The sequence below is a fragment of the Xenopus tropicalis genome, chromosome 7 (genome assembly GCF_000004195.4).
Source record: "Xenopus tropicalis strain Nigerian chromosome 7, UCB_Xtro_10.0, whole genome shotgun sequence".
Classification (NCBI taxonomy): Eukaryota; Metazoa; Chordata; class Amphibia; order Anura; family Pipidae; genus Xenopus; species Xenopus tropicalis.
In genome coordinates, this window is record NC_030683.2 from 9326042 (window position 1) to 9452400 (window position 126359).

Genomic DNA, 126359 nt, shown 5'->3' on the forward strand with positions numbered 1-126359 from the left:
CAGCCAAATGATTTAGAGTAATAAAGCTGATTGTGTAATACAATTCTTTACTTTCTACATTTATTTTGCTCAACTAACATGATTGAAAAGGATCTGGAATTATTTCTTAGGGTGACAGGTCCCCTTAGGGGCTTCTGTGTTGTGTGGGGCTCTTTAACAAATTTGGAAGTTGGAGTTCCCATTTAAAGATACATGGGATATTAGGCCATAAATTGACGGGAAACCATACTGGGATATTTTCCCCATTTGTATTTAGTCCTTTCCAGAATGCTCCTTACTGGGTAAGTCTTTCTGTAATTCAGATCTCTTTACCTTAAGACTACTAAAAATGATTTGAACAGTAATTAAACCCAATAGGGCTGTTCTACCCCCAATAAGGGGTAATTATATCTTAGTTGGGATCAAGTACAGGTTCTGTTTTATTATTACAGAGAAAAAGGAATCATTTAACCATGAAATAAACCCAATAGGGCTGTTCTGCCCCAATAAGGGGTAATTATATCTTAGTTGGGATCAAGTACAGGTACTGTTTTATTATTACAGAGAAAAGGGAATCATTTAACCATGAAATAAACCCAATAGGGCTGTTCTGCCCCCAATAAGGGGTAATTATATCTTAGTTGGGATCAAGTACAGGTACTGTTTTATTATTACAGAGAAAAGGGAATCATTTAACCATGAAATAAACCCAATAGGGCTGTTCTGCCCCCAATAAGGGGTAATTATATCTTAGTTGGGATCAAGTACAGGTACTGTTTTATTATTACAGAGAAAAGGGAATCATTTAACCATGAAATAAACCCAATAGGGCTGTTCTGCCCCAATAAGGGGTAATTATATCTTAGTTGGGATCAAGTACAGGTACTGTTTTATTATTACAGAGAAAAGGGAATCATTTAACCATGAAATAAACCCAATAGGGCTGTTCTGCCCCCAATAAGGGGTAATTATATCTTAGTTGGGATCAAGTACAGGTACTGTTTTATTATTACAGAGAAAAGGGAATCATTTAACCATGAAATAAACCCAATAGGGCTGTTCTGCCCCAATAAGGGGTAATTATATCTTAGTTGGGATCAAGTACAGGTACTGTTTTATTATTACAGAGAAAAGGGAATCATTTAACCATTAAATAAACCCAATAGGGCTGTTCTGCCCCCAATAAGGGGTAATTATATCTTAGTTGGGATCAAGTACAGGTACTGTTTTATTATTACAGAGAAAAGGGAATCATTTAACCATTAAATAAACCCAATAGGGCTGTTCTGCCCCCAATAAGGGGTAATTATATTTTAGTTGGGATCAAGTACAGGTACTGTTTTATTATTACAGAGAAAAGGGAATCATTTAACCATTAAATAAACCCAATAGGGCTGTTCTGCCCCCAATAAGGGGTAATTATATCTTAGTTGGGATCAAGTACAGGTACTGTTTTATTATTACAGAGAAAAGGGAATCATTGGAAATAATTAAATTCTCTTTAAACTGAGTCATTCTGGATAACATGTCCTATAGCTGTACTATGATGTCACTACGTGATTCTGTATAAGAGGAGTATAAGGCTGTATTTTGATAGGGACCAGGGGCTGAAGCAATTAAGAAGGTGGGGGATCCTCATCAGAGGGAGTACCAAGAACACATGTCCAACTGGCAGCCCGCCTGCTGTATACTGAAATCTGATGCTGTGGCCCCGGGGCCTACGCTATAAAACTGTCCTTTCGTATACATTTCAGGCAGATGGAATGAATGAGCAAATGAATGAACGGGTGAATAAATGAATGAAAGGCTAGACGGCGGGGCTAAGATTCCCAGTTTGCCTGCGGGTTCATGTAATCCCACCGCCCATCTGGAGCCGCCGTTGATTTCTAAAGATGCATTTATTTTATTCGCACATTTATAGTTATTTAGGAATCGTACAGGCGGTGACAGATTGACTTTGATCAGACATGTGCATATCTATAGTGTACCGCACACGTATGGAGACACAAACGCACACACTATGGCCTCTGGCACACTGGGCAGCTTGGTTGATCGATTCCCACTGGTGTTACTGGGAGAGGAGCCCTACGGAGATTGCCTGGGGGATTATAACATTTGGGGGGTTGTAGCCTTTAGACATAAACACACCCATATATCCACATACAGACAAATACACACACCCAATTAAACCCAGACTGTCACACACATAGCTGGATACACGTATACATGTATGCACACACACACGCAGCTGCTCCTACACATGTACACACACACACACGGGATGCTACAGACACACACATATTAATACTTAGGGCAGATTGATCATAATACATAAAAACTCACCCACTTTTTATAAGTGTATTTATCAAATGGTGAGTTCTAACTTTCACCCATTAATAAATACACTTCAGAAATAGAACGTGGGGGAGTTTGTATGTATTAAGCTCTAAACTCACACACATACATAAATGCACACACATACATACACACACAAACATACATACATACACACATATACACACACACACATATATACACACACACACACACACACACACAGACATAGACACACCCATACACACAAATATATATACACACATACACACACACACATATACACAAACACATACACACATACACATACATACACACACCCATACACACAAATATACACACAAACATACATACATATATACATACACACACACACACACACACATATACAGGATCAGGTTTATATACAGAACTGTTAACCCCCATTTTTACTTTCAGACAGTGAGAAGGAGAGGGAGAGAGAGTGCAACCCAGGCACCATATTATATACACACTCACACACCCCCCCCCCCCTCTCTCTCACCTGTCTCTCTCTCACACACCGGCACAAACCCCCCTCTCTCTCTCACCTGTCTCTCTCTCTCACCTGTCTCTCTCCCTCTCACACACTGGCACAAACCCCCCCCCCCCCCTCTCTCTCTCTCTCTCTCTCTCTCACCTGTCTCTCTCCCTCTCACACACTGGCACAAACCCCCCTCTCTCACATACACACAGAGTAGCCAAGGCACAGACATGGCAGGTGTGTCAGTCCCCCTCCCTCCTTGCCTGCTGCCCCCACACATCTGCCTGCTGGTTGGGGACTGGGGGGCACACAGACAGTAATGTGGGTAGACAGAATGCAATATGGTGGGTGGGAAAAAGGGAGGAGGAGAAACTGAGAGGACATGAAGCCCAAGGAGGAGGGTGTGTGGGGGACTGAGAAAGACCCCCCTTCTCCTCCACCTGCAGCAGCTCTCTCATTGGCTGGCTGGAGCTGCCAGTCTTCAGCTGATGTCATCCTGCAGTGCTGGTATAGTCAGCTTTATCCTAAGGACATTGCACAGACCCTCCCCCCGAGCAGAGCCTCAACCCCTGGAGCAGAGCTTTCTGCTGGACCAGAGCATCCCCCACCCCACAGCACAGCACTGCCTTCGGATACACAGAATTGGGGTGAAAACCTGCCCCCCCAGACTGCAGGACCTCTCTTACTAAAGCTGAACATTTGGGGAACAGTGCACCCCACAAGCAGAGCACAGCAGAGCATCCATCAGAGAGAACAGAGCTTCTCCCACTGAACAACATCCCCGACAGCAGAGCATTGGCCACTGCACAGCATCTCAACAGCAGCACAGCATCCCTCACTGCAGAGCATCTCTGGGCGCACAGCATCCCTCACTGCAGAGCATCACTGGGCGCAGAGCATCCCTCACTGCAGAGCATCCAGTGGCTACTGAGCATCTCCCTCAGCAGAGCATCCTCTGGGCACGGAGCAGGAGACAGATTGTGAGCATCTGATCTAAAGGGGGAATGGGAGACTGACAGAGAGGGATCTGTACAGCAACACCCAGCACAGAGGGAGGTGTAAGCAGAGACCCATGTCAGAGAGAGAGGGAGAGAGACTGTGTAACCCAAGTGAGAGGTACCTGAGGGTAAACTGATACAGATAGAGGGTTCATGAAGCAATGGGCATTTGTGAGGTGATGGCACATTAAGCTGCAGGCAGTTGAAGGTAGGTGGCACCTTAAGCCTTGAGCAGTTGCAAGTAGTTGGCACATAAAACCACAAGCACTTACACATAGATAATACATTAAATCATGGGCAGTTGTATAAAGATGACACATGAAACCATGGCCAGTTGCAGGTATTTGGCACATTAAACCATGGGCAGTTGGTACATTAAACCATGAGCAGTTACAGAAAGATGACACTTGAAACCATGGGCAGTTGCAGGTAGTTCGCACATTAAACTATGGGCAGTTGCAGGTAGTTGGCACATTAAATCATGGGCAGTTGTATAAAGATGACACATGAAACCATGGCCAGTTGCAGGTAGTTGGCACATTAAACCATGGGCAGTTGGCATATTAAACCATGAGCAGTTACAGAAAGATGACACTTGAAACCATGGGCAGTTGCAGGTAGTTGGCACATTAAACTATGGGCAGTTGCAGGTAGTTGGCACATTAAATCATGGGCAGTTGACACATTAAACCATGGGCAGTTGCAGGTAGTTGGCACATTAAATCATGGGCAGTTGACACATTAAACCATGGGCAGTTGCAGGTAGTTGGCACATTAAACCATGGGCAGTTGCAGGTAGTTGGCACATTAAACCATGGGCAGTTGCAGGTAGTTGGCACATTAAACCATGGGCAGTTGCAGGTAGTTGGCACATTAAACCATGGGCAGTTGCAGGTAGTTGGCACATTAAACCATGGGCAGTTGCAGGTAGTTGGCACATTAAACCATGGGCAGTTGCAGGTAATTGGCACATTAAACCATGGGCAGTTGCAGGTAGTTGGCACATTAAACCATGGGCAGTTGCAGGTAGTTGGCACATTAATCCATGGGCAGTTGCAGTTAGTTGGCACATTAAACCATGGGCAGTTGCAGGTAGTTGGCACATTAAACCATGGGCAGTTGCAGGTAGTTGGCACATTTAAACCATGGGCAGTTGCAGGTAGTTGGCACATTAAACCATGGGCAGTTGCAGGTAGTTGGCACATTAAACCATGGGCAGTTGCAGGTAGTTGGCACATTAAACCATGGGCAGTTGCAGGTAGTTGGCACATTAAACCATGGGCAGTTGCAGGTAGTTGGCACATTAATCCATGGGCAGTTGCAGGTAGTTGGCACATTAAACCATGGGCAGTTGCAGGTAGTTGGCACATTAAACCATGGGCAGTTGCAGGTAGTTGGCACATTAAACCATGGGCAGTTGCAGGTAGTTGGCACATTAAACCATGGGCAGTTGCAGGTAGTTGGCACATTAAACCATGGGCAGTTGCAGGTAGTTGGCACATTAAACCATGGGCAGTTGCAGGTAGTTGGCACATTAAACCATGGGCAGTTGCAGTAGTTGGCACATTAAACCATGGGGCAGTTGCAAGGGGTAGTTGGCACATTAAACCATGGGCAGTTGCAGGTAGTTGGCACATTAACCATGGCAGTCAGGTAGTTGGCACATTAATCAGGGAGTTGACACATTAAACCATGGGCAGTTGCAGGTAGTTGGCACATTAAACCATGGGCAGTTGCAGGTAGTTGGCACATTAAACCATGGGCAGTTGCAGGTAGTTGGCACATTAAACCATGGGCAGTTGCAGGTAGTTGGCACATTAAACCATGGGCAGTTGCAGGTAGTTGGCACATAACATCAGGGGTTCCCAGACATTACTAATGTGGGTTCTAGATCTAGTTGGGTCTATTTATCGAGACATTGGTTTTACAGATCTGGTTGGGAAATGGCGAAAGGGCGACTTAGTGGCGCTGTTTGGGCGACGCTGGGCTGCTGGGATTGATCACCAGTTCAAGATTTACTGCTGGATCTTCATGTGCCCTTTGGCCTCCCCTACATTAGCCATGGCCAGTGCCGGGATGGGAGAGGCAGAGGGCAATAGAATGTGTATGTTGTACTGATACAAGGCACAGAGAGACAGCACAGGGTGGGTGTGGGAGATGAGACTGCAGCATAGCAAAGGCTGAATGTATCTGAGAGAGAGAGTGCAGAATGTAAAGCATTATCCCAAGAATGCACTCTGTACTGTAACAGAATAATAAACCAAAGAGACTGCACAGAGAGAGACCTCTCTTAACAAACTGCACAGTCTCAGAGTTACAGTGGAGTATAACTGAGAGCCTTGGGGGATAGAGGATGAGACTGCAGTGCAGCTTGCAGCCTTCCAGATGTTGTTGAACTACAACTACCAGCAGCCTCGATGGTGAGAGCTGGCATCTGTATGTTACAACTGAGAGACTGATTAGGCACTGAGCAGAGAGACACACTTGTATGGAGAAAGAGAGGACATTCGAACAGAGAGAGACAGAGAGTGATGTGTATTGGTTAAGAGATAGCACACATTGAGAGACATCATAATATTAGCAGTTAGACTGATAGAATAAAATAGCCTAGTGACTAGAGAGACACAACATTACAATATATATAGAAAGAGAGCAGAGACGGCAGAGCCTATGGAGACAGACACAATCTGACAGAGAGACATGATGGTAAGAAATAGAGACAGTCCAGTCTGACAGACAAGAATGTCAGACAGACAGCACAGTGTGACAGAGAGACAGCACAATGTGACATAGAAAGTACAGTCTGATAGAGAGACAGCACAGTGTGACAGAGAGACAGCACAATGTGACAGAGACAGTACAGTCTGCTAGAGAGACAGCACAGTGTGACAAAGCTGGAGAGTACCAGGCTGAAGATGGTTGTCTGACGGTAGAGAAAGACTGCACTGGGGCACATGATGAGACCTCCTGCTTTTATTACAGCACTGCTGCATGTAGATACCCCAAGACAGATCAGTGAAAACGTGAGACTGCTCCAGGAAGATGCAGCACCGAGGCCTTCATCTGTCTGCGCTTCTCCTCAGCGCTCTGCTGCACTGTGCTGCTTCTAACAAGGGTAAGTAACGCTAGAACATTCACTAGAACATTCTGGGCCCCACAGTATTATCATAACAGGGCCCCTCCCTACACTAAGGGAATAAGACATTTTTCATGGAGTCAGTACTACATCCACTAATTCAGAACTCATATACTTAGGGATGCGGGCATTTATATTTGGGGTGGTTTCATGTATTAAATGCTTTGTGTCTGAGATGCAAAATGCTGTATATTTACAAAGCATGGGTCCCATGATGTATTATAAGGGGTAATGTACCCCCTACTGTAAATGATAAGGATATTAGCAGTCACTGAGGGGTTCTGTGCCCCCCATATAAAGGCACAAGGCTGCAGGCTGAGTTATACAGGGAACTCTGAGTATCACTCATGTATTATAAGGGATACTGTACCCCCTACTGTAAATGATAAGGATATTAGCAGTCACTGAGGGGTTCTGTGCCCATATAAAGGCACAAGGCTGCAGGCTGAGTTATACAGGGAACTCTGAGTATCACTCATGTATTATAAGGGATAATGTACCCCCTACTGTAAATGATAAGGATATTAGCAGTCACTGAGGGGTTCTGTGCCCCCCATATAAAGGCACAAGGCTGCAGGCTGAGTTATACAGGGAACTCTGAGTATCACTCATGTATTATAAGGGATAATGTACCCCCTACTGTAAATGATAAGGATATTAGCAGTCACTGAGGGGTTCTGTGCCCCCCATATAAAGGCACAAGGCTGCAGGCTGAGTTATACAGGGAACTCTGAGTATCACTCATGTATTATAAGGGATAATGTACCCCCTACTGTAAATGATAAGGATATTAGCAGTCACTGAGGGGTTCTGTGCCCCCCATATAAAGGCACAAGGCTGCAGGCTGAGTTATACAGGGAACTCTGAGTATCACTCATGTATTATAAGGGATAATGTACCCCCTACTGTAAATGATAAGGATATTAGCAGTCACTGAGGGGTTCTGTGCCCATATAAAGGCACAAGGCTGCAGGCTGAGTTATACAGGGAACTCTGAGTATCACTCATGTATTATAAGGGATAATTTACCCCCTACTGTAAATGATAAGGATATTAGCAGTCACTGAGGGGTTCTGTGCCCATATAAAGGCACAAGGCTGCAGGCTGAGTTATACAGGGAACTCTGAGTATCACTCATGTATTATAAGGGATAATGTACCCCCTACTGTAAATGATAAGGATATTAGCAGTCACTGAGGGGTTCTGTGCCCCCCATATAAAGGCACAAGGCTGCAGGCTGAGTTATACAGGGGACTCTGAGTATCACTCATGTATTATAAGGGATAATGTACCCCCTACTGTAAATGATAAGGATATTAGCAGTCACTGAGGGGTTCTGTGCCCATATAAAGCCAAAACTGTTCAGTCTTCAGATATTTTCAAATATCCTCATATTTGAAAACATTGGGTACACTTCTCCTTGTAGTACAAAAGTTTCAAGTCACGTGACTCATTACCAGGGTGGGAAAGAATTTTAAAGAAGTGATAAAAATACAGACAGAGGAAACAAAACCCCAGAACTGTAACTTTATAAATGTATGAGAAGATGGTACATGTAACTGCTGTGAATGACAGTTTTCTATCTGGGTGATCTGTAAATATTCCATTTTCTCCCGCTGTCCTGGAGATGGGATTGAAACGGCTGAATGCACCAATACATTTACTGTGAAGGATAATTGGTGTTTGCCAGTCCTGCTTGGAGACATGTAGGCTAAATGGAAAGGTGACATTTGGAACTTCATTAGTTACACATCAGCTGGCAGAAGGCATGGTGGGAGTTGTAGGCTGTGTGTCCCTTGTATGTAACTGGAGTTTGTGTGTGTGGCTCGTGTACATGGGCATTATTGCGCACATTATCTTGATATTTAATGGGTAAATAGATAGGCTGTGCCAAAAAAGAAATGTTTTCAATATAGTTAATTAGCCAAAAATATAATATAATATATCTATAAAGGCTGGAGTGGGCAGATGTCTAACATAATAGCCAGAACACTACTTCCTCCTTTGCGGCTAACCTCCTTTGCTCTAACCTGTTAAAAGTCAGTAACCAATCAGGGACTTGAGGGATGGGGGGGGGACATATGGCACATAACACTTTGCTTTTGAATCTGACCTGTGTGCTAAGGATCAAAAGCAAATTAGCTGAACAGTTATGTCCCTTGTGGCCCCCCCTAACGTCACTGACTAACTAAGAGGTTAGAGAACTGTAAGGGAGGAAGTAGTGTTCTGGCTATTATGTTAGACATCTGCCCAGTCCAGCCTTTATAGATTACATACAGTATTAGAAACATTTTTGCTTTTACACAGCCTATATATTTAGTTTTATTTTTACACTGAACTGCTCCTATAAGTGGATCAGCAGGAGGGAGAGTGTAGCTTTTGGGGGTTATGATATAGAGTGCTGTGTTTGAGTGGATACAAATAGTGTAAGTGCCTGATTGGATCCCTGGCACAGTGGGTCTCCAGCGCCACAACTGTAGGTAGGAAGGGCGGGGACACAAACATGGGAAAGTAGGACAAGATGGCGGCAGCAATCTCAGTGTGAAGTTTGTGGGGCCCTTCTGTTACACTCCCAGAGCAGAACGTGTGGCCCTTCAGCTGGTCTCACTATTACTCTTTCATTGAAGGGTTTTTGATTCATAATCTACATAGCAGAAATAGAATCCCCAGCATTACAGTCCTTAGTTTGCCCCTGTAGCACAAGCAGCCTGCCAGCATATCCATCCCTGCCGCCCACCCGTGTCTCAGCCGCAGAACCGACATCTGTCTCTATTTTTCTCTCTCTCTCTCTGCTCATTCCCCTTTAAGCCGTTCCACTGATCCGGTGTTCGCAGTCTGCCCGTGATTAATGTTTCTCCACTGAAATATAAAATATTATATGTCTGCAGGTTCTGTTTTTAGCAAGTGTGACTGATGACTGACTTTGTATTTAGTAACCCATAGCAACCAGTCAGCAGTTTTTGATTGCTGAATGTTCCCCAGGTAAAATGAGCGGCTTTCACACATACTACTGAATGGAAATCATCTGATTAGTAACCTTGAAGTAATGTTGGGGGGGGGGAGGGGTTAAATCCTTGCCCTTCAGCCATTTTTACCTGCCATCGCACACTGGCGCTCTCACTCCTTGTTGCCCCCAGGCATAGCTTTGCCTTTGGGATGTGGCAGCAGCAGGCAGGCCCGGACTGGCAATCTGTGGGTTCTGGCAAATGCCAGAGGGGCTGCTATAAAATGCCGTAGACAGTCACTATTTATTGGGCCTGAGGGGTGTTGTTTGGGCCTCTGTGTACTTGAAATGCCAGTGGCCATTTTGAATCCCAGTTTGGACCTCACTGTAGGAAAAATGAGATGTGCAGGAGTGAATCATTTCACGTTTAATTTGCCTGCTGGTTTGACATGGGACATGAATGGGAAGGCCGGAGAGCCGGTATTTCATTTTATATTTAATTGCCGGTAAATTTGTAATTCCTTGTCCTCCACCCCATCCCACCTCCTATGCCCTTTCCCATCTCCCTTTCTAGCCCACCCTCAGACTATTTCCCCTTGAATGTGGTCAGCTGACTTCATGCCCCACCCCCCTTAACATCATTGCCCTGCCCCTGAAATCATGGACCCACCCCCCACTGACTTGCCCCCTGCCCTAGCTGGCGATCTCACACAAATTAATGGAGAAGTATATGTTCTGAACCAACAGATCATTTATATCCTTATATGTGACTTACTAAAGAATATATTATTGGTGTTTATCACTAAATATTGCCCTTTTACATGTGTTGCCTTGAGCCACCATTTTGTGGCGCCCTCAGTGCTCCCTCACTGATTGCCTGACAGGAAAAAAAGCAGGTTGTTACTGTAACAGGAAGTAGTGTGTGAGTGTAGGCCTCTGTATATTCATTGGCTGATGGAACCCAGCATGTGTGTGTGTGCCCTTGGTTTGTGTGTGAGCACAGTGCCTCACGTAAGTGAGAGGGATGCACTTTAGCATTTAAAAGGGAACTCCAGTTTCCGAAAAAATATTTGGTAAAGAGCCCTATCACTGTAATCTGTTCCTTCAAACTGTAACAACTTCTCCACAGGAACTACATAACCCACAATGCATTGCACTGGGATGTTCCTTTCCTTATTGACATCACGTGTGCAACAGGGAATTGTGGGATTGGGAGGAGGCAGGCTGAAGGCAGGCTGAGGGCAGATGACTACCGTCCCATGTTATTGAGTCTCAGAGTAGTCAGCCAGTTGCAATTGATGTATATCAAGCTGGTGTTCCATTTAAAATGGCAATGTGGGATATTCCAGAGGCACATACTAGTAAAGGGGAGTGAGGGGGAGTGAGGGGGAGTGAGGGGGAGGGGTGGCTCCTGACAGAATCAGGGAGTCTAAGAATTCCAAGTTTTTGAAAAAAAGAAATGTACTGAGTTTTCTAGTTTGTTCATCAGTTTAATAAAAGGAGAACTGCCTGGGGCTTATTTACTGGATGAACCGTCTTCTGCAAACTGATTGGTTTCTATTGGCCGTAATTCAGCCCTCTGTAACTTGGGCCGTGTATCGGGCTTACACCAGTTGTGTTTTATGTTTCCGTGCAGGTAACAAGCACAAGCCATGGATAGAGGCGCAGTACCAAGGGATAATCATGGAGAATGACCACACTGTGTTGCTTAACCCTCCCCTGTTTGCTCTGGACAAAGATGCCCCACTGAGATATGCAGGTAATGGGGGTAGTGCTGGGCCATATGGGGCGGGGTGCACGAGGTGGCACAGGGGCAGGGGATGGGGAGGGAGTAGGCGGCACAGGGGCAGGGGATGGGGAGGGAGTAGGCGGCACAGGGGCAGGGGAGGGAGTAGGTGCCACACGGGCAGTGGGTGGGGAGGGAGTAGGCGGCACAGGGGCAGGGGATGGGGAGGGAGTAGGCGGCACAGGGGCAGGGGATGGGGAGGGAGTAGGTGCCACAGGGGATGGGAAGGGAGTAGGCGGCACAGGGGCAGTGGGTGGCACAGGGGTAGGAGATGGGGAGGGAGTAGGCGGCACAGGGGCAGGGGATGGGGACGGAGTAGGCGGCACAGGATGGGGAGGGAGTAGGTGCCACAGGGGATGGGGAGGAAGTAGGCGGCACAGGGGCAGTGGGTGGGGAGGGAGTAGGTGGCACAGGGGTAGGAGATGGGGAGGGAGTAGGTGCCACAGGGGCAGTGGATGGGGAGGGAGTAGGTGGCACAGGGGCAGGGCATGGGGAGGGAGTAGGTGGCACAGGGGCAGGGGATAAGGAGGGAGTAGGCGGCACAGGGGCAGGGGATAAGGAGGGAGTAGGCGGCACAGGGGCAGGGGATGGGGAGGGAGTAGGTGTGAGGCAAAGGTTTAGGGAATAAGGTTGCACTGAGCAAATGGATGCAGTATGGAGGGTGTGACATAATTAAGGACAAAAGGGGGACATTGCATTGTGTGCCACATTTCTTAGCACCACACACAGAGGCCACAGAGTGCGCATCCCTTATCTATAAGCTAAATTCCCAGACCCCTTACCTTGTAATTTAACTGCAGAACTGAGCTCCAGGTAGCGATTATGACCTGGTAGATTTCTCTGCAGTATATGTGTGTTCCCCCAGGTGAGATTTGTGGATTCCGGATTCATGGCTCTGGTACCCCCTTTGAAGCTGTGGTTCTAGATCGGACAACGGGAGAAGGGCTGATAAGAGCCAAGGGCCCTGTAGACTGCGAGGCCCAGAGGGAGCACACCTTCACTATCCAAGCACATGACTGCGGAGAGGGGCCTGATGGGGTGAACAGCAAAAAATCTCACAAGTGAGTAAAGATATGTTAATGTGTACCTACCCCATACTGGTATTTGTGGCTTTACAACACATTGTAGGGGGTCACACAACCCCAAATAAAACTTTTAGTTACTTTAGGGACAGGGGGTCAGTCCCTCAGTTTGGTACCTTCTGCGGTTTATCTCCTATATGGTCCATTGTACTTACTCTCATACAGTATGAGACATAGGATTATACAGTGAAAGATTCAGGGAATGTGATTCATTTCATCGCAGTACATTGCAGGCTCTATTTACCATTTATATTTGACACCATTTCTGGAAAAAAACAAAACAAAATATCTCCAGGGCCCAAGGCTACGAGAAAAAGCAACCCAAAAATAGCAGTTACGGGGTATTATATTTAGAGCTTATTCACACCTTAGACTGAAACAGGGAAGTGCAAATATAAGCTACTCAGGTTTATATTAAATACATTTTTATAGTGTTAAATAACTGCTGGGTGGCTTTGTAAATTGTTGCAGACACCAATATATGAAAGACATTAAGGCATTCTGTGCATTAAACTGAACAAAATGCCCCTCATCTAAGCAAAACAGGGATTGTTTGTCTGTATATTGCAATATATTCAACTGGCCAACTATGTCACACTCACCCTACACTCACTCACCCTCGGTCTGGCCTGTCCTACACTCACTCACCCCCGGTCTGGCCAGTCCTACACTCACTCACCCCCCGTCTGGCCAGTCCTACACTCACTCACCCCCGGTCTGGCCTGTCCTACACTCACTCACCCCCCGTCTGGCCTGTCCTACACTCACTCACCCCCGGTCTGGCCTGTCCTACACTCACTCACCCCCGGTCTGGCCAGTCCTACACTCACTCACCCCCGGTCTGGCCAGTCCTACACTCACTCACCCCCGGTCTGGCCTGTCCTACACTCACTCACCCCCGGTCTGGCCTGTCCTACACTCACTCACCCCCGGTCTGGCCTGTCCTACACTCACTCACCCCCGGTCTGGCCAGTCCTACACTCACTCACCCCCGGTCTGGTCTGTCCTACACTCACTCACCCTCGGTCTGGCCTGTCCTACACTCACTCACCCCCGGTCTGGTCTGTCCTACACTCACTCACCCCCGGTCTGGTCTGTCCTACACTCACTCACCCCGGTCTGGCCTGTCCTACACTCACTCACCCCCGGTCTGGCCTGTCCTACACTCACTCACCCCCGGTCTGGCCTGTCCTACACTCACTCACCCCCGGTCTGGCCAGTCCTACACTCACTCACCCCGGTCTGGCCTGTCCTACACTCACTCACCCCCGGTCTGGCCAGTCCTACACTCACTCACCCCCGGTCTGGCCAGTCCTACACTCACCCCCAGTCTGGCCTGTCCTACACTCACTTACCCTCGGTCTGGCCTGTCCTAGACTCACTCACCCCCGGTCTGGTCTGTCCTACACTCACTCACCCCCGGTCTGGCCTGTCCTACACTCACTCACCCCCGGTCTGGCCAGTCCTACGCTCGCTCACCCCCGGTCTGGTCTGTCCTACACTCACTCACCCCCGGTCTGGTCTGTCCTACACTCACTCACCCCCGGTCTGGTCTGTCCTACACTCACTCACCCCGGTCTGGCCTGTCCTACACTCACTCACCCCCGGTCTGGCCAGTCCTACACTCACTCACCCCCGGTCTGGCCTGTCCTACACTCACTCACCTCGGTCTGGCCTGTCCTACACTCACTCACCCCCGGTCTGGCCTGTCCTACACTCACTCACCCCCGGTCTGGCCTGTCCTACACTCACTCACCCCCGGTCTGGCCTGTCCTACACTCACTCACCCCCGGTCTGGCCTGTCCTACACTCACTCACCCTCGGTCTGGCCTGTCCTACACTCACTCACCCCCAGTCTGGCCAGTCCTATACTCACTCACCCCCGGTCTGGCCAGTCCTACACTCACTCACCCTGGTCTGGCCTGTCCTACACTCACTCACCCCCGGTCTGGCCTGTCCTACACTCACTCACCCCCGGTCTGGCCAGTCCTACACTCACTCACCCCCGGTCTGGCCTGTCCTACACTCACTCACCCCCGGTCTGGCCTGTCCTACACTCACTCACCCCCGGTCTGGCCTGTCCTACACTCACTCACCCCCGGTCTGGCCAGTCCTACACTCACTCACCCCGGTCTGGCCTGTCCTACACTCACTCACCCCCCGGTCTGGCCTGTCCTACACTCACTCACCCCCGGTCTGGCCTGTCCTACACTCACTCACCCCCGGTCTGGCCTGTCCTACACTCACTCACCCCCGGTCTGGCCTGTCCTACACTCACTCACCCCCGGTCTGGCCAGTCCTACACTCACTCACCCCCGGTCTGGCCAGTCCTACACTCACTCACCCCCGGTCTGGCCAGTCCTACACTCACTCACCCCCAGTCTGGCCAGTCCTACCATTTTTACTTGTAAGCCACTCTTAGATGTAAAAAGTGTTGAGGAGCAACACAAGCAAAAAGTTATTTTGGGATGCCAAATAAGGGCTGTGATTGGCTATATGGGGACTGTTAGCCTGCAGGAGGTTCTGCTTGGAGTAAAACTGTGTCTCTGGGCTTCCAAAACTTGCCTCCAAGCCAGAAATGTAAAAATGGCACCTACTTTGAGGGGAGCAACATCAAAGGCAACATGTTCCCCACGAGCCACTGGTTGGGGATCACTGCCATAGATAAAGCACATTGGCAGAGAAGCGCAGGGCAGCAATCACAGATACGTCACATAGGCAGTGAGATCCAGCTGGCTATCTGAAGTAAACACCATAGGCAGAGAGGTACAGATGGAGGCACAGGTTAACTATATTGGGCATATAACACATCTGTATAGCACTGCCTATTCATGGTTAGCTGCTTAGAAACATAAATACCTGCTTGGAACTGACTGCGAGCTGAAAGCAGCCGTTGGAAATCATCGGTGGCTCAATCAGGGCTCAGTTATTTATAGAAACCTTAATGAGAGAAAAATCAATAAGTTTTAATGTTGCCGAAAACACCCGCTTCCACATTTTATTAACGTTGGTAAGGAGATGCGTATCCTATTGTCCCTATAAACTAAGAAATACAATATTGTAGGGAGATTAAAGGGGCTGTAGACATTGATATTCTGAGACAATTTGCAATTGGTCTTCGTGTTTTATTTTTTATCTTTTTTTTTGCTTTTTGTTGAGCTGCTCTCCAGTTTGGTATTTTAGCAGCTATCTGGTTACTATTATTTACCCTAGCAACCAGGCAGTGGTTTGAACTGAAATATGAATAGGAGAGAGGTTGCATAGAAAGATAAATACTACAAAGTAACAATAATAATAAAACTGGAGCCTCACAGATCAATAGTTTTTGTGCCGGGGTCAGTGACCCCCATTTGAAAGATGGAAAAAGGCAGAAGAGAAAGGCAAATTATGCAAAAACTATAAAAAATAACTAATGGAAACCAATTGCAAAGTTGCTCGGAATAGGGTGTTTTATACAGGGTTGGACAGGGGGGTGCAGGGCCCATGGGGCTCCCACCTCAGGGGCCCTGCAGGTGCCCCCGCCGGCCACGTCCCCTAACCCCCACCCATAGGGGCCCCCCTAACCCCCTGCAAGGTCCCCCACCCAACGTCCTCCCCTGAGCGCGTGCAAATTGAATGCGTCAGGGGAGGAACGGTCAGGCAGAGAAGCGCCGGCAAGGGTCGGGAATTTTCCCGGTATCCCAGCATTCCAGTCCGACCCTGGTTTTATAACATACTACAAGAGATAACTTAGAGAACCACCCATTTTAGGGTTAATCCTGCCCTGCTCTGAGACGTCATCATTCATTGGCCCACTAGTGTCAGGTGTATTAAAGGGAGGACATTCCAGATTTAGACCTCTTTGGCCTTAACTCTGGTAGGTGCAGTCTTGTCTATTCTTCATTTAGGCCCTAATGTGAATTATGGTCTGGCAGTTCAGCCAATCATCTTTCACTATGTATAACTTTAATTGCCCTGTAATAGACACTCAACTCTTCTCCATTCAGTATCATACTTGCCTGCCAGAGGAGCAGAGGATCCAGACAATTCCCATCAATCCTTTTTATTCCCAACATAGGTCTATATGGCACCAATTACAATTGGAACTGTCTGTATCTATAAGTTGCCTGACGCCGGATGCATCTTTCTCTCCCATGTTTCCCCACGCAGGGCCACAGTTCACGTGCGCGTGAATGATGTCAATGAATTTGCCCCGGTGTTTGGAGAACGGGTTTTCAAAGCCTCAGTCACTGAGGGGCGAATGTATGAGCGGGTTCTACGGGTGCAAGCTTGGGACCAGGACTGTTCTCCCCAGTACAGCCAAGTCTGCTTCTACCAGATACTCACTCCCAATGTGCCCTTCACCATTGACAATGATGGTGAGTATCCCCAGTTACCTCCAGGTTACAGTGTCACTTATCACATACATTATACCCCTATTTATTTCCTTGTGGCGCAGGCTACATAAAGAACACACAGCCACTGCAGGCCAGCGGGGAGAAGTTGATCCGATTTACAGTCACGGCCTACGACTGCGGCAAGAAGAGAGCTGTTGAGGACGCAGAAGTTGAAATACAAGTCAAACCAACTTGCAAACCGAGCTGGAAAGGTAACAGTGGAGGCCTATTGCTATGTTTGATACAGCTCAGGGAATTGTATAATCATGCTTGTGATTAGGGTTGCTTAGCAATGAAATAAAATATTGATTTTTCATTATATAGTGAATAAGGTACCCCCTATTGTGATGTATAAGGATATTATAGAGGAGTTTTATGCATGTCATGGAACTCCGAGGTGACTTCGATATCCTCAAATTTTACAACAGGGGGTACTTTATTTTTTATGATATACAAGTTTCAGTGAGTCATGTGATAGAAATTACATCACTTAGCTCAGATTATAACTGATGACATCACTAAGCACTGTTTATAAGGATATCATTTACAGTTTGGTCCCATAGGGAAATGACCAAACTGTATATTATATAAAGTTAAAGAGCAATTGCAGTTAGCATGTTGTACAATATGTATATGCCACACATTGTATCCACCTATTGTCCCTCTCTGATAGGCTGGAACAAACGCATTGAGTATGTGCCTGGTTCCGGCAGCTTGGCCTTGTTTCCCAACATTCATTTGGAGACGTGCGATGAGCCAGTGGGGAACATTCAGGCCACTGTGGAAATCCAGACAAGCCACATTGCCAAGGGCTGTGACCGAGACAATTACTCCGAGAAGGCCCTGCGCAAGCTTTGCGGTACGTCTCTCCTGTTTTGTGTTATTAAATCTCTGAACCATTGTCATCCAACTGGATTTTCCCTGAGGTAATGACACCTTCATTTTGCCCCATGTAGGAGCATCCCCAGGGGACGTGGACCTTATGCCACCCCCCAGTCCCATCCATAACTGGACTCACAGTCTCCCAGTTCAGGACACACAAGACAGCAGCCTTGTCTTTTGGTTTAATGGATCCCAATCCGTGGAAGTTGCCCCCAGTCACCTACCAGCAGGGGGCAGAACTGCGGACCACCTGACTCTCTCGTTCTGGTTGAAGCACGCCGGGGGGAGCGGGGGACGGGCGGGGAAGGAAGAAGAGGTGCTTCTGTGTAACACGGTGCAGAATGGTGAGTGGCATGGGGTTAGGGGCAAGCTGCATGACTAGCTGAGACTGAATGAATACTAGTACGTAGGGAAGATGGGCACTGCCAGGGGGTGATGGGTGCTTTAGTGTGAATAACTCTGCCTAGAATTCTTACTGTGTTTTCTGTCTCTCTCTTTTAACTCTTTCACTCACTCTGACCTACTCTCTTCCCCTCGGTCTCCATCCATTCCCTGTCTCTGTGTTCTATGTCCCCTTTATGCACCTTTTTCTCACTCTTACATCTCATTGGTTCATTTCACCTGCCCTTTTTATCTTCCTGTCAACTACCAATGCCATCAATATTATTTTTCTTTTGTGACTGAATGAACATCTCCATAAACTTTCCTACCCCTAAACCCTCCCGTGACTCCATACACTCCTGGGTATCTCAGGAGATGGGAGCTTCTCTCATTATACACTGGCTGTACATGGCTGCCGGATCTCCTTTCTCTATTGGTCTCTTCTGGAAAGTGCCCGTCCTGTTAAGTTCCTTTGGAAACTGGAGCAGGTAAGTTGGTGCCTTTTAGGACTGTGACACTGAGATCTGTAGGGTGTGTTAAGGGGATACAAAAAGACAATATTTGAGACAAGTTCCGTGATCTCTCTATATGTGGAGGGTTCCTTTTCATTTACAGCAGTGCTGCCTAGTGATACCTGGGATTTAACAATGTAAGTGGAAGGAATAACCCACCTGTTTGTTGAGCTTCCCACTGCTGCCTGTAGGTGGCGACACCAGCACCTAATGGGCCATAGCCCATAGAAGTGTAACTAATTGGACGTGGTTGAATCCGTGCCTATTAAAGGGGTAGTTCACCTTTTAGCAAGTTATAGAATAGCACTCTCAACATTATGCCAAAAGTGAATTTAAAGGGGAACTACCCTTGTGCATTCCCCATGGGGTTTCTGAGCTGTAGTAGGTAACAGAATCCTCCCTCCCTAAACATAATGCCTCTCCCGTAGGTGTGTGACGTAGAATGGCACCATTACGCTCTCAGTCTGGAGTTCCCGACAGTCTCTCTGTATGTGGATGGAGTGACCTACGACCCTGCGCTTATCCACGACAACGGTGCTCTCCCCCCTCCCAGGCGCCAGGCTCGGCTAATGATCGGGGGGTGCTGGGCAGGTGAGGATAGATGGGAGGGAGAAGGTAATACAGGTATCGGACCCCTTATCCAGAATCCCATTATCCAGAAAGTTCCGAATTACGGAAAGACCATCTCCCATAGACTCCGTTTTAATCAAATAATTCACATTTTTAAAAATGTATTTCCTTTTTCTCTGTAATAATAAAACAGTACCTGTACTTGATCCCAACTAAGATATAATTACCCCTTATTGGGGCAGAACAGCCCTATTGGGTTTATTTCATGGTAAAATGATTCCCTTTTCTCTGTAATAATAAAACAGTACCTGTACTTGATCCCAACTAAGATATAATTACCCCTTATTGGGGGCAGAACAGCCCTATTGGGTTTATTTCATGGTTAAATGATTCCCTTTTCTCTGTAATAATAAAACAGTACCTGTACTTGATCCCAACTAAGATATAATTACCCCTTATTGGGGCAGAACAGCCCTATTGGGTTTATTTCATGGTAAAATGATTCCCTTTTCTCTGTAATAATAAAACAGTACCTGTACTTGATCCCAACTAAGATATAATTACCCCTTATTGGGGGCAGAACAGCCCTATTGGGTTTATTTCATGGTTAAATGATTCCCTTTTCTCTGTAATAATAAAACAGTACCTGTACTTGATCCCAACTAAGATATAATTACCCCTTATTGGGGCAGAACAGCCCTATTGGGTTTATTTAATGGTTAAATGATTCCCTTTTCTCTGTAATAATAAAACAGTACCTGTACTTGATCCCAACTAAGATATAATTACCCCTTATTGGGGCAGAACAGCCCTATTGGGTTTATTTCATGGTTAAATGATTGCCTTTTCTCTGTAATAATAAAACAGTACCTGTACTTGATCTCCTTAAGGTAGGAAATCCGAATTACGAAAAGACCCCTTATCCGGAAAACCCCAGGTCCCTAGCATTTTGGATAACGGGTCCCATACCTGTACCAATGGGGAAATGAGACAGAGAACCATTAAAACTTTCTTGTGTTTTTAACCTGTAACAGAGGAGAAATTGTCCGTTAAAGTGGACGACAACGAGACAACGAGAGTGACAGGTATGCTGCCATGTCCCGCTGGGCCCCTTTCCTGCTGAGCTGTTATTACATGGAGCCTGGCATCGCTCTTCCCACAAGTAGGATGTAATCAAAACAAAGCTGACATTAAAAAAAGTTTTGTTTGTAGTAGGGTCAATGCCCCAACCAATCAGCAGTTAGCTTTTACTGGTATAGTTCAGTTAAAATCATGTAAGCAAAGACCTGATTGGTTGCTATGGTTTGAAGCCCTGGGAATAACTTTTTTCATGGTACCACTCCATGTTACTTAACCCATAAAGGCGGCCACACACTGTAATATCCGCTCGTTTGGTGAGGTCACCAAGCAAGCGGATCTTCTTCCTATATGCCCACCTACGGGTCAAGGAGCCAATGCGGTCCCCAATCCAGTGGAGAATCAAACCTGATTGAGATCTGGCCAATTTCAGGCCGGATATCAGTCGGGAAGGCCTGCCAGTGGTGCCCATACAAGGGCAGATAAGCTGCCGGATCGGACTAAAGGCCACCTTTAGGCTGCCCACATAGGCATAGTGATTTAAGCACTAAAGCCTTGTTATAGATAAGGGTCTCATGCATGGAGACAGGGGGGGGGGCCCAGACCACGGGGTCTGCTGTATTGTAGTCCCTTCTCCCCCACCCCTCCTACCTTTTTTAAAGTATAACGGTACATAGTGGGCCGGGAGGTGTGGCATAAGCGGGAAGGGAGGGGAGGGACTGTTCACACCAGGCCCCCTTAGAAGATATTTTTGCAGGGGGGCCCAGTGTGACCAGGTTACACCACTGCCAAAAGTCCATATAAAGTGCCAGTCTATTGCCCTTCCTGATCACGTACCCCTCATGTACCCCCTTTTCTTTTGATTGGTCCTTGTCCCCAGGCACATTCCCAGGGCGCTTCCTGAGGGGCTACATGTCGGGCCTGACCCTGAGGCTGGGGCCTGTGGATTCCCGGGAGGTGATCGAGTGCCTGTATTCCTGTAAGGAGGGATTGCAGTATACGGATTTCGACAGTCTGGGAAAAGGAATGAAGGTAAAAGCTCCGCTGTCGCCCCCTGTGGGTCACATCTGCCACTTTTTCATTTTCTTTGTCTTCTACTTTTGATATTGGCCCGAGTGTTTCGGCTCCCAGTAGGTGCTGGCTGTGACCTATAAACGTAAATTCCATGGTGGGAGCTCTCCTGCGTTACTGCTTTGTTGTCAAACACAAGGGTTTAAAGGAAAACTATACCCCCAGAATGAATACGTAACCAACCAATATATATATCTCATTAAGTAGCCTATTAAAGAATCTCCCCAAACTGGAATATATATCAGTAAATATTGCCCTTTTACATCCTTTCCCTTGAGCCGCCATTTTGTGATGGGCTGTGTGCCCCCTCAGAGATCAGCTGACAGGAAGTGATGCAGCTCTAACTGTAACAGGAAGTAGTGTGGGAGCAAAAGGCAGAACTCTGCCCATTCATTGGCTGATGGGGCCTAGCATGTATGTGTGCCTTGGCTTGTTTGTGTGCACTGTGACTCCTATGATCCCAGGGGGCGGCCCTTAGTACTTAAAATGGCAGTTTTCTATTTAGGAATACCCAAGATTACCCTGCTGTTCCTGACTTAGTTTCCCCTTCTCTTGGTTCCTTTGCAGGTTCACGTCAACCCAGCCCAGTCCCAGCTGTCCCTGGAAGGGGACGATGCCCATTCGTTTAGCCGCGCGCTACAGCACGTAGAGTACCTCAACTCATTGCAGTTTCCCACCCCAGGAGTGAGGCCTCTCAAACTGCAGACTATAGTCAAGTGAGTACGGAGCCTTGGGACAAACCTGTGCCGCTAGGTGGGCTGCTGATAAGTCTGTCCCTTAGTCTGAACCCAAAGCCATTAAAGGAACAGTTCAGTGTAAAAATAAAACTAAGTAAGATAGATAAACTGAGTGAAATAAAAAAAAATTCAAAAATGTAATCTATAAAGGCTGGAATGGGCAGATGTCTAACATAATAGCCAGAACACTGCTTCCTGCTTTCAGCTCTCTAAGCTGTTAGCAGTCAGTAGCCAATCAGTGACTTGAGGAAGGGCCATATGGGACATACTGTAACTGTCAGTTTGCATTTGATTTTGACCTGTGTGCTCACAAACCAACTGACAGTTATGCCCCATGTGGCCCCCCTAAAGTCACTGGGGCTCATCTATCAACACTGGGAAAATTTGCCCGTGGGCAGTAACTAATAGCAACCAACCAGTGGTTGGCTTTTTTCAGCCAGCTGCAAGTAGAACAATGAATGCAACAATGTGATTGGTTGCCATGGGTAACTGCCCATGGGCAAATTTGCCCAGTGTTGATAAATGACCCCCACTGACTAACTAAGAGGTTAGAGAGCTGAAAGTAGGAAGTAGTGTTCTGGCTATTATGTTAGACATCTGCCCACTCCAGCCTTTATAGATTATATTTTTTTATTTTATTTTTTACTAGGGATGCACCGAATCCTGCTGGGTGGGTTCTGAGGTTCGGCCGAACCCAAAAAAGTGCATTTTTACACTGAACTGTTCCTATAAAATCACACAACCTTATAGGGCTTGGTACCTATAAAGCGATCGAATGCAGTGGACTTAATCCAATTTATCTGGATTCTGCAGAATTTTTTTGTATTCAGTATGTCTGTCTCTCTGTGTAGGTGCCCCAGTGATGAAGGCTGTCTCTCAGTGCCAGATTTGGAAGGATACCTTGTAGTTTTGCAGCCCGATGCTCCACAGGTTCAACTTTCTGGCTCGCCTCGCTCTGCACACCCCGTCTCTGACTTCCAGGGGCCAGTGGGGGTCCCCATATTCCCAGACCTGAAGATTACCTGCTCAGTGTCTCATCCCATCAGCCCAAACAAGCAGGAGAGAGCTCCCAGGGCTGGTAAGGACCTCTCTTCCACTTATATTTACTTCCCCTAAGGACTTCTCTTTTAGGTTGTCTCTCTGTATCTCATAGATATGCAGTCTCCTGATGGGATTGAGTGCTCTCTAGAAAAGTGTGAGGTTGGCGTGGTAGGAGAGGACCTGAACGTGGAGTATGAAAGTCTGTCTGTGGATGTCTCTTCTACATGGCAACGTGGCCTTGAGATGGAGAACAGCTCCAGGAGCCTAAAGATCACAGGTATTAGGAACCCTGATAGTCTCTCACACAGGCCCTTCCATATATGCAGTCCAGTCTTATGGAGGATTGCACCAGGTATTCTAACCCAAAGCTACCAATCAGATGTTTGCCATCATTAAATGCTACGTACTGATTGGTTGCTGTGAGTTTGTGGTGCACATTGTGTGCCTTAGATCACATAATTGATTCGCTATCCCATATTCCTACAGGGGTGCAGAGTGTGGCTGTGTATGAGGATATCCTGCGCGGCTTGACTTACCGAACAGTGGCTAGAGCAGCTTTATTTGCCCGCAAATTCCATGTGTCCTGCAGCGAAATGAATGGGAGGTATATCAGCAACCAGCTATATACAGAGGTGTGTCCTGGTAACTCTACATAGCACTGTGTGTAAATATAACCCTTAAAAACTGCAGCTTTGTGCCCTCAGTGACTGCTAATATCCTTATCATTTACAGTAGGGGGTACATTATCCCTTATAATACATGAGTGATACTCAGAGTTCCCTGTATAACTCAGCCTGCAGCCTTGTGCCTTTATATGGGGGGCACAGAACCCCTCAGTGACTGCTAATATCCTTATCATTTACAGCAGGGGGTACATTATCCCTTATAATACATGAGTGATACTCAGAGTTCCCTGTATAACTCAGCCTGCAGCCTTGTGCCTTTATATGGGCACAGAACCCCGCACTGCTAATATCCTTATCATTTACAGTAGGGGGTACATTATCCCTTATAATACATGAGTGATACTCAGAGTTCCCTGTATAACTCAGCCTGCAGCCTTGTGCCTTTATATGGGCACAGAACCCCTCAGTGACTGCTAATATCCTTATCATTTACAGTAGGGGGCACATTATAATACATGAGTTTCCTGCCCTATCAGCCTGAAGCCTAGTGCCTTTGTACCCAATGTGGTGGACGGGTCGCTGGCAGTACTGAATGATCCTTATGTTATGTATGATGGTGTCACAACCTATACATTCCCCTTAATTAAACTATTTTCCTGACCAAACTAACTCTAGTGTGACAAACTCAATGGGCATTTCGCTTTCTCTCTGTTAGGTTGATGTGTTACATGGAATCCACGCTGGGTCCCCCAATCATGTTCTCTCCGCCCAGCAATTTGTCCATAGTGCACACCAGGCCCCTGCAGAGTTATCAGGCCACACGCTGGCCAATCCCAACCCCAGCTCGGGTAAGTACAGGCAACGTTACATGTACGGTGTCCTAAATGTCACACACTCCCCGTGCCTCACATTCTCTTCTCTGCAGTCTTCCCAGGCGTGGCCATGGTGATAATCATTGTGTGTATTGGCTTCTTGGCACTGATTGTCACACTGGGCTTGTCACGGATACACAGTGTGCGGCAAAGAGATGGCAATGAGGGGGCAGAGCTGGAGGCAGCGACTCAGAGAGATACGTTCTGGGAAGACTCAGCCATGACGATTACTGTTAACCCAATGGAGGTATGGGCTCAAGTTACAGTAGCGCAACAGAACTAAGGGGCCACTGGCAGCAGGAACATTAGAGCAAGGTCTGGGCACTGCAATACTGTATTACTGACAGCAGAGGGCACACTGCTAGGTACCATAACGGTATAGAATTGCAGTAGCATCACACCAGCGGTGGGGTTAACAGTGTCCTGCTTCATAGGAACAGGAATTGATGTTTCAGGGCAGCCCCGGGCACTCTATGCTTCTAGGCCCCTCATGGCGCTGGATGTGCAGCCCCGGGCATTCTATGCTTCTAGGCCCCTCGTGGCGCTGTATGTGCAGCCCCGGGCACTCTATGCTTCTAGGCCCCTCGTGGCGCTGGATGTGCAGCCCCGGGCATTCTATGCTTCTAGGCCCCTCGTGGCGCTGGATGTGCAGCCCCGGGCACTCTATGCTTCTAGGCCCCTCGTGGCGCTGGATGTGCAGCCCCGGGCACTCTATGCTTCTAGGCCCCTCGTGGCGCTGGATGTGCAGCCCCGGGCACTCTATGCTTCTAGGCCCCTCGTGGCGCTGGATGTGCAGCCCCGGGCACTCTATGCTTCTAGGCCCCTCGTGGCGCTGGATGTGTAGCCCCGGGCACTCTATGCTTCTAGGCCCCTCGTGGCGCTGGATGTGCAGCCCCGGGCACTCTATGCTTCTAGGCCCCTCGTGGCGCTGGATGTGCAGCCCCGGGCACTCTATGCTTCTAGGCCCCTCGTGGCGCTGGATGTGCAGCCCCGGGCACTCTATGCCTCTAGGCCCCTCGTGGCGCTGGATGTGCAGCCCCGGGCACTCTATGCTTCTAGGCCCCTCGTGGCGCTGGATGTGCAGCCCCGGGCATTCTATGCTTCTAGGCCCCTCGTGGCGCTGGATGTGCAGCCCCGGGCACTCTATGCTTCTAGGCCCCTCGTGGCGCTGGATGTGCAGCCCCGGGCACTCTATGCTTCTAGGCCCCTCGTGGCGCTGGATGTGCAGCCCCGGGCACTCTATGCTTCTAGGCCCCTCGTGGCGCTTGTCTCAGAATATCAACATCTATATCATAAGTTAATTTAAAGGTGAACAACCCCTTTACGCATTCTGTCCTTTCCTTTGCCCCCTGTGTTTCATTCCCTTCTATATCATTTTATTTCCTACCCCTCTCACTCTTCCTATTTCTCTTCCAGTCCTTGCAGTCTCGTGGCTTGGTATCAGCACAGAAGGAGCCCGTATCAGAGCGAAGGGAACCAAATGAGGAATCCGGTTGATTGGACCCACGAATGTTGTTTCTTCTCATCCACCCATCTGTGTACTTTTTTGCCTATGTGTGATTTCAGACTCTTTCCACTGGGGATGCGCCACACATCTCTCCATAGGATGAGTACTAGTCCCTGAAGATCCGTACTGTGGGGGAGAGAGCACAGTTCATCTTCTGTGGGGTGTGTGCCACCTTGTTACTCTCCTTTCTTTGTGGGAGGGGCTCCTTGGGCCTCTGTCGTTGTGGGAGGAGCTCCTTGGGCCCATGAGTTTCCCCCCATCAGCCTCTCACCTCTCTGTGGGTGTGTACCACCTTGTCGTTGTGGGAGGAACTCCTTGGGCCCATGAGTTCCCCAATGGCCTCTCACCTCTCTGTGGGTGTGTGCCACCTTGTCATTGTGGGAGGAGCTCCTTGGGCCGCCCCTGTCATTGTGGGAGGAGCTCCTTGGGCCCATGAGTTTCCCCGACGGCCTCTCGCCTCCCTGTGGAGCGGGCGCCACATTCCTCCAATCATTTCTGTGAGCTGTGCATCAAATCTGCCCCATCTCTTCATCCAACTTCCATCTCCAGTTACTTTGTGAGCGTCACGTCCATAGCTTGTGTGTTGGGAGGGAGGGGGGGGGGCTACCAACATCCTGATACTTTTCTAAGTCCGTTCTGCCGACTTTTATTTCTTTCCTTTGAGCGTGTGAATGTGTATGCGGCGTTTGGCTGGCCGTAGCGCTCTGCCTCATTCTGGGCGCCACCAACAACATCATTTCTCAGGGGGAAAAAAAATCTATCACAAAGTCTCATTTCCTGATGTCTCTGTGCGACTGTCTTGAGTGTGCCATCTTTACACATCCAGCCCCTGAGAGACTGCAACCTCTCAGCTGTCTCTTTCTCGCGCTCTCTCACCCAATAGATTTCACCGTTGCTGGAGATCCGTTTCTGTGTTATTACCGGTTCTTTAAATCCTCCTCCAGCACAGGATGAAACTTCACAGACTGACTTGGGCCACGTGCCCAACACAATAACGCTGAGCTAACACTGTACAAACAGGAAGCCATTGCAGTGTTACCCTTGTCCCTCACACTTTGTTCCTGTCTTTACTGTTGTGTTCCTCAAAATCTCTCCTCCCCCTTCCCCCCCTCGCATACCCAACTGCCTCTATACCTGGGGTATTTGCTGGAGGGGGTGGTTTCACGACAATGAATGAAATAACGCACCAATTTCTGGTAAATATAAATATATATAAAACACTATATATATAAAGAAATATATATAGAAATATAACATGACTCTGGCTGCTTCTCTTGGGCGAGGGTGCGTATAACAGGAGGATAAATGAATATAATATACATATACGGTTAGCTGAAAGCAGTTCTAATGTGTAGCGCTGGCTCCTTCTGAAAGCTCAGACTCAGGCACATTTTACTGCTGCGCTGCAAGTTGGAGTGATATCCCCCCCCCCTCACCCCCAGCAGCCGATCAGCAGAACAATGGGAAGGGAGCAAGATAGCAGCTCCCAGTAGGTATCAGAATAGCACTCAACAGTAAGAAATCCAAGTCCGGCTTGGGACTCCTCCAGTTACATGGGAGTAGGAGAAACAATAGGTTAGCTGAAAGCAGTTCTAATGTGTAGCGCTGGCTGAAAGCTCAGACTCAGGCACAAGGCACTGAGATGGCGCCTACACACCAATATTACAGCTACAAATACATTTGTTGGTACAAGAATAAAAGGTTAAATGGCAGAGGGAATTATTTGCTGTGTAACAGTGTCATTTAGAAGTAAAAAGTACCCCATAAATATGACAGATTTTGTGAGGCTCAGAGATATAGCACAGGTGAATAAGTAGGACAGCAGACTCCTTTGTCTGTCACTGCGAGGCCTAAGGCCCAGTGTATTTTACCAAACTGAACTACTCAATTCAATTGAAAGAATAATTAGAGAGTCTAATATGAATGAAAGATGTTGATTTTAATGGCAGAGGAATAGTGTAAAACCAACAGGAAGTTTGCCCAGTTCAGTTCAGTAGGTTAGCCACCCTTCCCTAGAGCTCTGGGTCCCACTGGGTGAATCTAAATCACCTGCCTGGCACAGCTCTGCCCGTAGTCCTCCTCCTCCTCCTCTTCGCCCCACCAATCCCTTTGCATCATTCACATGTCCTCTGTGTTGTTCTTACAAATAAAGTTCTTTGTCGAAGGACACCCTGTAGGGGTAGGCAGGGGAATTCTGGGAGTGATATGTACACATGTGAGGTGTCCCCCTTCTTCTTCACTGAACCCCCCAAACCTCCTCAAATGCAGTACACAGCTTGGCGCAGGTGAGGGCAGCAGAGAGTGGGTACTGACTGATGGAAACGCAGCGTTCTGTGAAATCCACATTGACCTGAACAAGAGAATATAATAGTGACTTTTTATACAATAAAATATTCCATTCTAGCCAATATGAGCCTGATAACTGCAGAATAAAGCATTAAAGGGGAACTTAAACCTTGATTGTAAAGTAAGTACTCTCCTAAACATACTTCCAATCCAATGGCAGCTCCCTTATCCACACCCAGCATACATCAAAATAGGTAGAGGGGGTGGGCTCAGTATGGAGGGAGGCTCCTGATTGGTGAAGCCTCCCTAGGCTGCTGAACCAGTCATAAGGATCTGTCACTTATACCTTGCAATACAGGTATGGGATCCCTTATCCGGAAACCCGTTATCCAGAAAGCTCCGAATTACGGAAAGCCCATCTCCCATAGACTCCATTTTACTCAAATAATTTAGAATTTTAAAACTGATTTCGTTTTTCTCTGTAATAATAAAACAGTACCTGTACTTGATCCCAACTAAGATATAATTACCCCTTATTGGGGGCAGAACAGCCCTATTGGGTTTATTTCATGGTTAAATGATTCCCTTTTCTCTGTAATAATAAAACAGTACCTGTACTTGATCCCAACTAAGATATAATTACCCCTTATTGGGGGCAGAACAGCCCTATTGGGTTTATTTAATGGTTAAATGATTCCCTTTTCTCTGTAATAATAAAACAGTACCTGTACTTGATCCCAACTAAGATATAATTACCCCTTATTGGGGGCAGAACAGCCCTATTGGGTTTATTTAATGGTTAAATGATTCCCTTTTCTCTGTAATAATAAAACAGTACCTGTACTTGATCCCAACTAAGATATAATTACCCCTTATTGGGGGCAGAACAGCCCTATTGGGTTATTTAATGGTTAAATGATTCCCTTTTCTCTGTAATAATAAAACAGTACCTGTACTTGATCCCAACTAAGATATAAATAATCCTTTTTGGATGCAAAACAATCCTATTGGGTTCAATTAATGTTTTATTGATTTTTTAGTAGACTTAAGGTATGGAGATCCAAATTACGAAAAGACCCCTTATCCGGAATACCCTTGGTCCCGAGCATTCTGAATAAAGGGTACCATACCTGTATATCAAATAGATATAAATATTGCACCAATACCGGCGCACATCGTAACACAAGGGAAGGAATTAGATCCCTTATCAGTACCCATGTACTACTCACCGATCCATGAGCAAAAGCTCCCACCACAAACAGGACCGGCTCATTGGAAGGGACCAAGTCTCTCACACAGGGGACGCTCTCTCCCGAGAAGGACATAGCCATCTTAACACAGCCTACAGGCAGGTGATCCGTCAGGGGGTTCTTAATAACCTGAAAGGTTTAGGAGAGTGATCAGAACACTGCGCAGCTGTCTCCCATCCCCGATGGAAGCCCCTCCTACTAAACACACACACGGAATGGTGGTCTCCTCTTACCTTGAGAAGTTTCTGGGGGCCGTCAGCAGCTCGGACACTTAACTTGTGCAGCAGCTGAACTGCAAAAGAAAAAAAAAATTGTCTTCAAGAGCAAGTATAAAACACACAGCTTCAAAGTGCATGCTGGGAGTTGTAGTCTGTATCTGACACTCACAAATAGACGTGAGCAGTAGCCACACTGCTAGGTTGGACACACGCACAGCACTTACCCATCAGGCCACAGAACCTGGGGAAGGTTCGGGGTATCCGCGTCTGGGGATTAACCTCTATCAGGACATTCCTGTGGGTGTGGATATAAACCTGCAGCAATCCGGCCCGGTTCAAAGGACTGTCGAGGAGCATCAGCAAACTCTGCCGGAGAAATCAGACCGCGGTCAAGGTGAGGTTTCCATTAAGCATGTTATAGAACAGAAATGTTTCAATTGGTCTTCATTATTTACAACTTTTAAATTATTTACTTTCCTCTTCTGGCTCTTTCCATCTTTCAAATGGGGGTCACTGACCCCGGCAACCAAAAATACTATTGCTCTGTGAGGCTCCAATTTTATTGTTATTTTTTTATTACTTATCTTTCTACGTACGCCTTCATTTACTCATATCCCTATTTATCGTTCAAAAAACTGACTGGTTGCTAGGTTAAACTGCACCCTAGCAACCACAAAGCACTGTAATTCCAAACTGCAGAGCTGCTGAACAAAAACTAATAAAAAAACACAAATAATAATAATAAAAGAAGACCAATTGCAAATTGTCTCAGAATGGCACCATAGTACAAGATCATTTAGCTGGCCAATCCCTATATACCTGGTGTGTAATGTCCGGTCGGACCTGGCCCGGGTCCCTCCCATTCTTTATCAGGAGGGATTTGTGCTGATCACAGTTGAGAAGTTCATACGTCTTTCCCACCTGAGGAAGAAACAGAAAGTTATTTAGAAAAGCTCATTCCTGGGCAGTGATTACACAAAAGCCCTGATTTTCTCCCGATGCTTCTTTAATAAAAGGAACAGAAGGTACTCAGTAAATGTTTCATTGTGTTAAATGGTCATTTGGAGAAACCATGTCTTTCTGCACACGTTGTTATAGGGAAGCAATATCCCCCCGGAACAGTGACTCTCCGCACTTCCTGTTCCTGGGCTGCTCTCCTCCCATGGTCAGGCAGGGAAGCAGGGCACGGTACCCACTGACAGGCAAGGAGGAGGTTGTTCCCATTGCCTCTGCTTTACATTTACCCTGTTGAGTAACAACTTGTGACTCTCTGCACTTCCTGTTTCTGGGCTGTTCTCCTCCCATGGTCAGGGAAGCAGGGCACGGTACCCACTGAGAAGCAAGGAGGAGGTTGTTCCCATTGCCTCTGCTTTACATTTACCCTGCTGAGTAACAACTTGTGACTCTCTGCACTTCCTGTTCCTGGGCTGCTCTCCTCCCATGGTCAGGCAGGGAAGCAGGGCACGGTACCCACTGAGAAGCAAAGAGGAGGTTGTCCCCATTGCCACTGCTTTACAATTACCCTGCTAAGTAATAATTTTTGACTCTCTGCACTTCCTGTTCCTGGGCTGCTCTCCTCCCATGGTCAAGCAGGGAAGCCGGGCACGGTACCCACTGACAGGCAAGGAGGAGGTTGTTCCCATTGCCTCTGCTTTACATTTACCCTGCTGAGTAATAACTTGTGACTCTCTGCACTTCCTGTTCCTGGGCTGCTCTCCTCCCATGGTCAGGCAGGGAAGCCAGGCACAGTACCCACTGAGAGGCAAGGAGGAGGTTGTTCCCATTGCCACTGCTTTACAATTACCCTGCTGAGTAATAACTTGTGACTCTCTGCACTTCCTGTTCCTGGGCTGCTCTCCTCCCATGGTCAGGCAGGGAAGCAGGGCACAGTACCCACTGAGAGGCAAGGAGGAGGTTGTTCCCATTGCCACTGCTTTACAATTACCCTGCTGAGTAATAACTTGTGACTCTCTGCACTTCCTGTTCCTGGGCTGCTCTCCTCCCATGGTCAGGCAGGGAAGCAGGGCACAGTACCCACTGAGAGGCAAGGAGGAGGTTGTCCCCATTGCCACTGCTTTACAATTACCCTGCTGAGTAATAACTTGTGTTTAGCAGAGCCCTCACTGCAGTAGCCATGTTAGCCGGCCAATAGCCACACAGCAGTTGGATCCCAGGTGCAGGGCTCAAATTAAAGGGGAAGTTAACGTTACAATGTAATGTTTGTAGGACAGAGACACTGACATTCTTGCCAGTGATCATTTTTGGTTGCTAGGGGACCTAGCCAAGTAACTGGAGAGTACAAGACCCCACTGTAATAACGTCTGCATGAAATGATGTTAATAAAACTCCAATCAAAGCCCCAAGAGGACAATATGGCCTCTCTTTCTGCACCACTTGTGCCTTGAGGTTAAACCAGCCCACACGATGTTGTTGAACTACAACTCCCAGTTCCTGATCCATCCAAACAATCAGCTTCAGGGAACTTCTAACCTGCAGGTATTATTAAACTACAACTCCCCACATGCGGTGCAAGCTACTACCCCAGCAATACTAATGAGTGAGAGCCTGTGGGAGCAGAGCCGCCATTACCCGCACAGTCTCCAGACACGCTCCCTCCAGCAGGACTATCAGTCTCTTCTCTCGCCGCCTCTTTGCTTTCGGCCCCCCCGTCTGTTCCTCAAACCCCTCCGTGGATTTGTCAAGCGTGGACTTTCTGGACGCCGCCATGCTGTTTGTTACAGCGGAAGTCGCTTCAACAGCCCGATATCCGCTCCTGAGCGGCCGCCATCTTGCGTGTGGCAAAAGCTGCAGCCGGGGAATATGACGTGTGACCGGAAGCGTGCGGAACCTTTCTGACGGGACTCGGGTTTCCCCCACGAACTTGACAGCAGAGGGGAAAGCACTTCCGGTGTCCTTCTACTGCCGGCGCCGAAAGACAGAAGACTACACGTGATAGGGGAAAGGTGAGTGTGAGTGTGAGTGTCGCTCCCCATAAACTCGGGTGGAACAGGTAAGTGTGAGTGGCAGTAAGTGGTGCTGGGGGATATATATATATGTGTGTGAGTGCTAATGTAACTGCTCAGGGGTGTCACTGGGTACTGTAATAGTGCAGGGATTGGGGTGTTGCTACTGGTTACAAGACATATGTGTGTTATTGTGTGTAAGTGCACTAGTGAGTGTTACTGCCCCCCCCCCAATAAATCACCTGTAATTTGAGATATATATTGACTTTGCTCATTAATAAGGGCCCCCAGTGAGCCCCCCCCTACACCCCAACTACAGGCTCTGCCCCTCTGTACCTACACCCCTCTTGAGATGTATATATTATTATTATTAACATTTATAAAGCGCCAACATATCCCGCAGCGCTGTACAATAAGTGGGTTACATACATGGGACATACAGAGTAACATATAAAGCAATCAGTAACCGATACAGGAGGGGAAGGGAGCCCTGCCCAAAAGAGCTTACACTCTACAAGGAGTAACATATAAAGCAATCAGTAACCGATACAGGAGGGGAAGGGAGCCCTGCCCAAAAGAGCTTACACTCTACAAGGAGTAACATATAAAGCAATCAGTAACCGATACAGGAGGGGAAGGGAGCCCTGCCCAAAAGAGCTTACACTCTACAAGGAGTAACATATAAAGCAATCAGTAACCGATACAGGAGGGGAAGGGAGCCCTGCCCAAAAGAGCTTACACTCTACAAGGAGTAACATATAAAGCAATCAGTAACCGATACAGGTGGGGAAGAGAGCCCTGCCCAAAAGAGCTTACACTCTACAAGGAGTAACATATAAAGCAATCAGTAACTGATACAGGAGGGGAAGAGAGCCCTGCCCAAAAGAGCTTACACTCTACAAGGAGTAACATATAAAGCAATCAGTAACCGATACAGGAGGGGAAGAGAGCCCTGCCCAAAAGAGCTTACACTCTACAAAATATATATATATAAATAATAGACTTGATACAAAAGAAAAAGTGTTTTTATTGAGAAAATGCCAACGTTTTGAGCACAACCAGGGCTACTAGTGAGTAGACAGGGGTCGTCTACAAAGTGCAGTCTCCAATTTCGGACGCTAATTCCCATTTTTTTTTTCACCCATAATGCAAGCTGCTTCAGGATTCTGAGGTGAGACTTGTTAAGGATATGGGGGGGCATGTATCCTGGCTCATTTAATTGTATGGAATCGGTTTAACAGGGCAGCAGTGTATTTAATGGCAGGGATTTCCCTGCACTTGGTTGAACTGGAGAAGGCACTAGGTTGAAGGGTGAAACGTTTCCAAAAAGACTCAGTGTGGCAAACTTTTTTTAAGTTTGGAGCTTAATACATAAAAACTCCCTCACGTTCTATTCATTCCTATGGGATTTTTAGATGCATATTTAATGGTAAACTCTCACTTTCACCCATTAATACAATAAATACACTTCTTAAAATCCCATAGGGATGAATGGAACATGGGGGAGTTTTTACATATTAAGCTCTAAACTCACATTTCAGTAAATCTGCCCCATAGTGTCAGTTTGCTCTGTCCCTTCCCAAGCCCTATGTAATAATCCCGTCTGTGTCTCTGTCTCCAGATCATGGCTCAGAACCTAAAGGATTTTGCTGGGCGCCTGCCCGCCGGGCCCCGCGGAATGGGTACTGCTGTGAAGCTGCTGCTGGGGGCTGGAGCTGTGGCATACGCAGTCAAAGAGTCCGTATTTACAGGTCAGTTTTATAGCCGTGACCTTCCTCTGATGACTTGTGACCTTCGTGTCCGTAATGTCCGTGACCTTCAAGCTCTGGTTAAAGGGGATATAAACCCAAGTACAATTTAGCCTAATGAATAAAAATCTCATTATAATCATGTTTCCAGTGAAGGATTCGGTTTCGGGCCAAATCCGGCATTTGATGCATCCCTTACAATAATCTAAAAGAGCCGTGTTCCTCTGCCCAATTCTGCACAGCTGGCTTTGGCCTTTAAAACCGTTTAGCAGAAGCCTTCACCGGCCTGTTAATGCGATAATTACATTGAGTCAGAATGAGTATAAAGAGATGCTGCTTTCAGTAACAATCACATTTACAATTTACTTTTATATAGATGTGTTTTGGAAAGTCTCTATTTCTTTCATTAGGCAACATGTTGTTTTTGGATTTACTTGCCCTTTAGCCAGAGCTCGAAGGTTACAGACGGGTCATTTATTACACGAGTGCAAAGTGCATTTTCTAAAATTGGACAGAAAATTGTTTTAATGGCAGCAATGCTGGTGCTCAGTGTAAAAATAAATTCTGCACGTTGTACTATAGGCACAAGTGCGCTGTGTGTACTGGCACGGCCCATAGAGGGAAGGTTGGAGCTAGCAGCACCCAAGAGGTGGCAGTTGCTCCAGGGTTCCCCTGTGTCAGTAGGCGCACTTGCACTCGGTTGGGAACAGGAGGCAGGACATATCTGTCTGAGGGTTCTGGGTGTAGCCTGATTAAGCACCGGTAATTTACCTTGTACCATGATATTGTGCCTGTGGCAGACCTCAGTTGAGGCAAGAAAAATGGCTGCTCCTGTAATAATTCACATGTACATAGAGAGGGGGAGTATGCTATGTATGCCGTAACATTTCTTTTGTTAAGGGGAGTTAAAATGTAAAAACCTCAGTACACACTGAATATATTCTCTTTCAGATCATTCTTTGTTTGCTACATCATTTATTTGAGCTTACTGATAATTTTTCTCTTCTCATTTTGATTCCTGCAGTGGAAGGAGGTCACAGAGCTATTTTCTTCAACCGTATCGGGGGTGTGCAGCAAGATACAATTCTCGCAGAAGGGCTTCATTTCAGGTAGTCATCTGCCCCCTCCATTGTATAGCCTCCCGCCCCATTATATAGCCTCCCGCCCCATTGTATAGCCTCCCGCCCCATTGTATAGCCTCCCGCCCCATTGTATAGCCTCCCACCCCACTGTGCAGCCTCCCACCCCACTGTGCAGCCTCCCACCCCATTATATAGCCTCCCTATATCCTAATGGCAGTATTACCCTTTGCTTTAGAGTGCATCTTCATAAATACATGTATTTCACTGATTAGTGAGTCCTGCCTGAGCGCTAAAAGTACCCTGGTCCCTAGTAGCCCACAGGACTGTAAAAGTTAGCCCACATTATTTTATTGCTTATGGCTTAATGTCACACACCTTATAGTGAAACAACTCGGTGCACAACAAAAATAGTTGTTTTTAATTCCCCACTATATATACATTCTAACTGTCCAGCTCTCAGCATACCCATTGCTTTGCTCTGTGCCCTGCAGGTTTCCCTGGTTTCAGTACCCAATTATTTACGACATTCGTGCAAGGCCAAGAAAAATCTCATCTCCAACTGGGTCCAAAGGTGAGAGAACTCCAATGTTTGTATGTGAATGTGTGTTATATGCATCTTTGTGTATTCCATAGGTGTGTGGCTTGTTTGGTTACATAGTGTAGGGATGTCCAACAGGTACCTCCGTGGCTGCACACTGCCCTCCCGTTCTGAGCTGCGGCCCTGTGCTATTTGCACTGAAAACCTTGGTTAATTTCATTGATTAAAAAGGAAATGGTACCGCAGTGTCACCAACCTGCATTGTAGTGTGAAGTACCTGAAGGCTTGAATGTTATTCATCATTGACTGTCGGTTACATTCAAGCCCAAGTCCAAGGGCCGATCAGTAGAATAAATACTATGGGGTAAATGATGGCTTCATGGCACAATATGTAGCTCAGTGCAATGAATGGGCATTCCCTCATCTTTCAGATCTACAGATGGTAAATATCACTCTGCGTGTCCTGTCCCGGCCCTTGGCCTCAGAACTCCCCTTTATGTATCAGCGGCTCGGTTTGGATTATGATGAGAGAGTGTTGCCATCCATTGTTAATGAAGTGCTGAAGAGCGTGGTGGCCAAGTTCAACGCGTCTCAGCTCATAACACAGCGAGCACAGGTAAGTAACGTAGGGACCCAGCCGGGTATATCCATGTGTATGGAATTAGGGGGCTAAGGGAGCCATGGGTGGGTAACAAACCATGCAGTGCTATCACATAATATAATAACACATAATAATGCCATGGTACATACAGTATCCCTTACAGTGCTGCTACATAATGGGGCACTGTTACATGACTGAACCGTAAAACAGGGGCATCTGGGAACTCAAGGATTATGCAAGGGTCACAAAAATAAAGGTAAAAAAAAAATCATTATTGAAAGTTACATTAAAGGGAAACTCCGGCTTCTGAACCAAAATTTGTTAAAGAGCCCCACCCAACACAGAAACCCCTGTAATCTGTTCCTTCAAACAGTAGGAATAAATCCCATTTATATGCTGAAATCCAGCTGCAAAGCAGTTCTTCTCTTTCTGCATCATTTGAAATCCTGGCAGGGGAGGAGGGACTAAAACACTGACGTTACAAATTGTAACAACTTCCCCACAGCTTACAGACAGCATGCAGGAACTACATAACCCACAATGCACTGCACTGGGATGTTCCTTTCCTTATTGACATCATGTTTGCAGGGAATTGTGGGATTGGGAGGAGGCAGACTGAAGGCAGGCTGGGGACAGGCGACTACTGTTACATTTTATTTGAGTCACATAGTAGTCAGCCAGATCAGCAGGGGCCGGGGCTTAGGGAACTGCTCCAAACCAGATTATTACATTAAAAGTCATGAAAAGGCTGCATATTTTTTAATTGATGTATATTGCAAAGTAGCTTGAACTTATGTTTACTTTTCCAAAAACTTAAGCTGCATTTGGGTGGAGTTCCCCTATAAAAAGATCAGCATCTCCATTTTGCCCTACTCTTTTTGTGCTCCAATAGCATTTAATCATAGCCTATGATGGAGATGCTGGCCTTTTTAATGTAACTTGGATGCCCCCTTTTTTCTCTGCTGTCTAAGGGGCTGGGACTGGTACACCTGGACCTCCATTTTAACTTGTATTTTACACTGGTTTCCCTGCCTTGGTCATTTGAAGTGTGAGCCAGCTTGGGCCTATGCAGTAATGTAATGTCAATCCATGGGGGGCTTGTGCGCTTTCCAAGGGCTGTAATGGATTTAACCCAAAAAGATCTGGACAATATTAAGAGATGTGCTTTAGCCTGACGCTACTTCTTCCAAAGGTACCGGATCAGCCGCTGACCATCTTTGACTTTCGTAGGTCTCCCTATTGATTCGGCGGGAGCTTACGGAGAGAGCCAAGGATTTCAGCATCATCCTGGACGACGTTGCTATTACTGAACTGAGCTTCAGCAGAGAGTACACTGCCGCCGTCGAGTCCAAGCAAGTTGGTGAGAGGCCTTTTTAAAACCTCACCGGGAATAGTAGCAGCTACTTGTAACTGAATAAAAATAGATGTTGGTATTTTCTGTGGGGCACTCAGCCAGTTATGCTTCCCATGGAATGAATGTTGCTATGGTAGCTGCTAATAACCTGTGTAGCATTGGTGTATAAAGGCAATGAGGGTCATTTATAAAGGCTGGGCAGATTTACACCTGGGCTTTAACCTATAGCAACCAATCAGTGATTAGCCTTTTTCATCCAGCCGCAGGTTGAGCAATGAAAGCAAATACCTAATTGGTTTCCATGGGTTACTGCCCAGGTGCAAAGTAGCCCAGTCATTATAAATGACCCGTAGTATGTTTTGCTTTGATTTTTGCAGATTTTTAGTTTAAAATTTGTAATCCCTAGTCAGTTGCCGGGGTACCTTTGAAACTACAGCTTGAGTGGAGAAGGTCTAACTATAAATAGAACTGATAATAATGGCAAAACTCTACCCTCAGTATTAAACAGCTTTCTGGTTGCCATGGTCACTGACCCAGGCAGTACATCTCTCAGATGTACCTAATCATGTTCAGGGCTTTTATTTACTGTTCTTATTGCCGGGTCACTCTCTTTCCCTCATTAAAGGAGAAGGAAAGGTAAAATCACTCGTAACAGGTATAAGGTAAGTGATTATAATCACAGGGGGGTGCCTAACATTTTGGCACCCCCCAGTAATTGGACCTTTCATTTTCCTATAAGGCAGGGAGGTGAGCCTTGGTCCCAGGTAAGACCCAATAGCTATGTGTTCTTTTAGCATTGATCCCTTCGGGCTGAGTAAAGTTGGTTGTCAGATACTTGGCCACTAGAGGGAGCCCTGCCTTCTGTTTCACACTGCTTCTTCCTGGCCCTGGAGGATATTGCAGTGGACTTACAATGTAAAAGCTTGCTAAGTGCATTATATATATATATATATATATATATATATATCAAGAGTTTATCAAGAATTGCCCACCTTAACATCTCTTCACTTAGTCACCATTACATAATCATGTTCTGTCCAATCAGCAATCGTGCCCAGACTAAATATTAGATGAAATGGGGGACTATTCACACATTTATACTGTGTATTGTACTTTGTGTAGATTATTGTCTCCTGCCTTCTGAATCACTGATTTATTTTCTTCCCTTCTGTGTTCTCACAGCCCAGCAAGAGGCCCAGAGAGCTCAGTTTTTGGTGGAAAAGGCCAAACAGGACCAAAAGCAGAAAATCGTACAAGCAGAGGGAGAGGCAGCGGCAGCCAAAATGATATCCTTCCACTGAGACTGTGTTCATATGTGTTCATTAACTTGTATCTTTGTCTGCTGATCGCCATTTTTTCCCTACCACTCTCTTGTTATCCTTAACTCTGTCATACATTGGTGATGCCCTCAGTAAAAATCCTGGTTATTTGAAGCTTCGTCGGATCAGAGCAGCTCAGAGCATTGCAAAGACTGTGAGTGGAACAAATCTCTCCCCAAATCTCCCCCTAACAGGCCTTCAGGCTGGGCCCCCTTAGCCCATAACAAGGTTACAGATATATAGAAACATTGGGGTAACAGTCACCCCGCTATAGTTCCAGGGGTACCCAGGGCACAAATAAGCACTCACCCCAAATCCCCCCTAACTGGCCTTCAGGCTGGGCCCCCTTAGCCCATAACAAGGTTACAGATATATAGAAACATTGGGGTAACAGGCACCCTGCTATAGTTCCAGGGGTACCCAGGGCACAAATAAGCACTCACCCCAAATCCCCCCTAACAGGCCTTCAGGCTGGGCCCCCTTAGCCCATAACAAGGTTACAGATATATAGAAACATTGGGGTAACAGTCACCCCGCTATAGTTCCAGGGGTACCCAGGGCACAAATAAGCACTCACCCCAAATCCCCCCCTAACTGGCCTTCAGGCTGGGCCCCCTTAGCCCATAACAAGGTTACAGATATATAGAATATAGAATATATATAGAATTATCTAAGCATTTCTGGCCCATAATCCCCTGCAGGCAGCCGGAGGTGAATAGCCCCATGGGATATATATGGCAGAGTGCAGGCAGACTGAAGGCTCCAGAGAGTGAATATTCAGGCTGTTACACACAGAGTTGGCTAAATATAACCCTGCCCTGAGCCCCGTCCCTGTTACCTGACTGGTCCCATCGTTATTCTGAGCTCATTCCCAGTAGGCCCTTTATCCCAAGCTCATACAGAGCCCTCTCCAGTTACAGACGCTGTGTGTGTGCCAGTTACTGCTCCATGAACATTTCTTTTTATTCTCATTATTTCATTATATTTAATGGCCTTTTTACGGTTTCCTTTGTAGCTAAAATGACCCAGGTTCTAAGTAGGAGTTAAGCATTTGCTTTGGGAAATATATATATTTGTTTGTTCAATTCTCCCCGTTACCTGTCAAACCGGTTGCCCCTGCTCCAAGCTCAATGCCCTCGCCAGCCTGGCTGTGCAGTTGGTACTGGAGGGAATCATTTCTCCTTTATTCCTGATACAATTGGCTGAGCATTCTGTGGGGCAGAAATAGGCCAAATCTATAGTGAGTTCATTGGATTGCCCAACCTATTGCTCACTGCCAAGGGGTGTCTGTTGTGCAATTGCAATTGGTCATCATTTTTTATAGTTGTTCAGTTATTTAGCTTTTACTTTAGCAGCTCTCTTGTTTGGAATTTTAGCAGCTATCTGGTTGCTAGGGTCTTGCTTGCCTTAGCAACCAGGCAGTGGTGTGAATGAGACAGGAATATGGCGTGGGTGTTTATTCCTCAGTACCTGGTACCCCCCAAGCTGTGTGTCACACCTGCACTCTTGCTTTCAGATCGCATCCTCGCAGAACCGCGTGTATCTGAACGCCGACAGTTTGGTGCTGAACCTTCAGGATGACACATTTACCAGGTGAGAGCGAATGAGCCGCTGCCTGTCTTTCTGCCCCACTGATTATTTCCTACACATCAGGCAGGGTTTGATTCCTTTGTCGCTATACTATTCCTAAGGATATCTTTGTGAAGTGAAGTAAGCCTTTTGGCTTAGAGACTGGACCTCTCCATATTGTCTCCAAGTATATATTTTTACTATAATGTAACCGTTACTAATAGTTGCATATTTTGGCCACTAGGTGGCGCATTCAGTGACAGCAGCACTAAAAAAACTGCTAAAATCCTTGGAATATGGCATTGCTGCAAATGCCCCAGACATTATAGAAATCAGCTGTTTTAGTATTGTTATCCTCCTGTGAAACTCACCAGTGCTTCTTTTTCTTTCCTTCTTTGCCCCCTGATTGTGTGATGGGATGGATCCTGCAGAGGAAGGTGAGTTTCTCAACCACTCCCCCGACTCCTCCGGTTGTCTGGCTTTCCCCTGTGCTGCCCATTCCCCCCGACTCCTCCAGTTGCCTGGCTTTCCCCTGTGCTGCCCATTCCCCCAACTCCTCCGGTTGCCTGGCTTTCCCCTGTGCTGCCCATTCCCCCCCCGACTCCTCCAGTTGCCTGGCTTTCCCCTGTGCTGCCCATTCCCCCCAACTCCTCCAGTTGCCTGGCTTTCCCCTGTGCTGCCCATTCCCCCCGACTCCTCCGGTTGCCTGGCTTTCCCCTGTGCTGCCCATTCCCCCGACTCCTCCGGTTGCCCGGCTTTCCCCTGTGCTGCCCATTCCCCCCGACTCCTCCAGTTGCCCGGCTTTCCCCTGTGCTGCCCATTCCCCCTGACTCCTCCAGTTGCCTGGCTTTCCCCTGTGCTGCCCATTCCCCCCGACTCCTCCAGTTGCCTGGCTTTCCCCTGTGCTGCCCATTCCCCCGACTCCTCCAGTTGCCCGGCTTTCCCCTGTGCTGCCCATTCCCCCGACTCCTCCAGTTGCCTGGCTTTCCCCCTGTGCTGGCCCATTCCCCCCCCCCCCCCCGACTCCTCCAGTTGCCTGGCTTTCCCCTGTGCTGCCCATTCCCCCGACTCCTCCGGTTGCCCGGCTTTCCCCTGTGCTGCCCATTCCCCCGACTCCTCCGGTTGCCCGGCTTTCCCCTGTGCTGCCCATTCCCCCCGACTCCTCCGGTGCCCGGCTTTCCCCTGTGCTGCCCATTCCCCCCGACTCCTCCGGTTGCCCGGCTTTCTCCTGTGCTGCCCATTCCCCCCGACTCCTCCGGTTGCCCGGCTTTCTCCTGTGCTGCCCATTCCCCCCGACTCCTCCGGTTGCCCGGCTTTCCCCTGTGCTGCCCATTCCCCCTGACTCCTCCGGTTGCCCGGCTTTCCCCTGTGCTGCCCATTCCCCCCCCCCCCGACTCCTCCAGTTGCCTGGCTTTCCCCTGTGCTGCCCATTCCCCCCGACTCCTCCAGTTGCCCGGCTTCCCCTGTGCTGCCCATTCCCCCCGACTCCTCCAGTTGCCTGGCTTTCCCCTGTGCTGCCCATTCCCCCCCCGACTCCTCCAGTTGCCTGGCTTTCCCCTGTGCTGCCCCTATTCCCATTTGCCAGTTCCCAAGCCCGTGCCAGCATGTCTGTAGCCTTCATTCTAACCATTTGGCTTATTTTGTTCTCTTCCCACAGTGACAGCCTTGTGGCCAAACAAACAAAGAAGTGAGCAGTGAAGACTGATGAGATTCTTGTACTTCTGTTGCAGATACTTCCCCAGCCCCTTGTTCCCTTCCCTGTTTGACTGCCCCCCTCTGTGACATTTCCCTGTATGTCATGTCTCTCTGGGATTGGCTAAAGAGATCTTTATATAAAATAACATTAACTCTGAACTATCTGTGGTTTATTATCCCATAAGACCTAATTCTATCCTTCACATCATTGGCTGCCCCTTGTCACGTGACAACGCTGTGCTTGATGAGTGTGTAATATACTTTATTACATTACCACTGGCTGCATGTTTGGCACTTTCAAGTAAACATAGTGACACTGAGCTTAGGAGACACTTGTAGAAAAAACAAATTCACATGGGAGGCCAATGGGTGCTGTATCGTCAGTCTGGATCCCGGTACCAACGCTTTGCGCTTGTTATACACACACATCAATAAGAGCGAATTGGAGTGATTGCTTTTCGGCGGTAAGAGAATCCCAGCCTTTCATGTGATACGAGCTGACGCAATACTGCAGGTCGGCATCCAGTCGGGAGCTGCAAGGGTTAAACAGAGACATTGTAATATGCATATGTTATACCTGAGAGAGGGAACGGTTGGTGGGGTTATAGAGTAACAGCTGATAACGCGCCGTACAGTCCGGTCACTTCTCACAGAGAATGAGCCCCACTAGCTACGGGGCAGTAAGAGCTGATAATGCGCCGTACAGTCCGGTCACTTCTCACAGAGAATGAGCCCCACTAGCTACGGGGCAGTAAGAGCTGATAATGCGCCGTACAGTCCGGTCACTTCTCACAGAGAATGATCCCCACTAGCTACGGGGCAGTAAGAGCTGATTAACGCGCCGTACAGTCCGGTCACTTCTCACAGAGAATGATCCCCACTAGCTACGGGGCAGTAAGAGCTGATAACGCGCCGTACAGTCCGGTCACTTCTCACAGAGAATGATCCCCACTAGCTACGGGGCAGTAAGAGCTGATAACGCGCCGTACAGTCCGGTCACTTCTCGCAGAGAATGATCCCCACTAGCTACGGGGCAGTAAGAGCTGATAACGCGCCGTACAGTCCGGTCACTTCTCACAGAGAATGAGCCCCACTAGCTACAGGGCAGTAAGAGCTGATAACGCGCCGTACAGTCCGGTCACTTCTCGCAGAGAATGATCCCCACTAGCTACGGGGCAGTAAGAGCTGATAACGCGCCGTACAGTCCGGTCACTTCTCACAGAGAATGAGCCCCACTAGCTACGGGGCAGTAAAGAGCTGATAACGCGCCGTACAGTCCCGGTCACTTCTCGCAGAGAATGAGCCCCACTAGCTACGGGCAGTAAGAGCAGAGCTGATAACGCGCCGTACAGTCCGGTCACTTCTCGCAGAGAATGAGCCCCACTAGCTACGGGGCAGTAAGAGCTGATAACGCGCCGTACAGTCCGGTCACTTCTCGCAGAGAATGAGCCCCACTAGCTACGGGGCAGTAAGAGCTGATAACGCGCCGTACAGTCCGGTCACTTCTCGCAGAGAATGAGCCCCACTAGCTACGGGGCAGTAAGAGCTGATAACGCGCCGTACAGTCCGGTCACTTCTCACAGAGAATGATCCCCACTAGCTACGGGGCAGTAAGAGCTGATAACGCGCCGTACAGTCCGGTCACTTCTCACAGAGAATGATCCCCACTAGCTACGGGGCAGTAAGAGCTGATAACGCGCCGTACAGTCCGGTCACTTCTCACAGAGAATGAGCCCCACTAGCTACGGGGGCAGTAAGAGCTGATAACGCGCCGTACAGTCCGGTCACTTCTCACAGAGAATGATCCCCACTAGCTACGGGGCAGTAAGAGCTGATAACGCGCCGTACAGTCCGGTCACTTCTCACAGAGAATGAGCCCCACTAGCTACGGGGCAGTAAGAGCTGATAACGCGCCGTACAGTCCGGTCACTTCTCACAGAGAATGAGCCCCACTAGCTACGGGGCAGTAAGAGCTGATAACGCGCCGTACAGTCCGGTCACTTCTCGCAGAGAATGAGCCCCACTAGCTACGGGGCAGTAAGAGCTGATAACGCGCCGTACAGTCCGGTCACTTCTCGCAGAGAATGAGCCCCACTAGCTACGGGGCAGTAAGAGCTGATAACGCGCCGTACAGTCCGGTCACTTCTCGCAGAGAATGAGCCCCACTAGCTACGGGGCAGTAAGAGCTGATAACGCGCCGTACAGTCCGGTCACTTCTCGCAGAGAATGAGCCCCACTAGCTACGGGGCAGTAAGAGCTGATAACGCGCCGTACAGTCCGGTCACTTCTCACAGAGAATGATCCCCACTAGCTACGGGGCAGTAAGAGCTGATAACGCGCCGTACAGTCCGGTCACTTCTCACAGAGAATGATCCCCACTAGCTACGGGGCAGTAAGAGCTGATAACGCGCCGTACAGTCCGGTCACTTCTCGCAGAGAATGAGCCCCACTAGCTACGGGGCAGTAAGAGCTGATAACGCACCGTACAGTCCGGTCACTTCTCACAGAGAATGATCCCCACTAGCTACGGGGCAGTAAGAGCTGATAACGCGCCGTACAGTCCGGTCACTTCTCACAGAGAATGAGCCCCACTAGCTACGGGGCAGTAAGAGCTGATAACGCGCCGTACAGTCCGGTCACTTCTCACAGAGAATGAGCCCCACTAGCTACGGGGCAGTAAGAGCTGATAACGCGCCGTACAGTCCGGTCACTTCTCACAGAGAATGAGCCCCACTAGCTACGGGGCAGTAAGAGCTGATAACGCGCCGTACAGTCCGGTCACTTCTCACAGAGAATGATCCCCACTAGCTACGGGGCAGTAAGAGCTGATAACGCGCCGTACAGTCCGGTCACTTCTCGCAGAGAATGAGCCCCACTAGCTACGGGGCAGTAAGAGCTGATAACGCGCCGTACAGTCCGGTCACTTCTCGCAGAGAATGAGCCCCACTAGCTACGGGGCAGTAAGAGCTGATAACGCGCCGTACAGTCCGGTCACTTCTCGCAGAGAATGAGCCCCACTAGCTACGGGGCAGTAAGAGCTGATAACGCGCCGTACAGTCCGGTCACTTCTCGCAGAGAATGAGCCCCACTAGCTACGGGGCAGTAAGAGCTGATAACGCGCCGTACAGTCCGGTCACTTCTCACAGAGAATGATCCCCACTAGCTACGGGGCAGTAAGAGCTGATAACGCGCCGTACAGTCCGGTCACTTCTCACAGAGAATGATCCCCACTAGCTACGGGGCAGTAAGAGCTGATAACGCGCCGTACAGTCCGGTCACTTCTCACAGAGAATGAGCCCCACTAGCTACGGGGCAGTAAGAGCTGATAACGCACCGTACAGTCCGGTCACTTCTCACAGAGAATGATCCCCACTAGCTACGGGGCAGTAAGAGCTGATAACGCGCCGTACAGTCCGGTCACTTCTCACAGAGAATGAGCCCCACTAGCTACGGGGCAGTAAGAGCTGATAACGCGCCGTACAGTCCGGTCACTTCTCACAGAGAATGAGCCCCACTAGCTACGGGGCAGTAAGAGCTGATAACGCGCCGTACAGTCCGGTCACTTCTCACAGAGAATGAGCCCCACTAGCTACGGGGCAGTAAGAGCTGATAACGCGCCGTACAGTCCGGTCACTTCTCGCAGAGAATGAGCCCCACTAGCTACGGGGCAGTAAGAGCTGATAACGCGCCGTACAGTCCGGTCACTTCTCGCAGAGAATGAGCCCCACTAGCTACGGGGCAGTAAGAGCTGATAACGCGCCGTACAGTCCGGTCACTTCTCGCAGAGAATGAGCCCCACTAGCTACGGGGCAGTAAGAGCTGATAACGCGCCGTACAGTCCGGTCACTTCTCACAGAGAATGATCCCCACTAGCTACGGGGCAGTAAGAGCTGATAACGCGCCGTACAGTCCGGTCACTTCTCACAGAGAATGATCCCCACTAGCTACGGGGCAGTAAGAGCTGATAACGCGCCGTACAGTCCGGTCACTTCTCGCAGAGAATGATCCCCACTAGCTACGGGGCAGTAAGAGCTGATAACGCACCGTACAGTCCGGTCACTTCTCACAGAGAATGATCCCCACTAGCTACGGGGCAGTAAGAGCTGATAACGCGCCGTACAGTCCGGTCACTTCTCACAGAGAATGAGCCCCACTAGCTACGGGGCAGTAAGAGCTGATAACGCGCCGTACAGTCCGGTCACTTCTCACAGAGAATGAGCCCCACTAGCTACGGGGCAGTAAGAGCTGATAACGCGCCGTACAGTCCGGTCACTTCTCACAGAGAATGAGCCCCACTAGCTACGGGGCAGTAAGAGCTGATAACGCGCCGTACAGTCCGGTCACTTCTCACAGAGAATGAGCCCCACTAGCTACGGGGCAGTAAGAGCTGATAACGCGCCGTACAGTCCGGTCACTTCTCGCAGAGAATGAGCCCCACTAGCTACGGGGCAGTAAGAGCTGATAACGCGCCGTACAGTCCGGTCACTTCTCACAGAGAATGAGCCCCACTAGCTACGGGGCAGTAAGAGCTGATAACGCGCCGTACAGTCCGGTCACTTCTCACAGAGAATGAGCCCCACTAGCTACGGGGCAGTAAGAGCTGATAACGCGCCGTACAGTCCGGTCACTTCTCACAGAGAATGAGCCCCACTAGCTACGGGGCAGTAAGAGCTGATAACGCGCCGTACAGTCCGGTCACTTCTCACAGAGAATGAGCCCCACTAGCTACGGGGCAGTAAGAGCTGATAACGCGCCGTACAGTCCGGTCACTTCTCACAGAGAATGAGCCCCACTAGCTACGGGGCAGTAAGAGCTGATAACGCACCGTACAGTCCGGTCACTTCTCACAGAGAATGATCCCCACTAGCTACGGGGCAGTAAGAGCTGATAACGCGCCGTACAGTCCGGTCACTTCTCACAGAGAATGATCCCCACTAGCTACGGGGCAGTAAGAGCTGATAACGCGCCGTACAGTCCGGTCACTTCTCACAGAGAATGATCCCCACTAGCTACGGGGCAGTAAGAGCTGATAACGCGCCGTACAGTCCGGTCACTTCTCGCAGAGAATGAGCCCCACTAGCTACGGGGCAGTAAGAGCTGATAACGCGCCGTACAGTCCGGTCACTTCTCGCAGAGAATGAGCCCCACTAGCTACGGGGCAGTAAGAGCTGATAACGCGCCGTACAGTCCGGTCACTTCTCGCAGAGAATGAGCCCCACTAGCTACGGGGCAGTAAGAGCTGATAACGCGCCGTACAGTCCGGTCACTTCTCACAGAGAATGATCCCCACTAGCTACGGGGCAGTAAGAGCTGATAACGCGCCGTACAGTCCGGTCACTTCTCACAGAGAATGATCCCCACTAGCTACGGGGCAGTAAGAGCTGATAACGCGCCGTACAGTCCGGTCACTTCTCGCAGAGAATGAGCCCCACTAGCTACGGGGCAGTAAGAGCTGATAACGCACCGTACAGTCCGGTCACTTCTCACAGAGAATGATCCCCACTAGCTACGGGGCAGTAAGAGCTGATAACGCGCCGTACAGTCCGGTCACTTCTCACAGAGAATGAGCCCCACTAGCTACGGGGCAGTAAGAGCTGATAACGCGCCGTACAGTCCGGTCACTTCTCACAGAGAATGAGCCCCACTAGCTACGGGGCAGTAAGAGCTGATAACGCGCCGTACAGTCCGGTCACTTCTCACAGAGAATGAGCCCCACTAGCTACGGGGCAGTAAGAGCTGATAACGCGCCGTACAGTCCGGTCACTTCTCACAGAGAATGAGCCCCACTAGCTACGGGGCAGTAAGAGCTGATAACGCGCCGTACAGTCCGGTCACTTCTCGCAGAGAATGAGCCCCACTAGCTACGGGGCAGTAAGAGCTGATAACGCGCCGTACAGTCCGGTCACTTCTCACAGAGAATGAGCCCCACTAGCTACGGGGCAGTAAGAGCTGATAACGCGCCGTACAGTCCGGTCACTTCTCACAGAGAATGAGCCCCACTAGCTACGGGGCAGTAAGAGCTGATAACGCGCCGTACAGTCCGGTCACTTCTCACAGAGAATGAGCCCCACTAGCTACGGGGCAGTAAGAGCTGATAACGCGCCGTACAGTCCGGTCACTTCTCACAGAGAATGAGCCCCACTAGCTACGGGGCAGTAAGAGCTGATAACGCGCCGTACAGTCCGGTCACTTCTCACAGAGAATGAGCCCCACTAGCTACGGGGCAGTAAGAGCTGATAACGTACCGTACAGTCCGGTCACTTCTCACAGAGAATGATCCCCACTAGCTACGGGGCAGTAAGAGCTGATAACGCGCCGTACAGTCCGGTCACTTCTCACAGAGAATGAGCCCCACTAGCTACGGGGCAGTAAGAGCTGATAACGCACCGTACAGTCCGGTCACTTCTTTTTCACCGATGATCTCTGCTTTTCGGATGATTTCTTCTTTACCACTTCTTCTTTTTGCTTTCCGGCATTGAGGTTCTCATAGACTGTTCCCTCGGGCTGGTTCCTGCACAAATAGAAGGGTGTTATTTATACGGTGCTTTTCTCCCTTGGGACTCAAAGCTCCTCACAGCAAGCGAGGCGGCCATTATAGGGGCACTGAGTGTGCTGAATCCATTGAGGGTCAGGGAGCCGGCGGAAAGCAGTTTGATCAGGTGACTGAAGCTGCATCATTCTGGTTTTCACTCTCCATTGGGATGGAACAGTCTAAGCATCTTTACATTTGGTCTTTATTATTTCTTTTTTAATTATTTGCCTCCTTCTGACTCTTTGCAGCTTTCAAACGGGGGTCACTGACCCCGGCAGCCAAAAGACTATTGCTCTGTGAGGCTTCTTCTATTCAAGTCCTCTCCTATTCATATACCAGATTCTCGTTCAAATCGCTCCCTGGTTGCTAAGGTGACTTGGACCCTAGCAACCAGATAGCTGCTGAAACAAAGAGTTAACTTTAACTGAAATGGGTCCCTATAGGGAGGGTATTTTGGGATATAGGTGGCTTTTTGGTGCTGCAGTAATGGAAGAGCTACAGGTCACTTGATGAACAGGAAATATAGGGGGACTGCCCTGCCCCCCCAGTTATATGGCTGCTTCCCATGCTTGATTCTAGTCTTTCATGTAAAATGTGCTCAAAATGCACTAAGTTTGCACAGGAGCAGTAACCCATAGCAACCAATATGATGTTTGTTTTTAAACAGGTGACCTGTACATGCTACCTGCTGATTGGTGCCTTTTATTAAATAACCATAAAAATATAATTCCCAGGGGCTATTTGCTACCAGCCCAGACTTGCCCTACTTCCCTTCATAGTAAAAACATTTAGGTCCATCTTATCTACAGTAGTTACACCATGGACACTTCCCTATGTGAATTAGCTCCTCCTCCTCAAACGCCAACAACAGAAAATGCCCAAACACCAGCATTGGGCAAGCCAAGGTCTCCCTGGCTAAAGCCGGAAGAACAGGAGCAAGTCATAGAAAATAAGTGAGTTGTATTATATTCACAGTGCCCCATCAGCCAATGAATGGGCAGAGTTCTGCTTTTGGCTTCCACACTACTTCCTGTTACAGTTAGAGCTGCATCACTTCCTGTCAGCTGATCTCTGAGGGAGCACACAGCCCATCACAAAATGGCGGCTCAAGGGAAAGGATGTAAAAGGGCAATATTTACTGATATATATATTCCCGTTTGGCGAGATTCTTTAATAGGTCACTTAACATAATATAAACTGTTGGTCAATTATTTTTTTCGTGGGTTATACTTTCCCTTTAAAAGCAACTCTTCTCACAAAGTGTATAGCTCAGTTACAGAGTGGGGGCAGGGACTGGGAATCACTATTTGCTACAAGGAAATGGCCAATAGAGTAGAGGAGGGCTATTTGTGGGTGAAGAGCTATAGGTTTCCTTTGAAACAGAGGGGATTTCACACCTTCTCTCATTGGCTAGCGGTTGGCGCTATACCTGCCACACCCCAGTAACACTTTTGAGCTGGCCTGCTTTCTTCGTTAAATCTTCTAAAACAATCATTTTCGGCAGCTGTTATAGGATCTGAGTGCAAATCTTACTTCGAGGAACTTCTTGTCACTTTCGGTTTTGTTAGGGAGGCCCCCAGATTCCCATATTCAGATTCTGTCGCATTTCTGTTCTGTGGGGCAGAAACAAAGAAAACAATGTTGTGTAACCTCACTGCTATTTCCTACGCGCCCCCACCTCACAACTACTTGTATCCCTTATCCGCCATTTGTACTGGGCTATTATACATGGAATTGGCACTGTATTTATCCTGCTGTGGGTTCTGGGGTATTATACATGGAATTGGCACTGTATTTATCCTGCTGTGGGTTCTGGGGTATTATACATGGAATTGGCACTGTATTTATACATGATTTATCCACTGTGGTTCTGTATACATGGAATATGCACTGTATTTACCTGCTGTGGTTCTGGGGTATTATACATGGAATTGGCACTGCATTTATCCCACTGTGGGTTCTGGGGTATTATACATGGAATTGGCACTGTATTTATCCTGCTGTGGGTTCTGGGGTATTATACATGGAATTGGCACTGTATTTATCCCACTGTGGGTTCTGGGGTATTATACATGGAATTGGCACTGTATTTATCCTGCTGTGGGTTCTGGGGTATTATACATGGAATTGGCACTGTATTTATCCTGCTGTGGGTTCTGGGGTATTATACATGGAATTGGCACTGTATTTATCCCGCTGTGGGTTCTGGGGTATTATACATGGAATTGGCACTGTATTTATCCTGCTGTGGGTTCTGGGGTATTATACATGGAATTGGCACTGTATTTATCCTGCTGTGGGTTCCATGGAATGCACTTCTGGGTATTATACATGGAATTGGCACTGTATTTATCTGCTGTGGGTTCTGGGTATTATACATGGAATTGGCACTGTATTTATCCTGCTGTGGGTTCTGGGTATTATACATGGAATTGGCACTGTATTTATCCGCTGTGGTTCTGGGGTATTATACATGGAATTGGCACTGTATTTATCCCGCTGTGGGTTCTGGGTATTATACATGGAATTGGCACTGTATTTATCCTGCTGTGGGTTCTGGGGTATTATACATGGAATTGGCACTGTATTTATCCTGCTTGTGGTTCTGGGGTATTATACATGGAATTGGCACTGTATTTATCCTGCTGTGGGTTCTGGGGTATTATACATGGAATTGGCACTGTATTTATCCCGCTGTGGGTTCTGGGGTATTATACATGGAATTGGCACTGTATTTATCCTGCTGTGGGTTCTGGGGTATTATACATGGAATTGGCACTGTATTTATCCTGCTGTGGGTTCTGCGGGTATTATACATGGAATTGGCACTGTATTTATCTGCTGTGGGTTCTGGGGTATTATACATGGAATTGGCACTGTATTTATCCGTTGTGGGTTCTGGCGGTATTATACATGGATTGGGCACATGTATTTATCCTGCCGTGTGGGTTCTGCGGGTATTATAACATGGAATTGGCACTGTATTTTATCTCCGCTGGTGGGCTTCTGGGGTATTTATACATGGAATTGGCCACTGTATTTATCCTGCTTGTGGGGTTCTGGGGTATTATACATAGGAATTGGCCTACTGTATTTATCTGTTGTGGGGTTCTGGGGTATTTATACATGGAATTGGCCACGTGTATTTATCCTGCAGTGTGGGTTCTGGGGTATTATACATGGAACTTGCCACTGTATTTATCTGCTGTGGTTCATGGGTATTATAACATGGAATTCGGCACTGTTATTTAGCCCGACTGTGGGTTCTGCGGGTATCTATACATGGAATTGGCACTGTATTTTATCCTGTTGTGGGTTCTAGGGGTATTATTACAGTGGAATTGGCACTGTATTTATCCTGCATGTGGGTTGCTGGGGTATTATACATGGAATATGGCACTGTATTTATCCCTGCTTGTGAAGGTTCTGGGGTATTATACATGGAATAGGCACTGTATTTATCCCCAGGGTCTGGGTTAATGGAATTGGCACTGTTTATCCTGGGGTTCGGGTATCTATACATGGGAATTGGGCACTGTATTTATCCTGTTGCTGGGTTCTGGGTAATTATACATGGGAATTGGCACCTGTATTTAATCCTGCTGTGGGTTCTGGGGTATTATACATGGAATTGGCACTGTATTTATCCTGCTGTGGGTTCTGGGGTATTATACATGGAATTGGCTCTGTATTTATCTGTTGTGGGTTCTGGGGTATTATACATGGAATTGGCTCTGGGATATCATGAAGATTTCAGTATAGAAAATGATCAGCAACCCCAAACACCAAAATTACCATCAAGATTGCTAAGTAAACACATTTTAGGAGATCAGCAGCTAGTAGTGGGGGAGTATAAGTCCTGGTTAGAATTACACATAGCCCCCGACAATAACCCATTTTACACAGTTCTGGTACCTCCATTGCTTTCAACTTGTGTTTGGTAGAGTCAATGAATTGTGCTATGGCGGAGTAAATGAACTTGTATTGAGCTTCAGTCTGCACCATGCCTGAGCGCTGGTTTCGCACCATCTGGATGGTCTTCTGCACGTCGATATCGCTGTCCACCCCTGGGGGAGGCACAGATAAAGGAATATTGGGGTACAATTGTGAGTGAGAAAGCTACAGAGGAAGGAGGGAAAGTATGGCCAATGGAAGAATGGAAACAGTCGGATTAGAGGGCTGAGTGAAGAGACATCTTTAGTTGTGGTGCAGCCCATGCTAATTGGACTCCATGGAAGATATTTTAGTGGCACTACAGTAAATAGACCCTAATTGTAGTTCAACTGGACTTCCCTTTAAAGGTGAAGTCTTTCATTCTATTTCATTGGGACCTATGTTTCCTCTCATTTCCACTCTTGGTTCCACTCACGTTCCTTCTATCTCCGCACGTTCTCACCTTTCATTTGAATCAAGTCCAACAACATGTCAATGGCGATAATGGTTCCTGTGCGGCCAATCCCAGCACTGCAAGAGAGACACAACTGAGTATGGAGAGAGTGGTGCATAGCTGAACTAAAGAAGAGATCTTTCTAAACCTGGTGCTGTTGTTCCATAGGGATGGAATGTGAGCCAATGAAGGGGGATATTATGGGCTTACCTGCAGTGCACTACAATGGCTCCGGCCCTTGGCATGCTCTCCTGCATGCTATTAACCTCTTCCAGGAAACTCAGGACACCGCCAGGGTCTGCCGGCACCCCATGATCTGGCCAGGTCAGGTACTGATAGTGATGGATATCGCGACTCTTTTCAGTCTGGGATTGCAAAGGCATACAATAGGGCACTTTATTTAGGGGGAATAAGCCTGGCTAAGAAGTGACAGATGATGAAGAAAAAGTAATCAGTCAGGAGCAAAAGCCTCAACAACAAGACTTGCCTTATGGAACCTAGCGGAAAAGGGCAGGTTCCTCTCCATCTCGTTCCAAATTTCTAAATATAGGGGTAAAGTGAGACAATTTGAGGTCCTACTTGAACTCATGACTCTCAATTGTCATTGATCATCAGTCAGCTTTTATGATGTAAATGTCCTTTTCTGGATTTGTGCTTCTCAGTGCTGAGGTTTTGGGCACCATCTCTATGGTGTACGGAGAGTTTGCGTATAAGGTGCCATATAACTTGTTAGTACAGGTATGGGATCCCTTATCCGGAAACCTGTTATCCAGAAAGCTCCGAATTACGGAAAGCCTGTCTTCCACAGACTCCATTTTAATCAAATAATTCAGAATTTTAAAACTGATTCCCTTTTCTCTGTAATAATAAAACAGTACCTGTACTTGATCCCAACTAAGATATAATTACCCCTTATTGGGACAGAACAGCCCTATTGGGTTTATTTCATGGTTAAATGATTCCCTTTTCTCTGTAATAATAAAACAGTACCTGTACTTGATCCCAACTAAGATATAATTACCCCTTATTGGGGGCAGAACAGCCCTATTGGGTTTATTTCATGGTTAAATGATTCCCTTTTCTCTGTAATAATAAAACAGTACCTGTACTTGATCCCAACTAAGATATAATTACCCCTTATTGGGGCAGAACAGCCCTATTGGGTTTATTTAATGGTTAAATGATTCCCTTTTCTCTGTAATAATAAAACAGTACCTGTACTTGATCCCAACTAAGATATAATTACCCCTTATTGGGGCAGAACAGCCCTATTGGGTTTATTTAATGGTTAAATGATTCCCTTTTCTCTGTAATAATAAAACAGTACCTGTACTTGATCCCAACTAAGATATAATTACCCCTTATTGGGGGCAGAACAGCCCTATTGGGTTTAATTAATGTTTTATTGATTTTTTAGTAGACTTAAGGTATGGAGTTCCAAATTATGGAAAGAGCCCTTATCCGGAATACCCTGGGTCCCGAGCATTCTGGATAAAGGGTCCTATACCTGTACTATATACATGAAGAAGAGCTCTATCTGCCTGTTGGAAGGGTACAGAGAAGGGCAGGAGAGCTTGACAGAGAAACGGGCCTATGGGTCTCAGGCGCAGAGAAGATTTGCTCAAACTCACACTTTCTGTTAATGAGACGCGGAGAAGTCGGACTTTATACTCCTTGGTGTCACGTTCGCTCATGAGCTGTACCAAAAACCGTCCAAACTCCTTCATATTGGTCCCCACGTCTGGCCAGTACGGAACACATTTTGTCTGAGAGAAGTGAGAAGATAAAAAGGGGTCATGGCTTCCTAGTGATGTTGTAATGGCAGATTCTGTTAATGCCTATAAGAGGGGCCTGGATGAGTTCTTGATCAATCAGAATATCCAAGGCTATTGTGATACTAATATCTACAGTTAGTATTACTGGTTGTATATATAGTTTATGTATGTGAGTGTATAGATTGGTAAGTATAGGTTGTGTGTGCTGGGTTTACTTGGATGGGTTGAACTTGATGGGCTCTGGTCTTTTTTCAACCCTATGTAACTATATGTGTATTCCTGCGGGATCAAGAACACGGGGATGTGACTACTGACTGCACAAGTCAAGACAATGGGAGATTCAGGAGATTAGAATTCTCAAGGCCCAACAAGGTTGGGAGCCACCATGAGAGGAAGACTGTGTTCAAACCTAGGGTTGTCACCTTTTTTAGTAGAAAGTTACTGACCAGCAAGGGGGGGGGGTGACAAAGGGGGCAGCTGGTGATGCTAACGGGGGCAGGTTTATGACAATAGGGGGTAAAGTTATGGCATCTAGGGCGACTCCAGGAGGACTGGGGAAGAGAAAGAGGGTAGCTTGTCACTAGATCCTGGGCGGATCAGAAGAATCTCTCTGTTCTTTTTGCTACACGCTTCTTTCTTGTGGGTATTGGGCCACAGGTTGGGGTTTTCTCCATCGCTCTCTTGGGTACATCTATAGGCACCCTAATGTTTCCCCCCAGCACCCACAGATATATGTGATACTCACCCGGCCTTTCTCGATCTCTTTCGTGGTCATTACAATCACGCGGCTGTTCTCCTGCCAGACCATCTCCCAGAAGTCCCCTGTGGTGGAGTTCAGGCAACCTTGGCAAGCAATGAAACGTTTTGGGGGTTCACCTTCTGCCCATAGCAGGTTCTGATTGGGAAACCAAGAGAAGTGCTTTTAATACAAGTCACACTTAAAATTGCTTTGGGCTTAGATAAACACTTAATAAAGGGGAACGCCACCCAAACACAACTTGAGCTTTTTAAAAAGTAAACATAATTTCAAGCAACTTTGCAATATACATCAATTAAAAACATATGCAGCCTTTTCATTACTTTTAATGTAATAATCTGGTTTGGATCAGTTCCCTAAGCCCCGCCCCCTGTTCCCCTGCTGATCTGGCTGACTACTTTGAGACTCAAAATGTAACAGTGGTTGCCTGTCCTCAGCCTGTATCCTCCCAATCCCACAATTCCCTGCTGCACACGTGATGTCAGCAAGGAAAGAAACATCCCAGTGCAATGCATTGTGGGTTATGTAGTTCCTGCATGCTGTCTGTAACATCAGTGTTTTAGTCCCTCCTCCCCGGCCAGGATTTCCAATGATGCAGAAAGAGAAGAGCTGCTTTGCAGCTGGATTTCTGCATATAAATGGGATTTATTCCTACTGTTTAAAGGAACAGGTTACAGTGATAGGGGTATTAGGGGTTTCTGTGTTGTGTGGGGCTCTTTAACAAATTTTGCTTCGGAAGCTGTAGTTCCCCTTGTGAAATAATACAATGATTGTGATACTGTACATTCTTTATAGAATAAAATAATTAAATCCAACCATAGCAAATTGAAAATGACAGATCTCTTGGCAGGTTGGTTTATACTAATGGCAGCGTTTGTCACGCTGATGATGACATGGATGATATATAAGTGCGTGTGTGTGTGCGTATGTGTGCGACTTCCCTTTCTGACAGATAGTATACCCCTGACAGCCGCAGTCGGCGCTTATGCGTTTCCTGTGTTTCACAAGGCTCTTCCCATTTGCTCAGATATCGGACGTTCCCTCTTTTGCTTCAGAGCAGAAATGCACTTCCTGCCAAAGGGGTTTCAGCTCGTCAGCAGCGCTTTATTATAGAATTCGCACCGTATGGCAATTAGAAATTCAGAATACGACAGTTACAAATGATAATATTCTCCCATTTAGTGCAAACCCAAGAACCAATTGGTGATAGTAACCGGTGTGATTCAATGTATATAGAGAAAAGATGGCCAGACTGGCACTTCCATTCCCCATGGATCCCTGTGTGGCCTATCGGATGCACTATAGTATACAGGTATGGGATCTGTTATCCAGAATGCTTGGGATCTGGAGTTTTCAGGTGCTGTGTAGTGATGGGCGAAAAGTTTCGCCAGGCATGGATTCGCGGCGAATTTCCGCGTTTCGCCATTGGCGGATTGTTTCGTGAAACGGATGAAAAATTTCGCCGCACGTCAAAAAAGAATAGTCGCGGGCGACAAAATAATAGCCGCGGGCGACGAAACAATAGCGCGCGACAAAATAATAGCCGTGGGCGACGAAACAAGAGCCGCGGGCGACGAAACAAGAGCGCGCGCGACGAAACAATAGCCGTGCGACAAAATAATAGCTGCGGGCGACGAAATAATAGCCGTGTGACAAAACAATAGCCGCGGGCGACGAAACAAGAGCCACGCGACGAAACAAGAGCCGCGGCCGACGAAACAAGAGCCGTGGGCGACGAAACAAGAGCCGCGCGGGACGAAATAATAGCCGCGCAACGAAACAATAGCCGCGGGCGACGAAACAATAGCCGTGCGACAAACTAATAGCCGCGGGCGACAATTTTTTTTGTCGCACGACATTTTCGCCGTTTCGCAAATTTTTCGCCGTTTCGCGGATCTTTTCAAAGATTCGCGAATTTTTCGGCGAAGCGAAACGGAACAGATTCGCTCATCACTAGTGCTGTGTTTAAAACAAGTCTGACTGGGGAACCTGAGGCCCACCAGGTACCTGACTGAGGGCCCACCACCCAGGCACTGCCGCTCCTGCTCCGCCGTGCTACTTACTTTGCTGTAAAAAATGAAAGATGGCCGTGTGTTTCACAGTGGAACGCACAGCAGTGGAGCGGGAACCCTGGGTAATGAAGATTGCCCGTGGCAGAGACAGGTATATCCCAAGCCCCCCCCCCAGTCCCTTACTTACGTTGACATAGTTGGCATTGATATAGTCGGAGCCAGGAGTGTTATTGTCTCCACATTTCAGTATAACTCTTGTGTGATCATCTATAAAATAAGAAGAATTATGATTTAAAGATAAATAAAGAGGAATGGCAGGGTCAGACTGGGCCTGCGTGGGGACTGGGAAAAACCTGGGGGGCCCCGACCCTCATGGGCCATGGCTCTCCCACTGACCCAGGCCCACTCCCTCTGCTAACTGCAGGCGCATCTCCCCCCCCATGGGGGCCACAAGGAGGAAGTGTAGTTTGCATTGGGGGGAGGGGCGTTGACATCGCAAAGGCCCCCAGGCAGCAGTCCCTTTGGGCCCCGTACACCCCAGTCTGACCCTGAGGAAGGGCATCATGGTGGAGAAAGATTACTAATGGAAAAGACAAGTATTAGAGATGGTAAGTGGATGAGGCTGGGTTCTATAACTATAAGTATATAAGCCTTCAAAGGATTCTGGGGACTGTAATAGGGGCTTTTTCTGCCATTTGATTATGGGGGGGGGGGCTCAGGGCACATGATTTCCATAAAACAACCCTGCTCTGAGAGCTGAGAACAACATACCGACCAGCGGAAGGGACTTATGGGGTATAAGACACTAAATGCCATGTGCAGAACTGTTTTTGTGAGGTTTTTCTACAGTCTAGGCCCTCTGGGGGACAGAACTGGGCCCATTTTAATGAGAGCAAAGCTATTTACAGCAGCACATACCAAGGCATGGATTTCTGATCATAATAACTGCCTTTTACTGGGCTGCTCTCTTTCCCAAGGTCAGTGGGCGGGGCTTGGAGCCAGTAGTCAGTGGGGGTAGGCCTCCAGTTACATGAGTAGTAAGGATATAATCGTTGGTAACATTTTGTGCACTAGGGGGAGACCTTGCTCTATAACAACAACAGACCAATAAAGCTCCTGGCTTTACTTACTCTACTAATAATTCCTACTTTAATTACAGATGATCTAGAACACGACCAGAAAACACATACAGTGTACACTCCCCTTAATTGGCATCGCTGTGCCACCATCTTGCCTAGAACATGTTGGTGTATGATCGGATCAGCAATAATACTAGGGGTGTGTACTTTATTCCCCTGACAAGCATTATTGTTTTATTAGTTTATAATACACAAGAACAACACATGTAAAAAAAACTATTTACCCTTGTACAATATAAGGCCTGAGTCTAGGTTCCGAGCAAGATCATAGATAAGGGAAAACTATACCCGCCAAATAATGTAGGTGTCTATAAGAATATATTGTGTAAAATAAGCTGAAATGTAAAGCCCTGCTTCATCTAAACAAATCCATTTCATAAAAATATACTTTTTTAGTAGTATGTGCCATTGGGTAATCCTAAATAGAAAACTGCCATTTTATGTACTAAGGGCCGCCCCCTGGGATCATAGGAGTCACAGTGCACACAAACAAGCCAAGGCACACATACATGCTAGGCCCCATCAGCCAATGAATGGGCAGAGCTGTGTCTTTCTACTCCAACACTACTTCCTGTTACAGTTAGAGCTGCATTATTTCCTGTTAGGTGATCACAAAATGGCGGCTCAAGGGAAAAGATGTAAAAGGGCAATATATACTGATATATATATATATTCCTGTTTGGCGAGATTGTTTAATAGGTCACTTTGAGAAAAAGGAAAGGTACACAAAATGTCAGGCACCCCCCAGTGATTGTAGTCACTTACCTGATACCCACATACTGGTAACTGTACCACCCCCCCCCCCCCCCCCCAGTAACTGTACCTTTCCTTCACCTTTAATATAATATAAACTATCTGTTGGTTAAGTAGTCATTCAGGGGGGATAGTTTTCCTGTGGGGGTCAAATAAAGAAGCAAAGATAAGGAGGGACTCACAGGGCAGAATATTCTTGTAGCGGTTCTTGCTCTTATTCTCCGGCCTCTGTCCCTCTTTACGGTCATTGTGCACCTTGTTTTCCTGTTTCTGTAGAGCCTGTGGGGGGGCCCAAGAAGAGAAATCAGAATAAAGTCATTTCATTGGGCCTATTAGTCTAGTGCAGGGGTTCAGAGCTCTTGGCCATAACTGAAGGATCGGCTGCTCTAAGCCCACCCGGGGGGGGGGGGGGGAAGTACCACAGATAGGGAACCAATGGCCAGAGTGGGCACTTGGCTAATCTGTGTTTATATGGTGAGCACTAGGGGCTCTAACACTCACAGAACATGGAGCAACCGCTATGTGGCCTTCCTGAAGCGCCAAAGAGAGACAGGAACTATACAACTTTCCATTTTGGAATACATTAGGTTGTTCACCTTTATATTAAACTACCAACAATGCTCTCAGTGTGTTAAATCAGTCCTTATGTCTCTCTGATCAGTATTCTGAGGGGATGGGAGGGGCCTATTTTGAACCTGAGGACTTCCTGTATGCTTACAGGCTTTGCCCTTACTTGTTTCCTATTGGACCAATTCATTCAATGCTTGTGCTCTCTTACCAGTTACATAAATGGAATGCCCATTGGTTAATTTCTCCCTTGCAATGGCATAGGCTCAGCCTATCACTAATATACTGTTATGGCACAGGGAGCAGTGCCAGACTGACAGGAGACACAGCCAATAGGAGATAAGCCTGTTGCCAGTACTATGCATGACATCATATAAGGAAGTAAAAATGTGACTGTAATGTTTATATATGTGACTGCACCCAGTGTTTACATTGGTGAGCTTTAATTGAATTATAGACTTGGGGTCTTTATTCTGGATGCATGTTAGAGCTTGGTGCTGCCACTGAGCGCTAACACGCCATAGAACAGAATAGAATAAAGAGGTATAAGAGAAAGACAAGGGAATGGAAAGCGCCAGTTCTAATTGGGGTAATAGCAAGAGGAACTGCTGGGGTTGAAGCTTACGTCAAACTCTTCCCAGAATCCTGCTTTGGCCGCCTCATCTTGCTCCGACTTCTTGTTTAATTCTTTCATTCGATTCTCAATGTCGGCAGCATTGACTCTCGTGGAGTAACATGGCTGTGGGAGACAGAACCAACCCATTATAGTAACAGGGGTACATTCACTGTGGATGAAACTTGGGCCCATTAGCAGAAGGTGTATGTTCCCTTTGAGACCTGGGCCCATTAGCAATAGCTCTGCAAGGCATCTCCCTGCAGGGAGGAGATATTGTCTGCCCCTATTGGATAACCTGGGTCATGAGCTGTGACTCCCTGTTCCTGGGCTGCTCATTTTCCCATGGTCAAGTATGATTTATGACCTGGAGGTACCTTAGAAGGTGTGTAAAGGTTAATGGAGCTATGGAGACTTGAGAGCGCTCTTACTTCATCCCCCCATCCCAGCCTTGAAGTCCTCCACGTGGAATACCTGATTCCCTCCTTCTCTAACTCCCCACATGTACCTTGACCTTCTCCCTTCCATCCATGATCAGGAGGAGTCCAACCAGACCAGTCCGACCCCGTTAGTGACTTGAGCAAATGGAGCGGGGACATTTATTGTAAGATGTTGTACTGTTATTTACAATAATGTATATATAAGGAGGCCAAATCACAAATTCCAGCCCCCTCCTCTTCTAAAAAGCCTTACTTTCCCCACATGTGTTTTCCCTTGTATTGGGGCCATTTTTCTTGCATTGAATTAGAGAAACCGAGGGAGGAGAATGGTGGTCACTTACCTTCTTTAGGAATAAATGGCTCCCTGTTGCTTCCTCGATCGGCTTCTTCTTGTGCCACTCAATAAGGTCTGTAAGTGACTCAAACTTCTCCCTGCCGATATTATATGTATCCTTATTCTTCTGCCAAGGGAAGGAATGGTGGTTAGTTCTGCTGACTTGTAACGCCGGGGCCTGAGTTCGATTCTGACCTGGGTGTCTGCAAGGAGTTCACGTGGTGTGTTCTCCCCATATCTGTGTGGGTTTCTCTGGGTAGCCCCTTATAAGGATATAACTTACAGTTTGGTCCCATAGGGAAATGACCAGACTGTATTTTATAGAAATATAAAGTAATGTATCACAGTCAGTCCTGGATTTGGGACAAGGCCACAAGCACCCGGGGACTAGGGCGGCACAGATGCCACCTAGACACACCTGAAGTTCACTCACACCTGGAGCACTGGGTACTAAGTACGTGGGAGATCTTACCTGCTATTTGAATCTCCCCGCACCCTGTCCCCTGTGCTCTGGATGCAGGAACGAATGATGTACATATATACACAATCCTTTAGGAGGGGGGCAATGTAGGAAGCTGGCATCCGGGCAGCCGCCAATAGAAATCCAGTGCTGATCATAGTTACCTCTGTATTTATCTTGACATGTGTCACCTTGTGCACCCCATCTTTCTGCTCTGGGGTTAGGATGGAGATGACAAAATCCCCCGGGTTGCTGCGACTCTCTCTAACCAGGAAGGTCCAGGGCTCCCCCGTCTTCTGCAGCAACTTTTCAGCGTCGGGGCCTGAGAGGTACCCGTGATACCACCTGTTGGAAGATGCCAGTTAGTGCCGAAGCGTAACCAGTATCCAAACCTACTGTGCCACTGTATTATGTGGCTTCTGCTGCATCGATTCAAAAGTCAGAGCCACCAGTACAAGGACTGCATTCAAATGCAATTGCATTTACAGGGCGGTCACAATGATTCATTACATCGGAAAGCTGCTTAGAATTATATTTTCTTTTTCATTAGGTAAAATTATTTTTTAGTTTATAATTTTCTAGTTTAACGGCTTGTGAGATTTTAGCAGTTTTAGACTGCTGGAACAGCCATAAGGTGTGGGAAATGCCAGATCCAAGAGCTATTAAAGTCCCCCTCGTGCCCCATCCCCCATTCTATCACTTCTTTATTCTGCCTTCCCGTAAGCATTTTCCCTTTCTCCCTATTATTTGCATTTCTTTCTTCCTCATCTTCAGCAACACACCCAGTTTCTCAATGTGCCCATTAAAATAACATCACTATATAAAGGTAATAGAAAGTGGGAAATCTTTGTAGCAGGGATAGTAACCCAAAACAAGCAATAAGAAGGCTGCATTTACCATCAGGTTCTGTTTTAGAATAATATTCCATATAATGCACTTATATTTGCCTAATTGTGTCTGTAAGTTACCCTCCCATATAGATTGTAAGCTCTACGGGGCAGGGACCTCCATCCTCTTGTTGCCTTTGACTCTTAACTTATTACAACTGTTACTGTATCTTGTATTTATTTGTATTTATTGTTATACTTTGTATTTATCTATTATCTTATTAACCCCCTGTTTGTATTAATGTATTCTACTGTACAGCGCTGCGTACATAAGTAGCACTTTATAAATAAAGATATACATACATACATAATACATTTACAAAAGACATGTATTGTACAACTCCTAGCATCCTAGTGACTGCCAGTAGTGACTGTCCCTATATATTAGGTACCTACCTAGTGCTACCAACCCCTATTTCTGTAGGGAAATGAGAGCAGAGCAGGCAGTAACCCTTCCAACACTTTCCGCTGTCTCTTTCCCTATATATTAGGTACCTACCTAGTGCTACCAACTCCTATTTCTGTAGGGAAATGAGAGCAGGGCAGGCAGTAACCCTTCCAACACTTCCCTGTCTCTGCCCCTATATATTAGGTACCTACCTAGTGCTACCAACCCCTATTTCTGAGGAAATGAGAGCAGGGCAGCAGTAACCCCTTCCAACACTTTCCCCTGTCTCTGCCCCTATATATTAGGTACCTACCTAGTGCTACCAACCCCTATTTCTGTAGGGAAATGAGAGCAGGGCAGGCAGTAACCCTTCCAACACTTTCCCCTGTCTCTACCCCTATATATTAGGTACCTACCTAGTGCTACCAACCCCTATTTCTGTAGGGAAATGAGAGCAGGGCAGGCAGTAACCCTTCCAACACTTTCCCCTGTCGCTATCCCTATATATTAGGTACCTACCTAGTGCTACCAACCCCTATTTCTGTAGGGAAATGAGAGCAGGGCAGGCAGTAACCCTTCCAACACTTTCCCCTGTCTCTGCCCCTATATATTAGGTACCTACCTAGTGCTACCAACCCCTATTTCTGTAGGGAAATGAGAGCAGGGCAGGCAGTAACCCTTCCAACACTTTCCCTGTCTCTGCCCCTATATATTAGGTACCTACCTAGTGCTACCAACCCCTATTTCTGTAGGGAAATGAGAGCAGAGCAGGCAGTAACCCTTCCAACACTTTCCGCTGTCTCTTTCCCTATATATTAGGTACCTACCTAGTGCTACCAACTCCTATTTCTGTAGGGAAATGAGAGCAGGGCAGGCAGTAACCCTTCCAACACTTTCCCTGTCTCTGCCCCTATATATTAGGTACCTACCTAGTGCTACCAACCCCTATTTCTGTAGGGAAATGAGAAGCAGGGCAGGCAGTAACCCTTCCAACACTTTCCCCTGTCTCTGCCCCTATATATTAGGTACCTACCTAGTGCTACCAACCCCTATTTCTGTAGGGAAATGAGAGCAGGGCAGGCAGTAACCCTTCCAACACTTTCCCCTGTCTCTACCCCTATATATTAGGTACCTACCTAGTGCTACCAACCCCTATTTCTGTAGGGAAATGAGAGCAGGGCAGGCAGTAACCCTTCCAACACTTTCCCCTGTCGCTATCCCTATATATTAGGTACCTACCTAGTGCTACCAACCCCTATTTCTGTAGGGAAATGAGAGCAGGGCAGGCAGTAACCCTTCCAACACTTTCCCCTGTCTCTGCCCCTATATATTAGGTACCTACCTAGTGCTACCAACCCCTATTTCTGTAGGGAAATGAGAGCAGAGCAGGCAGTAACCCTTCCAACACTTTCCCCTGTCTCTACCCCTATATATTAGGTACCTACCTAGTGCTACCAACCCCTATTTCTGTAGGGAAATGAGAGCAGGGCAGGCAGTAACCCTTCCAACACTTTCCCCTGTCGCTATCCCTATATATTAGGTACCTACCTAGTGCTACCAACCCCTATTTCTGTAGGGAAATGAGAGCAGGGCAGGCAGTAACCCTTCCAACACTTTCCCCTGTCTCTGCCCCTATATATTAGGTACCTACCTAGTGCTACCAACCCCTATTTCTGTAGGGAAATGATAGTAACTATTTACCTCTGTCCTTTGCCTCCCTCCCTGATTTTCCCCTGTTTTGCCCCTCTCTATCTATTATCTGGATGCAGTCACATTTACATAAGCAAATTCTTTCTGTGCCACTTTGCCCTTCTCAGTACAATGAATTGGGTGTTGAGGTGCCAGTATTTTGCAGGTGACAAACCACTAAAATCCACCAACCATAACACAGTAACTCCAAAATTAGACTAAGCTAAATGGGTGGATTTTATGGGCTTTGGGCAGTGGAACGGTGATTGTGCAAGAGGGGAATTGTGCATTGCGTCTCCCTGCTGGCCTTGCCTATTGCAAGCTCTATAGTGAAGCAGCGGCCAGTGGCTGTGTGTGTGTGCTCACTTGCGTGTGCTTCTCTGCGCACAATGGTGAAACGTTCTGTTGCACAGCAATCCTGTATGTGATTTTGTGGTCGCGCTGTAAGGAGTCACATGATGGAAACTTCATTGACGGGTTATTGCAAAACAGCAGCAGAGAATTTTCCAACCACAAAAAGGAAGCACCGAGCCTGAGATAGAGAACAGAGGGCTGGGGTGGGGGGAGATGGAGGGGGGCAAAATGACCAATGAGGTTGGGGAGAGAACAAGTATAGGGTTGGCACTGAGAGCGACAGAAGCAAGGCTCAACCTTTGGTCTGTCATTTGTACCTAGTCCCTTCCTAAAGGCCTATTATCCCACTGCAAATTTCTAGTTGGATACAGAACTGTAATTACATGGAGACCACCAATGGACACCTTTAAGAATGGACCCTTTTACCCAACTAAGATATAATTACCCCTTATTGGGGGCAGAACAGCCCTATTGGGTTTATTTAATGGTTAAATGATTCCCTTTTCTCTGTAATAATAAAACAGTACCTGTACTTGATCCCAACTAAGATATAATTACCCCTTATTGGGGGCAGAACAATCCTATTGGGTTTATTTAATGGTTAAATGATTCCCTTTTCTCTGTAATAATAAAACAGTACCTGTACTTGATCCCAACTAAGATATAATTACCCCTTATTGGGGCAGAACAGCCCTATTGGGTTTATTTCATGGTTAAATGATTCCCTTTTCTCTGTAATAATAAAACAGTACCTGTACTTGATCCCAACTAAGATATAAATAATCCTTATTGGATACAAAACAATCCTATTGGGTTTAATTAATGTTTTATTGATTTTTTAGTAGACTTAAGGTATGGAGATCCAAATTACCCCTTATCCGGAATACCCTTGGTCCCAGGCATTCTGGATAATGGGTCCCATACCTGTATATCATTACTGCTACAGGGCTGCTGGACCTCTGGGCTGGAACAGTAAGTTCAATATATAAAATGCAACATTTCTAGCTGTAATCTTGTTTAGGCTTTGGCTTCTCCTTGCAGCACAGTACAACACCCATACAGGGACACAGCCCAACACATTTGCTATTTGGGAATAAACACAAACCCGCGGTGACGGCAGCCATTCAGCACTAATTTGCATTAGCTTTCTGAAGGAAATATGCAAATGTATTATATAGAAAATGTGTCACAAGAGAGAGAGAGAGAGGTGCCCAAAGAATGGGGGGGGGGGGGGGGGGCAGGGCGCTGGGGCCAAGGGAAGAACATTTATACCAGTGCCAGTCACTAAAGCAAAGTTGATGGCTTTCCGTGAGGGCCATGTAATCCAAGGCACAAAGACGGCACTATGGTTAGTAAGTAGGAGCACTATGTTCCATTAGAGCGCCCCCAAAGGTATTTATTTACATTCTATCCATGCTTGGTACTGTAGGTCTGGGCATCTCATTCATTCTATCCATGCTTGGTACTGTAGGTCTGGGCATCTCATTTATTCTATCCATGCTTGGTACTGTAGGTCTGGGCATCTCATTCATTCTATCCATGCTTGGTACTGTAGGTCTGGGCATCTCATTCATTCTATCCATGCTTGGTACTGTAGGTCTGGGCATCTCATTCATTCTATCCATGCTTGGTACTGTAGGTCTGAGCATCCCATTCCTTCTATCCATGCTTGGTACTGTAGGTCTGGGCATCTCATTCATTCTATCCATGCTTGGTACTGTAGGTCTGGGCATCTCATTCCTTCTATCCATGCTTGGTACTGTAGGTCTGGGCATCTCATTCCTTCTATCCATGCTTGGTACTGTAGGTCTGGGCATCTCATTCCTTCTATCCATGCTTGGTACTGTAGGTCTGGGCATCTCATTCATTCTATCCATGCTTGGTACTGTAGGTCTGGGCATCTCAGTCCTTCTGTGATTTTTTTTGTTGCCGTTGTGACTTTTTCGCGAATTGTCGCAACTTTTTCGTCGCCGTCGCAAAAAAATCATATTGTTTTTTCCGCCGTTTACAATTGCTCAATAAGAAAAAATCACGACGACGACGAAAAAGTCTCGCAAAATACGATAAAGTCGTGACGGCATCGAAAAAATCGCGCAAAATGCGAACAAAAACGCGACGGTGACGAAAAAGTCGCGAAGTTTTCGTTTCCAATCTGATTTTTTCCCATTCGGATTCGTGGATTAGTAAATGTGCCCCCTAGTGTGCCTTTTATTCATAAGAAACCAGGATTTTCTCTACTCTACACAGGTAACCCAGCGATTAGCAATTGCCTTACTCAGATGAACGTTAAATTACCCATAGCATAGTAGCTGGAGGGCCAGACTGGCACAGTAGGCCATCATGCATACCCAGCCAGTATATCCTCTGCCAACACTATGGAAACCTCATTTACCCCAAACAACTACCCTCATTGGTGAGCTTCTGTTCATAACCACTTTCACTTTAGGGCCCTGCACAAGAAGGCCGCCAGGCCCAGGCCCTGGTAGGGTGGCCATCTTTTCTGGAAGTGAGGCTGTTTACACACCGAAGCAGTAATAAAATCAATGCACCTATATTGGTTCCTCATGTACAAGTTGCAGATTATATATATATATATACATAGTTAATATTATATTAAGCGACCTATTAAAGAATCTCGCCAAACTGGAATATATATATCAGTAAATATTGCCCTTTTACATCCTTTCCCTTCATCCACCATTTTGTGATGGGCTGTGTGCTCCCTCAGAGATCAGCTGACAGGAAGTGATGCAGCTCTAACAGTAACAGGAAGTAGTGTGGGAGTAAATGGCAGAACTCTGCCCATTCATTGGCTGATGGGGCCTAGCATGTACGTGCAGGGCTGGCACCGGCCTGGCTGGTAATTATTAATTATTAATAGGGGGAAAAGGGAAAAATATAGGAAGGCCGGTATTTTTTTCCAGAAAAGGTGGCAACCCTATGTATATGGGCCTCAGCTTGTTTGTGTGTGAGTCCTATGATGTTTGGGGGTATAGTTTTCCCTTTAACATGTGCCCCCTGTTGGGCTGATACTCCAGGGGGAAAGCGCTGCATTGTGGGTAACGACAATAGCAATTTGCTTCCATGTTTTGCACTTTACCCTTGTGCTTTCTTTGGAAATGAATCCCCCCCTGTCTGAAGTTTCTGCCCCCCTGTTCTCTCTCTGTCACAGTAATTAGGGGTAGAGAAAGCCAGGGGGCAGTCACTGTGGCATTGTGAGCTTGCAGAGACCCCTCAGAGACCCCTCAGAGACCACTCATAGACCCCTCAGAGACTGCTCAGAGACCCCTCAGATACCGCTCAGTGAACCCTCAGATACCCCTCAGAGAACCCTCATAGACCCCTCAGAGACTGCTCAGAGACCCCTCAGAGGCCCCTCAGAGACCCCTCAGATACCGCTCAGAGAACCCTCAGATACCCCGCTGTGGTTCGCGCTTGCAGAGACCCCTCAGAGACCTCTCAGAGACCCCTCAGAGACCGCTCATAGACCCCCTCAGAGACTGCTCATAGACCCCTCAGAGACCCCTCAGATACCACTCAGAGAACCCTCAGATACCCCGCTGTGGTTTGCGCTTGCAGAGACCCCTCAGAGACAGCTCAGAGACCCCTCAGAGACCCCTCAGAAACCCCTCAGAGACCGCTCATAGACCGCTCATAGACCCCTCAGAGACCCCTCAGATACCGCTCAGAGACCCCTCAGAGACCCCTCAGAGACCCCTCAGAAACCCCTCAGAGACCGCTCATAGACCGCTCATAGACCCCTCAGATACCGCTCAGAGACCCCTCAGATACCCGCTGTGGTTCGTGCTTGCAGAGACCCCTCAGAGACCGCTCGGAGACCCCTCAGAGACCGCTCAGAGACCCCTCAGAGACCGCTCAGAGACCCCGCTGTGGTTCACAGCAGGCTGCTCTTGCCAGAAGCAGGCAGAACTGAGAGTGGTGGGGAAGGAGGAATTGGACCAAAATAAACTGTTTAAATATCTGCACTTCCTTTGCTTCAAGAAAAAACCTCAGGTGTTAAAAAAAAGAGCCGCGCCTGACCTCATCCTGTCCCCAAAATAGCACATTGTGATCACACCGCTAACTGCAACGCCCTCTCTAATCCCGCCTGGTGCGTGTATGGGGCGAGGGGCGAAATGACTTGCCAAGGCATCTGCTCTCAGGCGCAGAGATGCGAATAGCCAACCGCGGCCATTAATTATACACGAGGCAGGAAAATAGGGCTTATACCATACTAACTGATCAGGGCTGTCATTAACCCTTACTGCTTCTGCCTGTATGCAGGAGAGATTGTTTAAACAGAGGGAATGGGGGTCATTTATCAAATTCGCACAGTGCAGAATTATCCGCACAGTGAACATAGTGGCCCTGCCCGTGTTTCTATTTATAAAGCTGGGCAAGGCCGGTGCATTTAATGTGCAAACAGAATTGTGAAGTGTGAAAGCTTTTTAAATATTGTGTTAAGTTAACTTTGAGTACGCTATACAATGGCCAGTTCTAATCAACTTTTCAATTGGTCGTTATTACTCATTTTTTATAGTTTTCAAATTATTTTCCTTTTTCTTCTGACTCTTCCAAACAGCCAAAAACTATTGCTCCGTGTGGCTACCGTTTTATTGTTATTGTTATTTTTTTTAACTTTCTTTTCAATCCGTGCCCTGTCCTATTCATAAACCAGTCTCTCATTCAAACCACATCCTGGTTACTAAGGTAATTTGTACCCTAGCAACCAGATAGCTGCTACAACTCCAAACTGGAGAGCTGCTGAACAAAAACTGAAATAATTAAAGATCTAAACATAATAAAAAATAAAGACAAATTGCAAATTGTCTCAGAATATTTCTCTCTACATTGTACTTAAAGTTAACTCAAAGGTGAACGACCCCTTTAATGACATTCACTAAATTTCTACCACCGACCCGTCTTGCTATAATAAATTATACACAAGTACATGCATTGATCCATTGCTCTCTGCCCCATTAATATAAATACAATATATCCCATTGCTCTCTGCCCCAATAATATAAATACTATATATCCCATTGCTCTCTGCCCCAATAATATAAATACAATATATCCCATTGCTCTCTGCCCCAATAATATAAATACAATATATCCCATTGCTCTCTGCCCCAATAATATAAATACAATATATCCCATTGCTCTCTGCCCCAATAATATAAATACAATATATCCCATTGCTCTCTGCCCCATTAATATAAATACAATATATCCCATTGCTCTCTGCCCCATTAATATAGCAGCCCTTATAATAAATACAATATATCCCATTGCTCTCTGCCCCATTAATATAAATACAATATATCCCATTGCTCTCTGCCCCAATAATATAAATACAATATATCCCATTGCTCTCTGCCCCATTAATATAAATACAATATATCCCATTGCTCTCTGTCCCAATAATATAAATACAATATATCCCATTGCTCTCTGCCCCAATAATATAAATACAATATATCCCATTGCTCTCTGCCCCATTAATATAGCAGCCCTTATAATAAATACAATATATCCCATTGCTCTCTGCCCCTTAATATAGCAGCCCTTATAAATACAATATCCCATTGCTCTCTGCCCCAATAATATAAATACAATATATCCCATTGCTCTCTGCCCCAATAATATAAATACAATATATCCCATTGCTCTCTGCCCCATTAATATAAATACAATATATCCCATTGCTCTCTGCCCCAATAATATAAATACAATATATCCCATTGCTCTCTGCCCCAATAATATAAATACAATATATCCCATTGCTCTCTGCCCCTTTAATATAGCAGCCCTTATAATAAATACAATATATCCCATTGCTCTCTGCCCCATTAATATAAATACAATATATCCCATTGCTCTCTGCCCCATTAATATAAATACAATATGTGCCCCCCGGCCCCGCTGTGTATTTCAGTGTTGTGTATGTAAGAGAATACCGCTGTACCTATAAATAGAATGTATTTTTGTGTTTATCAATGTTTATATTATCAGGGTTTATTGGCTGCCTTATCTTTACATAATTATGTTCCACTTAACCCCTTCGCTGCCTCTAGCACTAAACCACACACAGTTTCCACCGGATTGAAGCTTGGTACTACTCTCACGCGTTCTGTGCCCGGCTCTCAGGCTGGAAATATTCCCTACACGGCACATTTCAGGCCCCTCTGTGGCCCTTCCCAAGGGCATACTGAATACATTTGGCTGCAGTGACAGAAGGAGACGATAAGTTTAGAAAGCAAAAGTCTGTATCTCTGGGTTAATAGTTAACTCCTAAGGTTATTGTATCCTGTGGCAAGTTCATCACTAGTCGATTCACTTGTGTATGGGGGAAATCACTGCCCTGTTCCTTTATATATAATAGGGTCTCAGTCAGTTATCAGTCAGGAAGGAGGGTAAATCCTTATGGTTCCTGATGGGCTTTCTAGAGCTGGAGACTCCCTGGCTCACCTCCCCTGAAATCTACTGTTAGAGTGTTCTATGTTCAAGGACTGTTAAATACATACAAAAAAAAATGTTAGAGTGTTCTAGTCCAGCCCACTGTTTGAGCTTGGGGCTCCATCAGTGTTCTTCTCCTGCCTAATGCTTGAACTGAAATCAGGGGATTCTACACTGTGTTAGTTAAAGTTTGAACTGAAGGTTCCATGACAGTGTTTTACTTCAACTCACTGTCTGAACTGAATGTTCCATCACAGTGTTCTACTTCAACTCACTGTTTGAACTGAAGGTTCCATGACATTGTTCTACTTCCAATCACTGTTTGAACTGAAGGTTCCATCACAGTGTTCTACTTCCAATCACTGTTTGAACTGAAGGTTCCATGACAGTGTTCTACTTCAACTCACTGTTTGAACTGAAGGTTCCATCACAGTGTTCTACTTCCAATCACTGTTTGAACGGAAGGTTCCATGACAGAATGAAAATCTTCATAGACACATGACAGTGTTCTACTTCAACTCACTGTTTAACCCGAAGGTTCCATGACAGTGTTCTACTTCAACTCACTGTTTGAACTGAAGGTTCCATCACAGTGTTCTACTTCCAATCACTGTTTGAACTGAAGGTTCCATGACATTGTTCTACTTCCAATCACTGTTTGAACTGAAGGTTCCATCACAGTGTTCTACTTCCAATCACTGTTTGAACTGAAGGTTCCATGACAGTGTTCTACTTCAACTCACTGTTTGAACTGAAGGTTCCATCACAGTGTTCTACTTCCAATCACTGTTTGAACGGAAGGTTCCATGACAGAATGAAAATCTTCATAGACACATGACAGTGTTCTACTTCAACTCACTGTTTAACCCGAAGGTTCCATGACAGTGTTCTACTTCAACTCACTGTTTGAACTGAAGGTTCCATCACAGTGTTCTACTTCCAATCACTGTTTGAACTGAAGGTTCCATGACATTGTTCTACTTCCAATCACTGTTTGAACTGAAGGTTCCATCACAGTGTTCTACTTCCAATCACTGTTTGAACTGAAGGTTCCATGACAGTGTTCTACTTCAACTCACTGTTTGAACTGAAGGTTCCATCACAGTGTTCTACTTCCAATCACTGTTTGAACTGAAGGTTCCATGACATTGTTCTACTTCCAATCACTGTTTGAACTGAAGGTTCCATGACATTGTTCTACTTCCAATCACTGTTTGAACTGAAGGTTCCATACAGTGTTCTACTTCAACTTACTGTTTGAACTGAAGGTTCCATCACAGTGTTCTACTTCAACTCACTGTTTGAACTGAAGGTTCCATCACAGTGTTCTACTTCAACTCACTGTTTGAACTGAAGGTTCCATCACAGTGTTCTACTTCAACTCACTGAACTGAAGGTTCCATGACAGTGTTCTACTTCATTGGGTCTACATATGGGTCTACATTGCTGACCCATAAAACTGCGCCCCCTAATGGTCAAGCACATAAGGCAGAAGCCTTCCTCTGGTTCCATAATTCCAGCCTGGCTACAGTGTTACCTCTCATTGGCCCAGTGGCACCCCCAGGAGATGGCAATGCTGCACCAATCCCATAATGTGCTGTCAGTATTGCTTTAAAGAGGAAATAAAACTACTTTTGTTACGTGAGGTACAAGTAACACTGTGGTTTCTTCATGGCAGCACCCCATGACAGTGACCTACGTATCATTAGACTGGAAATATTGTTTATTTTGGGTATTTTTGTGCAAATTAAATTACGTAACAACCAGATATATTTACTTTTAGCTACAAATAACAGCTTTGTCCTGTTTCCTCGTTAAACTGTTGCGAAGAAAGATCTTCACCCCCGTCACTAACATGCAAATAGTATCCTTTATAGTGCATTAAAACCCTGTGATCCGTCTGTAACTGCAATACAGTGAAAGGAAGCAAACAAAGATAGTCCGTCAGGGCTCCCTGGGGCCTATTCCCTACCCGGCTTAAGCTCACCTTGTTCTATTGGGAAGTGATGGATTCTGGGACTTGAAGTCCCTTTGATTTTCAGATAAAAACTCATGGACGAGATTCAATCTGAGATGCAATTCAATTCGGAAAAACTTTATGGTTAATTACGTAAAAACTCTATTTAAGTCTATGGGAAAAAACTGGAATTAAATTTCTTTTTACTCCAATTGAATCCCGTCAGTGAGTTTTCACGTGATAAACCATGAGATAACTTTTTCGCACTGAACTGAATCTGGCCCAATGTTTGCACCTGGGATGCAAAGGGACTTCAAGTCCCAGAATCCATCACTTCCCAATAGAACACGGTGGGGGGTTGGTTGGGGTCTCTGCATATATACACACACATATATATATATATTAATGCTTCTGCTTAGCTCCACTGTTTTTGTAGGCCGTAGCAGCCCAACTGGGGGCTTCCCAGTCAGTATTAGCCCTGAAAGAATTTATATGGCCCCCAGTCCACTCAATAACATCATCATTTTAATAAAATCCAACCTTCGAACATGCGGAATGACAAATATTAATTCCATTATATGCAGGGTCAGATTGGGCCCGGTGGGCCCGCCACCCCCGGCCAATTTCCCACCAGGGCTGTATTTAGGTCCAGTGCCACCCTAAAAAAACATATATATAGGACCCCAAGGGCTGCCCCACAAAACCTGCCACCCTAGGCACAGGCCCTCAGGCACCATAATATAAATATGGCCCTGCTTTCCGCTTACTCTCCTCCCCCAATCATGGCTGCAAATAAAAGCAACACAGCGCATAGGAGGGCGGGACCGAGGTTAAAAACTGGGGAGGCGGAGGTCTGTGACTGGGGTGGGAGGGCCCTTGAGGTGACAACGCTGTAGGGCCCCAGACAACCCAGTCCAACCCTATTTTATGTATGGAGGTTATGGTGGAATGAATGGTAAGTAATAAACAAACAAACAATAAATTAATAAAAATGTTTACTGTGACAAGAAAAAGCAATAAATATTCTATTTCTTCCAAATTAAAATAGCAAATAATACTATAAACATTAAACTGGGCTGCTCTAAGCACCCCTAATCTAGCCAAATAGGTCAGCCCTTAGTCACACTGTTCCCCTGTCACTCAACAGCAGAAGCACCGCCCATCAGGCAGGGAGAGCTACAGATGCCTGTAGGGGTCACTTTAAAAAGATGTTATAAACAGGGGAAATATCATTATGTGTGCGAGCGTCATGTTATACTGATAGAGATTTACAGCTGAACCAGCATCGTGACTCAGTAATGAGCCGGCAGCCAGTGGAGTCATCACTGAATTTGTTAATAACATTGGCAATAAGTGTTCTTACCGCTCGTTGGTGGGGTCTGAGCAATTCAGCGGGTATTTCAGCTCAATGCGGTTCCCAGAGGTATCCTGTAGGCATTCCGCTTGTCCCGTGTAGAACTCCACCAGCTCAGACAGAGAAGCAAACTGCTCCCCCCCATAAAGATCATAGTAGTCACCAGTATTTTGGATCCTGATGTGCGTTACTGAGTCTTCGACCCTGCAGGAATAATGTAGAATTGAGATCCGCTTCTGCCATAAGACCAAACCATAAGGACAAACACAATGCCAACAAAAAAAATCATTGGGGATAACTAAGTAGTAGAACGCAGCCAAGTGCCAATTTTAACGCTACCCAATACAGTATATTGTGATATTTATATTCTATATATACAGTATAGTGTGCCATTTATACTCTATATATACAGTATATTGTGCCGTTTATATTCTATATATACAGTATAGTGTGCCATTTATATTCTATATATACAGTATAGTGTGCCATTTATATTCTATATATACAGTATAGTGTGCCATTTATATTCTATATATACAGTATAGTGTGCCATTTATATTCTATATATACAGTATATTGTGCCATGTATATTCTATATATACAGTATAGTGTGCCATTTATATTCTATATATACAGTATAGTGTGCCATTTATATTCTATATATACAGTATAGTGTGCCATTTATACTCTATATATACAGTATAGTGTGACATTTATATTCTATATATACAGTATAGTGTGCCATTTATACTCTATATATACAGGATAGTGTGCCATTTATACTCTATATATACAGTATAGTGTGCCATTTATATTCTATATATACAGTATAGTGTAACATTTATACTCTATATATACAGTATATTGTGCCATTTATACTCTATATATACAGTATAGTGTGCCATTTATATTCTATATATACAGTATAGTGTAACATTTATACTCTATATATACAGTATATTGTGCCATTTATACTCTATATATACAGTATAGTGTGAGTGGGCCCCTAAGCGCAGGTAAGTGCCAGCAGCACAGAGTATGGGCAGGGAATCAGCAGAAAAGCAGATGGGGGGCTACTGGGGGCATTTTGGGGGCACAGACCTTCCCTGCTAAGGGGCTAATATGGCTGCCTCGGCTGGTACAGAAGCCCCAAACCGAGCAGACATCATTTCTAGCCGACTTCTTTAGTTAAGCTTTAGTTCTCCATTAAATCTAGAGGTAGCAACACTATTGTGTGACTGCTATACAGGTCAGGTACATTCAATAGGCCTAAGGCCAGCGCTGTTGCCCACAGTTGCCAGAGGAAACCCACTCTCTGATGCCTGCTTAATGCAAAGCTAATAGCCCCCCCCTATCTGCCACAGTAAAGCTGCTGTACATTATGGCAGTTTGTGCAGCCAAAGCCTGAGGAATGAGACAAAACAAGCAGCAGTCACAGCGCCCACAGCAAAGTGCCGATATCTCACTCGTGCCTATTTACAACCCTGTCCTTTGCTCCTGAAATCCCAGGGAATGTTCTTCGCCGTACAGGGAAACAGGAATTTCCTTTAATCAAGGTGACACCAGTATGAAGATAATCACTAGATTAATATTAACAAGGGTACAGCCTTGTGACCGGAGAGGGAGGAATAAATGAGCCTAAAACAGTTAATGGTTTGTGCAGTCAACTATAACTTGGCTTCTGCAGGCCTAGGTTAGATCCCCCCAAGCCTTTCTGCATTGCTGGGACCCCTTGTTTCCTAACAGCAGCCCCATGGAGGTCGGCACATACCAAGTATAATCTAATGGCCCAAGGGATCAATTAGTGTTCTAGGGCACCAACCTCACAGATAGTGAGAAGTCTTCTGGTTTTTTCTTGCTGGGACGGACCAGGAAACTTCCATGAACCCCCCGAGATTTCAACCGAGCCTCAGCTTCCAGCCCTGAGATGTTCTGGTGAAGCCACCTGAAAAAAGATACATTTGGAATAGTTGGTATGGCCCGTGGGAGGCGTTGCGGAAAATGAAATGAGTGAAGAAGCATCACAAAGTAGAAGAAATTCATGTATCACCGTTAAATGCACTAGGGCTGTCAGAGTCATTTTAATCTTATCTGGTTCCCATTTGCCTGGTGTGAGGCTGACAGGTTGGGAGGAGCCAATACAATTCCAGTATTCAGAAAGGATTACCTGGCTTAGCCTTGTGATTATAGACTTGTAAGTATGACAGTGGATAATAGGTACAAGGGACCCTTTGCTACCTACAGGGAGGGTACAAAGTGCAAAAAAATAATTCCCATCTTTCCTCTGTTGGATAATCTGGCAGTGTTGCTGGGGGGGAGGTACCCCCATTCTAGATGATCTACAATTGGGTTGTGGAGGGGGCCATGTCTAGGAATGCAGGTATGTTGTGATGTGCAAGGAATACAGTGTAGGATCCAATATCTGGAAACCTGTTGTCCAGAAAGCTCCAAATTACAAGAGGCCATCTCCCTTTGACTTCACTATAATCAAATAATTCAATTTTTTTAAAATGATTCCCTTTTCTCTGTAATAATAAAACAGTACCTGTACTTGATCCCAACTAAGATATAATTACCCCTTATTGGGGGCAGAACAGCCCTATTGGGTTTATTTAATGGTTAAATGATTCCCTTTTCTCTGTAATAATAAAACAGTACCTGTACTTGATCCCAACTAAGATATAATTACCCCTTATTGGGGGCAGAACAGTCCTATTGGGTTTATTTAATGGTTAAATGATTCCCTTTTCTCTGTAATAATAAAACAGTACCTGTACTTGATCCCAACTAAGATATAATTACCCCTTATTGGGGCAGAACAGCCCTATTGGGTTTATTTAATGGTTAAATGATTCCCTTTTCTCTGTAATAATAAAACAGTACCTGTACTTGATCCCAACTAAGATATAATTACCCCTTATTGGGGCAGAACAGCCCTATTGGGTTTATTTAATGGTTAAATGATTCCCTTTTCTCTGTAATAATAAAACAGTACCTGTACTTGATCCCAACTAAGATATAATTACCCCTTATTGGGGGCAGAACAGCCCTATTGGGTTTATTTCATGGTTAAATGATTCCCTTTTCTCTGTAATAATAAAACAGTACCTGTACTTGATCCCAACTAAGATATAATTACCCCTTATTAGGGAAACCTATAGAATGGCTCTGTGTAAGCTAAAGGCTAGCAATCTAAGATATAAAATAAGATATAACCCCATACTGGAAGGTGCTGTGTGTGCCAGGGGAAGCGAGGGCCCAGCTGCTGACAGGGAGAATGGCTATAAAAAGCTCATGTGGCTTGAAAAGTCATTTGTTACACAGACCTGAGATGCTGTTTTTAGCAGATCCTGTCTGTGGATAATTTTCTGTTTCGGTTTCACCTTTAAGTTTTGCTTCCCTTTAACCCAAATTGCATTTTCTGGTTGCTGGGATCCAATCAAGCCCCCCGTTATCTTATGATCAATATAACTATAGATAAGAATAGATATACATACCTATACAGATCTATCTATAGAGTCATAGATATAAGAATAGATATACAGACCCATCTTTAGAGTTATATATTTATAAGAATAGATATACATACCTATACAGACCTATCTATAGAGTCATAGATATAAGAATAGATATACAGATCTATCTATAGAGTTATATATATAAGAATAGATATACAGATCTATCTATAGAGTCATATATATAAGAATAGATATACAGATCTATCTATAGAGTCATATATATAAGAATAGATATACAGATCTATCTATAGAGTCATATATATAAGAATAGATATACAGACCCATCTATAGAGTCATATATATAAGAATAGATATACAGATCTATCTATAGAGTCATATATATAAGAATAGATATACAGACCCATCTATAGAGTCATATATATAAGAATAGATATACAGATCTATCTATAGAGTCATATATATAAGAATAGATATACAGACCCATCTATAGAGTCATATATATAAGAATAGATATACAGATCTATCTATAGAGTCATATATATAAGAATAGATATACAGGCCTATCTATAGAGTCATATATATAAGAATAGATATACAGACCCATCTATAGAGTCATATATATAAGAATAGATAAACAGACCTATCTATAGAGTCATATATATAAGAATAGATAAACAGACCTATCTATAGAGTCATATATATAAGAATAGATAAACAGACCTATCTATAGAGTCATATATATAAGAATAGATATACAGACCCATCTATAGAGTCATATATATAAGAATAGATATACAGATCTATCTGTAGAGTCATATATATAAGAATATAAGAATATATGAATATATATATATACCTATACTAAACAATAGATCTTACTGAATCTTGGTGGAAGTTCAGTGTCTTAAGTCCAAGGGGCAGATTTAGATTTACTAAAACTCTAAAACTTCTAATTTTTGTTCTTATTTTAAAATTAGAATAAACTCGTTTCCACGAATGTCTTACATTTACTAAAAAGTCTGAACTGAAAAAGTCATAGTGGGAAAAGTCCCAGACAAAGATCCGGAAATTCTGAATTTTTCGAATCGGCACACTAAAACCAGCATCAAAAATCCAAAACCTCTAGAGTTTCAAAACAATAGGAGGATCCTCCGGGGAAGGGAGGGGACATCAGCCATTGGCTTCTACTTTTTTTTCTGTGAATTTTGGCGCTAAAAATCTGAATTCAAAAAATGGCCCTCTAAATGGGTAGCATCTGGTTCTATGTTGTTTTCTATGTGAAGAAAGATTCTCTAATGTTCTGTAAAAACCTTCCATCCCCTTTACCAGTTTAGTTGCAGTCTCTGCACTCTCTCCAGCTCATTAATATCCTTCTTAAGGACTGGAGCCCAAAACTGCCCCCCATACTCAAGGTGAGGCCTTACCAGGGACCTATAAAGGGGCAAAATTATGTTCTCATCCCTTGAGTCAATGCCCTTTTTTATACAAGACAGCACTTTATTTGCTTTAGTAGCCACAGAATGACACTGCCTGGAATTAGACAACTTGTTATCAACAAAACCCCCAGATCCTTCTCCATTAAGGAAACCCCCAACACACTCCCATTCAGTAGATAGTTTGCGTTTATATTATTTCTACCAAAGTGCATAACTTTGCACTTATCAACATTGAACCTCATTTTCCAGTTTGCTGCCCAGTTCTGCAATGTTGTCAAATCGCTCTGCAAAGCGGCACATCCTGCATGGAACTTATAGTTTTGCACAATTTAGTGTCGTCAGCAAAAATAGAAACAGTACTGTCTATGCCCACCTCCAGGTCATTAATAAACAAGTTAAAAAGCAAAGGCCCAAGGACTGACCCCTGCGGTACCCACTAACCACACTGGCCCAATTAGAAAATGTTCCATTTACCCCCACTCTGTGTACTCTATCCTTCAGCCAGTTCTCTATCCAATTACAGATATTATTTAAATTCACAGTCCAGTCACATGATTCATCCCACTATGGCCAATTATATCCCAATGTTCAGTACATGCAATCAATTCAGCTCTCACAGTTTGCCTGACAAGCTCCCTATACATTTGCCAGCAGACAGCAGTTAGGCAGTTCTCTCTGTAACAGTGGGATCTCCTTAGCTACTGTGTGGCCCAGAACAGTCCTATTGGGTTTATTTCATGGTTAAATGGTTCCCTTTTCTCTGTAATAATAAAACAGTACCTTGTACTTGATCCCAACTAAGATATAATTACCCCTTATTGGGGGCAGAACAATCCCTATTGGGTTTATTTCATGGTTAAATGGTTCCCTTTTCTCTGTAATAATAAAACAGTACCTGATTGATCCCAACTAAGATATAATTACCCCTTATTGGGCAACACATTGGTTTATTTAATAAATGATTCCCTTTTCTCTGTAATAATAAACAGTACCTGTACTTGATCCCAACTAAGATATAATTACCCCTTATTGGGGGCAGAACATTCCTATTGGGTTTATTTCATGGTTAAATGGTTCCCTTTTCTCTGTAATAATAAAACAGTACCTGTACTTGATCCCAACTAAGATATAATTACCCCTTATTGGGGCAGAAAACAGCCCTATTGGGTTTATTTAATGGTTAAATGATTCCCTTTTCTCTGTAATAATAAAACAGTACCTGTACTTGATCCCAACTAAGATATAATTACCCCTTATTGGGGCAGAACAGTCCTATTGGGTTTATTTCATGGTTAAATGATTCCCTTTTCTCTGTAATAATAAAACAGTACCTGTACTTGATCCCAACTAAGATATAATTACCCCTTATTGGGGCAGAACAGCCCTATTGGGTTTATTTAATGGTTAAATGATTCCCTTTCTCTGGTAATAATAAAACAGTACCTGTACTTGATCCCAACTAAGATATAATTACCCCTTATTGGGGGCAGAACAGCCCTATTGGGTTTATTTAATGGTTAAATGATTCCCTTTTCTCTGTAATAATAAAACAGTCAGGAATTAGTTCTTGTTGTCCTTCACACTATAGTCTGTGTTTATTGAATAAGAGGGTTTAGCTAGGCACAAGTGTCGGTAGCTAGGCACAAGTGTCGATAGCAATGGAAAGGATGGACCAGTTTGCAAACATAACTAAGGTCAGGCATGGGGGCACCAGGACTATGAGATTTCTAAGAAACAAATTTGCCGGAGGAAGTAGCTATGAATTGGGCAGCGCGTAGCAACTGATAAACATGGGATGTGGTTTCCTTTACCTGCTCACAGTGACCATTGTGCAAAAGCCAGAACCTCCCATGGACAATTTATGTCATGGCTCTCAGAGATGGAGGGCAGGGTAACACAAAGCAGGCCCTAAGCTTGCCCCCTCGCATTACATACTTAGCCCCTGCAAAGTGTATCATACCATCCAGGTTGACCAACAGGCCCAATTTTCAACTTGGTAGGGCTGGACAGCTGGAGGGACAACGTTTGGGCACCTATGATGTAAATACAGCGGCTAACAATTGTGTATCATAACAGTGTTCCTTTAGCTTGTGGGCAAATATATTTATTTATATACCTGCCAAGAGGTCTCTGATCTGTCAAATGTCATGGGGGGGTTTCATGCATTGTGCTGGGGCCACTCCATAGAGCTTTATGTCTGTACAGAACAGATTGCCTACGCCCCAGCCCCTTGCACTATCTACATACTGTATATTTTTCTGCTTCCCGCAGCAAAAATAGTAACTAAAAACTAGTAACTAACATTTTGCAGATACAGCCGGGATCATGAACTGCAGGAGAAATGGCCAAAAGACTTATCTGCTGAGAAATAATAGAGGGAATTTAGAAGTCAGAGCTGCTTCACCCAACCATTAAAAGGGGGTGGTCAGATTAAATCTTAATTAACAAGTCAGTCCAACCGTTGGGCCACACATGTCCAGTTGGTCAGGCCAAATTGCCCCACCACATCTGTGCATATTTGCAGAATAGAAAATATGGAAGATCTCTGAAGAGAAGCTGGCCAAGTTGTGTCTCAACCCTTTCTCCTTGTAGACTGTAAGCTCTTTTGGGCAGGGCCCTCTTCACCTCTTGTATCGGTTATTGATTGCTTTATATGTTACTCTGTATGTCCCATGTATGTAACCCACTTATTGTACAGCGCTGCGGGATATGTTGGCGCTTTATAAATAAATGTTAATAATAATAATAATAAGTTGAGGGAGTATGCATTGGAGAAGAGACACCTACGCTGGGGTCTCACCACTGTGTAAACATGAGTGTGGATCATTATATACTCTCGATTCTGCGGCTTTACTGACTGCACCCAGGTATATATGACCTCTATACATGAGTGTGTGCAACTACTGTGCACCCCATAAACATACAAAGGGGGACATGCATTAACCTCTCTAACTTATCCCCCAGTAGATACTTCTAAATAAAGCAAGGGCTGCCTATACGATGAGAAGGAAGGAGGTTTTATCTTACAGTGCAGAAAGGGCCTAAAGAGAGAGCTGTGGAGTTGTGGAAATATCAGATCATTTCAAGAAAGGGTTGAATGCGTATGTAGAAAATGAGGCTATTAATATGAATAGTAATACAATGTTGCTGCAGGGACTGGTCCACATGCACTTTTGGAGTCAGGAAGGATTTGGATTGGACATTGCTTAATATGTTTTGTTTTGTTTTTTCATTTTCCTTAGATCAACTAGAAGCTTGGAATTACTCAACTGAGCAAAGGCACTTAAGTAAAAATAAATGTATTTTGGTAAGTATGGTAAGAAGATGTGTCTGCAAGATAGAGAAGATTTGGCAAAGATAGAGAAGCATGGAGGGGTAGAGAGAAGATAACAGCAATGGTAGGAAAATGTGATGCTGAGATACGCGCTGTGATGCTGTACGCTGGACACCACAAGCAGATAAAGTGAAGGTAGGAAAGTTTGGAGGAGTAGCGAGCAGATAAAGAAAGATAGAGATAAGTGAGGGGATAGGGGGAGAAGAAATAGAAAGCGAGAAGCGGTAAAATGGGGACAGGGGAAGGAAAAAGATCACATGTGTAAATATGTAGTTTAAGGGCAGTGTGTGTTGTGCGTTGGGTGCGGATCTGAGCCATCACTTATGTGCGTACATACAATATGTTTAGTGAGCTGGGGTCATAGCGCTACACTGACACTTATTATTGTTTGTAGGGTCGTCCCTTGAACCCCAGGTCCTGGGAATACTGTCACTTTTATTCCAAACACCAGTACTGTAGTAGCGCTTTAGGCTGTTGGGTTGCAGAAGACTTCCATAGGGGAAAGCCGGCAGCAACCGAACCGCCAGCATTCATTGGTGACTTGGGCCCAATTATACTACCAAAAATAGGGTGTTTAATGATATAATAAGGAGTCAGAAAGGGAGCATTGGGCCAATAGAGTACAGGAAAGTAGGGATACTAGGTAACCCAGTGGCTTCTAACCTCCTTAGGATGGGAAGGAATTTGCTTTTGCCCAAAACACGTTGTTTGTTGAATGATTAAGCTTCGTCAACGTATTATTTTCTGCTAATTAAAGTTGTATTGTTATGGGTGAAAATGCCATTATTATAAAGATATTGGGCCAGATTCAGCTCATTGAGAAAAAGGTTTATCACGTTAAAAAACGTGATTTGATTTGAGATGAATTTCAATTTAAAAAACTTATCTCGCTGTTTATCACGTGAAAACTCTATGGGAAAAAAATTGGAGCTGAGTTTTTACGTATTAAACCTTTTTCTCACTGAATTGAATCTTGCCCATTATTTCTCGTCAGCCCATTTTGGGGCCCAAGCCCTACATTAAGGACCCCCGGGGAACGCAGATTAAAACATTTTTGTATAAATGAACAGTGAAACCCTTGGAGGGTCGCAGATCTGCTGAAGGTTGACTCGTGCCTCGGACTCGCTCCAGAGAAGAGTCACAGTAACGATATTGAGGGACCAAACTGCTCCGCAGATACTTTTTGTTTATTTGCCCCATATGGGAATCAGGTCAGGGGCCAGTAGGGGAGAAACCTCCTATAGAGCCAATATAATGTTAAGGAGAAGGAGACAAGGTACGAGGAGAAGAGGAAAGTCGTGCAGGTCCTTCAAGACCAAATAAGGGAAAAAACCCCACAGTTGCCAAATGTGGACACCAGAGCTAACAGCCTATTATTAGAAGGGAGATAGGGAACCTCTGCTTGTCCAGATGCTGCAGAGCCGCTCTGCCCCGCCGTTGGTTATGGGAGAAACTCTGGAGGGGGCCTGTGCCTAAATGGGGGTATTTCTCTCACCTGACCATGGTGGAGGTCTTGTCCGCTCAGTGATGTGCAGTTGTCTGGGAGTGGAGAGCGCGTGGCTTCCTCTTTCTGCTGTCTCTGGTTTCTTCCTCCTCTCTCTCTCCTAGTGTCACTCTCACGCAGTCGAAGAGACAAGCACAAGAAGCACTGGGTGACACATACTCTCCGCTGTCTCTTTTGCAAGTTGTCTCCCACTACAACCTTCTGGGCCTGCTGTCTCACCTTACCTGGGGGACCTAGAGGCACAGAAAGAGGCTTTCTCTCGCGTACAGGAGCAAGTTTCTTCTCTCTCTTTGTTTTTTGAGCTGTCTCTTTCTTAAACAGGAAGAGCTTTTTCTATCTTTTTCCACTTCTCTTTTTTTTTTTTTTGCCAGTCACTTCAGAGACGTTGAGTAACCTCAGTGCAAAAACTACATATACATTCACACGGACACACACACGGGGTGCAAAGGCGAGACAGTGAGCAGGTATGCAGAGTGCAAGGTGCACAGAGATCTGAGCCGCCCCAGCGAGACACCGGCACAACGCATTCCGAGCTGCATTAGACAGGCGAGAGTGCAAGGTGCAGCAGCTGTGCAAGTGAGGGAATACACACATACAGGGGGGTATAAATATATAAACTCTCTCTGTAACTGGTGCAAAATACAGAGAGGGAAAGGGGAGAGGATAGAGAGACGGAGGAGGACGTTGGGACGCTGCAGGTAAGAAGGTCGGCAAACACGGCTCAGTTACCAGGTAACTCCCCTCCCACTAGAGCACAACACTGGGATAAGGAGGGAGGAGGGCTGGGTTGTGCAAGTAATAAACACAGTCATCTGCCATCAAACAGCAATAGGCAATGCCTTTCCACAATGGGGTGTAAAGAGGGGCAATTGCCTCTGGGAACCTAAACCTAACAATGAATATGGCTAGAAATGGCAGCTTTAATATACTGAACTTATTGCACCAGCCTAAAGGTTCGGCGTGTCTATAGCAGTAATATTACAGTGCTTCAAAGTTGTTACAGGGGGTCGCCATGTTGGAATCGAACTGCTAATATGGTGCCGCTATTCAAAGAGGGATCCCGTTCTCTGCCTGAAAACTATAGGCCTGTTAGTCTGACATCAGTAGTATCTTACTCAATCCTAAGTAGAAAATTTTAGAAGGGGTGATAAGGGATAGGGTACTTGAATATAGTGCAAATCACAATACAGGTATGGAACCCATTATCCAGAATGCTCGCGACCGGGGGTTTTCCGGATAAGGGGTCTTTCTGTAATTTGGATCTCCTACCTAAAGTCTGTTAAAAATATTATTTAACAGTAATGGAACCCAACAGGGTTGTTTTGCCTCCAATAGGGATTGAATATATCTTAGTTGGGATCAAGTACAGGTACTGTTTTATTATTACAGAGAAAAGGGAATAATTTAACCATTAAATAAACCCAATAGGGCTGTTCTGCCCCCAATAAGGGGTAATTATATCTTAGTTGGGATCAAGTACAGGTACTGTTTTATTATTACAGATAAAAGGGAATCATTTAACCATGAAATAAACCCAATAGGGCTGTTCTGCCCCAATAAGGGGTAATTATATCTTAGTTGGGATCAAGTACAGGTACTGTTTTATTATTACAGAGAAAAGGGAATCATTTAACCATTAAATAAACCCAATAGGGCTGTTCTGCCCCCAATAAGGGGTAATTATATCTTAGTTGGGATCAAGTACAGGTACTGTTTTATTATTACAGAGAAAAGGGAATCATTTAACCATTAAATAAACCCAATAGGGCTGTTCTGCCCCCAATAAGGGGTAATTATATCTTAGTTGGGATCAAGTACACTGTTTTATTTATATTATTATATTTATTGTCCTTATTTATTATTATTGGGCCTTTGCTTTTTAACTTGTTTATTAATGACCTGGAGGGGGGCATAGACAGTACTGTTTCTATTTTTGCTGACGACACTAAATTGTGCAAAACTATAAGTTCCATGCAGGATGCTGCCGCTTTGCAGAGCGATTTGATAACATTGCAGAACTGGGCAGCAAACTGGGAAATGAGGTTGATAAGTGCAAAGTTCTGCCCTTTGGTAGAAATAATATAAACACAAACTATCTACTGAATGGTAGTGTGTTGGGGGGATCCTTAATGGAGAAGGATCTGGGGGTTTTTGTAGATAACAAGTTGTCTAATGCCAGGCAGTGTCATTCTGTGGCTACTAAAGCAAATAAAGTGCTGTCTTGTATAAAAAGGGCATTGACTCAAGGGATGAGAACATAATTTTGCCCCTTTATAGGTCCCTGGTAAGGCCTCACCTTGAGTATGGGGGGCAGTTTTGGGCTCTGGGACAGGGGCAGGAGAGAAAGGAGCTTATAGAGAGGGAGGCAGAGCTGGAAGGGGGGCAGTTACTTACAGGAAGGGGCTGGTTATATGCAGGTTACACAGTACAACAACACAGACAGAATAAGAAGAGAATAGGAAGAGGACACACAGGGAAAAGCAAGAGCCCAGAATAACAGGTAATTGCAAATATGTAAAAATGTAGATTCTGTAGATAAGAAAAATTCCAAAAATTCCAAAACAGCAAGTGTAACCACTGAAAGGGCTCGCTGTAGAGACAGCCATTACTTAAAGGGAATTCACTTTGTGACTTTTAGTATCACAATTATTTCATATTTAATATTGGTGAGGGGCTATATTGGGCCAACTTGCAGCCATTCAAGGAAAGCCATATTCACAGGAGGTGTCAATTTATTAAACGTGCCCCCGTGAACTAAATCACTAACACTTTCCCCCAGGTTGGTGTTCCTCTTGTGCCCGGGGTACTTGCTATGGCAGTGTTGTGCCACCATCTTTTCCCAATAACCCCCTGTTCTGCCCTGGCCCAGGCACACTATAGTACATGACAGTAAGTGACTCCAAGAAGCCCGTACTTAGCTTCCCCTCCTTCCCCGCACCCTGCGCCAGTATGAGCACTGTGCCACCCTAGGGTGCCAGCTGACTGATGCACATTTGCATCATAGGAGCAAAGCTAATATTCATGCAAAACTCTTTTCTGTTACAGTTTCCACATGAATTTCCCTGACCTGAGCGCACCTATTGCCGGTGGGTCTTCATACGAGTTCTTTCCTCATTTCTCTGTATTTTGAAATAGAGGCTACTGGGGGAAATGTGTGGCTTTATAAATTACATTCTGATTGTTGTGCATCGGTGGTGCTGCCAGCAGGGCTGATATAAGGTGCTAGGGGGCCCAGGGCTGATATAAGGTGCCAGGGGGCCCAGGGCTGATATAAGGTGCCAGGGAGCCCAGGGCTGATATAAGGTGCCAGGGGGCCCAGGGCTGATATAAGGTGCCAGGGGGCCCAGGGCTGATATAAGGTGCCAGGGGGCTCAGGGCTGATATAAGGTGCCAGGGGGCTCAGGGCTGATATAAGGTGCCAGGGGGCTCAGGGCTGATATAAGGTGCCAGGGGGCCCAGGGCTGATATAAGGTGCCAGGGGGCCCAGGGCTGATATAAGGTGCCAGGGGGCCCAGGGCTGATATAAGGTGCCAGGGGGCTCAGGGCTGATATAAGGTGCCAGGGGGCCCAGGGCTGATATAAGGTGCCAGGGGGCCCAGGGCTGATATAAGGTGCCAGGGGGCCCAGGGCTGATATAAGGTGCCAGGGGGCCCAGGGCTGATATAAGGTGCCAGGGGGCCCAGGGCTGATATAAGGTGCCAGGGGGCCCAGGGCTGATATAAGGTGCCAGGGGGCTCAGGGCTGATATAAGGTGCCAGGGGGCCCAGGGCTGGTATAAGGTGCCAGGGGGCCCAGGGCTGATATAAGGTGCCAGGGGGCCCAGGGCTGATATAAGGTGCCAGGGGGCCCAGGGCTGATATAAGGTGCCAGGGGGCCCAGGGCTGATATAAGGTGCCAGGGGGCCCAGGGCTGATATAAGGTGCCAGGGGGCCCAGGGCTGATATTAGGTGCCAGGGGGCCCAGGGCAAAGATGCCATTGGTGGGGCCCCTGCAGCCATCCCAGTAACTCTGGGATATTACTACCCCCAGGGACTGGAATACCATAAGGCAGGCAATACAGGGATGTTCTGTGTATACCCAACTAGAATTGGGGTGCAGATACACCTCCCTGTACTTACAGGCATGGGATAATTACAGGAATGTTCCCTGTACCTTACTTGCTCTTACCCAGGTTTGGTTCTGCTGGTAGCAACTCCTGGGGCAGAGCACAGGTTACACAGACTCTCAGACGGGCCTTTGCTGTACTGTGGGAGGAAAGGGTTAACCACACTGGGGACACACAGAACTTGCTCTCACAAATAACTTGGGTGCCAGAGGTTCTTAAAAACAAACAAAACTCTTTACCGATGGAACAGCTTCACCGGCTCTTTAGTGGGTGCTGATATCATGGTACATAAATCCCTTTACAGTTACTCCAGATACTTCCATTCCTCAGATGTGGCTCTTACTGTTTAGCTGTAGGGATAATAACACCCAGGGGTTACACTCACTGCCTTGGGGAAAATCCCCAGTGCTGGGTGAAGCTCACAGTGGTCCCACTCTCCTGCAATCCCCTATCCCTGAGCCTGGCTGCTTGAGTCCCTATACTGGCAGCATTGGCACCACAGGTACTGACCCTCCTGGCCTCCTCGTTGGAGCCTCTGGCTGCTCTACTAACTACCGTGATCCTGCTTCTCTAGAGTGAGCTATTACATACAGGGCCGCCATCAGGGGGACAGTCGTCCCAGGCCCAGTGGGTTTTGGGTCTTAAGGGGGGAATAATCATGCTGCACTTACTTGGAATAGCTGGACCCCCTGTTTATGACCTTAAGCCAATTGGACCTGTTAGAGGAGGAGATTAAGTGATCAGCCTTTGATGTGGGATCTCATGAGTTGAGTGTGTATATAATATGTTTGGGGTGCTATTATATAAACATTCTTTCCATGGCTACTTAAGATTGGGTAAGATACAGTACTGGGCAAACACCAGAGGTTGGCATATCAACCCATTTTCACCAGTTATTCTAGGGCAGGGATCCCCAACCAGTGGCTCAGGGCAACATGTTGCTCCCCAACCCCTTGGATGTTGCTCTCAGTGCCCCCAAACCAGGGAGTTATGTTTGAATTCCTGACTTGGGGGCAAGTTTTGGTTGAATAAAAACAAGATTTCCTACCAAATAAAGCCCCTGTAAGCTGATAGGGTGCATAGAGGCCCCTAATAGCCAATCACAGCCCTTATTTGGTTCCTCCATGAACTTTTATGGTGCTTGTGTTGCTCCCCAAGTCTTTTTACATTGGACTGTGGCTCCCGAGTAAGAAAGGTTGGGGATCCCTGTTCTAGGGGATAAATAATCAGCGGGAGCCAACGGATATCATACAATTAGGATCCGATACACCCAGAAAACATTTTTAGGACTAAGGGTTTGTTTGTATTGGTTAGAAAATCCTGGTATTTTACTACCTTCTTTCCTATCATCATGCAGGGGGACTTTGACCCAACAGAAATGGAGGTTATATATTTCCCATTGCACTGGTCCCAGGGAAAGTAGAATAAATGCAACAGGGCTCCCTCTAGTGGCCAACACTCTGTAGGACTGACGCACCTGATTCTTCGTCCAAACAGATCAATGCACAGCGAGTAAGAAATAATTGGACAAAATTATCTTTATAAAAGAAAAGTAATATTGCATTGAACATTTAGATCAATGTAAAAGAATAATGTACAAGTATTTAAAATAAACTGGCTCAGAGCATCTGTAATATTCTTTTATTCTCTATTTTAGCCCTTTTAGATATATTATTAGCAGTTCTATATCACTTATAAGGGGTGTTTGGCTCTGTCTCAGCCTGAGGGTTAATGGATAGAGTGGGTGGCACCGTACTTGATGGGTACCCGGGCACATATAGATATAGGCCGAATTGTGGGTATTACTGTATCTCATGGAGTCTGTGATATATGGCTCCTAGGGCCAAGCGATCGAATAAACTTGACTTCGAGAGAGTTGCAACCGCAGCCAATAATCTATTGTTTCCAGGAAAAATATTGTTACCAATAAACTCATTAGCAATATAGTTTATGGGGACTCTCTAGGCAATGTGTGACATGTTTAGCCAATCAGACTGTTCCCTGTACAACATGGATTCCCTTTTCACATCGAAATGAATTCAGCGCATTACTTTTATAACCAATAACCAATATAGTTTAAAAAAGACAATGTTGGAGCGAGACATGATGTCCCAGATGTGCGCAATTGGATTCAGGTCTGGGGAACGGGCGGGCATCAATGCCTTTGCCCTGCAGGAACTGCTGACACTCCGGCCACATGAGGCCTAGCATTGCCTGGCATTAGGGGGAACACAGGGCCAACCGCACCACCATATGGTCTCACAAGGGCTCTGAGGAACTCAGGTACCTAATGCCAGTCAGGATACCTCTGGCGAGCACATAGACGGCCCTGCGGCCCCCCCCAAAGAAATGCCACCCCACACCATTACTGATCCACTGCCAAACCATGCTGGAGGATGCAGGCAGCAGAATGTTCTCCATGGCGTCTCCAGCCTCTGTCACGTCTGTCACATGTGCTCAGTGTGAACCTGCTTTCATTTGTGAAGAGCACAGGGCACCAGTGGCGAATTTGCCAATCTTGGTGTTCTCTGGCAAATGCCAAACGTCCTGCACAGTGTTGGGCTGTAAGCACAACCCCCACCTGTGGACGTCAGGCTCTCATACCCCCCTCATGGAGTCTGTTTCTGACCATTTGAGCAGACACATGCACATTTATGGCCCGCTGGAGGCCATTTTGCAGGGCTCTGGCAGTGCTCCTCCTGTTGATCCTTTTACAAAGGCGGAGGTACCAGTCCTGCTGCTGGGTTGTTGCCCTCCTACGGCCTCCTCCCCATCTCCTGATGTACTGGCCTGTCTCCTGGTAGCGCCTCCATGCTCTGGGCACTACGCTGACAGACACAGCAAACCTTCTTGCCACAGCTCGCATTGATGTGCCATCCTGGATGAGCTGCACTACCTGAGCCATTTGTGTGGGAGCCCAGGCGTTGTAGGGAGGCCATACAGGCACGTGGGGGCCACACACACTACTGAGCCCCATCAGGATCATGCCCAGGTGCTGTAGGGAGGCCATAGGGCACGAGGGGGCCACACACACTACTGAGCCCCATCAGGAGCGTGCCCAGGCCCTGTAGAGAGGCCATACAGGCACGTGGGGGCCACACACTATTGAGCCTCTATATACCCGGTGTGCGGGGCCGCTATATACCCGGTGTGCGGGGCAGCTATATACCCTTGGATTTCTTACTATTGAGTGCTATTCTGATACCTACTGGGAGCTGCTATCTTGCTCCCTTCCCATTGTTCTGCTGATCAGCTGCTGGGGGTGAGGGGGGGGGTATCACTCCAACTTGCAGCGCAGCAGTAAAGTGAGACTGAAGTTTATCAGAGCACAGGCCACATGGCTGTGGCACCCTGGGAAATGAAGAATATGGCTAGCCCCATGGGAAAAACAGATTACAATGCAGGATTCTGTGGGAGAAGCTCTAATAACTGATGGGTTTTGAATAAAAACATGTTTTCCCATGTCAGTATTGCTTTAAGGTTGACACTTACTCAACTACTAATACCTACTTTGTTCATGGCTGATACAGAGAAAGACAGGTAAAAATAAATAAATGACTAAAAACTTGACCGGTGGTGCTTGTGCTTATGAGAAAGGCCATTAAGATACACATAGGGCATTGGGACTAACCAGGCACCCAAAGCCGCGCCGCCATCTTACCTATAGCCTTTGGCTTATATATATATATTAAACTTCTTGGCTTATATTTATCTTATTGAGTTTCTTTATTTGCCCGTGGCAATTCTCTGTAGCGCTCTATATAACTCCTATTTTATACATTCGGTGTATTCTAGGTATTGCGGTGTAGCAGTCATCTCTCTCTTGGGCTCATCCTCTGCTCATGTTATAATTCATATAGTAGTTTATGTATTAATGCCAATATACTGCCCCCAGTTCCATGTAGAAAATAAATGTAAAAAGTACCCTACATGAAGTCCATCAAGAGTTTACTTAGAAACATAACGAATTTTATTGATCTTTATACAAAGAAATTGTAATTGGATTTATCCATCAGTACAAGCTGCTTGGGGTGCAGAATTCCACCAACTTGCTTATCCGAAAATAATTCCTAATATGAAACTTCTCTCCGAGTGTCGAGGAACGCTCTCATATTCCTCTGGAAGATATATATATAAATCAGTTTATATTGGTTTCCCTAACCCATAAAGAGCTTAGTCAGCAATTACCCCTGCCTGACCATGGGGAAGAGAGCAGCCAAGGAACAGGAAGTGCTGTGAATCAGAGTAATTGAGTGAGATTGGGTTCATTTACCTGAGAGAAAGTTCCTAGTGAGGCTCGTGCAAAGGGATTAAGATCTGAGAGAACTTACCTTTTTAACACCAGTTAGAAACAAAATGATTGAAAATGATTTTTTGTTATTATATAATAATTAATAAGAGCTTCAGGGTACAGAAAAAAAAAACAAATGTAAGAAACAGAAAATATTATGTCTATATGTATTGGGCAGAGCTAGAGAGACGGCGAGGGTCGGCAGCAGCCGGAGACTCACAGGGCAGAATATTCTCGTAGAGGTTCTCGCTTTTATTCTCCGGCCTCGGCCCCTCTTTATGGTCCTTGTGTAGAACCTGTGGGGGTCCCAAGGGGAGATATCAGGCCGATATACATGAAATACAATCGATTGGTTGTCTCCCTGACCATGGGAAAGAGAACAGCCGTGGTGCAGAGAATCATTCTTAATAGCTTGGGTAAAGGGTGGGGGGGCATTTACAGTCATTTCACTGTTATCAACAATAATGTATATTATTTACATTAACCTTAAGGAGCCCATATCACAAAGTCTGTGCCTACATCTGGTTTCCCTTGTGTGGGGCCATCAGGGCCACCATCAGAAATTACGTGGCCCCTCACAACAAAATGTTCTGAGCCCCCCTCCCCCAATGGCCCCTGCCATCAGTACAAAGGACACACAGACATAAAAAGTATCAGGGCCCCCCTAACGCTATGCTGGCCAGGGCCCCCCTAACTCTATGCTGCCCAAGGCCCCAAAGTCAGTGCCCCCAATTGCCCCCATACACAGTGCCCCCTATTGCCCCCCAAAGACAATGCCCCCATACACAGTGCCCCCTATTGCCCCCATACACAGTGCCCCCAATGGCCCCCATACACAGTGCCCCCAATGGCCCCCATATACAGTGACCCCTGAAGATAGTGTCCCCTGAAAACAGTTCCCCCCATAGACAGTTCCCCCATACACAGTGGCCCCTGTAGACAGTACTCCCCATACACAGTACCCCCCAAAGACGGTCTTCTTTGGCTTCGGCGGTGGCTTCTTCTTCGACGGCGGCTCTGGCGACTTTGGACTCCTCCTTGAGACAGGCCCTTTTATAAGGTTGTGCCCTGTGCGTACTGACGTCACACATACACATGGGACGCGGTTATGGATGACAGGGCCCGTAATAGATTAAAGGGGGCCCGAGCTAGTCAGAAAACTGTAGTGTGGCCGGGCCAGTGAAGATTGCCCGGGCCCGGGACGACTGTCCCCCCTGTGGCGGCCCTGGGGGCCATTATTCTTATGCTGACTAAAAAGATGAAGGAATGGTAAAGAGAGATAAAGTGAAGACACAAGAGAGACAGAGGGAGGAGGATGGTGGTCACTAACCTTCTTTAGGTATAAATTTCTCCCTGTTACTTCCGTTATCGGCCACTTCTTGTAAAACGCAATAAGGTCTGTAAGTGACGCAAACTTCTCCATGCTGATTTTATAATTATCCCTCTGCCAAGGGAAGGAATGGTGGTTAGTTCTGCTGGCTTGTAACGCCGGGGCCAGAGTTCGATTCTGACCGGGGTGCTAACATTTTATCCCATCACCATACAGCATACAGGTATATAGCAGGGTACACTCTCTCTGGGTAGCGCTGTGGTCACTGTATATATATATGTATATATTATACAGTATATATTTCTCTCTAGGTACATTTGTGGCCCTGTGGTCACTTGGTCATATGTGTGTGTATATATATATCAGTTTGTATGAGGGTTTATATAGAAATATAAAGTCATGTATCATAGTTACCTCTGTATATATCATGACATGTGTCACCTTGTGCACCCCATCTTTCTGCTCTGGGGTTAGGATGGAGATGACAAAATCCCCCGGGTTGCTGCGACTCTCTCTAACCAGGAAGGTCCAGGGCTCCCCCGTCTTCTGCAGCAACTTTTCAGCGTCAGGGCCTGAGAGGTACCCGTGATACCACCTGTTGGAAGATGCCAGTTAGTGCCGAAGCGTAACCAGTATCCAACCTACTGTGCCACTGGATTAGGTGGCTTCTGCTGCATCGTTGCAACAGTCTTTTTCATGAGGTAAAATTGTATTGTATAGTACTGTATATCCCAAGGGCCTATTGGAAACATTTGGCTGCTGTAATAGAAGGAGATGAGAAGTTTAGAAAGAAAAAGTCTGTATCTCTGGGGTAATTGTTAGCTCCTAAGCTAATTGTATTGTAGGGACCCATAGGGTTAAATGGCCCCTATGGCTTTAAATCCCTACGGGTTCAGTTCCCTTAGTTCAGTGGATCTCAGCCTCCCTAATGCCGCGACCCTATAATACCGTTCCTCATGTTGTGGTGACCCCCAACCATAAAATTATTCCTAAGCCCATCGGAAATACGTGTTTTCCAATGGTCTTAGGGGACCCCTGTGACAGGGTCATTACACCCCCAAAGGGGTCCCGACTCACAGGTTGAGAACCGCTGCCTTAGTTGCTGGGCAGAAGGGAATGTATCTGAGTTCATGTACATATATGTGCTATTGGCTAGCAGAGATGGTGACCACTTCCTGCCTCACTTTGGTATAGTGCTGGGAAAGGTGTGGCACCTTCCTCTTTGCTTCAGACTAAGGAACAGGGTGGGTGGGTGCTGGGAGCTCAGTTACAGTCAGGGAACAGGGTGGGTGGGTGCTGGGAGCCCAGTTACAGTCAGGGAACAGGGTGGGTGGGTGCTGGGAGCCCGGGGCAGGGGCCCAGTTACAGTCGGGGAACAGGGTGGGTGTGTGCTGGGAGCCCGGGGCAGGGGCCCAGTTACAGTCGGGGAACAGGGTGGGTGTGTGCTGGGAGCCAGGGGCAGGGGCCCAGTTACAGTCGGGGAACAGGGTGGGTGTGTGCTGGGAGCCCGGGGCAGGGGCCCAGTTACAGTCGGGGAACAGGGTGGGTGGGTGCTGGGAGCCCGGGGCAGGGGCCCAGTTACAGTCGGGGAACAGGGTGGGTGTGTGCTGGGAGACCGGGGCAGGGGCCCAGTTACAGTCGGGGAACAGGGTGGGTGGGTGCTGGGAGCCCGGGGAAGGGGCCCAGTTACAATCGGGGAACAGGGTGGGTGGGTGCTGGGAGCCCGGGGCAGGGGCCCAGTTACAGTCGGGGAACAGGGTGCGTGGGTGCTGGGACCCCGGGGCAGGGGCCCAGTTACAGACGGGGAACAGGGTGCGTGGGTGCTGGGAGCCAGGGGCAGGGGCCCAGTTACAGACGGGGAACAGGGTGCGTGTGTGCTGGGAGCCCGGGGCAGGGCCCAGTTACAGACGGGGACAGGGTGCGTGGGTGCTGGGAGCCAGGGGCAGGGGCCCAGTTACAGTCGGGTAACATTGTGGGTGTGTGCTGGGAGCCCAGGGCAGGGGCCCAGTTACAGTCGGGGAACAGGGCCCGGTGAATGAGGAATTAGATAGTGGCAGGTGTAGCCCCCGTACCAGTACCACTCTAGGGGTGTAAGAAAGAGCAGGTCTGAGCTCCTACATAGGACTGGCAGTTTTGGAGTTATCTCTCCCAGGCCATATTGCCTGTAGTGTAGGGATCCCAGTGGGTAGGGAATCAGGATAGATAATTCCCTGAGGGATCCACTATGGGGTGCGGCAGAGAGGAAGTGAGATTCCTGCCAAGTCTGTACTCAGGGGAGTGTCAGTCTGTATTACACTCTGTATGTGTTGTCTGTACCACTGGCCCCTGAAGCTGTATTGTGAGTGACCCTGTGGATGTACAATAAACACTTATTATTTTGTTTGCAAGAACTTCTGGCGCCCTCTGTTTTCATTTTTCGGCATAGCAGCGAGAGAGGTGTAGTTGCACAACCCCCTCACCTTCCTCTTCCACTCAGCGAAGGCCCATTCTGGGTAAAAGTGTAACCCATGTTCTACTGGTACCAGTCCGGGAAGGCAGCTATTGAGCTGAAATTGAGGTTACAGTGTCCTGTGGCAAGTTTATCGCTAATTCATACAGGGGACCAGTGGCACAGTGATGGGCACAGCAGACCCAGTGGCTGCTGGCTGTTCCGACAATGCAGAAGCAAGCAGTGCCAAACAGGTCAACTTGCCAAATGTTTGTGGGACGAGAGGCCCAAGACTCTCTGAATTCTGGAGAGAACAGAAGATGCAGAGAGGCTGGGGCCCTAGCAAATATCCATTCATTTAGGGATATCTGCTTGTGTATGAAAGTGAAAAACACCCTGCCTCACCTCCCCTGAAATCTACCAATAGATTGTTCTAAATCCACCCACTGTTAATGGCTACAGTTGTGTGTTCTAGTGCAGCCCACTTTTTGAGCTGAGGGTTACATCAGAATTCTATTCCCACCTACTGCTTAAATCACTGGACCCAGGAGCTCCATCAAAGTGTTGTAGTCCCGCCCACTGTTTGAGTTGAAGAATCCGTCTAGACCCACTATTTTTTTAAACTGCAGGCTCCATCAGAGTGTTCTAGTTCACTCCACTGTTTGAGTTACAGTAAAGGCTCCATCAGAGTGTTCTAGTTCACTCCACTGTTTGAATTACAGTAAAGGCTCCATCAGAGTGTTCTAGCTCACTTCACTGTTTGAGTTACAGTAAATGCTCCATCTGAGTGTTCTAGACCTGCCAACTATTTGATTTGTAAGGCTCCATCAGAGTGTTCTAGTTCACTCCACTGTTTGAGTTACAGTAAATGCTCCATCTGAGTGTTCTAGATCTGCCAACTATTTGATTTGTAGGGCTCCATCAGATTGTTCTAGTCTGACCCACTGTTACACAACTTTTTTAGTTTGTGTCAAATTTCATGCGTGTATGAACAGTAACCCGCCAGTGACAGGGTCCTAACCATTTGCACATAGGCGGGAGCCCACAGGGGCCACAATAGTTAGTATCTATATGGCAATGCACTTTCAACTATTCTTATAACCCACGTTAATGTTTTACATTTGAGACTTTCGTGTTTATATGGTTTTGTTTGCTCCGCTCCCTACTGGAATCCATTCAGGGCTTCTCACCAGGAAAGGAAATATAAATACAGAGAAACCTGAACCTTGCTGATAATGGGCCCTTGCCATGGGGAGTGCCGGAATGAAGTTCGTTCAGTTCATTAAGTACAAAATAACTAAAGAAAACAATTTGGGGGTCATTTACTAAAAATAAACTATTTTGTACCAGTGTAATAAGTTTTTTCTTTTTTTTGCATGTCTGTTTTGTAAAAAATGCGTGTTTTTTTTCCCCTAAATGACTCACTAATGCCCCCCTATGATAGGGTTTTGCCCAAAGCCTGGGCTGTAGGTCTGGCACTGCCTTAGGCACCACACAATTTGTGTAACTTTGACAATGCGGCCGGTCCCCCTTTGGACAAAGTGTTTAAACGGCAGTGCCCCCCACTCCCTCCGTGATGGCGACCCTGACTGTACATATGCCTCTCTGGGTGTGATGTGGGCAGAATAATACCCATGAATTGTTCTTGGGCCAAAATGACCCATATTGTGCATTAAAGTTATAATATAGCCCCCTATTTGATATGAGTTCATTCAGTTGGGTTATGTAAAAAAGATGCATTAACGCTATCTGACCTGCAAAAATAAATATAAATGTTTTTACACACACAACCTGAATCCACAGATTGAGAAGGAAACCATGACAGTGTAATGCAGCCCCTCCCTCACCTCTTTCCACAGGGAAGTGATGGATTATGGGAATCTGGATATTGAGAATCTGTATAAGGGCAGGGTTATATGCAGGGTCGGACTGGGGGGTGAAGGGGCCACCGGGGCTCCTGTCCCAGGGGCCCTGCAGGTGCCCCCAGCCAGGTGCGTCCCCTAACACCCCGCCCCCCCGCAGGGCCCCCCCCTAACCCCCCTCACAGGCCCCCCCCTAACCCTTCTTGCACGGCCTTCTTACGCGCTCGGAGGACGTCAGGAGGGGGTCCTGACGTCCTCCGAGTGCGTAAATTTGACTCGTCAGGGGAGGAACGGTCGGGAGGGGGAGCACCGGCAAGGGTCGGGTCTGGGTTCATTGCCGGTGGGATGGCATACGCAGCGCCGCAATTTGCCGAAGTTGCCTTGAGAGGAAACTTCAGCGACTTTGGCAAATCTCGGCACCGCGTATGCCATCCCACCGGTAATTAACGTTCTAGCCAGTGGGATGGCATTGTGGGGAGATTAGTTGCCCACGACAACGGCGCGACTATTCTCCACGTGTGTCACTGCCCTAAAAAGTGTGAAAAGCATAGAGACTTCAATTCCCAGAATCCATCACTTCCCAGTAGAACATGGTGAGGGAGGGGCGGCATTACACTGGCAGCTTAACCAACAAACAGTGAATTCATACAAATCTTTACTGTGGAAAAGGAGCAATAAATATTCTATTTCTTCCAAATTATATTAGAGCAAATAACGCTACAATGTTGAACTGGACTGTTCCAACCAAAGAACCACCCCTAATCTGTACAACAAATAGTCCGGCCCTTCAGGTTTTAACTGCTCAGACTTTTTAGTCACACTGTTCCCCTGTCACTCAACAGCAGAAGCACCGCCCATCAGGCAGGGAGAGCTACAGATGCCTGTAGGGGTCACTTTAAAAAGATGTTATAAACAGGGGAAATATCATTATGTGTGCGAGCGTCATGTTATACTGATAGAGATTTACAGCTGAACCAGCATCGTGACTCAGTAATGAGCCGGCAGCCAGTGGAGTCATCACTGAATTTGTTAATAACATTGGCAATAAGTGTTCTTACCGCTCATTGGTGGGGTCTGAGCAATTCAGCGGGTATTTCAGCTCAATGCGGTTCCCAGAGGTATCCTGTAGATTTGCTTGTCCCGTGTAGAACTCCACCAGGCCAGACAGAGAGACAAACGGCTTCCCCCCATAAAGATCATAGTAGTCACCAGTATATCGGATCCTGATGTGCGTTACTGAGTCTTTGACCCTGCAGGAATAATGTAGAATTGAGATCCGCTTCTGCCATAAGACCCCAATTGCGATACATTGCTGCCAAAGGCTGAAGGGGATTTTTGTGTGTTGGGGATGCTAAGTAAGGCATTTCCATGTTTAATATCCCAGTTCACATAACAAGATAAATACAGTAACTATTACATTTATAACACATGTAGGATAAATACAATGCCTATTACATGTGTAACGCCCCCAGAACTAGAGTTGCTATCTGTCTGGTTTTGATCTGGACAGCCTAGATTTGGGAAGAGCTGTCAGGGTCCAAAGTGCCTGGTTTCCCAAATTAGGACTCTCTGAGATTGATGCGGCAATTGCCCCCATGATGTCACCAACCCGCCCCTTCCCTGCCCCATGACATCACCACCCATCCCCACGCCCCCTGTGGTGTCACCGCCCACCCCCTGCCCAGAGAAAGAAGCTGACAGAGGTGGCAACCCTACCCAGAACCCCTGCTAGGATGAATGCAGTGCCAGTTCCAGGGCAAATGAAGACCACAGGTCACCTCCAGCCTATGTATATGGCAGCCTTGGGCAATCTGGAAACAGCAAGACACCAAAATATCAGGCCTGAACTCTCAGTTATATGTGGTGCACCACAGGGGTTAATAAATTGGTTTGTTCTTTATTGACATTATTTGTACCCTTGTGGTTATGATTTACCTGTTCTAGTAAAACAGATTGTTCTGCGTTCACTCAAATGCAGCAAGTGCGTTATCTTCACTTACCAGGCTGCTAGAGGAACCCATACCATGCCCGGCTACCCAGAAGGTAAAAGATAATTTGGTACTGTACATATAAAATACTTGGCCCAAGATAACCCCAGAATGCATGCAGGATATCAGTGAAGCTATTCCATATAATACATGTGCCCTAGTGTGTAATTCAGTGGATTTGAGACAGATTTTAGGAGAGCAGAAGAACTCAGCCAAGCACCAGTTTCAACAAAACCGAATATCAGCCCTGCAAGTCAAAGTCAGCAGAGACCTAGAACCGGTGCATTCCCCCCCCCTCACTCAGTACTGAGCGCCATGTGAGATGTGACCGTTCACTCGTAGGTGATGTTAGATGTAAGCACTTTCTTAGTATTACAGGGGTGGATCATGGGTGGAGTTTTGGTATTATTGGGGCATGGCTGGGGCAGAGATATGGTCTGATGGTGACCCTGAGAGAGAACAGGGGCGGGCCAAGCCAACCCGGCACCCTAGGCAACCCAGTCAGCCACCTCGCTGATGGATCATTTATCCCCCCCACATAATGACAAGTGGCAGGGGCAATGACAAAGGAGTGCAGACTAGGCCAATCGTTGCACCCTAGGCAACTGCCTCATCTGCCTACCCCTAGTTCCGGCCCTGAGAGAGAACCTTAACAATTGCAGGCTCCAATGTGGTGGGGCAACCTGTCCTTTGTAGCACCTTATGTGGGGAGTTAAAAAGATCTAGGTCCATCAAGGCAAGTGGCAACAAACACCATAACCCTGATCAGCAGTCACAGCGCCCACAGCAAAGTGCCCATATCTCACTCGTGCTTCTTACGTACAACCCTGTCCTTTGCTCCTGAAATCTCTGGGGAATGTTCTTCGCCGTACAGGGAAACAGGAATTTCCTTTAATCAAGATGACACCAGTATGATTATCATTGTGTGGAACCCTTGTGACCAGAGAGGGTGGTAGATACGAGGTTAATGATTTGTGCAGTCAACTATAACTTGGCTTCTGCAGGCCTAGGTTAGATCCCCCCAAGCCTTTCTGCATTGCTGGGACCCCTTGTTCCCTAACAGGAGGTCGGCACATACAAAGTATAATCTAATGGCCTAAGGGATCAATTAGGGTTCTAGGGCACCCACCTCACAGATAGTGAGAAGTCTTCTGTTTTTTTCTTGCTGTGACGGACCAGGAAACTTCCATGAACCCCCCGAGATTTCAGCACAATCTCAGCTTCCTGCCCTGTGAGGTTCGGGTGAAGCCACCTGAAAAAAGATACATTTGGCATAGTTGGTATGGCCCGTGGGAGGCGTTGCAGACCAAAAGAGACATTTTTAGGAGACTGAAGAGAATGAAGTGAGTGAAAGAGAGTCACAAAGTAAACAAAATAGTTGTATTAGGAGTTCTGGTGTATTCTAATCTTATTTTGAATACATTACATATTGTATCATTTAGAAGCTTTATATACACTGTGCAATCAGGGCACAAAGCACATGATCTTATCAGATTCCCTTTTGTCTGGTGTGGGCTCCGAATTATCATCCCAATAATTTTCATACCATGGCGATCGGTCCTTTGGTCGTTCAAACAGGCTAGAAAATTAAGGTCGGATACGGATAAAATCTGTATTGTGTATCTGCCGATACCCTTGGGGGACCTACAGTGGGAGTCACTTTCGTGCGATTGGTGCCTGTAACTATTTGATGTTCAGAACATCCTCCCATTTGCTTTATCCTTCAATTTCAGGCTTTCAGATTGTTGCATTTAAATGTACAACCGATATCCGAACGTTGGTCTGAAGAAGACTGAAATCTGAACAAGTATGGCCAGCTTTACAGACTGGTAGGAGCCAATACAATTCCAGTATTCAGAAATCCTGGCTCAGCCTTGTGATTACAGACTTGTAAGTTTGACATCTGTAGCAGTATGACATTGTATAGTAGATATGAGGCTCTATCCATTCCTATGGGATTTTTAAAAGCATATTTATCAATGGATACACCTTGGCGACATCGCCAAGCGAGCGGATCTTCTCCCGATAGCCCCACCTACGGGTGGGCGATATTGGGGGAATTTAAGCTAATTTAATTGTTTGGCCCTGGGGCCAAACAATCGAATTATAGTGACGGGCATAGAAAAAGTCGGTCCGGGAACTGCATCAACGAGCCAATGTGGTCCCCGATCCGACTAGATTTTCTAACCTGCCTGATCGAGATCTGGCCAATTTCAGGCCAGATGTTGGCCGGGCAGGCCCGTCGGTAGTCCCCATACACGGGCCGATTAGCTGCCGAATCTGTCTAAGGGACCCATATCAACAGCTACAATCGGCCCGTGTATGGGGAGCTTTAGAGTACACAATTCTTGCGGTTTAGGGCTGTGGCACACGGGGAGATTAGTCGCCTGCAACAAATCTCCCTGTTTGTGGGCGACTAATCTCCCTGAAATGCCATCCCACTGGCGAAAATTTTGCCTTTTTTTATAATTACGACTAAACTCATTTCCATGTCATTTATCAAAACATCCAAAATGGAAAAAAGCAGGAATGAAAGAAGACACAACTTTTGTCCTACAAATGACAGCATAAAAAAAAACCCTAATAAAGAATGAATTGCAAAGTTGTGGAACGTGTGGCAGATATATTAGATAGTTTCAAAAAAGGGAAAAATTCATTTTTAGCAAATGGCATTATTATCAGTACTAATACAATGTTGCTGCAGGGACTGGTCCGGTTGCACTTTTGGAGTCAGGAAGGATATGGATTGGAGACTGCTTAATATATATATATTTTTTTTTCATTTTCCTCTGAATCAGTTGGAATTTCTGAATTATTCGAAAAAAGTAAAAAATGTCTTTTTTTTTTAACTTCAGCTCCTGTGAACTACCATGTGAGGAGGAGATATGGGGAAGGTCAGTGTGAAGGAGTGCAGATAGAAACTGGTGAAGAAGTGCCTACAAGATAGGGTTAGGGTTCCTCATCCCTCACACCCACTCATAACCCTCTATAGAAGATACACAGTAGTCATAGTGAGCAACCAATCTGCTCCGCAGATACTTTTTGTTTATTTGCCCCATATGGGAATCAGGTCAGGGGCCAGTTGGGGAGAAACCTCCTATAGAGCCAATATCATGTTAAGGAGAAGGAGACAAGGTACGAGGAGAAGAGAAAGTCATGCAGAAGAAATAAGGATAAATTGCTAAATCTGGACACCAGAGCTAACAGCCTACTCTCTCCGGATCCTGCAGCCCTACTCCACCAAGCAACCGCCGATGGGAAAAGTAGTCTTGTATTTCTCACCTGTACATTGTGGAGGTCTTGTCTGCTCAGTAATGTGCAGTTGGGTTGGAGTGGAGACTGTTGTCTCTGGTTTCTTCTTCCTCATCTCAGTCTCTCTCTCCCAGATAAGCACTGGGTGATTCATACTCTTCTCTCTCACTTTCTCTCTGCCTGGGAGCTGCTGTCTCGTTTTACCTGCGGGAACCTGTAGCAGATAGAGAAAGACTTAGTCTGAAGCTTTTTCCCACTCCCAAGACAGTGAGCAGGTATGCAGAGTGCAAGGTGCACAGAGATCTGAGCCGCCCCAGCGAGACACCGGCACAACGCATTCCGAGCTGCATTAGACAGGCGAGAGTGCAAGGTGCAGCAGCTGTGCTAGTGAGGGAATACACATACACACGGGGGGTATAAATATATAAACTCTCTCCGTAACTGGTGCAAAATACAGAGAGGGAAAGGGGAGAATAGAGAGACGGAGGAGGTAGAGCTGCTCCCGGGATTGGGATGTAACAGATAACCATAATATGTTATTATTGGCGTAAAAGGGATATTTATGTCCTAGAACATTATTAATGCCATACATCATGGACCTGAAGAAAAACTTCAACTTTAGAAGTTGAAAGATTAGGTAAAACCATGTATATTATTATTATTATTATTATTAACATTTATTTATAAAGCGCCAACATATTCCGCAGCGCTGTACAATAAGTGGGTTACATACATGGGACATACAGAGTAACATATAAAGCAACCAATAACCGATACAAGAGGGGAAGAGAGCCCTGCCCAAAAGAGCTTACACTCTACAAGGAGAAAGGGTTGAGACACAAGGTATAGCACGACAAGATGGGAACAATAAGGGGAGGGGGTTTTAGAATGTAAGCTCTTGCGAGCAGGGCCCTCCCCTAGTGTCTCCGATCCTCATCCAATGTAACTGCAAACCATTTTTGTGAATTGTTTATATGTACATGTTAACTGTTCTGTCTTTTGTACCCCTCTATTCTGTAAAGCGCAGCATAAATTGATATATAAATAATAATATTAATAATAATAGAAGTGAAACATGGCGACACTGGGGCAAGAGCAGGGCAGTAACACTCGGGGGCACATTTATAAAGGCAAAATATTTGATCAAAAAAAGGGTAAAGGTTGGTAATCACAAAAAATAGTTAATTGCAAAGTTTATTGGAATGGTTAAAAAGTTGCGTTTATCTTTTTTTCAAATTTGTCTATTATTTTATTATGATATTTATCCCTGTTGGTTCTGTTAGTGTGTTGTGCTGCTGTACAGCGCTGTGGGCACAAGTAGCACTTTATACATACATATAGATGTGGGGGAGGGAGTGCCCCAGGATAAAGGCAACAATGACACGGTTATTTAAATAATAACTAATCCACCATACAGGTCCCACTTCTGCACCCTTAAGGTCCCCATACACTGGCAGATCTACCTACACGTGGGTGATATCGGGAGAATCCAGGGTAATTCGATCGTTTGGCCCAATTATAACGACGGGTATAGGCAAAGTCGGTCCTTGGACCGCATCAATGAGCAGATGCGGTCCCTGATCCGACTAGATTTTCTAACCTGCCTGATCGAGATCTGGACAATTTCAGGCCAGATATCGGTTGGGCTGGCCCATCGGTAGTGCCCATACACGGGCCAATTAGCTGCCGAATTGGTCTAAGGGACTGATATTCTGAGTTCGTGAAAAAAATGCAGGTGTGAAAATAAATGCATTTTTATTCTTAAATGGGGACCTTTACTGCTTAAAAACATACCTGCTCCCCTGTGCCAGAGTTGCTCGCCGGGTTGGCTATTGCCATGTCTGACTGCCTCACATCCCCAACCAGGAACATGCCCACTGCAAGCCAACATGGAAGCTCCTTTTCATCCAGAGTGGAAGTGAAGTGGGCAAACATGGTGGCAACTGACCCTGCTGAGCACTCAACCTTAGGAAGGCAGCAGGAATAGGCGGCAGGTAAATGTAATAGGTTTTTGGACCTGGGGGTAACTAAGATCTCAGTTACCCCAGATAATATACCTTTTATCCAGCCAAATTGGTCTCAGCTCCCAGTAGGGCAAGTGTTCTTGACATGTGACTGCTCTCTCGCTGAACTGGTGAAGGAAGGGTTAACCACACTGTGTCCCACCACAAAACACACCTTATTTGCAAGTGGTTCATAAAACAGATGAAACTCTATATTGGGCAGATGTTAGACAATCTCTCAGTGGGTGCTGGATCAGATGGTACAAGGTCATAAATCCGTAAAAGCTTCAAGTACTTTATTGCATCAGTTGTTACTCACACAATCACAGCTGTAGGGATCACTGCACCCACGGGTTACACTTGGTGAGACAATCCCTGGCGCTAGGCAAAGCTCACAGTGGGTATTACTCCTGGACTCTCTCTCTCCCTGAGTCCCTATACTAGCCGCATTGGCACCGCAGGCTACTAACCCTACTGGCCTCCTCGTTGGAGCTTCTGGCTGCTCTACTGACTACCCTGATGCTGCCTCTCACTCACGGGGGCAGATTTATCAAAATCTGAGTTCGTGAAAAAAATGCAGGTGTGAAAATAAATGCATTTTTATTCTTAAATGTTAGTTTATTTGAGAAGAACGCAGTGTTGGACTGGGATGCCAGGGGCCCACCAGAAAGCCTTAGACCATGGCCCACTCTCCAGACAATTTTTCATCCACTTCTTACTTAGTCTCTATATTTTCCTAGTTTTTTTATCTTTATATACTATAATCTATTCTTCTATATATTTAGCTGCTTTATTCCCATAGAAAAATAAGTAATGACTATGAATTAGGCCAAATGGCTAGAAGCAGGAGGGCCCACTGACACCTGGGCCCTGGGGAATTTTCCTGCTCTCCCTGTGGGCCAGTCCGACACTGGAAGAACGCAACGCTGGCAATCACATTGTTTCGATTTTGAATGAGGCTAAAAAACTCAAAAGTTTTAATAACTGTTTTTTCTCCTATTGTGAAAAAAACATAAACTAAAATTTTGAAAAATTGGCCCCTTAGAATGAGCTATTACTAACTTTTCCTGGCACTTCTCTTACCGGTACCTACCTCTGTGCCCCCTTATATCAGCCCTGTGCCAGGGGGCCCAGGGCTGATATAAGGTGCCAGGGGGCCCAGGGCTGATATAAGGTGCCAGGGGGCCCAGGGCTGATATAAGGTGCCAGGGGGCCCAGGGCTGATATAAGGTGCCAGGGGGCCCAGGGCTGATATAAGGTGCCAGGGGGCCAGGGCTGATATAAGGTGCCAGGGGGCCAGGGCTGATATAAGGTGCCAGGGGGCCCAGGGCTGATATAAGGTGCCAGGGGGCCCAGGGCTGATATAAGGTGCCAGGGGGCCCAGGGCTGATATAAGGTGCCAGGGGCTCAGGGCTGATATAAGGTGCCAGGGGGCCAGGGCTGATATAAGGTGCCAGGGGGCCAGGGCTGATATAAGGTGCCAGGGGGCCCAGGGCTGATATAAGGTGCCAGGGGGCCAGGGCTGATATAAGGTGCCAGGGGGCCAGGGCTGATATAAGGTGCCAGGGGGCCCAGGGCTGATATAAGGCGCCAGGGGCCCAGGGCTGATATAAGGTGCCAGGGGCTCAGGGCTGATATAAGGTGCCAGGGGCAGGGCTGATATAAGGTGCCAGGGGGCCAGGGCTGATATAAGGTGCCAGGGGGCCAGGGCTGATATAAGGTGCCAGGGGGCCCAGGGCTGATATAAGGTGCCAGGGGGCTCAGGGCTGATATAAGATGCCAGGGGGCTCAGGGCTGATATAAGGTGCCAGGGGGCCCAGGCTGATATAAGGTGCAAGGGGCCCAGGGCTGATATAAGGTGCCAGGGGGCCCAGGGCTGATATAAGGTGCCAGGGGGCCCAGGGCTGATATAAGGTGCCAGGGGGCTCAGGGCTGATATAAGGTGCCAGGGGGCTCAGGGCTGATATAAGGTGCCAGGGGGCTCAGGGCTGATATAAGGTGCCAGGGGTCTCAGGGCTGATATAAGGTGCCAGGGGGCCCAGGGCTGATATAAGGTGCCAGGGGGCCCAGGGCTGATATAAGGTGCTAGGGGGCCCAGGGCTGATATAAGGTGCCAGGGGGCTCAGGGCTGATATAAGGTGCCAGGGGGCCCAGGGCTGATATAAGGTGCCAGGGGGCCCAGGGCTGATATAAGGTGCCAGGGGGCCCAGGGCTGATATAAGGTGCCAGGGGGCCCAGGGCTGATATAAGGTGCCAGGGGGCCCAGGGCTGATATAAGGTGCCAGGGGGCTCAGGGCTGATATTAGGTGCCAGGGGGCCCAGGGCAAAGATGCCATTGGTGGGGCCCCTGCAGCCGTCCCAGTAACTCTGGGATATTACAACCCCCAGGGACTGGAATACCATAAGGCAGGCAATACAGGGATGGTCTGTGTATACCCAACTAGAATTAGGGTGCAGATACACCTCCCTGTACTTACAGGCATGGGAGCAGATAAACCACAATTACAAAATAGAAAAACAAAATGAAAAGTCATTTATAGAGAGAAAATAAATGTGGTCGTATAAAAGTTCCAGTAGATGAAAGTTAGGGATGCACCAAATCCGAGGATTCAGATTCGACTGAATCCATGGTCCTGGCCAAACCGAATCCGAATCCATAAAATCATGTAACTTTTTATCAAATATATACGGCAGTTTTGCACCACTCACTGTGCGCGTGGGTCTTTTTAACCCTTCGGCCGCTTAATTTGCATATGCAAATTAGGATTTGGATTTGGTTTGGTATTTGGCCAAATCCCAAAATAGTGGATCCAGTGCCCCCCTTCTTGGTGAGCCCTGGGCAAATCCTCTTTTGCCCATTTTAAAACAACCCTGGGTGCTCTGTGCAATAATATTGTGTATTGACTCTTCTATCTAGTCGAGGGTGTGTATAATATGCTTGGGGTGATAAATACAGCAGAGCTCCCTCTAGTGGTCAACACTCTGTGGGACTGACGTACTCTGATTAGATAGATTAAACAGATCAAGGCAATTAGATTCCTGCAGAATTCTGCTTAGTACAGAACAATACATACGAGGGTATAGATCCAGTTCTATAGTAAAGAAATCCCTACACAGAAATACTGTATTAGTAGGGATGCACCCAATCCACTATTTTAGCTGATTATCTGGCCGAACCCTGAATCCTTTGCAAAAGATTTGGCTGAATAGCAAACCAAATTGTGAAATTCCCTAACTTGCATATGCACCGCGAAGCGTGTGGTGAAAAATGTTCCATGTTTATGTGACAAAAGTGGATTCGGTTGGATTCGGTTCGGCAGAGGCATGGATTCAGCCAAATCTGAAACCTACTGATAAAGGCCGAAGCGAATCTTAGATTTGGTGCATTTGTAGAGCAGAGTAATGACGATTAATGCAGAAAGCATTCAAACAAGTTAAATGTATACCCTGCATTGCCCCCCTGAAGACTAGTCCAGATCCAAGACTTTAGGCACAATATAATATACAGTATGTAGGTGATTGATATTGATATCCTTTTCTTTAATGTGTTTTATATCATTTATTAAGAATTATAGTTACACTTTTGTGGCACTTAGACATGAACATCTTATGCTACTGCATTCCTTGTAGCTCTGACCGTACAGAATTCATTGTAGCATTTACTGCTGATATTACAAGTACTGTGACTTGTGGGTATTACTGCCCTGTATCTCATGGAGTCTGTGATATATACAGAAGTTCCTTTAATGTGTTTTATTCTTCTTTCTATTGTTCAGGAAAGGAATTCTCCATTATGTATCAGCTCCATGGGCATTCCTGTCCCTGTGTGAGGGCAATGTTGAGTTTGGGTAACCCAGACCCCTGCCCATGTTACTATGGGGCCCATAAGTAAATACAGCCTGGGAATAGGGAAAGTCAGTGCAAATCTGTGTGTAATTAGCGATAATACTAATAAAGGATTAATAATAAAGAAAATGACATGAATTCTTAGAAAAAAAATGGAGGAGGGAGCCCTGGTCCTTGCATTGTAGAGACTTTTTAACAAAAATATAAAAGATTGGAACTGGAGTATCTGATTGGAGGTCTAGAATAGCATTTTGTCAAGAATTTATAGACAATGCCACGTGTGCAGTTACCATAGCAATAGGTCTGAGTGTGAAAAAATGAATGAACCCGCAGTGACACCCAATCATTTGCAGGATACGTGAAACCTGAAATCCAATAGGATTGGAGCTATATTGTTTGGGGAGAATGGGCCGGTATCACTGCAGATATCAGTTCTTTATATACAGTTACTGAACATGAGAGCTAAAGGCAGTGGAATATTATTTCAGTCTTTGTCATTGAAACATTCCCCTCAGGAAGTGAATGCTGAAATGTTTCAAGCCATTTACCCCAAATTTCAGCCCAAAGGGGCTTCACACTGGGCCCCCCCCCCCCTACCTTTCCAAGCCCCCCTGGGAGAATCATTTTCTGCCAAGTCCCCTACCCATAAACCCCATATGGCGGCTCTAAATAAGTGTGAGTGATTGAGATGAGATTGATCAATACACATTGCCGTGCCTTGTGTTATATGCAGGGTCGGACCTGACCCTTGCGGCGCTCCCCCTGCCCGACCACTCCTGCCCCGAAGCGTTAAATTTACGCACTTGGGGAAGGACGTCGGGTGGGGGGCCCTCCGCGAGGGGGGGGGGAGGCTATGGGCGCAATACCCCAGTCCGACCCTGGTTATATTAGTCATTTATTCTGTGCAAACGCAGACATTTCCAAAAGTTTATTTTTAATTGTGAGTTTATGATCATAAAATTCTCAAGTCCCCATCCCACATCCAGCTCAGCCCCATACGGTGGCCCTGCTTAGGCTTATAGTGATTCCACTGCCCCCTCTGTATTACTGTATGCCCTAATGGCAAGCTTAGTTACACATCAGTATTAGGAGTAGGAAGAAGTTTTGAAACTGCAGACATTTTTTAGCATCTTAAATAGGATAGTATTAATACTACTATACAGCCCTGCGGCTTTAGCCAAAGTCTGTTTTGTGAGATTGGCAGCCTCTGCCAACAGTCTGGGTAATTAGCGCCCCCCTCAGGCTAAAGGTTTAGGGCTGAAGCTCTGGGACTTCATGATAGAACTCACTCTCCAGTTTGTCATTTAAAGAAATATCCTAGAATATACCTAAAATATAAATAGAAGGCAGACCACAATAATTTTACTAATTTTCAATGTATTTTTATTTAATATTATTGTAGTTTTTGAGTCAGTGGCACAAACTAGTGACCCAGGGGCCATAGGTGCTCCAACTTGTTGCCCCCAACACTCCTGGTCCATATCACTGCCGGATTCTCGGCCCGTCTGTCGTATTCTCCTCTTGATCATTTTATACTGATCTCTGTAATGGTACCTACCCCCGGTGGGCTATGGAGGAGGTCCCCCCCGTCCCACTAGACCACCAGGGTTGGTAGCGTTACAAGAATTCAGATGATGCATCTTGTCTGCGCCGTTCCCGAGTTCAGTGTAAATAATCCATAGCTCGGGAGCTTCGAATACGGACCTAGGGACCTCAATGCAAACTTCTGGCCTGGTTAATTATTTCCATCCCCAACACCTCTTCTCCATAACACCAAAAGATTCTTCATTCCAGGCCCATTGAGGTCCATGTGTTCAAGTCATTCTTATGCCACATATTTATAGGCATTTATGCTTTTCATGTTTCCACAATATATTCAAGTTCTTTTAAGGCCCATTTGGTTTCTTCCCACAATGGTTCTGGGATCATGTCTGGCTTCAGTTCCAGGGATTTTTTAGATTGCTGAGAAGATTCCGTTCTATTCCTCTTGGGAATAAATGGGGCCTGAATTTGTTTTTTCATAAGAGCTTCCCAGTCGAATCCCTATAAAACAGGAAAACATGGAATATTGTATCAGTCTATTCAGAGAACATAATAGTATTGCTTGCTAGGCAGAAGCATATGTTTATAGTGGGTATGAGCAGGAATAAATGAACAGACAGACCCACATCAATCAATTAAAGATGGCTGCCAGTAAAGATGCCTAAACCACATACCTGGAAGAAAGCTGAGTTCTTTATATCCTCAGCGCCGTGTTCTCCTGCTCCAAGGCGATTATGTGGAGTTTTGTTCAGGAGCTGTAAAATAAATTGTTGTTACTTATAATACAACATAATAGCCCAATCCCAATAGCACTTCATTATAAATGAGGGGTAGCTGGGAAATTCAACTCAACTATTTATACAGGGGACAAGAGGAATAATGCAATTACAAACGGAATCACAAAGTACAAACGCAGATGACAATATGTTCTATACGGTGCTGGGAACTTACATTTACTAATATACTGCGGGATTCCACAGTTAGATGTTCCGGATATGTCGGCTCAGAACTGGTAATCATCGCAATAGTCCGAGTTTCATCCTTTCCTCGGAAGGGCAACTGTCAAAACAAGCAGAATTTGTTAGAAATCAGAGTTATTTGGGGAATAATATTAACCTACGATGGCTGACAGTGATTCCCTATTTCTTAGAATAGATACTTACATTTCCAACAAGCATTTCATAAATAATAACGCCCAGCGACCACCAGTCTACGGATCTTGTATAGTAGCCCTCTCGGAATATTTCTGGGGCCATATAATACAGAGATCCACATTCGCTGTAGGCTAAGGTGTCATAGGTCATTCCTAAAGGAGAAAAAGAACAATAAGTGAGATCATTTATCCATAGAAAGATTCTATTCATTGATTGGGTAGCTGAGCTGCTGGGCGCTGCAGAACCTCTTGTTACACATGCAGTGTTAATAACATGTAGATACAGCTCAGCACTTGTGTCTGATGTAGGTTCTTGTGTTGTGCTGTGTCCCTGGTTATAGTAACCAATATGACCCCTGTTTATACAGTACCCAATAGGCCCCCTGTTTATACAGTACCCAATATGCCCCCTGTTTATACAGTACCCAATATGACCCCTGTTTATACAGTACCCAATATGCCCCCTGTTTATACAGTACCCAATAGGCCCCCTGTTTATACAGTACCCAATAGGCCCCCTGTTTATACAGTACCCAATATGCCCCCTGTTTATACAGTACCCAATATGCCCCCTGTTTATACAGTACCCAATAGGCCCCCTGTTTATACAGTACCCAATATGCCCCCTGTTTATACAGTACCCAATATGCCCCCTGTTTATACAGTACCCAATATGCCCCCTGTTTATACAGTACCCAATAGGCCCCCTGTTTATACAGTACCCAATAGGCCCCCTGTTTATACAGTACCCAATATGCCCCCTGTTTATACAGTACCCAATAGGCCCCCTGTTTATACAGTACCCAATATGCCCCTGTTTATACAGTACCCAATATGCCCCCTGTTTATACAGTACCCAATAGGCCCCCTGTTTATACAGTACCCAATAGGCCCCCTGTTTATACAGTACCCAATAGGCCCCCTGTTTATACAGTACCCAATAGGCCCCCTGTTTATACAGTACCCAATAGGCCCCCTGTTTATACAGTACCCAATAGGCCCCCTGTTTATACAGTACCCAATAGGCCCCCTGTTTATACAGTACCCAATAGGCCCCCTGTTTATACAGTACCCAATATGCCCCCTGTTTATACAGTACCCAATAGGCCCCCTGTTTATACAGTACCCAATAGGCCCCCTGTTTATACAGTACCCAATAGGCCCCCTGTTTATACAGTACCCAATATGCCCCCTGATTATACAGTACCCAATATTCCCCCTGTTTATACAGTACCCAATAGGCCCCCTGTTTATACAGTACCCAATATGCCCCCTGTTTATACAGTACCCAATATGCCCCCTGATTATACAGTACCCAATATGCCCCCTGTTTATACAGTACCCAATATGCCCCCTGTTTATACAGTACCCACTCATCTTACCTTCTCTGCTGAGTCCATAGTCTGCAATCTTGGCATATCCATCGCTATCCAATAGGATATTCTCTGGTTTTAAATCCCTGCGTTAAAACAGAAGACCGTTATAATATTCCATTTTTATGACTAAAGCTCTACGTCTGTTATACATTGTACATTGTATATTGTACATTGATGCTTACCTATGGGCGATGTTATGTTCATGCAGGAACTGCAGGCCAAGTACAATGCAGGCTGCATAAAATCTGCAAAAAAAGGAGGAATTGTATTAGTTTTATATCTACCTTAGTTTATTTTATTACATGCACTCTGGTCCTTTTCTCACCAAAAGTCCTACGGCGCAATGTAACTGGGATATAAAAGATGGCGCAGCCATTAATATGGGACCTGCCACCCACTCCCTTTGCGCTTTTATACCAAAATGTGTGTTTGTCATTAGCCACAAATGCTTGTTACATGAATAAAACTACTAAACTACAAATATCTCAATACTGAATATTGTGCTGATGCATGTGTTCCTGTCTGATTAGTGGTAAAGAAACCAATGTCCTATCAATGGATTGCCCCATAATAATGCCATTATACAGGCACAGTGGGAGGAATGCTATAGGGATATCCCCCATGGGAACCTCTGTAAAGGCCCAGTGGTACTTACTGAGTTCTCTCTACTGATATTCCATCCTCATCCAGTTGGCAAACCAAGTCGCCCCCTTCAGCATAGTCCATAGCAAAACAGACGTGATGTTCTGTCTGAAAGGAGGCGAATAATCCAACTAGGAAATGGCACCTCTCCTTATTCGCCAGCATAAGGATGCGCTGCTCTAGCACAATTCTGGGAAATAAAAAACATCAACAAGTCAATACATAAATAATTCACTTTATACACATGGAATCAAGTCAGTGGAGTAGAGATTATATATTTTATATGAGGGTTTGTTACACATGGAACCCAATGCGAGGGGAAACTTTAGCAGAGGAAAGAGAATCACAGGCTTTTCAGTGCCTATTATTTAATTATAGGAGAGGGAATCAATATTTGTACAATGCTAAATCATTCTTGTAGCCATTACTTACTGTCCAAATGTATTGTAGCTGTTCAGGTCGTGCATTTCTATTGCCTTCAGTGCAACGATCTCTTTTGTTTTTCTGTATTGTGCCCGATACACCTGAAACAGGAAAATGCCAGAATATAATATACATATTTGGTGCTTCATGTGTTAGTAGGGAATAAAATAGAATGAAAATAAATAGAAACCAAGCCCAGGCCGGGATGCAGAGAGACCAAGATGCACGGATTTGGCCGTAACAAGCTTCGGCAATAGGGGAACCCATAGTGACCAATCTCACAAGGTTCAAGCACTAAATACCTATGTAACCGTGACTGTATTCATGAATATAATAGTAACCGAATAACTTACTGTTCCAAATGAACCGTCACCAAGAATTGATTGGAGCTGAAAGTCCTCAATAGATGGTGCAATTCTCTCAAACCTAAATGGAAATATATATTTATTTAAACTGGTTGCTGTTTGTGTGTGTATCAGCGTTATTATGGGGGTTCTAATAGAACATATATATGCACAATGGACAGGCCTCTATCCCATCCCAAAGGGAAAACAAACATATCTTGGAATAATTACCTTGTGTCGACCTCTGTCTGGTTCAGGGCAGTATCAATTCTTTCTATAAGATCATGGAAATGTGTCTTTATCTAGAGAAGGGAATAAAATGCCATTAATTCAAGTCCAATTTATAGTACAGTCTCCCTGTACCTGACTATTTATTGTAAAGTATAAGGCTTACCCTCAACTCATTGGGAGAATCACATGTTACACGTTCCTCTGATGATCCTGATTAGAAAAAAAGAAAAAACAATTGGTTGAGATCGGAGTCACTAGTTTGGAACCAATAACCATAGAGAATTGAAGGGATAACATGAATGTTCAGACTTAAGTGTCTTCCAACTCTGTACTTACACTAACCATACAATTATATACAGTATATATATTGTTCTGAGAGATTTAGCTTAACATATATTTAGTACATGACTCCAGCCTGGGACTGTTGCTGTGTATGTGTGTAAGGAACAAGCAAGTCAGATAAATATTGCTTACGATTTGCCTTCTCTATCTTCTTTTCAAAGCTGTTACTAATGTAACGGCTTCCTGCCTCAGCCCTTTGGCTGCCTACTGACTCCCCATCTGCTTCTGGAGAAGAGATGGGAGAAGCTGCCATGCTCTGAGGGTCCTATTATAGAGATTCAATGTTAAAAAAGCATTTTATATGGAATAAAATAACATTAGAAATATCAAAAGTTACATTAACAAAAGGGAATCGGCGCACTGCGGCCATGGAACTCCTGGGTGACTTATACAATACTTATATTTATGGAGATGGATCATTTTACTCTCCATATAACAGAATTACAATTTGTGTCAAAGAACAAAACTCACCTTTTCCAGGACTTCTTTCTCTAAAATTCTTTCATATAATAATATATTTTCCTCTTCGCTCTTCAATATCCGTCTCTTGGATTTCATTTGTTCTTCTTTCTTCTGTATTTTCATTCTTTCCCAAATAAGCACATTGTTAAGTTTGCGCTTCAGTATCAGTCCATGGGCTTCTTTTTGGGCTTCTTTATTCTGAATTTTGAATTTTTCCCAAAGTAGCACATTGTTCAGTTTGCGCTTAAGTATCAATCCATGGGCTTCTTTTTGGGCTTCTTTATTTTCAATTTTTGTTTTTTCCCAAAGTAGCACATTTTTCAGTTTGCGCTTCATTATCTGAGTATTGGCTACCTCTTCCGTTTGTTTCTCTAGAACTTTTATTCTTTCCTTAAGTAGCACATGTCTCAGTTTATGTTGCATAGCCTCCATCTTGGCTTGCTTTTGGAAATCTTCCTCAAGAATTTTCCATCTCTCTTTCTCTAGATTTCGCAGTCTCTGCTGCATCGCAAATATCTTTGCTTCTTCTCGAGCTTCTTCATCTAGAGTTTTCCTTCTTACACTCACTTCTTTCTCTCTTGTCTGTCTCTCTGTATCCTGTATGTGTTCCTCATACAGTTTGCGTGTAGCCTCTGAAGAACCACATTGTCCTGGGACAATGGGTTGGGCTACAATTTTACTGCAGCTAGAATCCTATAAAATGATAAATATTAACCATTAGGCATTTAAGTGTTAAAATATTGGCTGAATATTCTATGTACAGGTATGGGACCCGTTATCCAGAATGCTCCGAACCATGGGTATTCCGGATAATTTGGAATTTGGATCCCCATACCTTAAGTCTACTAAAAAAAACAATAAAACATTAAACCCAATCGGATCGTTTTGCATCCAATAATGATTAATTATATCTTAATTGTGATCAAGTACAATGTTCTGTTTTATTATTACAGAGAAAAGGGAATCATTTAACCATTAAATAAACCCAATAGGGCTGTTCTGCCCCCAATAAGGGGTAATTATATCTTAGTTGGGATCAAGTACAGGTACTGTTTTATTATTACAGAGAAAAGGGAATCATTTAACCATTAATGAACCCAATAGGGCTGTTCTGCCCCCAATAAGGGGTAATTATATCTTAGTTGGGATCAAGTACAGGTACTGTTTTATTATTACAGAGAAAAAGGAATCATTTAACCATTAAATAAACCCAATAGGGCTGTTCTGCCCCCAATAAGGGGTAATTATATCTTAGTTGGGATCAAGTACATGTACTGTTTTATTATTACAGAGAAAAGGGAATCATTTAACCATTAAATAAACCCAATAGGGCTGTTCTGCCCCAATAAGGGGTAATTATATCTTAGTTGGGATCAAGTACAGGTACTGTTTTATTATTATAGAGAAAAGGGAATCATTTAACCATGAAATAAACCCAATAGGGCTGTTCTGCCCCAATAAGGGGTAATTATATCTTAGTTGGGATCAAGTACAGGTACTGTTTTATTATTACAGAGAAAAGGGAATCATTTAACCATTAATAAACCCAATAGGGCTGTTCTGCCCCAATAAGGGGTAATTATATCTTAGTTGGGATCAAGTACAGGTACTGTTTTATTATTACAGAGAAAAGGGAATCATTTAACCATTAATAAACCCAATAGGGCTGTTCTGCCCCAATAAGGGGTAATTATATCTTAGTTGGGATCAAGTACAGGTACTGTTTTATTATTACAGAGAAAAGGGAATCATTTAACTATTAAATAAACCCAATAGGGCTGTTCTGCCCCAATAAGGGGTAATTATATCTTAGTTGGGATCAAGTACAGGTACTGTTTTATTATTACAGAGAAAAGGGAATCATTTAACCATTAAATAAACCCAATAGGGCTGTTCTGCCCCAATAAGGGGTAATTATATCTTAGTTGGGATCAAGTACAGGTACTGTTTTATTATTACAGAGAAAAGGGAATCATTTAACCATTAAATAAACCCAATAGGGCTGTTCTGCCCCAATAAGGGGTAATTATATCTTAGTTGGGATCAAGTACAGGTACTGTTTTATTATTACAGAGAAAAGGGAATCATTTAACCATTAAATAAACCCAATAGGGCTGTTCTGCCCCAATAAGGGGTAATTATATCTTAGTTGGGATCAAGTACAGGTACTGTTTTATTATTACAGAGAAAAGGGAATCATTTAACCATTAAATAAACCCAATAGGGCTGTTCTGCCCCAATAAGGGGTAATTATATCTTAGTTGGAATCAAGTACAGGTACTGTTTTATTATTACAGAGAAAAGGGAATCATTTAACCATTAAATAAACCCAATAGGGCTGTTCTGCCCCAATAAGGGGTAATTATATCTTAGTTGGGATCAAGTACAGGTACTGTTTTATTGTTACAGAGAAAAGGGAATCATTTAAACAAGAAATAAATCACTAACTAAATCACTGTACCCATTTTAACATCATATATTGACGGATACATTGAGTACTGAGGCTATTAACTGTAAAAATTGTTTGACTTTGTCATGGTGTATGTAAATTAAAAATAAAGATTAATAAATATAGAATAAAGATATATATATATGTAAGATAATATAAGATTTATGGAAGGCCCTGTCTCATGAAAGGTTGTGTTATATACAAACTAATTACTATTTTTTTCCGTGGCAAATTTTCACAGGAGGTTTCGAGAAACAATTCGCCAATGGCGACATACGGAATCCATGCCTGACAAAAAATTTCGCTCATCACTTATTATTTCTATAGGAAATCTAGATCTCCTTACCCTCTTACTACATCTAAAGATGCTGGAGATCCTTCTGCCGAGTTTTTGGAGTTTTGAAATCTTTGCTCCTGTGGAATAAAATGAAGATTTGTCAGAAAATGTGACTATTTTCATGATTTAAGAATGATCATATGGCAGCGAAGAAGGTTTGTGGCGTTAGGAATACAAATAGGAAAGAATGGGTAGAAATAAGGCAATGGCTCTCGCAGATACTGTACCTGAAGGTTCCTCGGCCTTTGATTCTGCTCTTTCCTGATGAGTATTATCATGTTTTTTCTGAGGAGACAGAAATTATACATTATTGTCCATTTACTTCATAAATCTTTAAAAGACAAAAAGAGAAAAGTTGTGGTCTTACCTTTTTGTTTAATTTAAATAGATCTTTGAATAGATGTCTGAGTCTCTCACCCATTTCTGTTATTCCTAAATCATAAAAAAATACATTTTTAACTGTTTATTATATGACAAAATACACAAAGACTATGAAAATTAAAAGTATTGCTTATAATACTGAATATTGAAATCAAAATTCTTCTAAGCATCTGTGGCCAAATTGCCCCAAGGCCAACTAACTAGTAGCTAACCAGCAATTTGTAGCTTTGACTATGGTCATTTAAATTTCACAGGCCTGCAGTTTTCATACTAAGAATGTATTTCCTTTTTTTTCAATATATAAATAAATTATAAAATATCAGATACTTACAAAAATTGGATGGGATCTCAAACGTTGTAAAAAATTTGCTGATTAGCACCAACTGATGTCAACTGATCGGCAGCTAACCAACAACTAACCATTCCTGGGAAAAGAAGTTGTAGTGGTTGTGATAAGAGTATTATGACATCACAATGCAACCCTGGTTGCCATGGGAACAAGCCTGACTGGGAAGGGAAATCATTCCACTACCTTGGTGGTTGTGATTAGAGTAGTATGACATCACCGAGTCTTTCTTGTTGCCATGGGAACAAGCCTGACTGGGAGGGGAAATCATTAAATAGTTTAATGTTTTGGATAAGGGACTTTTTTTGCACAACTAACAACTTATTTCCTACTGTTTAACAAATGCAGCCCCGGTGCCTAAAATCCCCATGCTTTTTAGCAATAATGCAACATTTTCCCACAATTTAATCATAACTGTAGGACTATTCTTATTTGTGCCTGATGTGGTAAAATACAAACAAATGCACATTTTCACAAATCCGTCGCAATCACACGGCACAAGTGCGCGTCAAGGCACAAGTATCCTCATTGAACTGCATCAATATACGCAATCATTGCTGCCATTTTTGCACGGCTGCACGTGTGTCTGTAATCATAAATAAGCCCTACAGACAGTTCTGTAAGGAAACTCAATAAAGCACATTATGTTTGTGAGATACTAAATGACTGCAAGATGATAATTGTGTTTTTTTATATAACATATTTAGCATAATTAAAGAAAATGTAACTTTAAACAACTTTCCAGTATAGGTTCATCAGAAAAAGTAGTCCTTCAGTTGCACCAGTAGAGAGCAGGAGAGCAGGGAGTTGGCTTGTATACATGCCATGGCAAAGACTAGAAGGGCCAGTGTTGGCCCCTGGCCTACAAGCTCCCCCTGACCTCCTGGGCTCACTCTCATAAAATTTAACTTAAACAGCATTATAGGTGTTATATAGGCCTACTATGTAAGGAAGGAAAGGCTGATGGGAATTGCATTTGTCTGGGACCCCCTAGTGCTTGGGCCCACCAGCAGTTCCTATGGTACTGGGGCAGGTCAGTTAGCCCTGGGGAGGGCAGTTGGGGCTCCTTGACCTTTAAATAAACGACATGGTTTTGTATCTGGAGTCAGGTGTATAGTGAGGCAGAGAGGTGTAAGTACTTCTATTATAATTCATAGGTGCCCTCCCATAAATATATCTATTATTTGTGTTTTAGCTGGGAATGCCCCATTCTTTCAGCTGCCAGCGAATGCTTGGAACAGCAGCTCCAAATCATACCACCATTTATCCCAGTTTGGGTGAAATAGTTCCGAATCCCAGTCTTATAAGGAAGGAGGTGGGGTTTCTAGCAGAATGGGGGGGTGTTTGGGTATAACTGGGCGTGGCCATGAAGACTGGGGCCTCTATTTCTAATTTCCAGATATGGGGACATATTATTATTATTAACATTTATTTAAAAAGCGCCAACATATTCCGCTGCGCTGTACAATATATATAATATGCAATGTATGCGTGATGTCTGGACATTCCACGTGGTTGATGAGGGTTGTTGAGAGTTGTAGTTCACTGATGAACTTGGACAGTACGACATATTTTTTCAGGGGATCATTGGAGTTTCCCATATCCCTCTTGCTGTGCAGCGGGGGAGGCCATTTGTCCTCTACTCTATGGTGGCAGCCAGGTGAGTGCACACTCAGAGCACACACCATATTGTTCTCAAGTGCACATACTCAATTAGCAGAGGAATGGATGAGTAGGGGCCTGACATAGTGGATCCCAACCCTGGAGAACAACCCCAAATCTTCAGGATCCCTAAGGGGAGCAGGCCTGTCCCTGCAAGATGAAGGGGTCCCTGATAAAAAATTGGATTTACTTATCCTTTAATGGACCCGGCCTTCTCTGAACTAACATCCAAGATCTTGCTCCCACCCCACATGTGCCTTTCTGCCTGCACCCCTCTGTAGGGACTGCTTTCCTCTACACTTTCTCCTCTATTAATAACAGATTTACTGGCCCTTTACCACAGTCCCCTATACATAATATTTATTTGGGTGTGGGCCGTACCCTGTGACACACACGTCACACCCTTCTCTGCCCAGTGCCGCCTCTTCTTCAGGTAAATTAGGGCAAGTTTTCAATGGCAGAGCTCATAGAAAATGCAACGTGTAAGCGAGATGGGGCCAAATCAGTAGGGAGATTTCCTATTCCCCTGGGCAGAGGTGCAGCAGCACTAAGGTGCGTGTTCTGCTTCCTGGAAAATGGCCGCACTGTGTATCCCTGTCCTTCCCATCTACGTGCATGGGGACAGCAAAGTGCAAAACAATCATGTACTGTGTCTGTTTGTTTTACTTTACCTTCCCAATATTAAATGACCCCCCCTAAAGTGTATCTCCAGAAACGTGTGGGAAAGATGCCACATCTGATACTTCTTATAGCCAACCCTTACTGCAGAAGCAACCAGTAGGTTCCAATATTATCTGTTACATTCTCTTAAAGGGACGGGATAACCCGGGGACTTGTAGTTCTGTGTCGGGAATGACACTTTTTTAACACCAAAATATCAGCTGCAATAGGTACAGCCCCCCCTTTCCAAATAGCCGACACCACATTTCTGTATATTTCATACAACTGAAATTGTCCCTGAAACTTTCCTCAGTGGGCACGGCTGTATTTATGGTGGTTGGCATGGTTACACATTTGCTGTGGTGCAGAGCAAACTGGGAGCCAGAGGGGATGCTGGGAGATCCCTGTAACATCCTGGGAAGTGAGCTCGTGGGGGGGGGGGAGGTTCTGAGGTGACTGATCCTGGTAGTGTTGCTGGATAGGGGGACACCCCAATTCCTAGGCAGTGACCCCAATGTGGGCAGCTCTGTGTAAGAGCACTTACTGGGGGCACAGGCAATACAGGGGCAAATGCTGAATATCAAGGGAAATGCCCTTACAATGGGCGGCTGCTTCCTCTCCCTCCTGTCCTACTGTCCCTGCCTATGTATGATCCCATGGGGGGCAGCACCCCGATACCCCAAAGCCCTGACACCAAGCAATGTACCCGGTGCTGCCCACTCTCTGCGCTGCTTTACACTAATACACGGCTGGTACCTGAGCCCTGACTGAGTGTGCGGCGGCCATGATGTGTATCATTGTAGCCCAGGGCAAGTCTCAGCCGTTGGATATTACTGGGGTGGAAACACCTTTTGGGTATGATTTATTCAAGCCCTAGATGTCTGTGGGTTGTAAACATGTAATGGGTGGATCCCTCCAGCCCCCCTGAACTCCCATAAAGGGCCCCTTTATATGAAATAATAACATATTCACTTTATACCACCTCTGCTGGAAGTACATTCCTCTCTCCCGCTTCTTCATTTCCACACACAGTTTGTGTAAGTGCCTTTCACTTTATTCCAACCCCCCCAGCATGTTACACTGGTGTCAGTTATAATTCAGCGTGCAAAGGGGCAGGTGGGGGCAGCATAAAAAAACAGGGTCAGGGGTAAAGGTGATGGAGAGGAGTGTTATATCCATATATTTATACAATTATATTTCCAAAGTCTCACCCTACCCCCATATAGATATATACACACCCATACACACAGATATATGTGCCATTCTGACTGATATATACACACACTCACACAGGGCACACACCTCGCTGTATCCAGACACACACACTTTATACACAGTAACTCACTATATATGCACAAACACACAGAGAGACACAACAGAATTCAGCAGGGGTGTTGGTATATACACAGATCTGCACTAATAAGGCCCTGGTGTTGCTCTGGCACCGATATTTCTCTATAGAAACACACTGGTACTTGCACACTCAGCGATGGCCTCACACAAATACCAGTGTGTAGTGACTCCTACCGGCACAGTGACACAAACAATACAGGCTGTGTATGGAATATTACAGAATGGAGGCAGGTAATCCCACCAACACTCAGATTTAGACTGGATTCTCCCACCACTGGCGGCTGGAGGGGCTACAGATCCCTGCTAAGAGGTGTGTTGACTTTAAATTAACTATTAGTATGATGTAGAAAATAATATTCTGAGACATTTTGCAATTGGTTTTCATTTTTTATTATTTGTGGTTGTTTAGTTATTTTATTATTCCAGTTTGAATATCAGCAGCTATCTCGTTGCTAGGGTCTTGTTTACCTTAGCAACTAGGCAGTGGTTTGAATGACAGACCGGAATATAAATAGGTGAGGGCCTAAATAGAAAGATAAGGAATAAAAAATAACAATAATAATAATAATAAACTTGTAGGCTCAGAGAGCAAAGGGTTTTCAGCTGCCGGGGTCAGTGACCCCCTTTTGAAAGCTGGAAAGATGCTGAAGAGGAAGGCAAATAATTTAAAAACTATAAAGAATAAATAACTTAGACCAATTGCAAAGTTGCTAGGAATGGGGCATTCTATAACATATTAAAAGTTAATGTAAAGGTGAACCACTTCTTTAAGAGTTCCTGTGCTATCAGGGGGTGCTGCACTCAGGGGCCCACAAGTGATTTTAAAAAAGCGTTGTGATTGGAGAAAGGTGCATCATAGGTTTTGGCATAAAGCGGGGGAGGGGGGACAGGTGAGTAAGGGGTGTGGCTATGCAAAGTTTTTTTTTCTCATTGGCGCCCATAGTATTTGGCTGTAGAGGCCTCCTCCCATGGGCCCAGGTGACCAGTAAGTTAACAATTGGGGTCCCTTGGGGGGAGGGCCAAATAACTTAGTAGTATGGGGGCCCATGATTCCTGATGGTGGCCCTATACAAGGGGGTTCTAAATACCAAGTGGTGGATCTTTATATGTTCCTGCAAGTTTTTCACCTAAGTGCTATGGGTCTGTACCCCAGGGCGGGGGCATTAACGTCACCATACTTGCCGGGCCACCAGCACCAGTTTCACATATTTTACATGGTAAAACCACAATGCAGGTGCAGACGCCACGTGCACAGCTGTGCATATTCCCAGCATTCATAGCAACGTGTACATGTGAATATACACACGGTAACACACACACACGTATGTACCCGCCCACTCAGCCACGCACACAGTTAAGCACGGAAGTACTCACGGATATGTTACACGCACATTTGCACCCACACAAATATATACACGGCCTAATGCGTGTGCGCTCAGATATGTACAAACATGCGTACTTGCAAATATATACAAAGCGACAGAAGCACACGGTGATATATACACGTACGTTTGCCGGCGGATATTTACAGGTTTGTCGATGTATATACACTCACACACACCCACGGGCACTCGTGGCGCTGAACGTGCATAACCGTTATGGGGTTTAAAGGGAAACTTCCCTCGTCATAAGTTTTCAGTATGATGTGGATAGCTGTATCCCAAGGTAATTCGGCATTTGTTCCTAATTTGGGCAGCTGCACTCTGGATATTAAGACTGCTATCTGGTAGCTAGGGTGAGTGATCCTAGCAACAAGGTAGCATGACAGGGATGCAAAGTCCGATTCCAGTCTGTGCTACCAGCTAAAGGTCCCATAATGATGCATGGTCATTGCCACAGAGTGTACAGAAGCGCACACATTTCCAATCACGCGTACATGGCAATCATACACGGACACACATCTGG

At 45.7% G+C, this 126359-nt stretch overlaps 6 protein-coding genes across 9 annotated transcripts; 2 read left to right on the plus strand and 4 right to left on the minus strand.

Moving 5' to 3' along the window:
* Positions 1–3702: 3702 nt before the first annotated feature.
* On the plus strand, positions 3703–27667 carry clstn3 (calsyntenin 3). Of its 2 annotated transcripts, none has more exon segments than NM_001097270.1 (19): positions 3703–3795; positions 6796–6928; positions 11530–11652; positions 12545–12740; positions 16911–17119; positions 17200–17349; positions 17811–17996; positions 18094–18363; positions 18773–18888; positions 19341–19503; positions 20517–20567; positions 21440–21591; positions 22198–22346; positions 23219–23445; positions 23521–23685; positions 23895–24040; positions 24750–24882; positions 24960–25153; positions 26323–27667. In NM_001097270.1, coding segments are annotated over 18 exon segments (2784 nt in total). In that variant the 5' UTR covers positions 3703–3795; positions 6796–6855; the 3' UTR covers positions 26404–27667.
* A 666-nt stretch (positions 27668–28333) lies between these two features.
* emg1 (EMG1 N1-specific pseudouridine methyltransferase) lies at positions 28334–32996 on the minus strand. The gene is made up of 6 exons (XM_002941210.4): positions 32757–32996; positions 30987–31088; positions 30392–30533; positions 30183–30241; positions 29929–30078; positions 28334–28763 (listed from the first exon to the last, which is right to left on the minus strand). The coding sequence occupies exons 1-6, from the start codon at positions 32892–32894 to the stop codon at positions 28650–28652; spliced, it is 705 nt and encodes a 234-aa protein (XP_002941256.1). The 5' UTR covers positions 32895–32996; the 3' UTR covers positions 28334–28649.
* A 91-nt stretch (positions 32997–33087) lies between these two features.
* phb2 (prohibitin 2) lies at positions 33088–43195 on the plus strand. Of its 2 annotated transcripts, none has more exons than XM_012966610.3 (11): positions 33088–33177; positions 34752–34881; positions 35903–35987; positions 36452–36531; positions 36930–37114; positions 38330–38459; positions 39636–39739; positions 39849–39926; positions 41289–41365; positions 41773–41778; positions 42999–43195. In XM_012966610.3, exons 2-11 carry the CDS (start codon positions 34755–34757, stop codon positions 43030–43032), a joined length of 906 nt encoding a protein of 301 aa, XP_012822064.2. In that variant the 5' UTR covers positions 33088–33177; positions 34752–34754; the 3' UTR covers positions 43033–43195.
* An 86-nt stretch (positions 43196–43281) lies between these two features.
* Positions 43282–85859, minus strand: ptpn6 (protein tyrosine phosphatase non-receptor type 6). The gene is given in 16 exon segments (NM_001123456.1): positions 43282–43569; positions 49424–49547; positions 51102–51181; positions 53484–53635; positions 53965–54032; positions 54166–54320; positions 55587–55721; positions 56476–56625; positions 58687–58766; positions 60574–60670; positions 61584–61697; positions 62353–62472; positions 62970–63150; positions 75903–76097; positions 77716–77838; positions 85638–85859. Coding segments are annotated over 15 exon segments (1770 nt in total). The 5' UTR covers positions 85646–85859; the 3' UTR covers positions 43282–43569; positions 49424–49435.
* Positions 85860–95174: 9315 nt separating this feature from the next.
* Positions 95175–106837, minus strand: LOC100486059. The gene is made up of 6 exons (XM_031905763.1): positions 106697–106837; positions 104933–105116; positions 102785–102879; positions 100721–101013; positions 95787–95967; positions 95175–95486 (listed from the first exon to the last, which is right to left on the minus strand). Exons 1-6 carry the CDS (start codon positions 106835–106837, stop codon positions 95175–95177), a joined length of 1206 nt encoding a protein of 401 aa, XP_031761623.1.
* Positions 106838–112070: 5233 nt separating this feature from the next.
* On the minus strand, positions 112071–120294 carry LOC116412229 (serine/threonine-protein kinase N2-like). 2 transcript variants are annotated; one of them, XM_031905980.1, is made up of 13 exons: positions 120062–120294; positions 117276–117959; positions 116626–117069; positions 116463–116533; positions 116241–116313; positions 115897–115988; positions 115478–115654; positions 115005–115067; positions 114829–114905; positions 113457–113599; positions 113245–113352; positions 112968–113048; positions 112071–112794 (listed from the first exon to the last, which is right to left on the minus strand). In XM_031905980.1, exons 6-13 carry the CDS (start codon positions 115929–115931, stop codon positions 112609–112611), a joined length of 870 nt encoding a protein of 289 aa, XP_031761840.1. In that variant the 5' UTR covers positions 115932–115988; positions 116241–116313; positions 116463–116533; positions 116626–117069; positions 117276–117959; positions 120062–120294; the 3' UTR covers positions 112071–112608. The 2 variants fall into 2 exon arrangements, 1 of the variants encoding a protein (XP_031761840.1); XR_004223596.1 differs by lacking the exons at positions 112071–112794; positions 112968–113048; positions 113245–113352; ... (2 more) ...; positions 115005–115067; positions 115478–115654 and having other exon boundaries at positions 115963–115988.
* Between the last annotated feature and the right edge of the window lie 6065 nt (positions 120295–126359).

What these genes read in the sequence shown, in the direction of transcription:
- clstn3 (XM_012965819.3), top strand. Translation starts at nt 6,856, where the DNA reads ATGCAGCACCGAGGCCTTCATCTGTCTGCGCTTCTCCTCAGCGCTCTG. An exon ending in AACAGCAAAAAATCTCACAA is followed by an intron (nt 12,741 to 16,910) that starts GTGAGTAAAGAT and finishes TTCCCCACGCAG; the next exon opens with GGCCACAGTTCACGTGCGCG. An exon ending in AAACTGCAGACTATAGTCAA is followed by an intron (nt 22,347 to 23,218) that starts GTGAGTACGGAG and finishes CTCTCTGTGTAG; the next exon opens with GTGCCCCAGTGATGAAGGCT.
- emg1 (XM_002941210.4), bottom strand. Translation starts at nt 32,894, where the DNA reads ATGGCGGCGTCCAGAAAGTCCACGCTTGACAAATCCACGGAGGGGTTT. An exon ending in CAGGTTCTGTGGCCTGATGG is followed by an intron (nt 30,242 to 30,391) that starts GTAAGTGCTGTG and finishes TTTCTTTTGCAG; the next exon opens with TTCAGCTGCTGCACAAGTTA. An exon ending in GAGCTTTTGCTCATGGATCG is followed by an intron (nt 28,764 to 29,928) that starts GTGAGTAGTACA and finishes TCTCTTGTTCAG; the next exon opens with GTCAATGTGGATTTCACAGA.
- phb2 (XM_012966610.3), top strand. Translation starts at nt 34,755, where the DNA reads ATGGCTCAGAACCTAAAGGATTTTGCTGGGCGCCTGCCCGCCGGGCCC. An exon ending in CAAAGAGTCCGTATTTACAG is followed by an intron (nt 34,882 to 35,902) that starts GTCAGTTTTATA and finishes TGATTCCTGCAG; the next exon opens with TGGAAGGAGGTCACAGAGCT. An exon ending in TCATAACACAGCGAGCACAG is followed by an intron (nt 37,115 to 38,329) that starts GTAAGTAACGTA and finishes TGACTTTCGTAG; the next exon opens with GTCTCCCTATTGATTCGGCG.
- LOC100486059 (XM_031905763.1), bottom strand. Translation starts at nt 106,837, where the DNA reads ATGTTTGCCCACTTCACTTCCACTCTGGATGAAAAGGAGCTTCCATGT. An exon ending in ACTCTGGCACAGGGGAGCAG is followed by an intron (nt 105,117 to 106,696) that starts GTATGTTTTTAA and finishes TATCTGCTACAG; the next exon opens with GTTCCCGCAGGTAAAACGAG. An exon ending in TCAGACCCCACCAATGAGCG is followed by an intron (nt 95,968 to 100,720) that starts GTAAGAACACTT and finishes ATCTTCCAACAG; the next exon opens with GTGGTATCACGGGTACCTCT.
- LOC116412229 (XM_031905980.1), bottom strand. Translation starts at nt 115,931, where the DNA reads ATGCACGACCTGAACAGCTACAATACATTTGGACA. An exon ending in AGCTACAATACATTTGGACA is followed by an intron (nt 115,655 to 115,896) that starts GTAAGTAATGGC and finishes TTTATTTCCCAG; the next exon opens with AATTGTGCTAGAGCAGCGCA. An exon ending in CTATGGACTCAGCAGAGAAG is followed by an intron (nt 113,600 to 114,828) that starts GTAAGATGAGTG and finishes TTTCTCCTTTAG; the next exon opens with GAATGACCTATGACACCTTA.